This window comes from Dermacentor variabilis, chromosome 1, assembly GCF_050947875.1.
Source record: "Dermacentor variabilis isolate Ectoservices chromosome 1, ASM5094787v1, whole genome shotgun sequence".
NCBI classification, from domain to species: domain Eukaryota; kingdom Metazoa; phylum Arthropoda; class Arachnida; order Ixodida; family Ixodidae; genus Dermacentor; species Dermacentor variabilis.
The window spans coordinates 188,418,594-188,562,772 of NC_134568.1; the positions used below are offsets into that span (position 1 = coordinate 188,418,594).

Consider the following 144,179-nt stretch of genomic DNA (forward strand, 5'->3'; position numbering starts at 1 on the left):
GTACATGCAATAACAAGCTCTCATAATTAGAGAAAACATGTTTTTGTGTTATAATAAAGCTAAAATCGTTTTTCTCGTGCTGTTTTAGTAGAAAATGAATACTTTATGACAGACGGAAGCGCCGCTTGCCAGGCGCGTCTTCAAGGTGTCCTGAGGCGCTATTCTCGACGCGCATGGGCCGAATCTTATAACGGTTCGGAATACGAACCGTTCGCTTCGCCACTTACGTCGCTAAATGTGCCACCTCCAAGCCGGTGGTGGAAGAAGGGGAGGGCGCGACCAATAGATGAGAGGGTGCCACCTCTGAAGTGTGCGTCATCATATGACGCGCTAATCGAGGAATTGCAAAATGTTTCTCTGCTTGCTAAATAAATGTAAAATATAAAATAAATATTATACGCCAAGTTCGGAAGTATAAACGTGTGGTGCCGGGAGTTTACGCAATGCAGAAGTAATTTATTAATGTCATTCTTTTTCATTCTCAGCCGACAGGCGGTATCGCAAGCGTAAATGAGTTGGCAGAGCGCAGCCCTATATGTCATCTGCTACTGCAGGAGCTCGCACAATGCACGCAACAGGAACGCGCGACAAAACCGTGAACTGGTTCTTAGGGACACCTTTACTGGCCGACTATATCAATTTTCCTTCTTTTTTCGCCCTTCGTCATCGGCTCGGACATGACTGGCTCGCCGCCGCGCTGCCGCTATGCCTGCGATCTGCCCCACGGCGTGCCGCGTAATAGAAGCAATGGAACTTCAAATCGAACATCACGATATACGGGCCCTGCATTGCCTGCGCGAAGTAAAATCGAAGAGCGTGGTGCTGACGGTGCGCGCTGTGCTGTGAAATTGTGGAACAAAGTGCGGCACTCCCGAACTAGAGAAAAAAGGGCAGCCAAATAAGAGATCTCCACAATATCTTCCCATCCTGACTGTATAGTTTTATCAGCCGAACGGAGGAAGTGCTGAACCAGCTTAGGTTGAACCCTTCTGATTGCTGAACGGCGATCTGCGAGTTATTAACGCTGGCGATAGCACTGAGAATTCGATCTCACCATGCAAATATCTCCTTGGCATTGGCTTGAAGCGGAGGTAACGGGAAAACTGACCCAGCCCTTCTACCGGCCAACACAGTAATTGCGCGAGCAACTTTGTGGAGAGTGTCCCCAAGCAATCCTAGCCGACTGCCTGGAGAGTGTCCCCAAGCAATCCTAGCCGACTGCCAATGATTGGCCGATTGTTGGGAAATAGTCGGCAGCCGACTTCACTGGCCACCCGACTTCCGAAAACAGTCGGCCCGACGTCTCCTTCCAGCTACATCGACACGCGGCCGGCCGCGCGGGCTGGGCCTCCGTCAGAGCACGACTGAACGCCGAGCGCGCCAAACGCTCGTCGGTGCGACAAGCCGGCAACGCATCGGGTCGGCTTTAGTTGCCGACTGAACTTTGGCTCCACGTATTTTTTTTGTTAGACAGCATAAAATGTATTGCACTAAGTACATAACTACAATAATAACAAGCATTTTGCATGCTGCCACAGCTGATGCACACTGCCGAAGCACAGACTGCAACTCTAGACCTTTTTTTAAATTCTTTTTTAATGAGTTTGCTCGTGTTGCTGCTTGATTTCAACTCACGTTTCGCTAAAAGGCGGCATTTTTTGTTTCTCCGCATTGGTAAAACGCTTTGCATTGTTTTTAAACTGGTTCGTTCGCAGCTGGTTCGGTTCGACTGGGTAGGAGGTGTCTTTTTCGCATGAACCGTGGCAAGCGGAGATACTAATTAAACACTCTGTGAAAAATGCAAGAAGAAAGATTGCGACCTCATTGCGAAATTTCAGCGCGAACGAACAAGCAATGTAAACGCGCATGCCTACTTCCAACGACAAGCTGATATAGCCTGTGGTGACTCGGACTAAGGGGAAAAAAAGTAAAGGAAAATAGTCCAGAGGCGGGGAAGAATGCGGGCAAGAATGGCAAGAAGGGAGGACCGAGCCCAAGGCCGAGTAGCGTGGCCGGGTAACCGCAGTATGGAGCTAGGAGGGGAAAGAAAAAAAAGGAAAGAAAAATACAAAACGTGTGCAACCAGGGAAGGCAGGCGGAGAAGCGCGGGAAACTTCTTTTCGGTCGCTGTAGGCTGCGCTTGCAGCCGAGAATCCAGCGGTGTCTGTCGTCAGTAAATTTTGAATAAACGGTGCGATCTATCTGAGCCCAAGATGGGAAATTCAGAAACGCACCCTAGGCAGCACCTCAAAAGCACTTGCATGCGCAAGAATTAACATGGATGCATACGCTATAGTGCGTCGCAACAAATGTACAGTTTAATTGTAATATTTTTTTTAATCAGTATAGTTTTATCTATACAGCTTTGTCTAATATAGTTATAAGTTTCTGGCTGAAAACATGTAACGGCTTACATTAGGCACTATTATATAGGTTTCTTTTTTCTTGTCGATCAATTGCTGCTGTCAACTTTATACGTTTTTTCGTAGGCGCCGCCATATTGTGAACGCAGTGGCGCCGCCTATGAGCAGCGCCATACTGGCTTGGGTGAAAGCGGTCTTTTGCATGGCAGGTATACGCTCGGCGGCAGGTTCTGGCGTTTGTTTTCGCGGTCGTGCGGTCTGCTTTGTATGACGTGCGTCTTCTACGTGGTAAACGGTTCTGTGAGACGTGCTGAAGTGGTTTAAGGAGTCATGGCTGGAATTTCTGCTGGCGTTGAGGTGGACGGAACACGCAGCACGATGCGTGCGCGCATATTCGAGTCTACAATCAGCCTCGGAGATGAATTTTGTATTTCTGAATGTTCCAGTCACTAACATGACCTTATTGCAGTATTATCCTCTATTTCTAAGCTGCGGTTTAGGAGCCGTGAAACATACGCGACGATCGTAACAGCGTGAGTGGGTACCGTTCTACTACGATAGGAGCTGTGATGTTATACTTTGACAAGCGTTCAAACTGTTCGCTGCAGGTTACATTGCGTGACTACTTGGTTCGATGGATGAGGTTTCCGCCCCTGAATAAAATAGTTTTGGCAAGTGATAGCAGCATACCTTACAGTCTGAATTACGCTTGTCCAGCAAAGGGACTGTTTACGAACTGCGCGAGCGTTCTAAGCAGTGGTAGGTGCTGGATTACATATATCTTTGTTCTATATACCGCATGGTCCAAGCATACCGCATCAGCGGTTACATATATATAAACGTTGTGCGGCATGACTATGCGAGGCCCTATTGCGGCGTTAGCCCGTTTTCTCTTGCTTTTTCGAGAAAGAGGATGATAACCGAATTTCTTTTTCGGTTTTGTTCGTTCCATTCTCTACGCCACACTCACACGCATTACGGAAATTTTGTCCTCAAAAATAGGCATCGCATCCTTTTTATGCGATCCCTCATATATTATGGCTGTATGCAGGCCAAAAAGGCAATGCCGAAGCGCACAGCTTACATATGCACCGTGCTGGTTCACCAACCGCAGTGATCGCTTTGTTGAGCATCGCCATCGGCCTGATGCAGGAAGGCTAGCGTAGACATATGGTAATTTGAAGCCTACTAAACTTGAAATGCGCGAGAACGATGCCGGTGTATCACAAATATTTGGTTGCGCCTGCCGCTTAGATGTTTCGTGGTTGCCCTAGGTTGGCCGTGCACGAGCATGCGCTCTTATGCTTTATGCTTTACTCCCTACGTCAAGCGATCAGATATTGAGCAGATTTACCATTTCATGCTGCTAATACAGACACATCGCTTTTCTTTGTTGAATTAAAACCGATATAAGCAAAATGGTTCACAACACACACACCGCGACTGATAATGTACGTACACCGCGGCTATAAAACGCGTCACATTTTTGCGCCCCCAAAAGATATTTCCGCCTACTGTAGTTACCGATGCACCGAAAGGCTTCCCTGACGACCTTATATGAACGGACACGGCGTAAATTTCACAAAGTACCATCTAAAACATCTCGAAATCGTTCCGCAGCACACGACAGCAATACTTTCAAGCAGCGCCGCGAGCCCAAGCCAGAGAGGAGGAAAGGCTCTCCGCGCGCCCTATCCTCCTCGCCCGATGAAACGGTCTATAGCGCTTTCATATATCGCTCTTGCGCAAAAGGAAGGGCCTTCTCGACAATGGCATCACTTCCCAAATGGCAGACTGCGCGCTGCATGCAGGCTGCCACGTAACCTATAGCTCTCATCTAAAATAAAGCTTCGTCATTACAATATATGACTCATGCATGTACTGCCTCAGTATACGAAATCGCATGCGTCGGAAGTCTCATTGTGGATATTTTATATATGAACATCCGGTAGATATCCCGCACTTCTAGCTGGCACATATATATATATATAAAAGAAACAGTCGTTTGATGTGATCGAACTTTCGGTTTCCGCGTTCGAACATACATGTTTTCTGGTTTTTATATGGGGCTATGATGCAGTCACGTGACAAATCGAGACCACCGAACGTCCGAAATGGCGTCTAATTGATAAAGACATATAGCATAATGCATAAACGAGGTTTACGTCTAAATGAGTATTCGTAATTAATGACATAATGTAGCGAACGGCGTTAGATACGGGACCTTTTCCTGAGCCTCCTTCGAGTTCACCAGACCACATCGAATCGCGCCACAGCTAATTAAGGAGCGCAGAAGCACGTATACCACATTCCCGAGGCGCGGCACGTGCAGACGAGTTGGCGTCCCCCACCTCGTGTGCCGCAGGTGGAGCTATTCACTGCTTGACTCTTCCCGAAAGTGAAGCGAGAGCCTGGCACTGTTCCAGGTAAAGTGGGTCCCGAAGCAAGACGGCTGTAATGCACCATGAAACCCTGGCAGCAACGCTCCCATCCGCCTATTGTGACTGCGCATTGCAAGCCGGGAAGGCAATACCGCAGAGAGAAGTAAGTCCTCGGACAATTGGGGCCCAAGGAGCGACCCTCTCCGCCGGGTGTGACACAATCGCACGGGCGCACACCATTGGCCGAAAATGACGACACCTGAACGGGCTCGCCGATTGGCCGAACGTGACGTCACTTCGAGACACCGAAGGGCTTAAAAGCCAGAGACCGGGAGCAGCAAGGGAGCATTCCTGGAGCATTCCTTCATTCATCTCTTTCGAGCTTCTTGCCACGGGCCGCAGCGTCCGAGTTGCTGCCGGCCCGTAATGACTTTTATGACTGTTAATTTCTTGGTCGTCTCACTGTAAATAATGTAAATAAACCTCCAGTTTTCATCCCAAAGTCCTCCTCAACTCTTACAACTGGTTGCCAGCGGTGGGATCACCTCCAAATGCAACAATGGGTACAACCACACACAGAGACACACGTAGCTGGAGTGCCTGAATGCTGGTGTAAGTTGACCATTGAAATAATGAAATAACATTACTGTAAAAGGAGGTGTTCTTTACTTGCTGCTACCAGCGTGAGCCAGAGAAGAGGCGACACACGAGAGATACGCACTTAATATTTGCATGAATATAGCGCGAGTTTTTTTCCCCGAAATTTCGAGCCTTGGAACGCGCCTCGCATTATATTCGGGTTCGTGACATGAACATAACGTGTGCTATTTTTCTTTTACTTTATCTAACGCTGACATTTCACCGTGCGCAAGAGCGCGTGAGCAGGGAGTTCTCACTGTTCATTTCGCGCCGCCTTTATCATCCCGGTTTAAAACGCTCTTAGTGCCGCATCAATATGGCTACGGCGTAATAATCGAAACCTTGTGCAAGACGATCGGCGGTGATGCGCAGGCGCGCCAAGCGAGCTGCCTTCGAAGTCGCCCGGAGAATCGTCGCACAGTGCCTTCGCCGTATTCGATTCTATTACGGGTATTTCTGAAGTGCTACCTGCCGAATAACTTTAGTTGCATGGGGGGCAGAAACCGTCATCGCCGACGGTGACAAAAAAGTCAGCAGTAACAACGAGTAATTGTGCAGGCACTCGTCCTTTCACGGCATTTTGCGACGGCAGCTCGCAGTAACGAGGAATAAATTGCGCCTTGCGAGCACCCGCTTTTATACGTCGTTTCCTGTTTCCTTGCGGCATCATTTCGTGTAATATATATGTATAGTTTTGTTGTGAGACCGAAAGTCCCCTCTCACGCTATATTAGTGGTCGCGTCATTTTGTGCATGTACGCTAAGTGTTTAATTGGTTTTTTAGTGACGTGCCACAAGGGACCATGCACACTGTCCGACAGCCGCTGTGCCAATTCGTATATTTAAGAAGCTGTGTTGATGCAGCTTTGTCTTGCAGAGACCGCCAAATTTAATGTCTTGTCATCGGTCACAAGAAAAGCGAGCATAATAAAGTAACGTGGCGCGAAAGGTCTTCATGAGTGGTTCAGGCAGCAATTGAACAACACTAAAATTGAGCCTTCAGGCCATGCGTTCACACGCGCCAGTGCGTTCCGACAGGCTGCGCAGTGCTTTGAAGAAGAATTGAGAGACAGCAATTATTTAAATTTTTGCGTAGCAAATGTTGACGGACGAATATATGATGACGGAATATAGACCAGCTATACAAAAGCGATGAAGGCGGTTCGTCACACGGGGGAAAACAGCAACCATCACATACAGACGTTATAATAACAGTTCATCTGGCAGTTAGATCAGCTTCCGGCTAAAGGCTGGTTCTCTGTTTTATTCTGGACTGATCGAACTCTAGTAATCAGAGTGAATAATGAAATCAGAATCAAATTTATTTTCGCCATATATGCGGGTGCGCATGCAACGACCACTATTATGAGAGCAAGAGTACGTGGAGACCAGTGTGCAAGTCGCAAGAAGAAGACATATCGCGTAAGTATTACGTTTGCTTTACCAAAAAGCACAAGATTTCAATACTTCAAAAACCGATATGTTTGCAACACTATTGTATCGCTCATTATTGCTTTCTTTTCTAGTTAAAATATCGAGAAAATAACTATTTAACGGGGAATAAAATTTAATCAAGTGGATATTGCATTACACAGTTCTCGTAATAGTCATCTGAACTGCGGAAAGAGCCAAGCAAAATTGTTCGCGAACGGCGTGTTAATTGTAAACTACCCTGTCGCAGCACAGCAAAAATCGTCAAACGATCTAAGCGCAGGCAACTCGTGGACTGCACAGTTCTAGGAAACATTTCAGTTGGATGTTTTCACTGGGGAGGGTGAAAGAAGCGATCATACGAAGCCGAATTGTGAAGAAATGTCAATATCTGCAATTTTTGTAGCTATTGTCGATTCGTCTAAGAATAGTTAAGGCTGTATGCCAATCAACGTAAATCATAAAATGGAGCACTTCTGCTGTCGACGTGGATTTGATTGGGAAAAACTAGAGTTAGGTCAAATTCTTACAATTTTTGCTCAATGAACTAATGACATTCAACAATAAAGCAGTTAAGAATTAATAAATTCATGGTATATCACGAGAGTTTTTTCAAGTGCCGTCTCCTGTGAAGCATATCTACCATTTTTGTGCAAAGCTCCCTGGAAAGCGTATTGACTGTGTATGCATGCACGCGCATATCGAACTTCGCGCACATATAGATGTGATGCTTTGACGATAAATATTTATTGAAATTCAAATTATTTATTTCAGCCTTGTAAAGGCACAGATAGCGGAGGCGCAGAAAAAGCTGTCAGATACAGATTGACAAAGCCGCAGCCCCCTTTCGCTTGGCAGAGCCTTCACAGCGAGACTTTTAAAACAAAGATAATTGCACACGGTAATAACAGTTATACAATAATGAGCAAGTACAAAAGGAAACAAAACAAGATTATATAATATTTAGACAATACTCCCAAAAAAGAAAACAGAAGCTACATGCTAACGTACATAGCACCCAAAGTACTGTTCGACGCATTGAAGAGGTCAAAATTATTCTATACATAAGCTATATACATATTCGTATAGAGCTACCAATCCCTGCAAAATATAGAACGCAGATTTTCATTACACAGACGCACGCACGCACGTACGTGCCCAACACACACCAAAAGGAAACTGCGACGCGCTCATAGGAGGCGCCTGAAAAAAAAGAAAAAGACTGGGGGAACCGCGGTCGTCTTGCGCGGTCGCATGTCCTTCTCCCAGAAGGAATGAAGTTCTTGGAAAGCAGCATCACAGCTCCCACCAGCGAGGACGGGGCGAGAAAGCGAAGCGGGGCTTTCTTTGCTATCCATTTTTTCTTCGTCAAGCGGAACGTCGCCTGCTCGCAGGGGCGCAGGCGAGTTCCCGCCAAATGGCGCGGAGTCTCAAGCAGGGGCGCGAGTTGCCGCCAAATGCTAGCTCCGGATGCCAGCTCGTTCCGCGTCTCTTGGTAGACTACTTCGATCATTTCTGTTATCATGGACTGCGCATATAAACGCAAACTTCACAAAAGTGACATGGACAAGAACAGCGCAAGCCCTTACCATGCAGTGGAGCCGCCGTATCTCGCCGTTCAAGATATGCGTACTCGTAAGTGGCATTTTAATTTCACGTTGTGTAATGCTTAACCGTCTTTTTCAAGTGAACAAAATTCGCTTTGTATTGCGTAAATGGTTTTGCAACATATGATAAACTTCTTGCATTTGTGTTTATTTTTTCCCGACAGGAAGAAAAAAGAAAAGAAGGGGCTTTATATGAGAACGGATCAAGCGTTCGAGTTCGGACAGGGCAATGTGAGACGTACTTTCATGTACTTCTAATATTATTTTTTCGTCTTGTATTTTCCTTTATTTTTCTCAAGGAAACACTGGAACGACACTGCTTAAATTGAAGCACAGTGTGCGAATGACCTGCTACGCTCGGAACTGTTATCACCATTCGGGAAGAAATCAGGTAAGACGCTTGTCTGGTTGTCATTGCGGAAAAGTCATAATTTATTAGAAGTTGCTTTCGTTCCTTCCCACAGATGAAAAAACAAAACTGTAAATACCTGCACGATATACGTCTGGTGCATTGCAGGTAAAAATGGATTGTGTGTGGCGCTTCACCGCATGTGAACTAGAGTAGATCTAGGAACATCAGACAAGAAGACACGTATGTGAAACCCTGCGGATAGCCCACATGTAAGTTGTTCCTCAATTTTTCTGTTGTTGCATTTTCGTAGTTTACGTGTAATACTTTGTAACCGCGGTCTCGACGTTATGTATACTTATATATTTGTCTCGTGGCAGTCTGCGTGCTATTTTGTTTGTGCAACTATGTGTTGTATTCATTTATCGCGCTGCCTGAATTTTTTTTTTTTTTGCAATGATATTCTGAGCCAAGTCAGTAAATCTATCCTTCCTGTCCTCATGTTTCCTTTGGCGGCTCAAAAGCGTTAATCACGTGGCAGAAATTGAACGCACTAATTTTCCCTAAGAGTGCACAGTATATGTTCATTACATGCATGTGCTACGACAAACTAATTATTTTGTGTGTGGCTGTGTCAGGATCGGGATTTCTTGCACACGACTGTGAAAAAAGTCCACTATAAATCATCTGCATGGTTCAGAATTATTCATTACTATATTATTTGTGCGAGTTTTTATGAGCACTGTAACTATCCAAGCTTCACTCTCGACGGTGACAGAGAAATGCCGAATGCTATACCGTTCAGAGCCAAGAACATGGGAACGGCTGAAAGAAAGCCTCTCGTGCAGTATGGGAAACTCTCACAGCAGACCAGCTCTGTCCTTTAGCTATATCATACTATTTCAGGGAACAAAGACTACTTGCAAATTGTTAACACTGCTGCACGAAAAAATTAACGTATTTTATGATTGCAAAATAAACACCTAAAAAGAGAAAACATTGCGTTCACGTGGTTCTTTTGTTGCGTGTTTACACTAACGAGTACAGAGAATTAGAGGCGTTTAATTATGTTTCACTTGTGAATTACGCGCATATCGCGCATATTAATTGGCAACGCGAGTTAAACGCCTCTAATAAACTGTATATCGTTGACCTGAAAACGCAACACACAGCAAAAACAAAAACAAAAAAAAACGTGATGGGTTCTTTAATATAAAAAATAATAAAAAGAAACCGTCCGCACCCGACCGATGGCCAACGGCAAACCGTTGCTTACGAAATATTAGGCCGTAGTCGGCCCGTACGCAGTGTGCACTCGGCCACGTCGGCTACAGTGGTCGGGCCTAAGTCACTTGCCGATGGTCGGCGGACGCGAGGCCTATGTCAATCTCCGATACCGGCCCTCCATCGGGCGCCGAGGTCGGGCCAACCGTTTTGCAGTCGGCCAGAGACGTCGGACCGATATTGTAACGGGGACGTTCTGTTGCTTGGGTCGGCAGCAGAGATCTAGGCCATTCCGACGAATGCGTCGCGTCCGACCGACCTGTGGGAGCTGCAGGCCGGTGGCGATGAACCGCAGCGCCCGATATTTCTTCTTCTGCGTGGAATGACCACTGGTACGCTTGCACCCGAGTCTCTTCCATTTGATAGCGTAGCCTGCAAAAGGTCTACTTAGAAAGCCGGCAAGGGCGGTGCAACTCATTATCCGTCATTTCTTCGAACGCATATCGCACTTCCAGCCGTGGTCGACACCGGAAGAGCAGCGCCAAGCTGACGACGAAGGCAAGTATTAGCTTTCGAAGCAGCCAACGCACGCGCGCTCAACGCCCGCGTCTCCAGGGTCGCGCGACCGACGCGCGCGGCCAGGGTCGCAAGCCAACAGCCAAGCCACAGCAACGGAACCCAAAGCGGACTACCCCTTCGCCGGTTCCTACGACCGGTTCACTTTGAAGATGATTGACAGATGCGTGACGTATTCATAAATTGCGATACCACCCCGCTGCCTCTGACGACCTGTGAAATAACCAAAATTTTGGCCAATCAGGCGAGGCCAAACGAACAGTTCCCGAACCAAACCGTTATAAGATTCGGCCCATGGCGGCTGCACGGCCGCCATTATCCGCCATGTTTACACTCCGATTGGCTGTCGAGAGGTCACGTGCTTTGAAATTTGTGCCGGGAAGCGGAAGTTTTGCAAAATGCAATTTTGCGTTTTCATCAAGATGACGAAACGTGACGTCGAGCTGCAAATGTTATGGACTAAAACATTTTTTTTTGTCTTTGGCAGCTATATTGCGACGATAGCGCTTTGAAAAGAATGTGAGCGGTAGCGTACAGAAGTCAATGCAATGCATCTGCAATTTCGCGAATATGTGGTGGAGATCCAAGATATGTGCCATGCCAGCTTGCTGAGCGGCTGAAAGAATATGCTGTGGGGAGCGTCACAGGAATGGCCGTTTCGTAAACGTCAATTTGACGTTGCGCTGGGCCGCCATTGCAGAGATTTTTCGCCATAATTTGTAGTGCGACGAGCCGCGTGAATTATGCTGATGAGCAGCCATATGCAATGGCGGCCGAGAGAAATGCGTATCGCCATATTTTCCCCGTCGTTTGGCGCCATGAAAATATTCTGCACATAACGCGTGCTCATAGTATTTGCATCGCTCTCGGGTGATGTTGGCAAAAAGAAAAAAAAATGGCACCGATTTGAGAGCCTGACCTGCTCTCCTGGTGCAGTGTATTCGCTCTCGGCAGACTTTTCGTATGCTACTGTCCGCGACTTTTCAGCATTTTTGAGTGGTCCCCTTTGAGTGAAATAAATACACAGCGCCTTAGCATCCGCGATTGAACGCCACTGCCCGATGTCACTCCGCGAGGATTATTGGCTTTGCGTCTCGCCCACGTTGGCTTAGGTTTAGGCTCCTTAGGTTAAGTTAGCGTAAAAGGAGTTAGGGTGCCGTGGCGTATTCTCAGTGGTTACGCCGTTCGGACTTTGCGTCTTGGCCGCATTAGGTTAGCAAAAAGGCGTTAGGGTAGCACGCCGTATTCTTACAGCGGTTACGCCGTCGGGATTACTGTCTTTTCGTCTCGGCCACGTTTCGTTAGGTTGACGTTAGGTTAGGTTAGCTTAGCGTAAGATGCGTTAGTGTAGCACGACGTATTCTCATAGCGGTTGCAGGCGCGTCGAGCGTCACCGGCGGCTTTCGGCCACTTGCGTTCAACCGCAGTTGCCGAGGCCGAAATTTTTGCCTTCTAGATTTTCAATATATATGCGGCCCGGCCTCTACTATGGTCCCTACTGCTCCCACGGAAACATATGTTTTATTCAAGGTTACATATATTGCCGTAAGGCGCGAGAAAGCTGTCATCCGGCACGACTGACTTAGCGCGAATGCCACAGGTGCCAGACAGTCTGTCCGACACAGCGGCCACCAAATGGGGCGTCAGTGCCCACCTATTTCACCGCAACGGCAGCCAGCGTCCGAGCATAAACAACCTCGACCCCACTCCGCAATGCCGGCACAGCTAGGGACAAACGCTTACAACACGTGCTAAGAAACTTCTCCATAGTGCCTAGGCAAAGTCATACATTCAAGGAGTAAAAGCCCCCCCCCCCCCCATTTTCTCTCTCTCGCCCACTCTTACTCGCGCATGCGTACAAACGTCCGGGGCCTCCGGAAGTGCCACGCCCCGCTGTACTTACTTACATTACTCACCATGACGCGTGACTTCGGCTATTCATCCTATGTGGAAAGTGCATGCCGCCACTGGAAATTCGGCGTGCAGCAAAAAAGGAAGAGGGAGACAAAAGGGAGGCAGTGCTCGTCACGTGGACATGATGTGTCCCTCGGCTCCGGTATGGGAGAAGGCAGGGAAGAAATGTCGCTTGCTGAGGCTAGTCGAGGCAAAGGGAGGGGAAGTGTGTTTGTCCGCCTGGTCGTATATGGTAAAAGGGCATTCAATTTCCTCTATCTCCTCAAATAATAAATTGATCTGAAAAATTATTTCGGTAAAACAGTGCCCATATGGCATTTTACAATTTCTACTGTATATCGAAAACTTCCACTGGGGTCTGGTGAGGGGCACCTAACATGCCAATGCAACTCGCAGACTAGCATTAGAGATGACGTAGTGGTGGATTAATTCTGACAATCTGCGATGTTCCATTGTGCACCGAAAGCATGATACAAAAGGGGTTTTGCATTCCACTCTTATCAGAATGCAGCCACGGAAGCTGGGAATGAAACCCATGACCCCATGCGCAGCAGCACAATGCCATAGCCACTGAACCACCACAATGGGAACAAAAGGGGGTAGAATAAATAAATGGAATTTATTCTCAAAGCTATATTAGTAAATGGGTAAAAATTCTGTAGGAGTTTTCGTAAGCTACGACACTAAAACTGGTGTAAAGATCTATAACAGTTGCTTTAGCAGCTTCTCGATCAAAACGAGATTTGTCAAGTGTGTGCTGCATGCTTCCAACTAAGAACACCTTATGAAGGCCTTCGTGGACAGCGTCGTCGATCATGTCCTGAAAAAGAAAAAGAAAGAAAGCTATGAACACAGTTTGAATAATCAGAGAAAATAAGGGCCCTACTATAAGTACAGAAACACACCTTTTTCATTGTAAATGCACATCTTTAACATATATAGAAATGTGAGCTAAGTCTAATCTCGGTAATTCGAACTCGAAGGAGCCCAAAATGTTTTTCAAGTTAAACAGAGTTTGAAATATAGAAAGCTCATTGAATGGGGGCTTACGTATGGAGCTGCATGACACAGTGCACGTGCACTGAAATTAACACAGGCGTGAAGAGTTGCGAAACATGGCCGACTGCTTTCTTTGTTGTTGTTACAATCGGGACCAAAAAAAAAGATGTCCAAATAATGGGCAGTCCAAAAAAAAAAAGAAACGAATGCCAACGGCACATCAATTTTTGTTGCTTTTTTTTACAAATGGAGCACCACTAAAAATTGTTTACAGAATTTTGCTCTACGTTGTGCTTCATTTAAATAATACCTACTTCAAATTTGGTGATGGTAGAGGCCGCGGGTGCGTGCTCCCGTTGCAGATCCGTTGGCAGCTCTAGCCACACTGTGGCAACGCAGGACTAGCTACTTCGACGTTCGTTACCAAGAGTCTTGTTGTTCGGTGCTGTGTTTTTCACTGAAACGATTTGCCGCTGTTGGCAATGGCGGCGACTCTGCCTTTGTAATCCTCGCCAATGGCTTCGGAGCGCGGAAAGTATGGAGTGTTGCATAATGGCGGTTCTCGAAAGTCAGCTTCGCCCCAATATAGTAGTGCTCCGTGGTGAAGCATACCAAAAGTTAAAAGAGGGACATGATATGTTTGCTTTAATTATTGGCGGCGAGTACTTACGGAGTCGCCATCTGTCGGAAGCGCCTTCCTTGCGTAGTATGAGGGATCACGCGGCGCGCTCCTCCTAGGTTTGGCTTACGGCGCTTAATGAAAACACCACGCGGCAGCCCTCCTGTACATTTCTTTAAGTACTCTCAAAACGAGGGAAATAATAATCTTGGGCACACTGAAAGCACAGAATCGTTTACAGACGCTATCTCTTTACCGAATACGTACATTGAAAGCCACTGCGCGCGGTCGCCGCAATGGAGTCTCCCGAACCGGCTTCTTGCCTGAAAGGTCGGCAATCGCTGAGCGCGAACTATGTGAAATATGTTCTTATAGTGGGCGGTCTGTATAACCAAATGGCGCATAACAGAACGAAGCCTCAATGCATGCAGCGATCGCACGGGTTTGCGGCGACCGACTGCGCATCTGTATACATGTCCGCGCGCAATGTTTAGCTTTCACTGAGAGCGCTTTCGCACCGTGCTGTGAGCTTTAGGCCGCAGCATATGAGCGTTTAACAATCCACAAGCAACCATTGTTGCATGGACGTTATCAGAGCTGTTCAAACACAATTTCGTTTTAACAAGGGACGCCTACGGCGACTGTGATGTGCCGTCGCGACGATTCAATTTTTTTTTCTTCTAAATTCTTGGACGTTTCAATATTATTTCTAAAGCTGGGTTGCACTGTATGCTGTCAGCAGGCGATTTCGCACTGCTTCTTTTCGTTATCCAGTGCGTTAATTCATAACACAAACATGACCATATGGCATGCCTTTTTTTAATGTGCTTCTTACCACTCCCTTTCCATTCCAGTGAACTTGCCAGTGTCTAGCATCAAAAAGTTCACAGACCAAACCGTCGTGACATTAGCGTGGCAGGGAGCGCGGGCGAACGTCTCAGTGCGGGTTTTCTGCTACTCACCGAACATCGCAGTCCCGGCGCCGTAGCAGAAATATTCCTCGCGTCTGTGCTTGCTGCATACCCGAGTTGTAGCCGATGGCTGTTTGCCGGTTCTAAGTTTCGCGAGCCATGCTTCACGGAGGTTCTTGTCCTGCGGCTACGCGTGAATAAGGCTGACACCGGGCTCCGTTGCGTACCTCCGGCACTGCAGCACCGAGCAGTAGCCTACCATGCTGCACGCCTCCAAAGGCAGCAACTACCTATTATGGTGATTTCAAATGTTGTCAAGCAGACACCCAAGGCGGGAAAGCCTCACCACTTAATCAGAACCGCAGCGCAGGTAGGACTTTAAACTTTCGTTTTCAGCTCGCTTCGGCGCTTCCGAAGCAGACGACGCGGCCGCTGTGTCCACGTGATCCCTCATGCCACGTCACCCCGACGGTGGCGCCAGCTTTTCCAGTGGTGGAGCTCACCCCCAAGGCACGCGTGCACCCGCCGTCTTCTATCACAGTACAAGCACCGATACGCCTACTAAGTGTACAGGCAAGCCTTTAATGCTATTTCGGACGTGTTTGTGGCGATTTGAGCCCTTGGAGGTAGTAAAAGGCATTCATTCATTTTTTCGGGCCGCCCGATTTTTCAGACTCCACAGGGGCCACGAAAAATGTCCGAAAATCGGGATATTTCGGACATTTTTCGCAGCCCCTATGGAGTCTGAAAAATCGGACATTGACTGTAATTGGCAAATGCGTGTGAATAAATCTTCTGGAGCATCCCACGCATGTGTTAACTCAGTGCACATGTGCCACTGCAGGTAAGTCCTCCATTAATTAGCTTCCTTTAATTCTAACAAATTTTCAGGCTCCTTCGAGTTCGAATTATGAGATTCAACTGTACTTCACAGCGGAGGTATGGCACTCCGAAAGCAGCGAAACTAACTCAACAAAAAAAGTGAGGGCATGGGTGATAGCATGAATGGTGCAAACTTTGTCTGCGGCCACTATGCATGTTTTTGACATCATGCAAGCGGATAAGCCCGAAAAAAATCAAGCAAGGCATTACGGGCGCGGAGTCCGAAACTTTGGTTGCTGTTATACGTTGGTTTTTATCAAGTATAGGTGGTGGTGCCATGCGGGGATGTTCAGGCCCGTAAAATCTGTCAGTGACTTCGTTCCGCAATTATGATTGAAAATGACCGTTGATACAGGTTCTACACGTTTCTTCATCTGCCACTCAACAAAAATCGCTTGAAGCTTGCACACTAGTTTCACACAGCATCGTATGTATGGCAATCAGCACGAGGCCTACACACAGCACCACAATGCATATACAACTGCACCTTGCCACTTCGATGACCAAGCTAATAGACTAACCAAGTGCTCACAGTCGCCACGTAATCAGTTGCATCGCTCTTGCAGCAGCAGCAAATGTCACACTGCTGGGTCCAACCACCACTTGTGTTGGTGCGCTGCTGGCAGAAGGGTGGTTCAGGACGTGGTACATTCAAATTAACTGGTGCAAATGCCCAGGAGTTTGTTTTATAGGGTGTTTTTGCCCATTGAAATACATGTGATTATGACAGGACCATACGTCAGTTCGAATTAAGCAAGTTAGAATTACCTGAGATTCTAGTTAATCATGTATGAAGATTACCAGCTAATTGTTCCTTAATTAGTTCAAATGCAGAAGCTTTTTGTTAAGCGTCAAGATGGATTATAAGTGTGGCATATGAGCTTGTGTCTACCTTCACAAATGCATGTTATGTTGCAATTAAATACATTTCATAATATTGACACGTGTACTTATCTTTATCGGGCGACCACGTTTCGCCACCTAACAAATGTTATCGCACAGCGCAGGACGCGCCTGCATGTATCCGAAGTTTCTGGAAAGTTTTCAATGCTTCTATCCGCTGTCTGTTGTCGCCGGACCTTGTGTTATCTGATTCATTCGCCTGACGCGAATGGTGTAGAACTTCGTGGAAGGCACGCGGGTCCCAACGATTAGTCTGGAACATTCGACGACTGCTGTATAAAAGCCGATGCGCTTGACCCGCAGATCAGATTTTCGACGATCGCCGACCGTGTTCACCACTACCATGGTTCTTTGAGTGTAGCCTGTTTCTGAGGGCACAGGTTCGCCCAATAAAAGTTCGTCTTGTCTTTCACAGTATTGCTACTGTGTTCTTGAACGTCACCACCACGTGACAATATAATCATACGAAAAATCGTGCACATAGTTTGAATAATTGGAGAAAATGAGCACCCTTCTCTACATGCAGAAACACACCTTCTTCATTGCAAATGCCACATCTACGACCACCGCCACCTGTGGCACCTCCCCGTCGATTCTGTGGTTGAGCAGCAGAGTTGTTGCTGTCCCTGTTGGAGCCTGCTCGTGCACTGTTTTGTCTGGGTCCTGCAAGCAGACAGGAGTAGCATGAAACACATTTACTAGTACCTACAAGGAAACTATGACCGTATGAGTTGCTTATAGCAGCATGCTTTATAATAAAGTGAGAAAATACACAAGCCAAAACACCAGTAAACTGGTAATTTTCGTGCCCATCTAAAGAGGAGTTATTGTGCCTCAGTGAAGGGGAGGAAAAAAAAAAAGGAAGTTGCAGATGTGCAGCTTTTCCTCCTTCAGGTTAGGTCGGCAGCAGAATTGAACCTTCTTATGTGGTACACAATGGGCCTAGCATAGTTGACTATGCCATCCAGCAAGCTGCCCTCCTGGCGACCATTGCAACTTGTTGCGACATTTTCATATGCATTAAAAGATGCATTTCAGTAGAGAACACAAAGAACTCTAAAGGGTAGTTATTCTTTGCCTCCATGGAAAAGAGTGTCCTCTTCCAGTGCAGGGCAGATGTACACAAAGCATAAGCCCAATTTTTACGCTGCATGCATCATGCTATGCCCCAAAATTTTGCTATTCAAAATGACTTCGCGAAATGCGAAGGTTGTGGGTTTGGTTCCCACCTGCGGCAATTTGTTTTTCCATCCACTTTAATTTCCATTAATTTATCGTTTCTTCATTTCATTTATTAAGCACAAGTAATTTCCCCTATGTTGTCCTTGGTGTCAGTGTTTGTTGGCTTCTCATGATATGACTAATAAAAATCGGGCCCCTCGGTTAACCCCCTTTCTTCTCGTTTACTAACGAGGGTCTCAAATCCTGCAACATTGATGCCTTTAGGTAGCATATGTGGGTTTATTGACCAGTTGCCTTCACCCAAAAAGATCACATTCTCATGACGCCTGCGACAAAAAGGACGTTCCACGTCCACCGCCAAGGTCTGTGAGTGGTGGCACTGGCTAACACTCCCAGGGTTCTACTAGCATACATAAATACCCAAGAAAGTGAACGGGGAAACGACGCCGGGGTAGCTCAATTGGGAGAGCATCGCACGCGAAATGCGAAGGTTGTGGGTTCGGTTCCCACCTGCGGCAAGTTGTTTTTGCATCCACTTTAATTTCCATTAATTTATTGTTTCTTTGTTTCATTTATTAAGCACAAGTAATTTCCCCTATGTTGTCCTTGGTGTCAGTGTTTGTTGGATTCTCATGATAAGGCCTGAACATGGCATTTGCATTCGTGTCACGCGAGCACTGGCACCAAACCTGTTACTGCACAAAATGCCAGTTCTTTCTAAAGTCTGAGTGCAAACAAGGTAACGCCTCACACAAGAGAAATATTTACACCTGTCTCGGTTATTGATGTAAAACATTATGGCTACACGCTACAGTTATGAGTCAAAAACATTTCTAGCACAATGAGATGCACTGCACTGGTGAAAGAAAATTCCACATATTCCTTTAAACGCGCTGTTTCTTTGGCTCATGGTGTAGATCACAGACATTCAGGCAACATGCTTAGGGCAAATAATACAGGTGTTCAACCTTACGAGGTTATATACAGAGTTACTGCAAATAATCTTCTCAATTTCCTTGTTGCATTGTGTACACAAAGTAACAATTTCAATGCTTTCCTCAAAGTTCTCGAAATTTCACAAAAGTTTCGTGGCATCAATGCCAGGCAGGTGGTTTCCAAAAATGAACAATTCGTTTAAACGAGATATGTTGAATAGGAGAAGGCTTATGCTGCCTTGGAATTTCACGCTGCACAGTTGTGGTACAACCTTGTCATTGTGTAAGAAAATTTTGTACAAATCTTCAACACAATACTGTCAGTGGCAAAACAATCACTGTCTCCTACTACTGATACAGAGGACCTTTGTAAATAAGTCCACTGGCCACTCACTCAATAGCAGGGAATAGGACAAACAGCATACGTGTAGCAAAATTGTCTTATGTGAAAAAAAAAAAAAGAGGTCTCGCATTAACCAATGAAAGTTTATTTGCAAGCGAGTTACTGTTCTTATTTATGGACATGTTGATATCAATCTACCCACACAAAAATTAAAATTTAATTACGCCACGTAACGTTCAAGAACAACTCACAGGCTGTGAAAGACATTGTAGTAGGTGGCTCTGAACTAATATGGACCACCTGGGCTTCTTTAAGTATGCATCTAAAGCACAGTAACACAAGCATTTTTGCATTACACCTCTATTAGAATGTGGCCGTTGTGAACAGGACTTAAAGACCACAACCTTGTGTTCAGTAACAAAACACCATGGCCACTTCGCCATCGTGGCAGTGACCATTCCATGTGTAAAATACGAGGCTTAAACCATGGAAGCCATTTTCACTAGCCCTGTGTATAATAAAATAAATAAGCCACCAACCTGGAGAAGAACTCCGCTGTCCAGTGCCCAGGTACCTTTTGAGAGCTTCCCCCAATTTTTTTATCTGTAGGTAACAATAAAAATAATTTAATCAATTTAACCAATAATAACAACTATGGCAAAAGGGTTTGATATCAAAGCCACCTTGTCATTAACAATGTTTCTAGCCATCCTGATCCATGATTACTTTCAAACATTAAGGACTTGTCAATGACTGCTAGGGCTGATGACTACTAAGCCACAGGTGGTGCTTGACATACACAATCAGCAGCACTACTAGGGAGTGTGCATGCATGGTTCAACATGCGCAGACTTAGGGCAGAAGAACAGTGAGGTGGAGGCTAGTACAGGTGATTGCCAAGTGTACAAACAGAAAGGCGGTAGAGTGGCATTATCAAGGCACAGCTTCTGGCAGTGAAAATACATTTGGGGCTATCCAGTCTGAGATGGAAGTCAGCTTAAAGAATGGCTCTAGCCAGCCCATTCTATCGCATGGGAGAACTAAGAAGATTCTAATTATTCCTTTAGCTTATAAAGTCAATGGCAGTAAATAACTGAAGAACTCTTAATTTCTGCATACTATAAATATCTTTAAAACTAAATTTTTAAGCCTAAATTAATATGATCAAAGTATTTTGCTCCAGAAATAACTTTAAAAGCAAAGTATCCAATATATATATATATATTATCGCAAGGTTAAAATTTTAATTGTTCATTTACAGCACAGAAGTAAAAGCTGCTTCTAGTATGGGACAAAAACTTTCTCTTGCATGCTAAGCAGTTGTATACATGCAAACAGCTTGCTAGCCAGTTGCCTGCTTTTCACTTTGGCCAGGTTCAACATGGCGCCAGCAGTCTCAGAGGATGTTCTACATATGCTGCCATGGTCAAGAGTGTTCCTGGCAAGACCAAATGAAGATTAGGTTAGCCGGAGGAATGCTGCCCCTCTAATGTTCTTCAGCTGAATTGAATTGAATTATGGGGTTTTACTTGCCAAAACCACTTTCTGACTGTGAGGCACGCCGTAGTGGAGGACTCCGGAAATTTGGCCACCTGGGGTTCTTTAACGTGCACTTAAATCTAAGTACACGGGTGTTTTCGCATTTCGCCCCCATCGAAATGCGGCCGCCGCGGCCGGGATTCGATCCCGCGACCTCGTGCTCAGCAGCCCAACACCATAGCCACTGAGCAACCACGGCGGGTCTTCAGCTGAAAGGTGACCGCATATGCCAACCAGCATTCTAATCTGACATGTTACTGCCATTGTTGCAGAGGGGTCATAGCTCACGCAGACAGTCACAATTCTTCCAAGTTTTGCTGAGGGAGCAAGGAATAAAGGCTGCACACAACCTAGCCACCTCCGATTGCTGGACAATTACTCTAACATCTCCAACCTCTCCTTCAAAGGTCTTTCAGTCCCGGAGCTCACCCCTGCCAGTGGACTCTTGACTTGAGATGAGCAGAGTGCACAGCTATATCTTGTACTTCAACCATGAGAGACTGAAATGCATAAATTCTTGACATGTTTTTAAGGACTTGAAAGTAGACCCCAGAAAACCTTTATCAATACGGTACTGGCCAACATGGTCACTACTGCAAGTATCATACATAAATGACAGACTCTTGAAGACGAAGGAAGGGGCATTACATTACTGTCCCCAGTAAATGCACATTCTGGGAATCCTTATGCGTCACAAATATGGAGCACCTCATATTGCAGTGCTCGACATCTGAAAATCAACAAAACATCTTCAGCCACACTGATGTTGAAACATTACAACAGGACATTCTGGCTAACCCAGAGCACCTTGTCAAGCTAGCTTACTTTGGTGCAGCCAGTGTCCTGGTGCGTGCCACCTAGTGGGTGCCTGTTTACCCCACCCTGCATGTACCCTCCCTAATAAGTGACCTCTTGTCCTCCCTCTGTCAATAAAGACCTTTATTAAAGTCTACTTTAGTAAATTCAACCCTGACGGGACCGACGAAATTGATCGAACCATCAGGCAGGTCAAATTAAACAAGATGCAGAAATAACAGCAAAACACACCGGTGATTCATATGGCATTGTTTGCTCGATTCTAACACGCCCCCGAATCAAACGCGCGCACACTTTTTATGTGTCCAAAGCAGAAAACAAACGTAGAAATTACATAAGCTCCTAAACAAAATGGAAATCTAACGCGCACCTGATTTTTCACAAAGAAAACTATTTGCTACACAATGGTAGCCGGTTTCCTAAAGTCAGCTTCGCCGCACGGTTTTTGAAGTCAGCTTCGCCGCAGTACATTGTGTTATGCGGAAAAGTAAATTGTGGTTTCGTATCCGATTGTAACGAGCAGGCAATTTTCGGCCCAATTTCCTTGAAGCAAGACAAAGGAGAGAGAGAGAGAGAGAGAGAGAGAGAGAGAGAGAGAGAGAGAGAGAGAGAGAGACCCTGTGTTAGAATCGGGTAAACAGTATAATCGGACATCAGAGCTAGGGTTATTGCTTGAAAATCTCTCTAGGGCTGGCCGAAAATAGCCGTTTTCGACGGGTGATGATGTGCGTTCAATGCATTCCCTGTCCCCAAAGTTCTGCTGAGACAGACACTACCACTAAAGGGGTCGCTATTTGGGTCGCCATATGGGTCAGGTGTGCGTGATGACTGGCCAAGTTCGAATTATCCAGCGAAGACGAATTTTAGGTTTGAAATAACAAAAGTTTTGGCTCATAGAAATGCATCGGTGCTGGTCGGAACCTTCAGTCTTGACCAAATTAACCGAAAAATCGAGTTAACCAAGGCTGAATTAACGAAAGTCTACTATACTATTATTTGAGGACATCCTGGCTTTCCCACCGTGATCCTTCAACCAGCACCAGTGCATGCAGTCTGTGGCTTCTCCAAACTCTGGTTAGCTATTGATTTAGTGCCAATAAATGCTCCTTGTTGGCTACAAGGTGTGTTCATGAAAGGGAAAAACAGTCATCCACCTGACTGTAGCACAAAGCTACAAAGGAAACCCACACAGGTTTCTCAGAAAGAAAACTTCACAGTTGAAGAAAAATTTGTCCTGGTCTGGCTGACCATTTCTCTTTCATTAATTTTCCTCCACCTTGCAGGCTTCCAAAGAACTGATTTGCCAATGTGTCGTGTTGTGCATTCCCTTGCCAGAGTGCCAACCAGTGCAATGCCACAGGAGCTTGCATTTGCATAGAGTTGGTGCATTTAGTCTGAGCCAGGCACAAGTGGGGCATATACACAAAGGGAGCATCTAAATAGTATACAAACAACAGTTATAGCAGAGCTACAACTTGTAGCACATAACATAGACCCCATGTTTAAGAAAGTATGAGTGATACCCTTTCATTTAAATGCAAGAATATTTATCGGGAATGCAAAATCAGGTGTTCGATGTAATACTGGTTCATTGTGTACAGCTTTCCAATGTTTTAATAATCTCATGTGAGTGTCGACCAGCACGTCAGTAAGCGCTGTGTCATGGAATGCACCTACGGAAGTAGTGAGGGCAGGCGCTTGCCCACAGAGCATTGTCTTCGAGGCTATTCCATTCAACCTGGCATAGCCCTGCTGTTTATCAGCTCACCTATTGTTTGTACCAGCTTATTGTAATCATTGTGTGTGCAGGAACGTGTGTGCATTTCTGCTTCTGTTAGAAGCAGATAAGCAGCAGAGCCTATAGGAAACTGAACAGAACAACCTAGCACACTATGCCTGGACAAGAGTATGCTCAGTGTGCATGTGCTTGCCGTAGCTATTTTCGTAGCTGCACTCTGCAACATGGCACTGATGGTCATGTTGGTTGATGCTCCCATGAGATTATTACCATTTTGGGGAGCTGTATTTTCTTTACCACACAGTGAACTAGACAGTTCAGGCAAAGAGCAGGCACTAAATGGCATGCAGTGCAAGCTACTTCAGTGTGGTTCCATTTTGTGCCCCTGCTGCAGCGCAACACTTGTGACATGTAGCGCTATTGCTTATGAGAGCTCTGGTGTGGAACACAAAACATAAGGAAAGAAGGAAAAGAAGAACAAAGAAAACGCCATCTGTATAGCAGAGTACACAGCTTCATCAGGCTGCCTGCTTGCGTAATTAATACATCGAAAGCTGCAGCATGCAAAAATTTAAAGGGGGTTCAGCTAGGTAAAAAATTTATGAAACACCTGTCTGCAGTAGTCAAGAGGCTGTAAGAAAACATACATTACCTGTCGTTCTGAGTCGTAAAAGACATCCCTGTAGAGATTCACCTGATGCCTTAGTACATCTGAAATAAGAGATATATATTTTAAAGGGAGCTCTATGGAATCTGCAACACTTGAACATATCTAAGTGCACTGCACAATTTAAAGGGACACAGAGTATAACAATATAATTACAAACTGTATCGGAACTGAACAGGCAAAAACTGCCACATTTTATGCACATGCAATTGCCGAGCACTAGAGGTGCCCATATTGTTGTTCATATCCCCTACAACCGAAAATGAAACAATTTCTATATTTAAAAACCTTAGAAGCAGCAGGGCTTTAGATATAGACAGCTTTGAAATAAAGCCTTTAAAGTATATAGTTGACTTATTAGCTCTAGTCTTGACACATTATTCAACCCGTGCTTCTGTAGCAGTGTCTTACGGAACCAGATGGAAATTGCAATGGTTATTGTGATACACAAATGAGCTGACCCCTATGAACCGTCAAACTATATGCCAACCTCTACTCTGCCAGTACTTTCTAAAGATCTAGAAGGAATTATTTGCCTGTGAATAACTAATTTCTTAAACAAGCACTTTGTTTTATCGTATTATCAGTTGGATTTCAGACCAAACCACCCACTGAGTTACCACTGCTCAAGCAAAAGGAAATAATCATAAATGTACTTGAAGACAAGGTTTACGTCTCAGAATTTATACAGACTTTTCTAAACCTTTTGACCTAACCAGTCATGACTAGTTCCCAGATAAGCTAAATCACTACGGTGTAAGAGGAATTAGTATGTCTCAAATATGTAGTACCTTCAACATCACAAGCAAATTGTTGCCCACGATGATACAATTTCTGATGCCCAATACCCGAAGTCGGGTGCAGAAGCCACAAAAATGACAACATGCGTCCTAGGCCTCTTGGGCCCTTTCAGCTCAGCGCACGCTCGCGTCTCATGCCACAACGATTTGCCCAACGCTGCTTCACATTACCTAGATGTCAACTACTGTTGAGTTTGCCAAATATTTTAGTGACTTCGAATCGTACATTTTCATAGTTAGTGCATTTCTTCTTGCATTTTTTTAAACGTATGAACGAGGTTCTACTGTATTGACAATATTCAACCTTAAAAATCACGAAACCATACAGTATTCACCATAGAATTACTTGGTCAATGCAATCTTGTTGGACGCTACTGATTTCAACCATGCACTTATAGACTACCACGTTAACTTTCAAATTTTTCTGACATTTCACAAGAAGAAACATCTAGAAATAAGTTTAATTAGTGTTTAACCCTACCTGTACTAAAATTTTGATACATTCATAAAATTGTATATGAAATGCAGTAGTCATAGACACTGGTTGCTTTCATGTATCTTTACGAATTCAATTTTTTCTACTGCTGTGTGAACCCCTGCATTGTCTTATTATTCCTTGTTGTAATTATGAAATGTTCATGTGGTGCATTCATTAACAATGTGTATGTTTTGTACTTCTGTCCATTTACAAATTAAGCATGTTTCAAATGTTTCCAATCATGTATACACTTGCAATGACCAAGCCTTTCCTTATCAACTGTTGTCATGTGGGGTGTAACAAGACTTTCATGATGCTATGTATGGCTTTTCCCCTTGCATCCGCTCTACCTCGTAACCGTATATAAAAAGAGGAATAAAGCTTTTCATTTCAATTAATTTCATTAGCACAACAGTAACACTACCATTCTTTCCACTATCACGCTAGCACACAGTGCAAGTTAAGGCGATCCATGTTTGCACAGATAAAGCTATCTGTGCAAACCTATACGCAATGTTGGAGACACCACGCGCAAGTAATTAAGTCATCATGATTTAGAACGATATCATGCATCAAGTTGTGTATCATACTAAGGCATCTTTCCCCAGTGATCCCAGCACTTCTCATTATGATTTGCTTTGTGAAATTTTACGATTTCATTTCATTTCATGCCAAAGCTCTTTAAAAAAAAACACTTTTCTAAATCCAAATTAGATTGTTGCATACTATAAGCAATGATAATGCCAGTGACATGTGCAGTTTATTTCCACAAACTCTATGCAAAGTTACACTGTTACACTGGTACATGCCCACTAGAAGTTTACGCTACACGCAAGTTGAAGGCCTTGTGCCTCTCTTTATAACAGGAAGGATAAGTAAAATTTCCTCACCTTTAGCATTTTTTCTGCCTTCACATATTCTGCAAAGAAAAGAAAAAAAAAGACATAAAAAAACAGAAGCCCTTTCAAGTCCCAAGATTGAGCATCAATTTAATTAACTGTAGAGTTTAGCATCCCAAAGCTGCATAGTGCTCTATGAGGGAGGCCGCAGTTGAGCGCTACAAATTAATTTAGGCCAGCTGTCGTTCCTTCGTGTGTAGCCAAAGTGTGGAACAGGAGCACTGTCGCATTCCATCCCCATTGAAATGCAGTTGCCACAGCCAGGAATTGCATCCACAACCTCATGCGCAGCAACAGAACACCATAGCCACTGAGCAGAAGGAAATGCAATGCCGTAAACTCTTGTATTAAATTGCCCTAGATGTGCAGTTTAGGCACTACACCATGCTTGCACATTCTGCACCATGCTTTGAATACTATAACGAAAGGGGTTGTCCCATCCAACTTCAGACTTTATAATAGAATAAGCATGACCACCAGGTGAGCAATTTTGCAGAAAAGTCAACTTCTTAATACCTTTATAACACTAACAGGCATGCATGGAAGGAGGCGGTAGTCTGTGAGGAAGTGAAAGCACAATATAGGAAAAAGGGAGCAGTGGAGCGATGCAGTCAACAGCCCAACTCGCTTCTGCAGGGCAAACCCAAGATGACCCATGTACATGGGCATCTCTGTTGTGAATCTCAGCTCATGCTATTTTAAATATCCTCATGAAGAAGTCAGTGCATTCTGCCAGTGCTAACCTATGGGGCCGAAACTTGGAAGATAAAGAAATTTGAGGAGAATACAAGGATTACGCAACAAGAAATGGAACAGAAAATGGAAGGTGTAATGTTAATAGACGTGAAGAAAGCGATACGGATTAGATAGCGAACATTTGTAACTGATATTCTTGTTCAGATAAGAAGAAAAGAAAGAAGTGCAGCTGGGGAGGTTAAGTAATGCATAAATGCAAGAAAAGGTGAGGCGTGCAGACAGGACACAAGAGAAGAGAAGTGGACAACACGAACGCCAGAAACCTTTCCTTGCATAATGAATCCTTACCACCTAGCTCAGCTTTCTGTCATCCTAATGCATAAAGCACACAACTGGTAATCTACAACGGTAACAGAATGGGTGCCAAAGGAAGGAAAACACAGATGAGGATGACAGAGAATGAAGTGTTGTGATGGCATTAGAAAATTTTCGGGGATAGAATAGAGTCAGTCGAGGTTGCTGGGAAAGACCTTCAGCCTGCAGTGGACATGTGATAGGCTGCTGCTGTTGGTGCGGTTGCTTACGACGATGATAAAAATAATGTATTTTTATACCACAGCCATGGCTGCATTAGACCCTTTGCAATGGTTCAGTGAGAACAACGTTGCAAGTGGGTTCAATTCCTATCTGTAGTGGTTGCACTTTGATGGCACTAGAATGCAAAATATTTTCATGTACATAGATTCGGGTACTCATAAAACAACCTCATGCTGTCGAAATTAATCTGGAGCTCACTACTATGGAATCCCTAATGATCTAGGTAGGTGTTGCTCTGTAGCATTAAACACCATCGAACAATGGTTGGATTATACATAATTAGTTCACATTATAATCATTGTTTTTAAAGTAATTCAATCAGCAACAGTCACAAGTATCAAATATAGAATACAGTTAAACCATGATATAACAAAGTCTGGAAAATTGGAAATTTGCTTCATTATATAGAAATTTCATTACACTAAAATTCAATCAATTATGCAAATAAATACAGTCAGTGATAGAACTTTATTACATGGAAGGAGCCACAAAATTTTCCTAATTGTTGGACAATCGGAAAAGGCAAACTTGAATGAGAAATGAGAGCATTTTCCTGCACTTGAGAGTCGGTGATGAATGATAAGGTTTCATGTTGTGTTGAAAATATCTTCACATCGGTGCGAAACCAGCAATGATTTCATGTCCACTCCGCCCCCGTGCCTTATAGTGTCGCCTGCAGTGGCACAACGCTATCATGAAAAGCACCGGCAGTAGGGAGTGAATCCTCCTTCTGCCTCTAACTTCAACAAGTCTCAGAAACTCGACCCATTACGCCTCCAGTACTAAACACACATAAAGACAGCACACATGATGCCACACCATCTCAGCAAGCCCACTCTTTGCACAAATGGAAGATTACCTCTAAACAGGGAGCACGGGCCACACATGCCCTCAGCCATGCTGACAGCCACCCAAAGCCATGACCACGCTAGAAAAGGAGACACGCAGCAACACCCCCCCCTTTCCTTCCCTTGCTTGATTGCACTACCGTGAGCTCACTCCCCTTTCCCCTTGCTTGTGCAGGAAGATGGCACTCATCAAGCTACCATCCTTCTTGGCTCACCCTCACACGCTTACACTCACACCCAAAGCATACAGCGTGCACGGGGCAAGAGGACCTTATTGCACTTGGACTTTATATGGAAGATGACACTGCTCCATCACGACGGTCGCTCTTGGTCGCTCTTCAGAGGTGCGTTTGTAAGCAGCCGCTTGTAATTCAAGCATTTGACCATCTGAGTTTGCAGAAGTTTCAATTTATTGTCTCGGTATTCTTTTGGAGCAGTGAAATATTATTATATTGAAATTGTGTATAAGCATGCTTCATTATATTGAGGCTTTAAAGGGGCCCTGAACCACTTTTTATGGAAGTGGAGAAAGGCATCTGAAGTGAAAATAGGCTATTTCAGAAATACTTTGCTGCAAAATGTACTTGAATGCATTCAGTAGAAGTGGAGTTATTGGCAATTAAACACGGCCACTGCTGTGCTCCTGTTCCTTCTTCAATGCCTTGCACTGCGAAGGCTACGGCAGAGTGGGGCGAGCCCACAACGCCCCGCCTTCTAAATGTCACCATGGCGCGCAGTTCAAATTTCATTTTGGATGTTAACGTAGACGGCATGACTTCTGCCTTTGGTGCCCAAATGCGATTGTCCTCAGCTAGTTGCAGTGCAACTTAGCCAGTGGACTCGTGGCAGCACCCCGCAGCGGCCGTGGTATTTACGTTGTGTAGCCAATCTTAGCTTGATGCCAGCTATCGGCCAATAGCAGCCGTCTAAGGGAACGACGAAATAGTGTGTCAAATGACGAAATAGTGCGTCTATAAGAGAGTGAGGACAGGGTCTTGAAAAGAGAGTGTTTTAGAGAAAGGCAACTTCGCAATCCGCTTGCGAGCTCCACGCACCGCGTACGACCGTAAAACTTGGCTGAGATGTTCACAGCTGCGTATGCTACTTGCGCACTATGTTATTTCACCTTTAAATACATGGTGTTCTATGGACAAGAAGTTATAAAGAGTTAAATAGTTTGTTATATTAAGAATTTCGTTATATTGAAGTTCATTATATAGAGGTTTAACTGCATCACATCAAAAGGGCGTGTGCATTTCAGAGCATATATCTCAAACTAAATCTCTTAAGTGAAAAAACTAGTTCTCTTTCAGTCTGCTAGAGCTACCACAGAAACAGAGGAGCATGTAAATTTGGGACTGCTCTTCAGAGAGAAAGTATAAACTTTAATATACATTTTTTTTCTTTTTATTCCACATGCACATAGCTAAAACCAGCTCACTTCTTAAGGTCAGCTTCCAATTCTGCTCTCAGGTGAGGCTTTGACATCTCAAGACCCATAGAATCATAACCTACAAAGGATAGAAAGTGTTAATAGTGATGAACGAGAGAAAAGGGAACATTGGACAAATACTAATCAAAGGTTCCACAATTTTTAATATTAATCACAATAAGTTATCTAACATATTTGAGAACAACTAAAATGAGAGGAAGGCTAAACTTAAATTAACTTATGTCTGCTGAAAAGTCAATTTCCAGAAAAAGCCCCAGAAACAGGTATCAGGGGCCCCTGCATCACTTTTAAACACATTTGATAAACTATACCAGATGCAAGACAATGCTGCCGAAACACCTGTGGCAAATATTACTTACTCGCATGGGACAAGGTTCTATTCTTGTCCCCATTTATTAAATGCATCATAGGTCACACTACTTAGTGGTGATGAGTCAGCTGAAAACTGCACATTTTATGCACTACAAAGGTTCCAAGGAAATGTTAACAAGAATGAAGCAGAGTGAATTAAAAAATGTTTTACAACTTCTTACACACATGGGCCGTGCTTTTCACCTCCGAAACATGCACAGACTGTCCTTATCACGGATAGTAATATAGCCAGATAAAGTGTGGTTTCTAAAACTATAACACAAAAGAGAAATATGTACTGTCAATTAACAGCCTGTAAAAATTAGGAGCAACATTTCATGCAGTGTAGTGGGAAGGCACATTACCTTCAACCAATCCCATGCCAAGTTCACCAGGAACTAGGTACCCGTCACCTGTCAAAGCCACATAGAGCCGGTTCTTTACTGTCTCAATGTGTTCTGCATGGGTTGCATCAGTGCCTGCGGCAAACAGGATATGTGAAGTATAAAGGAGATAATTAGGCAAATGCACAGAAAGTAAAGAGTCAAATTATTGTGAAGGCGGAATTTTGGTCCAGTTATCTTCAGGGTAAGCTTTCTACTGTCCGTAACGATTTACCATGCTTTTTACTGTAACATCGCAAGCATTTTACTGCTTCACATAAAAAAGAAAATCTAATATACATCAAGCTTTGGCCAAAGATTTCAAAGCTGCTGTATGCATCGTTGGAACTGTAATCAGCTCATGCAATGGTGCTTTTAAACATCTGATGCTTCAAAGCTCTATAGAGATTGAAATGGGTGCTTTTCATCACTCTTGAATTTTGGAATACCATAAGTACTTTGGGCACCCCACAACACTCAATGGCATTTCTCGTCTTTCGTGTAGTGACCTCATAACTTACAGAAAAGGCTGTAAATTTATGTGCAGCATGCATTTCATCATGCTGTGCACACAATTTAGACACATCCTGCTTCAAGAAAAGCAGAGGATACTGCTCATGTTGGTAAAGCATGCCAGTACCTATGTGTCTGGACCTGCTATCAGAGTCCGTCATCCGCAGCAATACTAAACCTTGCTAGTAACAAAGGTCAACGAGCACAGAAACAGCACACTCTAAAGGGAATTCCCTGACAACGGGAGCTTCTCTACTTTTTGCAGTGGACTGTGTACACAGCCTACACTGATGAAACAACGTAAAAATTGAGGCCCACAAACAATGGCCAGAGCAACAGCTCACCTCTTTTCCTGCATGCTTATTTTGCAACATCAAATCAGTTTAAAAAGGGCAGCTGACCACATAGCCAAAAGTAGCTAAAGAATGTCATTGCCTTTCAGAATATCTTTCTTTTTTAACCTTAAAATTGTCATTTCATGTTTGTCTTATAAAGAATGGTTACAAAGGCCCTTCAAGCATGCTTAAAGAGCCCCCCACCAGGCCACACAGCAAACTTTGGTTATATGCTGGAAATCGTTACGTGCCCTATAGGGAGCATTCTACAGCAAGAATTTTTTAAGTTGGTTCATTATTAGCAGAGATAGAAATGTTTTAAGTGTTGTGAACCCATGATTTCAGGAGGCAAGCTTCACTGCCAACACAGACACACTCGCTATTTGCCCTGTCCAGCCTCCAAAAGAAAAATTCCTTCCCTGCGTTATCCCATAACGGGGCCGGAGGGTCACGCCGTGTATGGGTCATGGTCCCCACATTTTTTTTTATTTCTCTTGTTTTTGCTGTGCGGCGCATTCCTGGTGAAGGTCTCGCACACAAGCCCGTGAGCAGTTGTGTTTGTTTCGTTTTGCTCTGTGCACGATCTTGTGAGCTGTGCACGAGAACACCTGCATTGTTACCTGGCTGCTTCTGCGAAATGGATCCCTCGGTGCGTGAACGTTTGGAGATGCTGGCCTGATTCATGCATCCTTACCACAATACACCGTGTCATACCACTGGCAGCAGACTAGCAGTATGATAAGTCCGTGCCACATGAACACTGAGGCAGATGCAAGCGAATCAAAAAGCATCACTGTTTGCTGGAACACAGTAGAAAATGACATAGTTTCGTTCTACGCACGCGTCTGCACAATGTGGGAACAAGAACGAAATGGAAGTACATCTCTCTTGTTACGGTACAAGGTAAAACAAAGACATGCAGATATTCAATTTGTGGGTTTTATTATTTCACTAAACTACAATTCGTCTATTGAAGCAACAGATCAAACAAATAACTGCTGTTGCCTTGAATAATTCTCAAAGTCACGTGTCAGTGTGAGTGATGTCACAGCACTGCGAATTATGTAGGCGCACTTGCAAGAATGATGTCGATTCTCTAGCTGGGAGTGCGGTGCCTGCGAGGACAAGGACGCATGGTGCTTGGTTTGAAATTTCAGCTGTTTTTGTGGCATGTAGCTATTATGCAGACATAACCATTAGCGTGCATTTTATGCACCGCACTTGTCAGCTCAAGATGACCAGACCTGGTGAGGGGCCCTTTAAAGATGTTTTAAAAAGTTAAAAATTTCAATTTTTTGTCGACAACAAATGTTCAAAACATGCCTGTTATACCAAAGTCAATAAAACAAGATAAAAACATGATTGTTTCTGAATCACATTTTGAATGTTTAGTGGTACTTAAAATGCCAAAAATAAAAAATCTGACTTTCTCAAAGAAAAAAAAATTGCAGTTACATCTATAATGCGAAGCACTGGTGCCACAGCTGGTGCAATATTATAGGCAGTAAGTCTTGCACTGTTTTGCCTGGTATCGGTTTGGATAAACATTTTCAGATGCATGCAATCAATCTGGGGTGGTATTCTTGGGTGACCACTTTCGGAGATAGTTTCACTTTCATGAGATTACACATGACCAGCACCAGACATGCTGGCGTCAATGGGTGGCAGTATTCCTGGCACTGTGCAAAGACAGTGTGTTCAGCATTGTGTCAGGAATGCTTGCCAAAGCGTCTGGTGTTAGTCACACAAAATCCCACAAAAGTGAAAGTATCCCCAGAAGTGATCGCCCAAGAATACCATCCCTGATTTTGAGAAGAAAACTTTCTTGAATGTTGACACTAGTCTATGTCATTTTCATTTGTGGTGTTGGCGATCCCTGGAGGTGGAGCAGAGGAGACACACAACTTTTTCTTCCTTCTTCTTCCTATCCTACCTTTTGGTTGTTATTGCTGGCTTCACTTTAATTTAATAAGCTCGGTGTGTGTTTATAGATCAGTTGCAGAGTAGTGCCAGCTAATATTACCTCTCCACATGTATTACTCTTTTCTCTTGTAGCATCGGCAGAAATGCAATAGTATTATGGTCAGTACGTATTATAGTTTTGTGCGGTATCATTTAAGTGAACATTTGTAGATGTGCGCAGAGCAATCTCATGACGAGAAGAAGAAAACTTCATTAAATGTAAAGGTTGCGCTCCCCAATGGTGAAGTGGAGAGACACGGCCATTCTTTTTTTTTTTTACTTTTTCCTATTCTGCCTTTCACATTTTACCACTGGCTTCAATTAAGTTCTTTCGCCTTGGCACTGGTTTATAGGTAGGCTGCAGAGTGTAGCGTCAGCCAATCATAGTACATACAGCTGGTGGCATAACCACACTGTCCAGGCACAGAATTTTTCTCTGCTGTAGCATCTCTGCTATGCTGTAGGCTGAAAGGTAAAACATCCGACTGTCACTCTGTGGAACTGGAGTTCGAATCCACTCCTGGCAATGCACATTTTTTTCTTCTTAAACTTCTCACAATGCATTTTGAGATTTCTGTGACACATCGGTACCATCAGCAGACATCAAAATGACTAGGGAACTGAGCCCATAAAGCCGAGACCACACGTACGCTTGCGGACGCGCGCTAGCTCGCGTCCGCGCGCCTAGCGCCTGCCACACCTCGCGAGTAATGGTGGTTTGCATCCACAAAGACGCGCGACAGCGTGCGCTCACTGACAGACGCCTCGGCAGGCGCTGCTTCGTACTTTGTTACTGACAGCGTTTCAAGATGCTTCAATATTTATAAACGTAATTGTTATATTTTTATAGCTGTTAGATCAGTGCAAAAAGGAAGGAAGAACCACATTCTTGCACGATATAAATCTGCTTCACTGAGAGTTGAACGCTCCGCGGCGTAGCCAGGTGCGCCGACGCGAGGCAACCCAAGCGCGCGATAACAGAGAGGAGCTGTTTCCCGAGATCACGCCGCGTTTCGACGCGTACGAGCCATGCCGCACCGTCTGCGCATGCGTGGGCGCGTGAACGCGAGCTTGTGCGCGTCCGCAAGCGTACGTGTGGTCTGGGCTTAATAGATATTGCTGTAAAAAAAAACTGTTCCAAAAGTTGTGATACATCTTAAATGATGAATAGCTTTTGAAGAATTGGTTCAGCCCATATCAAACCAAGGTTATACACTATAAGAGCCGGATTGTCCGAAATGGTCTGAGTAGTCATAGACATTGTTATACAGCTGTTATTATGCAGCATTTATTTACAGTACTTGTCAAGTTTCAAGAGGTGCACCATATGGATCACCTAGATGTGGCCAACAATGGCACACACACATATATTCTATACATCCCAATACAATGTGCTGCTTTTCACGTATTCATTGCTAATCTTGCCACTGCTGTCCTCTTGACCTTTATAATCGGTAAACAAAGTGAACGGCTGGCGACATAAAGCACAAGTCCCGTCCACCAGGCATGAGAATAATATCTGAACAGGTTGCATGATGCTCTCTACTTAAGATTCTCAATGGCTTTGTGGGAGAGAATGACCTCATTCCACCAACACTGCCACTGGCATTGTTGGGTTACATCCCAACTGCTGTATAACTAACTCGCAGGGCATGGCTGATTACTGCACAGGTGCACACTTCACCAGGACAACATAACAAGCATCATGCTACTGTGCTTTCAATTTTTCTGCACTTTCAAATGGAACAAAAATACTTTACGAGATATTAAAATAAAAGCAGCAGGTTTTATGGCTCAGGCACATTTATTATACAACATTCCTAGAGCAATTTGCTGAAGTAATGGTTGGAAAAAAGAAAAGAAGCTTTGGCTACTAACAGGACGACATGGTAAAAACTAGCTATTTATGACAAATCAATATAAATGAAGCCTCTACAATGCAAAGTTTCAAAGTGGTTTTTGATGCAAACATTGGAGAAGAATGCTTGCAATAAGTGCTAAAAGCATTTCATGCTTGGAAGGCACCAAAGTTTGCTTCTTTAAAGATCCTATAATAAAGTGGCTCATATGTTCTGGCATGAGGTAAAGCTTTGAATAAGCAGCATCCTCTCAAACCGGTGCATAGATTTTTATCTTTTGAGTTTATTTTGTAAATAGATTAAACAAAAGGGAACTCATGAGGCCCTTACCTATGCCATGCTTTTCCATCAGAGCAATCAGATCAGCCTCCCGCAACAAAGGCGGAGGTGTTGTTTCCCCTTCAGCCATCTGAAAAAAAGTTGACATACTCAACTCTAATAACATGAATGCCACCAGGCTAACCTCCATGATAGACAATGCTCAATTCTTAGTTTGCAAAGATGCAGTGAAATTTTGTCAATACAGGGCACAAGTTGGAGATATGCCACTTTATTAGCATACAAAATCCTAAATATTGAATACAATACAGGCACATGCAAATTCGCTTAAAATGTTCAAAAAAAGATTTTGTGCTTAGCGCTGCACTGTCCTTGCTCAAATTTCACGGAAAGGTTGCATTTTGGAGTCTACGTCATTCAGTATACCACTTGGCACAGTTAATTGCCTGGTTCTTAAGAAAAAAATGCAGTTGCCTTTGTTTATGGAGGTGCAAGCTGGATGGATGGATGCTATGAACATCCCCTTTGGAACGGAGCAGTGGGTTGCACCACCAAGCTCTTGTTATTATATTGCTTAATGTCCTATGCACCTTTTTAAAAAAAATAACATGAAGAATTTTCATCACCAAACTTTCTGAACCCCTTTTGGTAACTTTGTTCTTGTGCGCCTCCGCTGTTTGTCATATCCCTACTTTTCTTCCACCAATTTTCCAATTACATCTTACTAATCTCTACTGCGGACATGTTTGATTTCCCCCTGCTCGCACTGAACCCAAGGGCCTCAAGGAGGCCAGAGGTGCCTAAATCGATTGCTGGGCAGATATCTTCACATTCTAGTAAAACATGCTCCACTGTTTCCCAAGCTTTACCGCAGCAAGCACATGCTTCTTCTTCCTTGTATCTCACTTATAGGTCCCTTCTAAAAACACTAATGTTTCTCTTTGCAGTACACTAACATGTTTGTTCGTCTCTGTAAATGCCAGAGAAGGAAAAGCCCCACTGGCTTTCCCCCATGATTCAGGTCTCCCAGCTTCAATGAACAGCCCTGGTGCTTCCAGAAACCAAGAACTATATTGAAGGTAGTGCACCTCTAAAGAATTAGGTATTTGTACAGTATGGGCTATACAGCAGCAATTGACTCCTTGCACAGAAAAGCATAAACTAGAATGTACACAAAAAAGTAATTAACCTTGACAGTGTCTGGAACAAAACACTCCCCTTCCTCATACCCTGGAATTTCCTGGAATAAAAAATTCACAAAAAATATTTTTAACATTCTAGTAAAGCTGCATGCTTCTCCAAAAGCAGGCACTGCCAATTGAGCAGGTTAAAAAATTAAAATATGGGGTTTTACGTGTCAAAACCACTTTCTGATTATGAGGCACGCCGTAGTGGAGGACTCCGGAAATTTCGACCACCTGGGGTTCTTTAACGTGCACCTAAATCTAAGTACACGGGTGTTTTCGCATTTCGCCCCCATCGAAATGCAGCCGCCGTGGCCGGGATTCGATCCCGCGACCTCGTGCTCAGCAGCCTAACACCATAGCCACTGAGCAACCGCGGCAGGTAATTGAGCAGGTTACAGAGAAATCCCATATAAATATTCTTTACGAAAACCTATCTTCTAGTTTGAGTATTTCAACTCAGCTTTTCATGTACTAGGCTACACCAAAAAGTTTTCACATTCAAGAGCCAGAAACAGAAGAAAAAGGCAAGAAGACTTGGGAGTATTACATTGGTAGTTAGGGACGAAATTATGGAAGGTCTTCTTCTACAGCTGGCTCCGTTGCCGCTTATCATTCCAGCGTAGAATATTCAATAACACTCATCGCAATTCAACTACTTTTTTTCAGTAAGCAATTACATGTAAGCAGTTACTTTATTGAGGAGACAGGCTGTAACAGGTGATGCAGCTTCCAGAACCTGAATTTGGTGGGAACTATAATACAACATAAGAGATTGTGCTACGCAGCAGTTTCGCAGATGTGCATGTTCAGACAGACAGAATCCGGGAGTTTAGTATTTGTTTCCTCATGTTAACAGCTGTACCAGATGTCGGCCAACAAAAAATTGCACCAGTGCTAGTATGCCTCCAGTGTTGAATGCCATGAAATTGCTTATGGACAATTTTTTTCAGCTATTCATTGGCCCAACAGGGAGCATCTTCTCCAAGTGCCAGAAACAGCGAAGTGCTGCGTTTTATAGAGGGCCTGTATGCTTTGTAACAACAAGAGTGTGTGCAGGATGTTCGTAAGAACACTGCCTTACCCCCCAGCACGCACATTCAGTGAGTTGTCAGTGCCACTGCTGATGACTTCACAATAAAAATAAGGAAAGATGACCGATGAAATTTTTGAAAAGCAATTGTCAGTAAAAATAAGGATTGTAAGGAGAGTTGCAGAGGACATACTGAATGTGCCAAGCTTGCTTGTACTGTTTACTGTATCTGTGCGAGGTTATGAAGAGTTCGGAGGAAAGTAACGTGGAGGTATTCAATTACTTTTTGAGTAACTCCTCAATTACTTTCGTAGGGCAGTAATATGTAACTGTAACTAATTACATTTTTGAATGAAATAATTGTAATTGTGATCATTTACTTTTTTTCCTGTAATGTGTACAAGTCAGATTTCTAGGGTTTGTTTTGAACTTTACAATGCAGAACCTTGGACGATGTCCTGCACCGAGTCCTCACGCTGTCTGGCACCCTCACATCTGCCACTGAACAGACTGCAGCCTATTGAGTGTAGCACTGACAGCAAAAATAAGAGCACATTTGAATTCCTTGCACAGGATTGATTGCACAGGATTCTTACTTAAAGCGATACTAAAGGCAAATATTATTTCAAGTTAAAGTGATAGATTAGTGTAACAATGAGTCAAAAGCACAATTTTTATGGAAAACAGGCTTTTGAGTAAGAAAAGAATGTAAGCAGGACACGACTAATGCTGCCGCTGTGAAATTATGGTACCAACTCCCATAACGGAACCCAACTGAACTTCAATAGCACAACAAAACCGTACTTGCAGCAAACAACCTAAATCACCAATGTGTCGAGGTTTCTACATCTCTACAGTAAAAATTACTTCAAGGTTCATAATGCAGTCCTAGTGGATAGCGTCCTGTCAGGAAGCATTTAAGAAAAATACACTGCAAGAAACTTATGCAATAATTACAGCATAAACAGCATTCCATAATGGTAATCTAACAATCTAGATATGTTCAAACTCTATAATGCCTGCCTTTACTAATAAACACATTTCTAAATGCTCCTTGCCAGTTTCTGCAGCAGATGCAACTGCTGCAACAATGCAAATAAATACAATCACATAAAGCAAAAGAAGGGGTTTCTCCAAGTAACACATTGTATAGTCTTGATACATGAACATTCATCTTGTGATCAATTATTGTAAATGAAAAACATCCATGATGATTTTGTATGGGGTTGTACGGTGCAAGGGCCAACAATGACCAAAGATTGCCACATGAAAAACATCCAGAACCATCCTCCTGAGCAGGGGCAGATCCAGGGTATGTCTCAGGAAATGTCTCAATTATGTCTCAAGGGAGGGCCTGGGCCCCCAGAGTTGGCCCCCAAAGTTGGCCCTCTCAGTGCCCCTGAGTGAACAAGATGAGATCACAGTGCACAGCCATGGATGAAATCTTCAAAGGCTAGTGTTACCAAAAGTATTGCTGTTCAGACGTCCAAGAACCCCAACCAACAAAATTTGCTTAGATACAATTTACATACACATTTTTTTCAGTAAAGAATTCAATATACTGAGTTAACACTTACGGGAAACCAGCATGAGCAAAACCATGCTGTTGACCTACAATGAACTTTTACCGCCTTTTGGCTTAGTACACAAGGGTCAGCAGCAGTAGTATTATTAAGTGCAATAACGTCCCTTCTGTTACTTCAACAAATAACAAGGACTAATATTTTTGCAAATGCAAATGACTGATTCTGAGATTAAACAGGTGCACCAAATTTAATGAATAATGGAAAAAACATAGTTCTACACTGGGAAAAAGTTAATATGAAATATGATTACCTTTCCATTCCATTTGTCATATATGTAGACTTCCAAATAGTTTCGGGCAAATATGACAAGGCCAGTGGCAATGAACTGGTGAAAAAAAGCAAATGAAAGGCACAAATTCAAGCACTGAAGCAGGCCTTAACTTTACATAAGTAGATGATATAGACCAGTAATGCTATTCAGTCATAGCTTGTACAGTTAACCTAGTGTTTTGTAACCTGCATGTACCACACGCTTCTTTTTAACTACAAACAGATTTTTGAAAAATAGCTGATGGCAGATAGTGCAATTTCAGCTATTCAGCTAAATTATTTGAAGAGGCGGACACTACTAGCACAACAAATTCTATGGGCTCAGTGGCATGACAGCCATAACAACAGTCACTTAGCTGCAACACCTTTTCATCCTACAGGTATATATTATCAGAATTCATTGTACGCACGACACGCTCGCTATATGGCCCTTGTTGTGCAACCGAGCCCACAGTGTTGTATTCATATTGCATTTGATTGTGCACGTACCCTTAATGAACTACTAATATTATCAGGGGATGTCGAGTTAAACCCAGGTCCAAGCACACATGCAAGCAAAACACAAATGTCCTTCGACATAATGGCAGTACTAACTGAAATCCAATCTGGCTAAACTCCACTGCTAAAAGAAATGAAATCCATGCAACAAAATCTGTCTCAGAGCGACAGTGCTATAAGAGAGATTAAAGACCATTTTACCAAAATTGAAGAAGACTGCACATCCCTGGTAGTAATAAAGAAAGAAGTTAACGATATTCGGATGCTTGCCGATCAAAGTGCAAAAGATATCACATTATTAAGACCAGGTTGGATGACTCAAAAGACTGCGCATGATGCTCAAACATAGTCTTCTTCGGATTAACAGATCACAAATGGGAAACATGGGCTGAATCATAATCGTTAATAGAACTTTGCCATAAAGAATTACATATAACTGTCCAACCGATGGATATTGAACATGCCCACTAATTGGGCAAATTCAACGTAAACAAAAACAGACCAATTACTGCTAAATTTTCACATTTTAAAAGTAAAAGAACAAATCCTTTCACATGGTAGGAAACTGAAGAGCACTGAATTTAGAATTTCAGAAGATTACTCTCCTAACACTCTAAAAGCTAGAAGGCATTTATTCGAATTTGCCAAGACACAACAGAAGCCGAGCAAGCTCCGATACAACAAACTAACTGTTGGTAACAAGACTTACACGTTTGATTGTAACACCCAAAAGTTGTCCCTCATCCTTTAAATGCCTAGGCCCTAGCAATGCTAACTTGAAGAATTTATTTTCGTTTATCTTCACTAAAAATAGAAGCATCATATTGAAACTTGATGCTCTCAGTAATCTTGCCGACACAACAGAGTCAGATCTAATCATAATTACGGAAATGTTGCTTAGCTCTACAATAGAAGACTCTGAAACTCTCCCATTTTTTCCTAACTTCAGTATCTTTAGGCATGATCGAACTAACAAATGTGGTCGCGTCGTATTCATTGGCGCACATAACTTCAGTACACTGAAATTAAGACATCCTCCTCCTTAGAAATCCTGTTTGTCCTGTGTTGTGCCTCTTACCCACCCGCAGTAATTGCATTCTGCTATTGCCCCCCTGGTAATGATCCAAACTTTGTAGCAGAATTTCATGGAACAGTGCATTCAGCAACTGAGTTACATCACCACTCTCCGATATTACTGTTCGGTGATTTTAACTTTCCCGCAATAAACTGAACTTGACATCAGCAACTTTGCAACACAGTACTGAAAGCGATTTTGTCAACTCATGCCTAACCTTTGGATTGACATAACTTGTCACTGAACCCACATGCGAAAGCTTTGATTCTTCTAAAATACTTATTCTCATTTTCTCATTTTCACCTCTGATCCTAACAAACAATATGCAATGACGCATTTAGATGGTCTTAGTGACCATTCCATAATCCATGCATCATACTCCTGTCAGCTTACACAAATTACAAAGATAACCAAAGTAATCAGACTGTATGACTAGGGTAATTACTCGGCAATTAACTGGGCAATCACAGATTTTGCTGCTTCATTTCATACCAATTTCTCAATGCATTCTGTCGACACTAACTAGCTCCTTTTCAAGAACAAAATGCTCGATGTGTTCGAAAAATACGTACCCGTTATCACCCTAACAGAAAAACATTCATCCCAGTGGTTTAACATCACATTAAAGCATCTTAACAATAAAAAGAAAGGGCTTTTTTGCTCGGCTAAACAGTCTAACAATGCATGCACATGCAATAAATATTCCATTGCAGAAAAGGAATTCGAAACTCTAGCCACCAAAGAAAAACAAACATTTTTTTTGCAAACACTGCCGACTATGTTAAAACATAACGCCCCAAATTCTGGAAGGTTATTAACCCTAATTACTCCCAGCCATTAGCTCTGTTTGATGAACAAAACCACCACAATCCCGATCGTGGAACTGCCAAACAACTTAACCGTGCTTTTTCTTCTGTCTTCACGATTGAACCTGATAACATATTACCTCCCTTCCCTTATTTTGATCATGCAGTCATGCCTGACATTACCTTTTGTCCTTACAGCATTGAGAAACTAATTGATTCATTAAAACTTATGTCATTGTCTGGCGCTGACGAAATAAACGCAAAAATGCTGAAAAACACCAAAACTGTGAGTGCAATCTTATGTGTTATTTTTCAGCAATCATTGTCATCAGGAGTGGTGCTGGAAGACTGGAGAGTAGGCAAGATTGTCCCAGTCCCCCAAAAAAGGTCCTCCATTGTTGTGCAGTAGCTAACATCCCATTTCAGTCACAAGTGTTTGTTGCAAACTAATGGAACATGTTATTGACTCTTAGGTCATAAACTTTCTAGAATCCAATAACTTATTTCATCCTGCTCAACATGGCTTTCATAAAAGTCTTTCATGTGACACTCGACTAGCTTTATTTTTTCATGATCTAAGAGCTAACCTTGATTTGAGCGTACCTGTAGATGCCCTTTTCTTAAGACTTTGAAAAGGCATTTGACAAGGTTCCACACCAACAGCTACTCGTAAAACTTTCCCATCTATACATTAATCTATTTGTACTAGACTGGATGCATAGCTTTCTCACTAACCAGCAGCAGTTTGTATTTGTTAACACACACTCATCAGAATGAATGGCTGATGACATTAAACACTAAAGAACCACACTAGTTTCTTTCTATCGCAGACAGCATCACCAGCCAGGGAAATACACTATATACGGTTCCAAAATATCCGTTGAATTACGTCAGCATTAGCTTTTCGACTACTATAACTTGGTCACATCATGTCTTTAACATAGCCAATGTCGCGAATTGAACTCTCGGTTTTCTATGCCAGTACCCAAGACTTGCTCCCCAGTCAGCAAAATTATTAGCCTACATCATAGATGTCCGCCCTAAGTTAGAATATGCACGCTCTGTCTGGGATCCTCATCAACATAACCTATCTAATGCACTTGAATCAGTTCAAAATCGTGCAGCCTGGTTTATTTACTCTGAATATTCTTATCATGCAAGCGTTTCCTAACCAAAAAACCCGTGCCGGTCTTGCTAATCTAGAATCTCAACGTCATATTTCCGGACTGTGTCTTTTTCACAAATTCTATCATTTTCCACTTCAAATTTCAGCTATATTACCAGCTCATCGCCAGTCCAGCTGCATTAACCACAGAAAAGCCATGTATCCTCCCCCTGCGCAGACTACCTAACATCTACGCTCATTTTGTTGCGAAAACCGCAAGGGACTAGAACGGTCTGCCTGCCAACGCCACACACCACTCCGACGCAGATCAATTCAAAGCTTTTCTCGTAACACTGTTTTGGTAAACTCAGCCCATAATACCTCATCTCTGGGGTCTTTGAGGTATAATAAATAAATAAAATAAAATAAATAGATAAAGAAATTGCAACATTTACTTTGTTAATTAAGTCTCACTAATTACAATCTTACTTGTTAACATTAAAGCACATGTTACAATTGCTGAAACGAAGCGAGATAATAACAGAGTTATATATAGCTTGCAGAGATCCTGAAACTAGCACTAGTTTTGAAATGTCTAACCCCAAAATTTGCAAAAAAAAAGTGCACTAGCACACTAGTTAGTTTCTTCCTGCTCTGTGCCAATCAGAATTTTATAAAACTATTAACTAGAATAACAATATCTTTCATGCCACATTTAGGTAATGGTTATCTCAAAACTGCTGGTAGTCAAGATTTTTGCTAAGTGGATATGCCATTGTCACTCGGCTTTGTTTTTGCAGTTGCAAACAGTATCTTCTAGCAAGCCACCTGATCACGTCAAATTGCACTATCTGCCTGAGCCAACCTTTTTACATAATATATCTGCTCAAATAAAAAAGAAACACAAGGTACACAATCATAATGGGCAGAAAGAGCATACATGCAGAAAATTTTTGTATGAGCCCTGGGCACTTTCAGTTCATTCTATCATTATACAGGGTGTAGTACCAGTTAAATTTAGCCAGAGTGTAAAAATATGTGAATGCCACACAGCTGGACAGAACCAAGGTAATGTTGTTCGCCATGGCTTGGAGATACTCAAATTATTTTTTTCATTCTGCCTAATTAGATAATTAATCTTAATTAGTTATTCAACTTCTCAAATATTATAATGAGAAGAAAAGGGCCAATGAGAAAATTGTTGAGCGCCATAAAAACACCCGATACAGTTTTCTGTTGCTCAATACATGCTACATAAAAGTGTTTTTCAGAGCGTGAAAGAAGCCCACAAAAGTAAGCAAAATTGCCGCGCGACAGGTCGTTCGGAGCAATTTGTGTGTATTTACGGGATTCTTTCACACTCTGAAAAACACTTTTATGTAGCATGTATTAAGCAACAGGAAGCCGTATCAGGGGTTTTTCATGTCAGTCTACAATTTTCTCATTGACACTTTTCATCTAATTATAATATTTGAGAAGTTGGTTAATTAAGACTAACTATCTAATTAGGCGGAATGAAGAAAATAATTTGAGTATTTCCAAGCAACTGCAAACAACATAACCTTGGCTGTGTCCAGCTAGGTGGCATTTGCATATTTTTAAACTCGGGCTAAATTTAGCTGGTACACCCTGTATAACAAAGCCTATTGTAAGACAAAAGCACTCAGGAGAGACTCACGTGTTCACCACCGAGATCTACTTCCACAGTGGTCTCCTTCCCTTCAGCATCCTTGGAAAGGCAAGCAAGGAAGTGGCGCACCACAAGCTCATACACTCTTTTAGCATTACCCTATGGGACAAAGATGAAAGCATGAATGGTACAAAGGTCTCCTCAGTAGCACATCTCAACACATGAATACCACTGAAGTGCACACAGCAATACCATGGCTGATATAATTAAAGGATTCCTTTCGCTCGATTCTATTCTTTTCTTATCATTCGCCGTCCACGTACAGCCAATTCCAGTGTTAACATGTGTGTGCTTGGATCACAGACAATGCCCAAAAAGGAATGGCATCAGAACAGAATGGTTGCATTTTCACAACCTACTACACTAGCGATTCGAATCATTCCCTAGAAGTTTTACTTCAATTTCTGTCCTAAGTATAAATCTATGCAAGCTAAATGAGTATATATATATATATATATATATATATATATATATATATATATATATATATATATATATATATATATATAAACGAGCAGAAAGGGGTTAACCGAGGGGGCCAATTTTTATTAATCATGCCAACAAACAGTGACACCAAGGACAACATAGGGGAAATTATTTGTACTTATTAATTGAATTAAAGAAATGATAAATTAATGGAAATGAAAGTGGATGCAAAAACTACTTGCCGCAATGTAGGATCATTCGCATAATGACAATGATCCCACATCTTCGCATTATGCGTGTGATGCTCTACCAATTGAGCTACCGTGGCGCTGTTCTCCCATACACTTTCTTGGGTATTTATGTTTCCTATTTTTATTTCCCCTATGTTGTCCTTGGTGTCACTGTTTGTTGTCTTCTTATATGACTAATAAAATTGGGCCCCTCAGTTAACCCCTTTCTTCTTGTTCATTACGTAACGAGGGTCTCGAATCCGGCAACGTTGATGCCTTCAGGTAGCATGTGTGGGTTTATTGACCAGTTGCCTTCACACAAAAAAGATCACGTGCTCGTGACTCCTGCAGCAGAAAGGATGTTCCGCATCCGCCACTAAGGTTTGTGAGTGGTGGCTATGGCTAACACTTCCAGGGTTACTTCTAGCAGTAAAACATAAATACAAATTAAAATAGATGGGAGAAAGGCACCGCGGTAGCTCAATTGGTACAGCATCGCACAAATAATGCGAAGACGTGGGATCATTCCCCACCTGTGACAAGTTGTTTTTTCATCCACTTTCATTTCGATTAATTTATCATTTCTTTAATTCAATTAGTAAGTACAAGTAATTTTCTCTATGTTGTCCTAGGTGTCACTGTTTGTTGGTTTCTGATGATATGATTAATAAATATTGGGCCCCTCGGTTAATCCCTTCTTCTCATTCATTAAATAATGAGGGTCTTGAATCCGGCAACATTGATGCCTTCAGGTTGCATGTGTGGGTTTATTGACCAGTTGACTTCACACAAAAAAGATCATGCGCTCGTGATGCCTGCGGCAGATAGAATGTTCCACAACCGCCGCCAAGGTTTGCGAGTGGTGGCACTGACTAACATTCCCAATGTTAGTTCTAGTAGTAAAACATAAATACCCAAGAAAGTAGATGGGAGAAAGGCGCCGCGGTAGCTCAATTGATAGAGCATTGCACGCGGAATGCAAAGACGTGGGATCGTTCCCCCTGCAGCAAGTTGTTTTTTCATCCACTTTCATTTCCATTAATTTATAATTTCTTTAATTCAATTAGTAAGTACAAGTAATTTCCCCTTTGTTGTCCTTGGTGTCACTGTTTGTTGGCTTCCTATGATATATATATAGGGTGTTTCAGCTAACTTTAGCCAGAGTTTAAAAATATGCCGATGCACTCAAGACAATGCGACCAAATGCATGTTGCTCACTTTTGTATGTAGTGTGTCATGCTATCTTTTGTATTTTGCTTAATTAGATAATCAGTCAAGAGATTAAACAACTACTGAAACAACGAAGTTTGGCAAAAAATTCCAATTAGAAAGTTGTAGAGTGCTTTGTAAAACGTCCTATTAGACAGATTATAACTTTCTATCTATTATGTATTAGTGTTTTTCAGGTTACTGCGGATGCCCGCAAAATACAAAAGAATACCACTTGACATACCCACTTGCATGCCGTGATTGCAGCGCTCCCAAACTGTCCGCGTACAAATGAACATAGCATCTAGCAGGGTGTGCTGCCGCTTAAAAGGCGACAGGGCTACGACGCAGGCGTTGGCTGTGCAATTTACACCACCATGTGCTTCCCTCATGGCGGTTCATGATAGCAATAAGCAGACACAGCGGCAGCACACCCGGCTAAATACTATGTTCATTAGTGCATGGAATGCTTGGGAGCAGGGCAATCATGATGTGCAAGCGGGCATGTCACATGGTGTTTTTTTTTGTATTTTGCGGGCATCCGCAGTAAGCTGAAAAACACTAATACTTAATAGATAGAAAGACAGAAACTGTTTATTCGAACATTTTACAAACCACTCTGCAACCTTCTAATGGGAATTTTTTTCCTAGCTTCGTTGCTTCAGAAGTTGGTTAATTAATCTTGACTAATGATCTAATTAAGCAAAATACAAAATATAGTGTGACACATTGCAAACAAAAGTGAGCAACATGCATTTGGTCACATTGTCTTAGAGTGCATCGCCATATTTTTAAACTCTTGCTAAAATTAGCTGAAACACCCTTACATCCAGGAAAACAAAACCCCTCAACTACTGATGATGATTTAACTTGTCATGACAAAGGTTGCACAACCATGTAATTTTGACACACAAGTAAACAACAGACAATGTCCTTTCCTATTAATATTTTGATATAATATTTTTTTAGAAAAGAATGATAAAATTTATCTAAATTTATCATGGCAGTGAAGGGGTAAAGTATTGATATGATATTTTTTACTATTCATTTTTTTTTTTGTTAAATGAAGGCCTTAGGCTTCTAAACCCTAGAAAGAATACTGGCAAGCCTCATATCACCATAAACAATTTAACATAATAGCTTTTCTATAGCCAGTTTCGCTTTCTTTTGTTAGGAGGTTTCTGTGTCGTGATGTCATGGCACAGAATGAGGTCTCTATGATGCAGGACATTTCAACATTTTGACACTTGCTCCAGCTTTAATGCGGTCATCTCCTGCACTGCTATTTTTAATGCATTCAGCTCCGGTGCTGCTACTTGTTATGAGGGCCGATGTAGCAGCATAGCAGACAACCGAGAGAGAAAGAGTGAGTGCCAGTCTCCTGTTGTCCTGCTCCCATGTGACCACCTTCTGTATTGGGACGTCCAGACACAGTAAAAACGAAACAGAAACTGGCTGTGGAAAAGCTATTATATTAAATTATTTAGGGCGCTCTGAGGCTTGCCAGCACTTTTTCTGAGCTTTCGAGGTCCTGGACCTTCATTTCACGCAATAAATAGAGTAAAAAAATATAATGTCAGTACTCCTTTAGAATACAAAATAGAGAGAAAAAAATGTAAGTAAACTTCTAAAATACTGCTTATTTCTACCTAGCTGAAGTAAAAACCTAAAATAAATAAGAATCACAGCTCTGTTCTTAATGAACAACTCATACTTGCAAACATACAAATCACACTTTGCTAAGTAAAATGACGTGTACAGCTTTGGTTAGGCTATGGCAAATTTGCTAAAGCAGGGAAGTGCATACAAATTGTCACTCCAAGCTCGTGTGGATTCCTATGACATGCAAACAGGTGCTATTTTAGAAGCAGCAAGCAGATTAAAATCTTGCATAGTTATGTAACATTACAGCTTTCTACGCAAATTAAATGTTCTGGTTTGGAATTTGGATACATCTTCATTCCAAGCATTTAGTACTATCATCACATCTTACAGTTTTAGAGAAAACAAGGAAGATGTACATAGATAAAATCAAACAAACAGTGGCTAGTTGACATGCTTAATTTGCTTGATATTTTTGTCATTGCTGTAGTGTAGAATACTGTACAGTGATCCACACTTATTTTTCCTCAGAGTATATTCCAACTATATGGAAGTTATGAAACCTACCTATTATGTTCTACATTAAAGTTTTAAAAAATCCCAACATCTTTTGTCAATCAATTAACAGCATAATGCATGCTCTTGCTTTTGCCACAATGCTACTTTCAAATGAACTGCTGCCACCATCAGTGCATAGGTTATGATGAAAGCCCCATGACTATAAGTAAGGTGTCAATGTGGTCAGAGTAAACAGCACATACTAGCTATGACAATGATGCCCTGCTGTACCCACTAACTTTCTCTTCGGTGCTTTGGCGCCTTAGGGCCCCTGCATCTGCAGTTTAACTAGCTATTTTAAGCAGCACTGAGCACCACTTGGTAAGAGTGCCAACAATGCTAGGTGTAGCAATAGCCACCTATTTAGGACTGTGGCCCCTATAGGGTGGCTCCTATAGCATGTTGTGGACAATGTGAAAGTGAAAAATTCGAGCATGGGCAGAACATGTTGCACATTCCATAGCTCCAAGGCCAGCTACATCACAAACATGCCTTTTCCACAGCCTGTCTCATTTGTGCCTTTGGTGGGTGAAGCCTTGACTAATTAACTGAAAAAATAAATAAAGCAAGCCATAACGACAATGGTTCTGCTTTCTGTGTTCCTCTCCACAACAAAAAAGCTTTAGGCATCCTCTCTAAACTTGGGATGGAGCTGCGTTTACTTTAGTATACTATAACCACGTACCCGGGCTGTGCAAGTCAGACCTGCATGACAGTGTCTGACTTTGTACGGCAACTCTACTTTAACCGTTTAGTGAACAATGTTGCATATTTCCACAAAGCAAGAAATGGCACCAAAGATAGGTGCTCGCAACATTTGGGGCTTTCTCAGAACATTGCTGCATTTACGCAACATAGCTTCGAATACTGCACATCATGGGCTGCTACTTACACAACATTGGTGAAAGCTAAGCCTAGACAAGCATGGCAGACACCTCACGAAGGTGTCATCAGTGATTCAGGTAAGTCTTCACAGTTTTCACAGTTTCAAGTTCATTTCTGGGCACAATGGATCTAAACAAGATATCTCTGGTCGTTGTCTACATCTTGAGTGAGTACACATTAAGCAGCTTTCTTAAATCAGAATAATTTGTCTGCGGGGGGAAAAAGCTCCTATAATTGCAAAAATGAAACAGTGTGCACCAGGAATTATTTTTTATAACAGAACGGATGAAATAGATTTTAGGTACTTTTATGGTCACGAAATACCATCTGATAAAACGACAGCAACTTGCACGGGAGCGACAATGACACAGAACTAAATGTTCCATTATTTTTTTATAATGAGGACTTGCAGATACATGAAGTGTAGATACATGAAGTTGATTTTTTTTAAGAGGTGTTCTGAGTTTACACGTGCACTATAAAAGAGAAACACAGCAATAAACTATAGTGAACTTGCACAGAAGCTCTTCCTGCTGGCAGAGTTCAAGACCAGCCTTGCTACATCAGTTTATGAGCAGTCAGAAAAATAAAGGCAGAGAGGAAGACTTAGCAATGAACCGGTGGAGGAAGTTATCTAAATGAAGAAAAGGGCCACTTCAGTACCGTGTCCATCTCAAGATGTCAGAAGAAATCATGAATTATTTCCTGATTTTTAAGCTTTGTTTCAGTACACAAATAATTTTGTCTCCTGACTGAAGATTAGGCCCTGGGTGACAGCGGTACGAGATTTATGGATGCAAGGAGCCTGAACGAGTTAGGCTATGCTTACACTTGGAGGCAAAAAGGGAGGAAGTGGCAAAAGCCGCAAGAAATCCACTCACTGCACAGATTAAATGAGAGGAAAACCAGGCCGTGAGGGCAATCAGTGTTGGACTGAAGTTTTCCCCACAGAGACAGTGGAAAGTCCCTTCTGTTCACAAGAAGCTGCACTTGCATGCACACACGATTTCTTTAAATTGCCCCACACTTCATGCATGCCCGGTTATATACCTTGGATCTAACCTTAAGCCTTCGACTTCCACCAAGGCTTCCCCCAAAGATATACAACCTTTTTGTCTAGGCTATGGTTGGGCATGCATTTATCGATGCCTATGCATTCTGCATAGGGATGGCCGACACTACAGCCTGTGGCCACTGCGACGATGAAGAAACAATCTGTTTTGTTCTCTGCCAGTGTTCGCAGTGCAGTATGCAGGGACAATTGCTTTCCCTTGTGCTCAACCGGTTGTACGACTGGCCTCTGCTGGAAGAAAGAATTGTACAACATCGACAGGGCTTTACATTGCATCAGAAGGCTGTGCAAGTGCTACTGCATTCCTTGAGACCCATCGGCCTGTATGAACACCTCCAATTGGAACCCATTTCCTGTTTCTTGTTTCTTTAACTCTTTCTCTCTCTTTCTGTCTTCTTTCAAACCCCTATTCCCCCCCCCCTCCCCAGTGCAGGGTAAAAAACCAGAAACTTGTATTTGGTTAACCACCCGGCCTTTCTTCTTTCTCTTTTGTAAATTGAAGATGGCACCGAAACTGTCAGCCACCATGCTCATCGATGAAATCAAAAACAACCCCGTGCAGAAAACAACTGGCTAAAATAATTGAATCTCTTCTTCGTCTTGAACAACCACTGTTAAAATTCAATCCTGAAGAAGAGTGCAGACAAGAGGCAAAGTGGCATGCAATCACTGCCTTTGATGACAAATGAATCAATGAATTAATGTCCTGATTGAAATAGTGTGGTGATGATTGTCAAGATGCGGAAAAATGTGCGCAGAGTAGGTAGAGGCGGTGAGTGGCGGCAGTGGTCGCAAAACAAATGTGAACATCTCGGATATGCACAGCACAGAATTTCCAAGAAAATACGGTGCTGCACATGCTCGGGAGTCTGTGAGCATTGTATAACAAGAACGTAGCACGCTACCAGTAACTTATGTTTGTACTAGTAACTTATACCAGTACCAGTAACTTATGTTGTACCAGTAACTTATGTTGTACTAGTACACATCTACTAGTACACATAAATACCCAAGAAAGTGGATGGGGAAACGGCGCCGCGGTAGCTCAATTGGTAGAGTATCGCACGCGAAATGTGAAGGTTGTGGGTTCGGTTCCCACCTGCGGCAAGTTGTTTTTTCATCCACTTTAATTTCCATTAACTTATCGTTTCTTCATTCAATTTGTTAAGCACAAGTAATTTCCCCTATGTTGTCCTTGGTGTCAGTGTTTGTTGGCTTCTCATGATATGACTAATAAAAATCGGGCCCCTTGGTTAACCCCCTTTCTTCTCGTTTAGGAATCAAGATGTACAGTATGGTCCACTCTTAATAAAGAGAATACCAAATTTGTATGCCAGCACTGATTACAGCTCAGTTCCAGTATATGACGGTCAGGTATGGTATGGTATGGTATGAGGAACTTTATTCATGTCCTGAAGATCAACCCTTAGGTTGACACAGGCGGCTCCCATGTTGGGACAGTAATGCTTAACCTTATCACCGTATCGTATGCCTTCTGGACGGCCTGTGCTTAATCTAAATGAACTGCACCTGTGAAGGACTCGTCGCCACCAGTCTCTTTCCTTGTCACAGTCTGTGAAAGACACAGGACACTGCCAAAGCATATGATCCAGAGTAATGATGCCATTACACTTCTCGCAGTTGATTGGTACCTCTCTTTCTGGATATAGCTTGTTAATAAAATTTGGATTTGGATAAGTTCTTGTCTGTAACAATCTCAGAGTCACCACTTGAGTTGTATTGAGCTTAGCGTGTGGCATTGGGAATTTTCTTCTGTTCATGTAGTAATGCTTTGTGATCTCACTATATGTAAGTAATTGGTCCCTGTTCTCCTCCTGTATATTGCCACGACCTTGACACAACTGACAGCCACTCAGTGCAATTCGGTGCCACATGCTAGGCATGTTGGGTGGCTCCCAGTAGAAGGCAACGACGAAGGTGCCAGGACAGCTAGATAAAAGATCTATTGCGTCGACCGAAGTCTTTGGTGGCTTTGTCTGTGACAATATCATTATGGTCCTGGTCGCATAGTTCATGGATAGTAAGTCCTCGTGCAGCTGTGTTAGCCACATCGGTTAAATTCTTCCGAGATGGATCGACAGAACCCATGTGTGCAGGAAACCAGCGGGCAGCCCTTTTGGTTACAAAGCCTTTGCTAAAGTGTCAAATAGCCATCTTAGAGTCGCTGTAAAGTCGCGTCCACTTATTATTCCTTAAAGCCAATGCTATTACTACTTGTTCCGCGACTGTCGTGTCTTTAGTCATGATTGTAATAGCATCCCGAGTGAGACCATCTGCATCTACTACTACTGCCGTAAAGGCTTTCTTTCCTCTGACTCATGCAGCATCTACAAAAGACGCATGTTCTCTGTCGTGTTCTATCTCTTGCAGGAGAGCTTTGGCCCTTGCCTTTCGTCTTTCCAGGTTGTGCGCTGGGTGCATATGAAGGTCCGGAAAACATTTTTTTTTATTAATAGAATTTCTGTTGAACAGAATTAAGTGCTTTTCTTCCCTCTGAAACTAATGAAATAGTCATGTTCTTTTGTAAAGAATATCAACGAGGTTATCAGTTTAACAGCGGACCTGTGTTTTGCGGCTATCTTTTATTTAATGCACAGAAATTTTTGCTTTCCAGTTTCTCTCCGCAGTACAGAAGGGCTATACTAACTTTATGGCAGGTGAGCTATCGTAAGGCCTATCTGCGTGACAGATGAAAGAACCATGCATCACGTGACTCAATCGCCGCTCCGCACGTAGCCGGCGCCGATAGTAAACAGCAGGTGCCATCCGCACTGTTTCATCTTCATGTCTGGTGTCACTTGCCACCAGTCAAACATTCTGAAATTTGGAGGGTATCGGCAAATTCATGCGACAACCCCCCAGCCCCCTCTTATTCATCTACCATCTGCACAAATGCATGAAACCGGCCGTGACACTCTCACGCCCGCCTTATAAATCCAAAGCTAGTCTTGTGACGGGTTGCTCGAAGCAACAAAAGGAGACCAATGTGCATCTAGGAACGACGTCAGGAACGAGAGGCTGCCGTACGGTGTGTCATATATATGGCGGCTGTGAACAACTTTGTTACCATCCCGTGCACTCGCTTTTGTTTCACTTTCGTTGTTAAAATCTATGCGAAGCTTTCAAAACTTTGCGTAGTTTTTAACAAGTGCATTGGATCAGCATTAGTTTTTTTTCCTTTTTTGCATACCACATACTGACATAGCACGACCACATTTACATGCCTACACGTCATTTGCAGCGAAGCATGCATATACCCGGCTAATTATTATCTTTCCTCCAAAGCAAAACTCACCCAACACATGACCACTGGGACCCCGTCCAAGGTTTTTCTTCCTCTGAGCGGTTCCTGGTAAATTTTAGTTTATGCATGCATAGTCAGCATTTCATGCCATGACCAAATTGTCGTGCTATGCCCAGACTTGCTCATGCTGCTTTGTTTGGTGTTGCGGCAGATGTTTGTTCTACCACTTTCAGATACATAATTCATTCAGAGTGCACAGACATTGGCAACCCAGCTAGAGGTATGAACGGCAAAATTGTAGTAGCAGTACTTTGCTAAAAAGCTAAGGGCATCCCCACCCTGTCTTTTACTTGTTTAGATACGTTCACAGTGTTCCAGCACGATCAAAAGTCATGCTTTCTATACTAATGTGGAGGTAATCTGCCATGACTGAAATCAAGACACGCCGTCATGTCAGTAGTTCCATCCCCACATTTCCCTAGCTTTGGACAAATTTCCCTTTTTTAATGACAAGGTCTAACATCCTTAGATCAGGGCAAATTTCCCTAGAGTTGGCAGCACTGTCCAGGATACACATCACTTACAATGAAGTTGTGGTTCTGGTAACTTTGGATCTAGAGTGGGGCTTCCAGCAAACCATTGTGAGCATCACTTCAACACATTAACATTGTCAGCTGCTCACCCAACTCCCCGCCACCAACCATGACAAAAAAGGATATATAAAGGCTGCCCCAAACCAATGATGTATCATGCCTCATCAATAAAGTATGAAAAATAAAAGAAAGATTTGGGGTATGGTGCCAGCTAGATCCTTACACAAGGTCTAATGCGAGTTTCAAATGTACCTCAGCTGACTAGAGCATTTTACGAAGAATGAGTTGGAAAGATCAGAATAATGTTGAGAAGTACTGTACCTCGTTCTGAAGCACCTCATGACACGATCGAGCACAGAGGCATTTCCGGCTGACAAAGTTTTAAACACTGCGGCAATAGCCCTAGAATATATATTTAAACTCGAATCACCACCTTTGCAGAAAGTATTGAACTATAAATATTTAAGCGTAACAACAACCAGTAACTTATCTTGGAACATATCCATAAATACCATCTACTTCTCTACTTTGCAGAAGTTATGCTTTCTATGGCGGAAGTTTAAAAATGCTTCCTTATTGTTCTCCCATTACGCCTAATCTGGAACATGCTTTCATATTGTGGGACCTTACCCACCTTATCGGCTATGGCGTGGCGCTGCTAGCACGAGGTCGCAGGATCAAATCCCAGCTGCGGCGGCCTCATTTCAATGGGGGCAAAATGCAAAAATGCCTGTGTCCCTAGCATTGAAGGCACATTAAAGATCATCCTCTGGTGGTCAAAATTAATCTGGAGTCCCTCACTACGGCGTGCCTCATAATCAAATCGTTGTTTTGGCACATAAAACCCCAGAATTCAATTCAATTCAATATTGTGGGACCCTAATACAAAATGCAATATCAAAAACCTGTAAAGAATCTAAAGAAAAGCAATATGGTTCACTTACAGCAAATTTTCAGCCACTGACTCCCCCACTGTATTATTAGACTAATGGGATTGACCTACTAGAACTTAGAAGAAAAAAAAGCAGATTGTAATACCTTTCACTACTCTTTAATGACACGCTATCAATAAATACCTCACCATATTTATCACCCTTGCTAACCAGGCATACATAACAGTGCCTTCATTCTATTACACCAATTTTTGTGAGAATGGATACTTTTAGGTTTTCTTTCCCAAGGATGATAACAGACTGGAATCGACTGAAGCATTGCCCCATAACCTGCAAAAATGTTGTATCCATTCTTTATTTGTGCAGTGCTTGTACATTTCTTACTATTAATCTGCATTTTGCAATGTCCTCCCTGCTTGGACGTTTTGTCTGTGGTTTATAATAACGAAATAAATAAGTAAATAAATATATATATATATATATTTTTTTATGTGCTCCACACTAAGAGGTGTGAATTTGCATGATATTTCCTAGTTATAACTTGCGTGTTGCAGCCATCATGGTTCAGGGAAAACACGGGTAAGGCGGGAGATAGAAATTCAAGACAATGAGCAAAACGAGAACTAGCTAAAAGCGGGAGCCAACAGTTCGACAAGTGAAAAATACAACTCAACTTGTCGAAATGTTGGCTCCCGCTTTTACCTTGTTCTCATTTTGCTCATAGCCATCGTGGTTGTAGCACTTGAGAAGAACATTACAGGCAGCCTAACTGGTGCAGCTGATATGCAATCAGCAAAGTACAATGTTGGGATCATATGTGCACAGCTGTCAAGGTGTGTGGTGCAAAAGGAAAAAAGAACAAACGGACGGAACAAGCACCCTTTCTGTCCAAGACACTCTTTCTGTCAAATTGTTGTTTATGATTTTTGCCTTTCACACTACACACCTTGACAGCCATGTACTGTGTGTTTGTGTTAAGTTATGCATTGTCAAACTATGCGAAAATTGCAGCTTGCGTAAGTGCAACACCATGCCTTCTAGGTCTAATATATATATAAAAGAAATAAGCATACTTTTCCTACTAAAAATAATCATGGATTCATTTATTCTAGACATCAGGCAATGACATAACTAATCGAGCAAATAAATAATGTCGGCCAGCCACCTGTTGCTTGAGCTTCTCCGAAATGTCCCCAAGATTTACATCAAAGCCACCATAAATGTTCCACAATGTCCTTCACATTTTCACAGCTTGATGATACTCTATGATTAATGCAACAGTATTGCGGGGCAGACCATTTTGTAATAGAAGGCATCTTTTCTTGTAAAATTAAGTATTCCCATTATTACAGTAGCTCTTAATTGACCGTGCTGTTACATGGCTGTGCAATCTTTAATGAAAAAAACAAAAAAGAATATGGCATGTTTTTCAAAAATGGCCATTAACAGTCATAATGAGGAGAAAGGCAGGCTGGCCCACCTCCAGGCCAAGGGCACTTTTGACTGGATGAATAGGTGGGTGAGCCTGGTCTGTTTTGTTGCCCTGCCGCGGAGTCAAACCATCTTGCAAAAGGCGACGTGCAAAATCTGTAAACATAATTCCAGTTGGTTTGTGCAAATACAGTCAAAATTCAATGATATCAATGAAAAAAGTTCCAGAATAGGAGCTCAGCATGCCAGTTTTTGTTCCTTGCATTGCAATTACAGCACAGCTAATTTGGATTTGGATTACTTCTGTAAACCTCAATTTGGCACATCTATCTCTGCATCTGATTTTGTGCATCTACATCGACATTTAGCGAGAAAGTGTGCTTACAGAGTAAAATTACTACTTTTCCAGACTACTTTTACTACACATGATGCTACAGTAGACTTCCATTAATTCGACTCAGGTTCATATGATTCTTTGGTTAATTCAATCCTGAACGAAGGTCTCAGCTGGTGCCCATGCATTTCTATGAGCCCAAACTTGCATTATTTCTATCCTAATATTAGAATAGTGCAAATACTGCTAAATGAATCTGTGGTGTGTTCAGACATTTTTTCTGGATCTTGCTTAATTCGATCTGCCGGATAATTTGATCAATTTAGTCGGTCCTGTCAGGGTCCAATTAACGGAAGTTGACTCTAATAAGGCATCAGCCTGATCCAGAATTTAGGTTTCATATAGCTACCAATATTTAAAAGACAGCATATTTTTTATAACTGCCATGAATTAGACAGCAACGTGTTTCATAATATGATACTGATGATTTATGTTGTCTTCGCCTTTGCATTGACTCATCATTCCGGGAACTCGGATCTGACACTTATATAAAACAGAAAAGACACAAGAAAATAGGAATAAATAATTCATCTTACGGTCACATCATTTTTGTAAGAAAGCAACATTGTTTGCTACTGCAACACAACTTTTGTCACAGAACCTAGCACTTAGGCTGAGTCATGAATTTATGCTTGTTTATTCAGCCAACATTTAGACAGTGTTAGTCTTTTCACAAAGGTAAACACAGAGGCAACAAAAAGAAAGCAAATCTGTTCTAAAGTAAGCCTAAATGTTGATACCAGTGTATATGAACATGACAACTTCAAAATATTCAGTAGAGTGTTGAATTGGGCAGGTTGCTACATTACTAAACTTGAAGGAAACAGCACTAAAGACAGGATAATGAAGAGAGGAGACAAACAGGGTGCCGTGTCTGTCTCCTCTCATCACTGTCCTGTTTCTAGCACTGTTCCCTTCACACTCAAATGCTTCAAATCAGACACTACAAATGGGGTGCACATTATCATTTGGTTGAAAAGCATTACAAAGCAAATTTACCCTGGATTACTTTTTCGCATAGCCTCCCAATAAGACATTTTATTATTTGGCAACTAATATTTCAGAAGGGTGGTTTGCTGGGAGAGTTGGTAATATTTCACTTTTTTTTGTTCTCATTGATGCTTGGAATTAATTTATTAATGGAGTTTTCTCACAGTCATATGTTGCTTGACTTTCAACTCTAACCCTGCCGCCCCCCCCCCCCCAAAAAAAAACTCTTTAGGCATGTTAGCACGGTACTACTTGAAAGCATTATTTGCTCATATGTTTGCTGCATGTTACATTTTTCTTGTTACAGGAATCCCTTTTTAGTGTTTCCTGTGGCAATGCAAGGATACAAGTTTGTCAAGTCGCCTCAGCTCTATCTCTTTCCCACAAATCTTGCATTCCTTCATGGCATTAAATTCTTTTATAAACCTTTTTATGAACGCAACTGCATGCATAACATAAAGGGCCCTGATGTGGTGTGACAGCATCAGCAGTAGTGCACCTCCCCAACGTGGGTCTTGTGTTTGGGCTTCCACGAGAGAGCTCAGGTTGAGGTCAGCTGGAAACTTGGTGGTTTCAGTACGTGGGTAGCTAATGAAGCCATCAGTATAGAGCTTTTCCGCCACTTGCATAGTGTCCTTGGCTGTCATACGGAGTTTCCTGGATGCCAGTTTCTCCAGCTCCTGTGGCCATTGTCAAGGACACATACACAAATAATGTATGGTTTTTTGCTGCAGTCAATGGAAATGGTAAGAGACTTGGACATTCGACAGGCAAAAATTTTTCCCGTGCCTCTGTTAAGCAACACAGGCTTTTCAAGAGTACTATGCCTAACATAAAAACAAGGACTCGACGTTGTGAATGTTAAGCAGGCGAAAATGAAATTCAAGGAGAAAAATGCTTCAGCATTACCGCAAAGGCAGAATCTCTGGCAATGAAATACGAGAACAAAAATTGGCACTTGCCTTTTTACACAATGTAAAAAACAATGAGCAACAATTAAAACAGTGGATCAGATTTTACAAGTTTGACAAAACGCATCAGAAAAGATATAAACAGGCATTGTGAAATTGGTTCAACACTTACCACAGTGTCCATAGGTTGTGGTCGCCATTTTGACTTTGGTTTACTTTTGACTTCAATCACTTTTGCTTGAGGAGGCTGCAAAATAAAACAGAAAAAGAGCAATTTCTGTTTCTCGCACTGCATTTGCTTCAAATGGTTGTATGCAAATGACAGCAGAAAAAGCTTACATTCCCATGTAGGCACCGCTCATACAGTAGGAAACAGACGTGGTAGTCAAACAACCGATGCCGTTTCCACAAAAACTCGGCTTTTATACCATCCTTCGTGTGACACACTAAATGACAAAAAGCAGTATGACCAAAAATTTTCTAGCATCAAATGTTGTGACACAAGCCAGCAATTTTTGAAAAACACCTTACAACAAAACAAATGTTTTTTACTATGTAATCAGGACACTTATATTACGTGACTAAACTGCCATAGTTATGAACCATGGACCTTTGACACTACCACATTACCAGTGTGTTTGTTTGCCTGTATAGAGATAACCTGCATTTCTGCCTTGCAAAGAGGACTGAATCTTATACAGTGGTAGCAAACAAAAAATTGCAAATCATCAAGTGTATGAACTTGTATTTCATTAATGAGCATCACAAACCCATTCGAAAGCTTTACTATGCTAAACACGTAACAAATGTAATATTCATGACAAAAGCAACTAAACCAAAAGCCTCCCCAGCTTGCCATTTCAGTTCACTGAAGTCATTACAGTCTGGCCGCAACATAACTTTAAAGTGAAGCAGGTATGAGGTTCAAACCACAATGAAAGGAATTGCTAGGAAGGCTGTCCTCAGTGTCAATAACAAAAGTAGTTTGACGAACTGTTTACATCAAATTAAATATCTAACTGTTATTGGGGGCACAAACACAAATACATCAGACATGCTCATATCATATTTCAATGTATTTACTCATTTAATAACAGCCCTACATTCACACCGAGGGCACTGCTGTAGGGAGGGGTGTACACAGAAAGGTACAAGAAATCTGACATTAAAATTGGGCATTGCACAGAAGGCTAAAATATCAAGAAAAACAAACAAACAAATTCAATAGCAGGTGTTTTGAATGAGTCACTAAATTCCAGTGGTAGCAATATGTCATATAGTACAAGTAAAACGATACAAAGAAACAATGACAAAGTGTGTCAAAGAAATAATAATAATAATAATAATAATAATAATAATAATAATAATAATAATAATAATAATAATAATAATAAATGTGACCCATTAAACTGTAGCCCATATTTCAAAGTCTGAGCAATTATTATCATATTTTCAGGTTTTGCAGTAGGAAAACTGCTATGCACACAAGGCAAATAACTTACTTTCAATTTTCCAGAAAGGCTCTGGAACAAAGTTGAGGATGGCTCGATATCTCTCAACTACAAATCCAAGTGTAGGAAACTGACAGCTACCATAGCTGACAAGCCGGTCGCCTAACTCTTGTGGAAACTCTCGCTTCAGCCGAAGAGTTTGCAGCCGAGTGAATGCAGCACCTGGTGTGTCCAGTGAATTGTGAAAAACAGTTGTCATCAATGGCATGCAATGGCACCCACTTCAATTAGAAGAGACACAATGACAATGGTGGGCTATTAGACTAGAGTTGCAATAGCTAAAAAATGCTGCAAGTATGCCATACCTATCCTGAGATCAAGCTCTCTGCGCACGCAAACAGCTGCATTGAGCCTTGCATCAGGGTCAGTTAAGTTGGCAACCGCACGTGTCACTGCAGCAGGTGTGATTTCAGAGAACCGAGCTCTGTATACTCTCAGATTTGGCTTCACTGCAATGCAGACAGAAATGAAGATGAGCTTGTTTGAATGTGCAGCAAAAGGGTGCAATTGCACAAGTGCTATCAGTGTCTGCAAGCACGAGGAGAAAGTGCTAACCTTTCCGGCAGACGCCAATGATCTCAAAACCAATGTTCTCGCCTTCTCGGTCACAGTCCGTCCAAATGATAAGTGTGTCACAGTACCTTACTTCCCTTTCCAGTGTTTGCTTAATAAGCTCATACTTTTGGTCGGGGCACATCTCTGCAACTGGAGCATCAAAGAGCTCTGACGGAGCACATGAATGCCTGAAATGATCAAGGAACCAATGAAATGCAGGAATTTTTGTGGTCACTTGAAAGCGAAATGGACGAGATTCTCACATTGCACAGTACAGCAACACTACAAGCAACCTCACAGATTTCTGCAGCACATCATGCCATGCTTCTTACTGGTTGACGGTTGTCCTCCTTCATTTAATGAAGAACTAAACCTATGCAAAATGCACAGTATTGAGTCAGTCAATGAATTATAGCAACAAAAACGATTTGTCACAAAGTTGTTGGGGTGTGCGAATAGTGATTTTTGAGACCAAATTCAGTAGTGCCAGAAGTAAATCGAATTGAATATTGAATAGTTTTTTAATAATGAACAGTCATTATCACAACTGATATATAATGTAATGCCCACTTATGTAATGCCCCCAATAAAGGGGCCCTTAAGGAATAAAACTGAACTGATATAAAATGATGCTCACATCCTAGTATTCTTAAAGTTAGCAAGTTTCTGTCATTACATAGCACATTATGAAGCATTGTTTACTAAAAATGCAAATAGGGCATTAGGAGCCAACAAGTAGTTTCTTCACATGCACAGGACTCTTAACAGGATGCTAATGATCGCTGCATATACAGCCTGTAAAGTATGGCAACATAAGCGATGTAGCCGAGGGGGTGGGGAGGTATCCTGTAAGTCGCTTAGTGGACATATCCATTTCTTCTGCTCTGATTGGTTGAGCTGTATTACACATCAGAAGGTGACAGACAGCCCCAGCCAATCGGCACTTCAGCAGCAGACGAAATGGACATGTCCACTAGGTGGCCAATTACAGCATGCCCCCCTGCTCCACTATGCAAGTCCTCATGTTTTGTATCTGAACAATGTCTGCAGGAGTGAAAGTTTACTGTACGCTTGCTCCAATTTTATGTTTAATTGGGCGCAGTTGACATTTTGAAATATTCAAAAAGTACTTGAAAAATATTTGCATTTACTAATAGTGACTATTCGATAAAGACTGAATCAAATAGTATACTATTCGATTCGTTATTTGAAAGTTTCGAAAATCTGCACACCGTACAACGTTCCTGCATGGAATCGTATCACAGGCCTTACTGCATGACAGTTTTTACAAATGCTGATCAGCTTTAATTTGATTTTCTATCACTCATATTTTAATGTTAATTGCTGCTGTCGTTCAATTTCCTTCCATGTTCCATTTAAATTTGAATTCATATGCTACAAAAGTATGTCGTTTCACTTATGCTTCAGATAATGCTGTTTCCCCTTTCAGTGAAACAAAATGAAAGTCTCATGCACTTGTCAACACTCACTTGCATTCATACTCACTTCCATTCACACTTACTCTTCGACTCACTGTCACTCGCTGAGATATATACTCACACTCACCGGCAGTCACTCACGTTCATACTCATTACTTCCACTCATACTCACATTAAAAGGGATTCACTCCCGTTCGCGGGCACGTACTGTGGTACCGGGGCTTAGCGGAGAGACGAGAACTAGAAGTCGGATTCCTGATTAATAAGGATATAGCTGGTAACATACAGGAATTCTATAGCATTAACGAGAGGGTGGCAGGTCTTGTTGTGAAACTTAATAAGAGGTACAAATTGAAGGTAGTACAGGTCTACGCCCCTACATCCAGTCATGACCAGGAAGTCGAAAGCTTTTATGAAGACGTGGAATCGGCGATGGGTAAAGTCACAACAAAATACACTATACTGATGGGCGACTTCAATGCTAAGGTAGGCAAGAAGCAGGCTGGAGACAAGTCAGTGGGGGAATATGGCATACGCTCTAGGAATAGCAGGAATTAGTAGCATTTGCAGAACAGAATAATATGCGGATAATGAATACCTTCTTCCGCAAGCGGGTTAGCCAAAAGTGGACGTGGAGGAGCCCAAATGGCGAGACTAGAAATGAAATAGACTTCATATTCTGAGCTAACCCTGGCATCATACAAGATGTGGACGTGCTCGGCAAGGTGCGCTGCAGTGACCATAGGATGGTAAGAACTCGAATTAGCCTAGACTTGAGGAAACGGAAGAAATTGGTACATAAGAAGCCAATCAATGAGTTAGCGATAAGAGGGAAACTAGAGGAATTCCGGATCAAGTTACAGAACAGGTATTCGGCTTTAACTCAGGAAAAGGACCTTTGTGTTGAAGCAATGAATGACAATCTTATGGGCATCATTAAGGAGTGTGCAATAGAAGTCGGTAGTAACTCCGTTAGACAGAATACCAGTAAGCTATCGCAGGAGACGAAAGATATGATCAAAAAACGCCAATGTATGAAAGCCTCTAACCCTACAGCTAGAATAGAACTGGCAGAACTTTCGAAGTTAATCAACAAGCATAAGACAGCTGACATAAGGAAGTATAATATGGATAGAATTGAACATGCTCTCAGGAATGGAGGAAGCCTAAAAGCAGTGAAGAAGAAACTAGGAATAGGCAAGAATCAGATGTATGCGTTAAGAGACAAAGCTGGCAATATCGTTACTAATATGGATGAGATTGTTGAAGTGGCCGAGGAGTTCTATAGAGATTTATACAGTACGAGTAGTACCGACGACGATAATGTGAGAAAGAATAGTCTAGAGGAATTTGAAATCCCACAAGTAACGCCGGAAGAAGTAAAGATAGCTATGCAAAGGGGGAAGGCAGCTGGGGAGGATCAGGTAACAGCAGATTTGTTGAAGGATGGTGGGAACATTGTTCTAGAAAGACTGGCCACCCTATATACACAATGCCTCATGACCTCGAGCGTACCGGAATCCTGGAAGAACGCTAACATAATCCTAATCCATAAGAAAGGGGACGCCAAAGACTTGAAAAATTATAGACCGATCAGCTTACTGTCCATCACCTACAAAGTGTTTACTAAGGTAATCGCAAATAGAATCAGGAACACCTTAGACTTCTGTCAACCAAAGGACCAGGCAGGATTCCGTAAAGGCTACTCAACAATAGATCATATTCACACTATCAATCAGGTGATAGAGAAGTGTGCGGAATATAACCAACCCTTATATATAGCTTTCATTGATTACGAGAAAGCGTTTGATTCAGTCGAAACCTCAGCAGTCATGGAGGCATTACGGAATCAGGGTGTAGACGAGCCGTATGTAAAAATACTGAAAGATATCTATAGAGGCTCCACAGCCATCGTAGTCCTCCATAAAAGAAGCAACAAAATCCCAATAAAGAAAGGCGTCAGACCGGGAGATACGATCTCTCCAATGCTATTCACAGCATGTTTACAGGAGGTATTCAGAGACCTGGAGTGGGAATAATTGGGGATAAAAGTTGATGGAGAATACCTTAGCAACTTGCGATTCGCTGATGATATTGCCTTGCTTAGTAACTCAGGAGACCAATTGCAATGCATGCTCACTGACCTGGAGAGGCAAAGCAGAAGAGTGGGTCTAAAAATTAATCTGCAGAAAACTAAAGTAATGCTTAACAGTCTCGGAAGAGAACAGCAGTTTCCGATAGGTAGCGAGGCTCTGGAAGTGGTAAGGGAATACATCTATTTATGGCAGGTAGTGACCGCAGATCCGGATCATGAGACTAAAATAAGAATAAGAATGGGCTGGGGCGAGTTTGGCAGGGATTCTCAGATCATGAACAGCAGGTTGCCATTATCCCGCAAGAGAAAAGTGTACAACAGCTGTGTCTTACCAGTACTCACGTACGGGACAGAAACCTGGAGGCTTACGAAAAGGGTCTACTTAAATTGAGGACGACGCAACAAGCTATGGAAGGAGGAATGACGGGTGTAACGTTAAGGAATAAGAAATGAGCAGATTGGGTGAGGGAACAAACGCGGGTAAAGGACGTCTTAGTTGCAATCAAGCAAAAGAAATGGGCATGGGCAGGACATGTAATGAGGAGGGAAGATAACCGATGGTCATTAAGGGTTACGGACTGGATTCCAAGGGAAGGGAATCGTAGCAGGGGGCGGCAGAAAGTTAGGTGGGCGGATGACATTAAGAAGTTTGCAGGGACAACATGGCCACAATTAGTACATGACCGGGGTAGTTGGAGAAGTATGGGAGAGGCCTTTGCCCCGCAGTGGGCGTAACCAGGCTGATGATGATGATGACTCCCGTTCATACCCACATCCATTCACACCATTTGTCATTCACTAATGCTCTATCTCACGCCTGTAAAATCAGTGTGGAGCAAGTATGAATCAATGTATTCAAGAGTGAGTTTGCTGACCTATGCTTTCATGGTTATCAGTTACAGGGATGTGATCTTGTAGCGATTCCTTTTCTGATACTATTAATTTTCGGGCTTCATCAGTGGCCAAAGCGACGCTCAGCCTGTGTTATCAATGGGATCAGCTGGCCATTAACAGTGCATGATAAGAGTGCAATAGAAACCAGCAGAAGGCATCACTCTAAAATCGCGGCCCCCGTGCTTCAACTGCACGAGAGAAAAACTGCAAAGACTTATTCCAGATTAAAACGAGATTATTCCACTTTTTAGTTCAAGATTAGTGACTCAAAAGCCAAGGTTAGTGTTAAATAGGCACACACAACAAAAACAAGAAAGGCACAGACACTGTCACAGTGCTGTAGTTATCCTGCCTGTGAATGACCCACTATGAACCAGCATACAAACTCCCGAAGGTCATCATGCATATAAAACACTAAGAGGAAACATCAAATCTAAGCCTGGATTGTGATGATGTTTAGTAAGCTGACAGTTGTGTGGGTCACGATAGACGTGCAACCAAATATAATGGAAGCAGCAACAAAAAGGGGGAAAAATAGCAAATTAAAGAAATAAGAATAAGGCATTGAGCAATGTCAACCACGTACAACAAAATACATTACGCCATTCCTGTAGCATTAACACAACAAAAAGCTGAATAGGGACAGAAAGGCTCAATATCAGAAACATGCCTATATAGCACACAGGTGGAACAAACAAAACATTGTTTGGTCCCTTTATCTGCAGTCTTTGTATGCTTACTGACTTCAATTCTCTTACTCTTAACATGTGATTTTGAAAACGATAATAAACATGACTGCTGTGTACTTCCAGAATATGGCCAAGTACAGCCTTCCTATACATAGGTATGGCCAGAGCACTGTTGTGCAGCACAAAAAATACACGGGCAGGTCGTTTGTGGGAGCCTGAAATGCCAGTTTTTGAGATGCAATCGTGAAGACTCCAGTACAGACGGCGTACAAAACGCATCGCCCCACGCTGCATGGTTGATACTTATTGAACCGATTTGCAGGACGAGTTCATCACTATAAAATTGAGATTCTCTCAATTTTCTGGGTAACACAGGAAAGCTCGCAATCATGAAAATGTCACATCACGTCAAACTGAAACATCGTTACAAGCAAGGAAGGACGGAAGGGGACAAGGGGAGCGCCAAGGAAATGTAATCCAGAAGTACATGTTGCTGGGCTAGTCGGTTCATATTGCTTAGTAGGCCATAAGTATGATCGCTTAGCGCAAACAAGGAAAGACGGAAGAGAACAAGGGGAGCGACAAGAAAGAAGCAGTTGCCGCTATTAAACTCGACCTGCCATCGGCAAATGAGAATGGAAATGGCATATTCAGCGGAACTTTGCTGCGATGTAACATGCAACGTTACAGGCGATCGACTGACAGCAACCCACCATTTCCTGTAGCTACTCACAAAATCCAGGTTCAACAAATGTCCCGACACAGACGTCATGACCATTCTACATGTGCTGTTGAAAATTCTGTAATCAAACTCGTAGATCTTGTTGTATTTCGACAGTCCTTCGCGTCGCTGATGCCGCCCTTGCGACAAGAGATCTGCAATATTCTTCGCAGCATCATTCTTTTCGGCCACATTCAAGACTCGCATCCTTGGGTCAGGAACTTTAGAAGTAATGGTTACGTGAGATAAACTAAAGCCATGACAGCAGGGGAGCGCGGGATTTGCGCGAATTGAACTTCGGCGCCGTAAGAAAACACGCAGGCAAGTCAACATCAACGCAAAACACACCACCACGAGACCTACTAAAATACACCGACACACTACGCACTAAACCGCCGTGCGCGTGCACTTTGTTTTGGTATGGCAATACAAGGATTTTCATGGTTTCATGAGTTGCTTATAGGTATTATCTGGTTGGACTGGCTTCACAATCATGCCAAGCTGCTACGCGGTTTATGCTAGCATGGGATTGAACCTGAAGTGCTGAACCAACGGAACGCTGGCAGTAGAGGTTGTGGTCAGAAATGTCACGAGCACGGCCACGCGCATAGGTGGTGTCTGTCGTCGTACGCCGCTTAGTTTTATTAACGCGCGTGCAAGTGAAATGCACTGAACTTAATGAATTCGCTACCATGAATGCGTTAAAGGCTAAAGGTATTGCTTTTTTTTTTTTCATCAAAAGCCGCATGAACAGCCACTAAAGTATACCACTCATCAAATCCGCACAGCTCCATGCGCCACGAGAGAGCCACGAGACGTGCATATGAGGGATCGCCAGCAGTTTGTGCGCAGGCGCGGGTAAGAGCGGGCGCGAGAGAGGAAATCCTGGAGATCCTAGAGGCTTTTGCATGGCTTTTGCGACGGTTCGCCGTGCTCCCTCACGGGTTGCAGAATCAAGCGTCCTTCCTTTCTTTAGATCACTATCGTATATAGCTTTTGCTCCTTGAATATGACTCCAGTTGGTTCTTTATTCTATGACGATTCTGGCGACTCTGCCTAGGCACTACTAGGCCACGCTAGCACTACGGAGCAGGTTTCTTAGCGCGTGTTGTAGGCGTTTGTCCGGAGCGGGGTCGAGTTTACGCTCCGACGCTGGCTGCCGGCGCGCTAAAATGGTGGAGTAGCAGGCACTGACGCCCGATTTGGCGACCGCTGTCTCCGACAGACTGTCTCGCACCGGATCATAGCTTTCTCGCGCCTTACGGCGATGTACCCTGTAAATAACGTCACAGCTGTTTCTGTGGGAGCAGTAGCGACCGTAGTAGAGACTGGGCCGCGCATATTGAAAATCTAGAAGGCACATCTTTAGCAACCGCGGCTGAACGCAAGTGGGTTAAAGGCCGCCGGTGACGATGACCGACTCATCACCAGCGCCGCAGGCGCTAGAAAGTCTGTCCGACGTATTCAGAGACAAAGTTCTGACAGGTGTTGCAGAAGTCGCGGGGCGCGGTAGTGCTGAACTTATCGTCACAAGTTGGCGGCTGGAAGTAATATCTATTAAATTGTGTTTTTTACTAATTATAACAAACTGTCATCGCATTATTGGCGGCGCCTCCAGGACACCAAATTTAAGTGGCAACGGGGACACCAAAGCTAGAACCCGGACTGGTGCGTGGGTAGGGGCTCGCCGAGGCTTGCGCGTGCCAGAGGTGTATAAGATCGGCTGTCCGCTATCGCGCACAGCCAATCTTTTATGCGAACACCCCCTGGCACGCTTCGGGCTCCGCGACCCCAACCCACGGGCCGCTCTGCTTCCAGCTTTGATCCCCCCCACTACCCCTTGGGTGCCCTGGAGATCCTGCGCTGCCTGCTTTATTATAACCTCAGGTGCTCTTATGAAGTCTCCGTTTGTCGGTTACATGTGCCCTCCAGGAGCAGTACTTGTAAAAAATCTAATCTATCGTCGCGACGAAAAAAAGCGACCCGCGATTTATACAACACCAGTCAGAACCTTGCCCCTTCAGACACAGCGATCACCAAATGGGGCGTCCGTGCCCACTGCCTTACCACGCGGGCAGCGAGCGGCGGAGCGTAAACAGTCTGGACCGCACTCCGCAATGCCGGCATGTCTAGGGGATAAAAGCATACAAGACGCGCTAAGAAACCTCCTCCGTAGTGCCTAGGCACAGTCATAAGGCGAAAGCCTTCAATGGCTCATGCTCGCGGCGTCCGTCCGTCCGTGCCCTGGAACGATACCAGGTGTGGCCTCTCTCCCTCACACTCTCTCAGCAATCACGTGATGGCACAGCGGCAAGCGCAGCAACGCTCCTTCGTCGGACGTCTCGTTGCAGCAGTCGAGTTAGTCGGATGGCTCCCAAGCGGCCCAGTGATGATACCAAGGGAAGCGGTTAGGAGAAGCGCCCCAAGAATGTGGATTCCCCCGATACCAAATGCCAGAAGAATGAGCGAATGCGCATGCGGCGGGCTAACATGTCACCGGGCGCCAAGGCCAGGGACATGGCATAGTCAGTCGAATGGGCATAGGCTTTTGCTGAACACACTTTGGAATTTACAAAGTGTCCTTCAATTTTTTCAATGAGCAAAAGCCCCCAGATTTCCTCTCTCACGCCCACTCTTACTCGCGCCTGCACACAAACGACTGGCGATCCCTCGAATGAACGTCTTGTCGAGACACAAGACGTTGAAATGAACGCTTCGTGTCTCGATGAGACGAACGAGGTGGTCATTTGAGGGATCGCCAGCAGTTTGTGCGCAGGCGCGAGTAATACCCGTCACACGGGAAGATTTAATGGTATTCGCATCCCACTAATCGGGATTTACACGGGAAAATTTAATGTCATTCGAATGGAACGACATTTGCCATCAAATGAGTTCGGGGAACTCATTCGCATTCAATTTCGAACCGAATGTATACTCTTGACCCCAGATAGACAACAGCGACATGCAACGTGAAAATATAATGCGTGCATCAGCTGAGTCAGAAGAGGTTTTTTTAGACTTATAAAAAGGAATAATTATTTTTGCCGCAATATTTTCACCATGGGCTGCGCTCAAGCGCTATTACTCTTTGCATCAGGAGTCTGTTGTTGCGGTCAGCTATATTGGATGTGTTGATCGAAGTACTTTTAGTTCAAAATGTTTTCGTCTGTTTTAAAAGTACTCGTACAAGTTCTTAAACGTGCTTAATAAGCACATTTCTTTGAATTTCACAAATGTTTTTACAGATCGTCATTGCTATAATTTGTGAATGCCATTATATTTTACTGCGTAGCACCGCAAGAGACTGAATGGCATTCAATGCAACGAATGCCATTCAATTCGAATGACATTAAATCTTCCCGTGTTACAGGGGTATAAGAGCGGGCGCGAGAGAGAAAATCTGGGGGCTTTTGCTCCTTTCAGTGCATGTTGCAAGGTCATGTTGTATGCGTTTGTCCTTAGGCGTGCCAGCATTGCGAAGTGGGGTCGTTTTTTTACGCTCAGATGCTGGCTGCCGGCGTGGCAAAGCAGCGGGCACTGAAGCCCCATTTGGCGACCGCTGTGTCGAGCAGACTGTCTCGCACCTGTGGCGCTCATGCTAAGTCTGTCGTGCTGGATCACAGCTTTCTCGCGATGTACCTTGAAAATAACAGCACACAGATGTTTCTGTGGGAGCAGTAGCGACCGTAGTGGAGGCGGGCTGCATATATTGAAAATCTAGAAGTCAGAGCGCCTTAGCAACCGTGGTTGAACGCAAGCAGCCGATAGGCTGCCGGTGACGCTCGACGCGCCTGCAACCGCTACGAGAATGCATTGTCAAGCTAATCTAACCTAACATTATTCTAACCGAACGTAGCCAAGACGAAAAGACAATAAGCCTGACGGCGTAAGCGGTGAGAATACGGCGCGCTACCCTAACGCCTACAAAGTAAATGCCCGGCCACAGTGCTGGGACAGACAATAGCGCGATTTTTCCTTTCCCAGGATCTCATTGTTAGGCATTAGAGACCTGCTCCCGTGTATGAGCGTGACCTGTGTACATGATGTATCTGTTCTTGATGCGTGGATGCATGCACATGTTTTGCCCATTGCAACTTTCACACAGTGTACATGTGCTGTGAATGTAATAGAGATTCACAAACACAATGCAAAAAGCTCCGACATAGTATATGCCCGTCAAATGTCCCTCATGGATATGCAATATTGATGCGGCCAAGCGATCGCGTGAAGGACATCTACAAGACAGGTTTTGACACATTCCTTGGATGTGATGTAATAGTTAAGCAGAAACCCGCAAGGTGGAGAGAAGTAATTAATAAAGGGAAAATAAGACATTCACCCAATTGTAGCAATTGCTACAAAGCAACCTTTGCTTTGAGTTGTTGATGGTTCAACTTCGCGCTGCCGTCTGCTAGCCACTTGGTTAGCTCAGATGGTAGTGCGGCTGCCCTAGAAAGGCGGTTGTCCCAGGTTCTAGTCCCAGACCGAAATGAATTTTTCTTCAACTGCGATGCTTTCAAGAAATCCGTATAGGTTTCCTTTATAGCAATTGCCACAATTGGGTGGATGTCTCATTTTCCCTTTATTAATCCCTAGGATAACCATGTCCTTTCACTGGATGCCCAGATGATATCCATAGAACGTCATTGTTGTGACTGGGAAGTGTCGTCTGCTTGTTACACCTGGCTCTGCACTGATGCAAACTGCGCAGTGTTAACCTCGAGGTTTCTTTTTTCGCGATAATCAAACAGTCCTTGTTGCGTTGTGGGCTGCAAACATAGCGATCGGCAGTATGTGAAGCTGCGGCATCATGTCCCTCTGCAAGGCAGCAGACTAGCGCAGTGGCTGCAGCGCGTCGGACTGTCAGTATCCAATCGACGCCAGGATCTACGCATTTGCTGTCATCACATCACGACGGAGGATTAATACCACAATAGAGAGCTTTAGCGTGGCCCGTACTCCGGTAAACGATGACAGACTGGGTGTTTTGCCGGATGGGCAGAGACACAAACGTAGCAGCTTGAAGGGTGCAGTCACTTGGTGGCGCAGAGCTCAACCAGACAAACACAGAGCTAACATTGCAGTAACCAAGTTTATTCTACTTTGCTGCTGGTGTAAATTTTTAGCAGCAGTGTAATCGTGAATACATCTTTTTAAATGTTTAAAATGTTTTACACTTGGTTACAGCAATATTATCTGTGTTTGGCTGGTTGAGCTCTGCACCACCAGGTAGTTGCACATTGCAGGCCGCACTAAACGCTCTCGTTTATGCCATAGGCCCATCCTTTAAAATGCCCAGCTCGCCTGCGTTTACCGGAATACCGGACATGCTCGTCGCTGCAACAGAATGCTCGCAATGCACACTGCTTGGATGGCCCTTACTGGGGATTGACCACCAGGCGACTAGCGGAGAGTGTGGAGAGGCTTTGCGTGCTGGCTCCAAGACCCTGGAAGTAGACGACATGACATCGCATTACGACGCAGAGCCAGTGTAGGCAGCTTACACCGATCACTTGGCGAACGAGTTGGAACAAAGTATGGCTAGGAAGGAGGGTAACTTGCAATCGTCTGTAGCTCTCTTAATATGAGATGTTTCATGTAAATTCTGGTGTGAATGTTTTAGTGTAGCTGTACCCTGTGTGCCTACAAAATTTGTCCAACTGTTTCAGGGATCCTGTAACGACACCTTGTACCAGCAAATTTTCCGTCTTATTCTCTTGGTTTGTGTTGTCTGTCTACTGATTCCCTGCGATGCAACCATACGAACTTACCTTTCCTTTACAGCCATGGTTATGCTGCCACAATTCGTAGGTGTAGAAGCAGCTTTCCAAGAGGAGCTCCAAATTGCTGCAGTCTCAACAATGGTACCATCAATATGACTAGTGCAAAACCAGGGCCATTATTTTAGAAAAGAACAATGTATTGAATCAGCCAGTGGTTGATGAGCTGTCTAAAGTATTTAAATGTTCCCTGACAGATGAATTCCTACTCCATTCTTTAATATGAATATAAAGCCAACAGACAATGAAGCCAAGAAAAGCACCGAGGAAATTAGCTGTAGATGAAATTGAAATGTAGAAAATAATGAAGGGGAAAAGGGAAATTAAAGCGGACAGAAAGATCACTTGTCGCCAGTGGGAGCCGAACCCACAACCACCACATTACACATGCGTTTATACTGCCAATTCTGCTACGGCAACTGCTGTCAATCCATCCACTAACTTGGGTATTTATGTTTACTAGGAGTGTTAGCCAGTGCGACTCAGAGCCATGGCAGGCCCTTCATGACTCTGGTACGATGAAACAATGAATTAACCCAAGCTAGCTGTACCAGAGAACACATACAGTTAAATATTGATATAATGACTTCTAACATCAGCACTATAAGTAATCACCGACACATTTTTCTCACATGGAAGGGGCCATAAAATTTTCCAAATTATTGGGCAATCTGAAAAAACGAACTTCAACGAGAAAAAACAGTAAGGAAAGAAAAAACTGTAAAGTTGTGCTTCATTGTTAACAGGCGCTCTCTATGGCCCAAGACAAGCAAAGGCGTCTGGTCTACAAGGTGCCTTTTGGACGCCATGCATCATCGGCGTTGGTAGATGCAGAAAGCGAAGTTTATATAGATGTCCTGTAACTGTGCCAGGCTCAAGTGACTTGGGAGTTGGAAGCACGCGACTACTGCGTAGTTTGAATGATCGCTTCGCTGGGCATTACGTACCGGCCGTCTTCCAGTTCTGGACCATTAAAAGTGGCAATAGATGAGTTCAGTTCTAGTTTGTATCACTATCGAACATGGTGTCAGAAGTTTGAGAAGCGTAACCTCAGATTGCCAAGCGACTCCTCATCAGAACTCCAACCATGGCTGAGCCGAGAACTCTGAGTGATCAGCACATCCAGCTCCAGCCCCCTCAAGCCTTCAGCTTCATTGCCAAGCAATGGAGCGCCTGGAAGTGAAGGTGCAAGCGTTTTTGAATCGCCAGTTGTCTTCACCACCAAGCAGACACTCAAATCAACTCACTTATCTACATTATGGGTGAAAAAGCTGAAGACGTCTTCACAGCACTTTGCCTGACATCAGTCAATGTGAAGAAGTGCGCTAAAGTCATCGAAGCCTTCGACAGTCACTTCGTTGTCAAGAAAACATCATCAAGAGAGAACTCTTCAATCGCTGCATACAAGACAAAGGTGAACAAATGACACTTCACTAAAGCTCTGCACTCTTTAGCTGAGCGGAGGACTAAGGCAACTTAAAGGACCAATTAATCTGGGACAGGATTGTTGTCAGCATGCGAGATCAAAAGTTGTCGACAAAACTGCAGCTTGAACAAGACCTCACATTGGAGAAAGCAGTGCTTTGCGCCAAGCAGTTTAAGGAAGTCCTTAAGCAGCAACCACATATTCATGCTGCCGGCTCATCGTAAACAACAGCAGTCATTGATCGTCTGCATACAACTCGCCAAACGTGATGCGCCGGCAACAAATGCAAACCGGCTGAGCAACCTCTGACTCAGCATTCCTGTGACTGGTGTGGTAGACAAGGAACACTCAAGAAAAGAGTGTCCAGCATCAAAATCGTACTGCAAGAAGTGCTGCCAAAAGGGAAATTTCGCCACTGTATGCCGATCATCACAAATGCTTCATCATCTGCAATCAAGCATGCCTCCGGAAAGCATGAGCTTCCTGGAAGCAATCAGAGGCAGTGCAACAACTTCATGGAGAACGCATTTATGCGTCAATAGACATCAGGTGCAGTTCTGACTGGACACTGGTGCGAACGTATCAGCCCTACCGGAAGATATCTATATGCAACTTGGCTCATCAACACTTCTGCGCGGGTCTGACAAATTCCTCATTGGGCCCTCTTACTAACTTAAATGTGCTGGGAATGATGGACACAGCTGTGATTTACAAGGGAGCGACTGCATTAGAAAGGTTATATGTTGCACGAAATCTCAGCAAACCACTTCTGGGCTTAGGCGTCACAAAGAAGCTTGACATACTAAGAAGAGTGAGTGATCTCTCAGTCAAACATAACCCTGACACACTGCTTTTCTCTGGCCTTGGTGAAATCGAACATTCCTTCACCTTAAACTAAAGCCAGACACTGTACCCTTCGCAATAACCTCTCAAGGCACATTCCCATTTCGCTATACAATGCTGTTAAGTCTGAGCTGAAGAAGCTGGAGAGTCAGGGAGTGGCAACGAAAGTCCAAGCTCCATCTCCATGGTACACACTAATAGTCATTATTCCAAAGAAGAATGACGGGGTCAGGTATTGCATGGACTAAATCATGCTTAACAAAGGAGTGCTCGGGGAGCATCACCCAATTCCTAGTGTGGACCATACATTGGGACTCCTCGGAGGAGTGAAGTATTTCTCCAAACTCTATGCGTACTCCGGATCTTACCCAATTAAATTGGAACCAAGGTCATCCGAACTGATGACCTTCATCCCTCCTTTTGGAAGATGTAAGTTTAACAGAATGCCCTTTGGAATCTCATCAGCTCCTGAGCATTACCAGAGGATGATGAGTCACATACTCGAGGGCTTGCAAGGAGTCGTGTCCCACATAGACGACATACTAATGTGGGGAGAGACCAAGCAGTCCCATGACGAGCGTCTTGCCGAAGTCCTCGAGTGGTTACTGAAGGCAGGTGTGTCACTGAACAAAGAGAAGTGCTCGTTCTACCAAAACAGTGCGAGCTTTCTTGGTCACATCACTGATCAAAACGGCATGCGACCAGACAAGGGCATGACAGAAGCCATTGTTAAAATGAAGGCGCCAAGCACCATGACAGAGCTCAAGCGCTTCCTGGGGACGATCAACTTTTAATCTTGGTTCATTCCGAACTTCTGCGACATTGCATACCCACTAATAGAGCTCTTGCGTAAGTCCAACCATTTTGTTTGGGACGCCCCTCAACAGCAGGTTTTTCAACAAATTAAGAAAGCCTTAACTTCACAACCTGTCCGAGCTCTCTATTACCCAAGGTGTCAACTCGTAGTCTCATCAGATGCCTCGAGCTACAGTCTAAGAGCAGTTCTATTCTGAGAAGACTCGCATGGTGATTGTTGGACAGTGGCGTATGCTTCAAAAACGCTGACCACAGCCAAAGCAGACTACTCTGAGAAGGAAGCTCTCGGAACAACCTGGGCAGGTGAGAAATTCTGGGACTACCTTATTGGGCTTCATTTCAAGATAGAAACTGACAACAAGCCTCTGGTGCCCATTATTTCTACTAAATCCATCGATAGTCTCATGCCCTGACTTCAGCGTTTTTGGCTACGCATGATGCAATATGACTACAAGACCACGTATACACCAAGCAAGCAGCTTATAGCAGCCGATGCTCTCTCTTGTCAGCCACTTGCAAAACAGGACTCCGGAGACATCTCAAGTGAAAGTCTCAAGCTACGCAAGCGTTGTAGTGGGCCTTTTGTCATCTGAGGTAGCAAGCATCGAGAAAGTTGCCATGATGCAGAAGAGCAATTCAATATGTAAAGCTATAGAAGCCTTTACAACAAATGGGTGGCCAGCATACAAAATCAAGACTCCGATAGGCTGCTGCAAGTACTGCAATTCAAGTATGAACTCGCAGTACACGATGGCGTCCTATTAAAAGGGCAACCGGCTTGTTACTTGTTAGGCAACATTAAACACCTTGCATTAGGGAAAGGTCAAGTGCTTGAGACTTGCCCAACAAACGTGCTGGTTGATGCTGATGCCAGCTTGCTCGCTCGCTCCAGTTCCCATGCATGAAGCAACCAGCGACAACGCAGTCAGCACTGAACGTTCCATCACCCTATGTTACTGCTCATAGGAGAAATGTGCGCCCTCCTGCACAGTTCTGTTACTGAAGAGATGTAGGAGATGTAGTGTTGTGCTTCAGTGTTAACAGGCGCCCTCTCTGGCCCAAGACAAGCAACGGCCTCCAAGATGACTTTTGGACGCCATTGGCGTCGGTAGATGCAGAGAGCAAAGTTTATATAGCTGTTCTGTGACTGCGCGCTGGGCTCAAGTGACTCGGGAGTTGGAAGCGCAGGACTACTGCATTGTTTGGACGCTCGCTTCACTGGGCGTCTTCCAGTTCTGTACCGTAAAAACTGGTAACAAATGAGTTCAGTTCTAGTTCACATCACTATCGAACAAAAACCATTCCGCTGAATTTGAGACTTGGGAACTAAAGATACGGTTTCATGCAGTGTCGACAATATCTTCACATCTGCGCTACAATGCAAAGCTTTCGCATCCACACCACTGCATCCGTGGCCGATACTGTCGCCTGCAGAGGGACGACGCTATCAGTGGACTTATCAAGTATCAGTGGTCCACTGACAGCACAAACACACTGCATGAAGAGGCCCATAATTTCATTAATTCCTTCAATACAATGAGCTTATTCTGCCATGCAGTTGGCTATATTCAGGCACTTGCTACATGTGCAACAAGGATGACAACTAAACAAAGTATTTTTGGCAACTACTGTACATGCAATGACTAAATTTGTCACACCATTTGTTACCAAGGGAACATTTATTTTCAATGAACGTTCAATGTACATATATGGTTAATTTGGGGCAAATGAGAATATGGTGTCAGGGGCAGTGTACAAAGCAGAGGTGCAAACTTTGGAGACAAGAACATTAAGTAGAAAAAAAAAGTTAAATCTTCAGATGTCACTGCTACACACAGAAGGTACATGGAAGTTCACCTAAATAGTTGGACAGCCTCTTCCTTAAACTTCATGATCTTGTAATGTTCAGGGAACTTAAACAGCCAAAACATCATCAAAAGTCCACAAAAAATAATCTTCAGCCCCAATGGTTTGGCCTACATGCCAAGAAATCATCAAGGGTAGGTGCTTGCATAGATCTGCTTGAAGTGCTGTTAAAAGACGAAAATTGTTTGACAATCATATCTTTGTATGCAAATGGCTCTGGAAGCTTCTCCTGAGTTTTGAGGTGTTTATCAGTCCACTCTATCACAGTTACATCTGCAGGAAGGGGCATAGAAAGACGTAGTTTAGCATTATGCTTTTCAGCTTCTGCACGCGCTGCCAACTCTGCTAATTCACCAGGACTCAGGTGTGAAAACTTGCATGTGGTGCCATAATCGCATTCTCCCACTTGCTGAAACCTCCGGCATGGCTTCTTGACTGACTCGACCTGTGCCAAGAAAAATGCATTTCAAGACAAGAACTCCAAAAGGCACACCAGAACCCAAGGGCCTACCGAATGATAGTACAGAAAGAAAAATGTGCATGCTTTCTTGCAGTGCCTTTTAACATGAGCATCTTATGTTGCGCAACAGTTAAGCTGTGCTGCCATATGGGCAACATAATTAGGGTCCTCGATTTTTCAGGTAAAACCTCACTATAACCGATTATTGTGGTACAATTGGGTACTGTACAAACCCAGCATCACCGGATTAGTTTGATGGTATATTTGTACAGCTGCTGTTGAGCACTTCTGAAGGTTGATCTTTTAGAGTTTCAAGGAACAAACTTACAAAATAAGTTACCTTCATGCATGTAGTTCAAACAATAAGTCCTTATCCAGGCTTGGGTTGTTGTGTGGCAGATGTCATTGTGCATTCTCAGCACTGTTATTGTGTCTGCCCCTAACCCCTGTGCCCATACTGATGCTTCAGGATACCACCTACCCTGTTGTTGCACAGCTTAAAGAGACCATGAAATGATCCTGACAGTTTTGCGTGGTCACATTAATATAGTAGAGGAGGTCCTTTTGAATATCAGGCCAACTTTAAGTGCTCTTTGTAACTTGCATGATTAATAAATGTATTTTGAAGATCTAGCATCTCTATTGATCAAAGTGATGCCTCTCCATGTGTTTCTTCTCAACCTTGTCTATTCTATGTGGAATGGACAAGTGACGTAACTTGGGCAAGTGATCTCATTAGTCTCCCATGCAACATCATCAGCAATATTTAAAGAAGCATGCTGTTGCACTAATCTCTTTAATAGTATGTGGGTAGATAGTGTGCCTACCAGTAATAAATGCAATAAAACTATACAATCCTTCAAAGCAGTGGCACACGTTGACCTGAGAAGGAAGACTGTTTGCGGGCAGCTACCGTCTACATGTGTGCATTTGTATGCATATTTGAGGAGAGGACTGGAATAAAGGAATTTTCAAAAAGCTGGGATCTGTAGACCTGTGGGTTACATTGAGGAAGAGTAATATGGAGAAGAATAAGAAGAGGTAACAACAGCACAGTGGCAAAGTCTTCCAGAGGGATGTGAAAGGAATGTCTTCACATGAACTTGTGATGTGTTCCTTTAGAAAAAATGTTGTGCAGAAATGGGTTCTCTTGGTGGGGAGAAGAAACATTCCTGAGGCTCGCATGCATATGCCACCCTGTATCTTGCCAGAGCTGTACTCTTATTTCTGCCTCAAAGATACAAGTGAACCATCAAGTGTATTTTTGTGCTAAAGCTGTGTTCAGGAAATGTACTGCAATGGATGAATGCTGCAGACAACACGAGCCCATAAACTTCCTTTGAGGTCACTAGAATGTCTGCAACAAACAATAAAATTACTGAAGAAATTCGGCCTTCTGGCACCTATTTCAAAAAAAAATTCCATGACATTTCTTCAAATGCTGCTCCCTCAAGCGAGTTCACTTCAAGCTCTCTGGAAAGTGTTAATGTAGCGTCTAGAACACTTGACTCATACAACCACGTTACCCTGCATAAAAGCAACACAGAGCAAGTTCTACCAGGTGCAGACCTGGTAGAACTTGCTCGGCAGCTGCAGTCTCAAACAAATTCTGTAAAGCTAAACAGTCAAGCACACAAGTAGCACTAAATGACTAAAAAGTGCACAGTAGGAAACTTTCCAAGGAGGAACCTTTAGCGATTCATTTGTGAAAATATGGCACACTATGCTTGGAAGAGTATTAGCGCTTCCTATTGTGAGTAAAAGATAAAATAACTTAGGCGGCCCAGCATTCTTGAAAGCATGAATGAAAAAGAAAGGGGGGGGGGGGGAGCATGCAATTTTAGCAGCTTCCCGGCCTTTTCGAATATAGTATTGCGCGAATGACGAACTACTACGCCCCAACAATATGTCGCGCCAGATCCATCTCGGGTAATGGGGTGCGTGGTGTACTACATAGATGCCAATAAAATTCTGCAGCAAGAGGGATCACAAGTTTCAGCACGCTACACTGTCGTAGCGACACTTTTGACCCATAACACTTGAGGGGATAACCATAAACCTTGAAGACAACTTTTGACCCATAACACTTGAGAGGATAACCACAAACCTTGAAGACAGTTTCAGCATCACGAAATGCGTCGTAGTGAAGTCTCTTCATCCGCGTGTGAAAAGTGCCTTGCAGATGTTTCTTGCGGTTGTTCGCACTGTCAGGAAATGTCTTATTGCAGTAGTCACAATGGTAACGTTTGCCCATATTTGTTACCGTATTTACGGGACTTTAGGATAAACGTAACAGTTATGAACACGATTCCTGGAGACGCAGCATAGCCACAGTCCACAGGACGAATCAAACGACTACTGCGACTACGCCGGCTCTACGAAAAAACCGCTGAAGTTACGGAAGCACACACAGCCTCTGACAAAAACGACAAAAAGCGTTGGAGTAACCAGAGGCCATAGAGAAAGCAGAGGCGCAGGTGTAACATTACAAAATAAGCTTTTATTTTCTTGCTGAAACAATTCGCTGTCAGTGCTAAATAAGCAACGTTAAACGTTTTGTTACATTTGTTATATTTTGTAATTACTTTTTAGCGTTTTTATCCAGTTCAAAATTTGTGTTGCATGTAGAGAATTTCTTTTTGATATAGAGTAGTTGTGGTGTTTTAGGCTTTGAGACGGTATAAGTTGCTGGTATTTATGGTCACTACTGTGTCACCTGTCGCACCGCCATCATCATCATCATGTCCTTATGGCGGCGCGTGGGCGCGTGTCCATGGAAATATAAAACCTTAACCACTGCACATGGCATGGAGGAAGAAAACTGACATGACATGGCGTTCTGCCTGAAACGCAAAGAAACTTCGTTATCATCTAGTGTACAGCAACGTTTATACGTTGGTGCAAACGCCATGCCTCACATAGATGACTTCGCAGAAACGGTGACTTCAGTTTGTTACCGAGCATATGATGACCTTCCAAAAACCGGAAAGCCTTCCAGAGGTTGCGAGTGGACATTGCTGTCTGCGGTATTATTGCAGGATGTCAACCAAGGCACGTAACGGTCTCTTCAAAGTGGCAGTATGTGGAAATGCTGCGGGTTTTCTTTTCTCTCGCTCTTTTAAATTAGTGTAGAAGAAACATGCTGGATTTAATAATGTAACTGCACATTTTGAAATGTCAGTGGTGACAGTTGTGGTTATTTCGCTAACGTTTTAGAATCGGCGTCCGTAAGCAGGTTAACATACCCAAACACCTAATTCGTGCATTTTCATTTCATTTGATTTATTAATACTGTCAGCATCATTCACGAGCTGTAACAGGAGTGGAAAAAACAAAACGAAACTGAACAGCAAAATAAGTAGTAGAGAACATATTGAAAACCATAGTTATACATTAGTTAAAGGGAAAAAAAATAATCTCGTGAAATGCACACATAAACGAAACAAAAATGCATCACTCAGAAATCAGAACAGCCATTTATGCAGCAGTAATCTGACCTCATCGCCCTGTGCTAGTGCCATATATGAAACTATCTAAGTGGCGTAGAAATTCAGCTAATGATGTCGACCGAACAGCAGACTCTGGAAGAGAGTACCACTCTCTACAAGTTTGGGGAATATAACTAAACTTGGAACCATTATTTTTTATAGTCGGTAATGGGATAAACTTACTATGACGATGCCTTGATGTTCATTAGTTTTGATCTTAAAGTAATCTGATTTACTTATTTTAAGATAATTATTGATAATGAGGTAAATAGCTTTTAGTCTTTCGTACCTGGTTCTGGTTTCTAGCATAGGTAGTTGGACTTGTTGGCAGAGATCTCTTGAAGAATGGTTCCGGCGGGATTTATTAAAGATAAACCTTACAGCGAGTTGCTGAATCCTATCAAGCTTGTGAAAGTTAGTTGCTGTGTGAGGATCCCATATTACTTTAGCATATTCGATTATCGGTCTGACTAGGGTTTTGTAAGCAAGGCACTTTACATCCGGAGTAGCACTGTGCATAGTGCGTCGCAGATACCATAGTGTTTTAAAAGCTTTGGAAATGACAATTTCAATGTGGGTATTCCATCGTAGATCTGATGTAAATGTTATGCCTAGGTATTTGTACTGATCGACTCTTTCAAGCATATAACCGTTGATTTGATAATTGTAATGAAGAACATTTTTCTTTCTAGTTACTGACATGAACACAGACTTTTTAAAGTTTAACTCCATCTGCCAGTCGTTACACCATTTCACTGTTCTTTGCAGGTTTAAATTTAATTTAATCTGATCATCAACTGTATTTACGGTACTGTACATCACACAGTCGTCAGGAAAAAGTCTTAATGGAACATCAATGTTACTTTGTAAATCATTAATAAAAATCAAAAATAGGAGTGGGCCTAAGACGCTACCGTGCTGTACACCAGAAGCAACGGGAATAATGTTGGACTGACAACCTCTAACAGTTACATATTGTTCACGAGAGGATATATGCGGAGAAAACCATTGTGTGAGTGTTTGATTTTTATAGACCTCATTAATCTTATATAACAATTTTTGGTGCGAAACTTTATCAAATGCTTTCGCGAAGTCAAGGTATGTAATGTCTGTGTACTCCTGTGTTTGTACTCCTTTTGCATTATTTTGTACTTTTTGTGTTCTTTCGTACTCCCGGCCGATAGCACTTCCTGACTTTGGGTCCCCTAGCACTCTAATATACTGAAAAAACTGTAGTTCCGACGCAAGAGGTCGCAGTTTTGCCTCTCTGCTGTGCTGGGCAGCATGCAAAAATACTCATGTACTGAGCTTCAGGTGGATGTTAAATGACGTCAAGTGTCCATCAAGGTTGAGGACTTGGGACGTAAAATTGCATCATCATCATCAGCCTATTCTATGTCCACTGCTGGTCGAAGGCCTTTCCCTGCGATCTCCAATTACCCCTGTCCTGCGCCAACCGATTCCAACTAGCACCCTCAAATTTCCTAATTTCGTCACACCACCTAGTCTTCTGCCGTCCTCTACTGCGCTTCCCTTCTCTTGGTACCCATTGTGTCACCCTAATGGTCCAACGGTTATCTGTGCATTACATGACCTGCCCAGCGCCATTTTTTTCTCTTAATGTCAATTGGAATATCGTCTATACCCGTTTGTTCTCTAATCGAAACCAATCTCTTTCTGTCTCTTAAAGTTATGCCTAGCATTCTTCGTTCCATCGCCCTTTGCACGGTCCTTAACTTGTTCTCAAGCTTCTTTGTCAGTCTCCAAGTCTCCTGCCCACATGTCAGCACCGGTAAAATGCACTGATTGTGTACCTTCCTTTTCAATGATAATGGCAAGCTTCCAGTCAGGAGCTCACGATGTCTGCCGTATGCGATCCAACCCATTTTTATTTTTTGAATTTCCTTCTTATGGTCAGGGTTTCCTGTGATTAGTTGACCTAGGTAAACATGCTCCTTTACAGACTCTAGAGGCTGACTTGCGATCCTGAACTCTTTTTCCCTTGCTTGGTTATTCATCATTATTTTTGTCTTCTGCATAGCAAATTTCAACCCCACTCTTACACTCTCCCTGTTAAGGTCCTCATAAAATTTAAATTTAATTAAGGTCCTCGTAAGCTAATCCAGGTAAAATTGCATAGTAACTTAGTTTTAATCAGGATGAAGGCCCGTTATGTTGAACAGTGTGCACGGCCCCTGTTTGTATCTTTAATTTGTGCCCCCATTTCTTTTAACACCTACCTCATTATACTGTTTACAGCAACAACAAAAATAAGCAAACAAGAACCTCATGCATCCTTGTCCATTATTCAAATTCATCTGTACTCGATCCTCATTATTTTGTACCAGCTTTCCTACTGCAGGTTGCACCAAAAAAAAAAAAAAAGAGAAGAATGTGGCATACATTCTTCCAGTTTGTTGTTTGCCTCCCTTTTTGCTTGAACCCTTGCGTGTGTAAACACAGACCACTCTTAGTTAAAACACAAAACTTTTTCTTTACACAAGCACTTGCCCAACAACTTGTGTGAAATGTCTGTGGGCTTCTTGTATTGGTTCCTGTTTGCACTGTACCATGTCAGTAACTCTTAAATATTCACGGTGGAAATTAAAGTTTTTTTATAATGTAGTGATTGTCTTAGTTTATAGACGGTCCCTTTTGCATTTTGTCTGTACAATGTTCATGCCCATGTAGGTCTGAATTTGGCCATCTGCAGGTTTTTTGTTTTTAACAGCATTATGCACATGCTTAAGGTTACAGTATCCATATACATGTCAGAAGGGGAAAAATGAAAGAGCTATAAACGAGTTTTTATGCCAAGTTAGATATCTTGCATTTTATTACTGTTGAAAGAGCAGTTTATGATGGTCTTTAAAATGTAAAAAACTGTAACGTGGGATATTAGATGTAGAGGAGTCAGGAAATGAAGCACATCAACTTAGGGCTGACTAAAACATGTACTTTTGTTTCCACTGTCACCAATTCTGTGATGTTAGTGTAATTTTGGCTCTCATGCCTAGGACATAGTCCATACCACCTTTAACAACCAGATGCGTAATGATGTGACATTGCACACTCTAGTATTATGCATAAGATGCATTCTAATTGAAAGTTTTGTTGTGTTTCGTTCTGTGAGTATTGTTCATACAAATACAGTAACACTCACAGGGCTGATGCCATTGTATATATAGATGTAAATGTAGAGCCTAGATATTAGGCTCTATTCCTACCTTAACCCATCTTCTTCCACTACCACAGCCAACTTCTTTGTCTTTCTTCACTTGCTTACAAGTATAGTACTCAGTTATCCAATGTTGCAATGAACATAGATGCATTTTAGTGGCTTTGCATTGATGAAATCCATATGAATGCTTGAATTGGTGATTAATAATTCTTTTCTGTTTCCTTCTCAGTCCATTGTATATGTTTTTTGATACCGAATAATAATTAGCTTTGCTGCAGGGGTATGCTGCATGAGTTTTAATCATCCATTAGACTCAATGCTGTATGCATGGCCTACAACATTGCTCTTCTCTTGCTTAAGGAATCAAAGCTTAATTTTAATCTTCTCACTCACTTCTCACTTTCCCTCCTATGCCACCTCCTATGCTATTTAGTAAGCTCACATAAAATAGTAAAATAACTAACAAATGGCTAAATACTGGTAATTTTAGGCATTTAACTTAGACATTTCTTTCTAATTGTTCACCGATCACCTGTCTTCTTGCTGAATTTGCAGCCCCTGTGCATCCTTGTATACATTATGGCTTGTTGGTTTGGGGAACTACGACCCATACTATCCTAGCAAGGTTGCTAACTATGCAAAAGAAAGCTGTCTGAGGGATCACAAATTTACCCTCACGGGGCAGTGCTTTTGCTCTTTCCCCAGTTTGGTTTACTTAAAGTGCAGCAGCTGTGTGTAAAGAAGTTGGCTATGCGCATCCACGACCCTTTAGATGTGACGAACTACACTTTCAGACACATTAAATTGTCACACACACAAGCACACCTTATCTCTATCACTAATAAGTTTACAGAAACCCTACTATGACTTTCAGGGGTTAGGTTACTAAATACCTGAATTTTTAAACTTGCACTCCAACCATACTTGACCTAGCCCTAAAAAATCAGTTGGAAGTGCAGTTTAAGCATGCCATTTGCACACAGCTAACCACATAATTACACAACATATTCATGTCAACCAGGGGTGTAGCTGGGGAGGGGGAAAAAGCATTGCACATGTCCCCCCTCCCCCCTTAATTACCCCGCTTAATTTCTGTGTACTAGGAAACCTGGCATAAAATGATGTTCGACAGCACCCGCCTGACCCCCACTCCCCTTCCTCAGTCAAGTGTGGGCCCCCTCTGAAAAAAATTTCTAGCTGCACCACTGATGTCAGCCACATAGTTGCTTTCTCTTTCTTGGATTTTTCTTTGAAATTTTGTGCACCTATCTATTTTGGTTTATGTACTGACACTGTATTTACTGTGGTTTGCATTTTACGCTAATGTATAACTGTAAACATCTGATCAGATGCCAATGTTTGTTTTCTACTTCTTACCGGTGTGTGGGCCTTAGGTGCAAGTAACACCTTTTGCGTGCCGTTCCACGGTTGCTTTTCTAAAATAAACTAGAACAATGAAGAATCATTTTTGGTATCCTCTGGTGATGTGGAGCCAAGTACTTGCGACTTGAATGAGCCATGAAGAAATGAATAAAATGAACTGCAACAAGATGAAGAATGCGCTCCTTCGCTTTGGGGCATTAATGTGATGATTTACAACCATCAAGAATCTATGTATAATATTCCACTTCAAGTATGTTGGCTTTTTGAACAGGGCAGTTCCTTTACATAAAGGAATTGATTACAAAAATGTTTCCAGTGGCTTTGCATAGCATTCTCTTATTCTGATCAGAGTCATGAAATATATATATGCCTGCTTGTGTTGTTTTGCAGCTACATTACAGATTGTATCATTTGCAACTGGTACAAAAAGCATACCTACAGGCCTTGCTTGCAGACTAGGTATGGACCCATGTCATATCGCTCTTTCATAACTTGACTTCAGTTGATAAAAGTGCATCATGGTCATTGACTACATTGCTTGTCAGGTTTGTCTAGAATGCCTAGACGGAATGCGCTGGCTACATTAACTGCTGCTTATTGGCTTGTCTGGAAATAGCCCTTGCACTTTGAGCATTAAGTCATTCTTCATGCAGCAGCAGATGCTGCTAAGTCTTGAGCTACCTGTATATACCACCATCATGTTTTGAAGCATGTGGTGCAGGTGCTCTAGACAAATCAACAATGACTATATGTTATCTTGAGTTGCTAGAAAGTGGGTATACTAATTGTGAATATTTCTTTTGTTTGGCATGTTATTTTAATGGTATGTTGCAGTATTTAAGATAGTATCAAGCTTGAATATTTATATAGCATCTCACCAGATGCATGTAGTACAGAAAAAGCCATGAAACGCGTAAGCCATTCAGGAGTGAAAACTGGCAAAGCCTGTTTCTTGTCCACTACTAATCCTCCTGTTTGCAGTACCAGTTGATTGGAAGGATCATGGAAGGATTAGCGGTGCACAATAACCAATATTTTCCTGTGACAGGAAGCCATTTCTCAATTGCTTGATGTGAACCACAGCTTTCACTGTAGTGTATGGAGATAGTGGTATGGAGAATGTGTAAGAAATGCTTCACTGGCAACTTTAGTGATGTGCTGCAGTATTTCAAATGTACTAATTATGAGTGTTTATGGAAAAGCATCACCATTGATAATGAACTCAGTAATTTGCATTTGATATACAGCTACAACTACTTGTTGAAGTTCTTAAGATGGTGTATGAATTATCTATACTAAACTTAGCTATGCTTCTACATGTATCCTTTATCAACAACTGACATGCAGCTTTTTAGGGCACCAGGCATCTTTGTCAAGAAAGCAACTTTGTGGTATGTTGCTAAAGCCTTGTTATTTAGAATGAGAAGTCACAGTTGTTTACCCTGTGTCTAACATTTCAGTATACATTCAGCATAGTAGAAATTTATTTTGTACATGTGCAAAATAGCTGAGGAGATGTTAAAGGTAAACACTGAAGCAGGTAGTAGTGGTCGGTTATTTCTTCATTACTTTCGACATTTGGTATTTGCTTGGCAAAGAACATTGCATATCAGTGGATAATATAGAAGGTGAGGTTTGCATTGTGAATTGTGGGGGCCATACATTGGCAGTATCATCATGGTACGATGACATAGCCTTGTTTACTTGAATTCAGGGTCCAGTAAGGTGTTGTAGTGGGTCAGTTGGTTTGAGGGTATCTTAAAACACTGTGCTTTGACATAAGACTATAGGGACAGGACTTGGACAAAAACGCAGGCTGTAGCAAGCACAACAGAACAAGAAACATGACAAGCGGAGAAATTGAAGAGATTTAATGTGTGGTATTTGGGTAAATGCAAGAGGACTGGACATTTTACTGGATGAGCAGAGGCACAAACATAGATGGCCTGCACAGTGCAGCCATCTGGTGAGACAGAGTTAATATTGCAGTTACCAAGTGTATTCTACTTTGCTGCTGGTGTAAATTTTGACTGTAGTGTAATTGTGTTATTGCTGAAAATGTACACGAGAACAAAGTAAAGTGCACTTGCTTACTGAAATATTAGCTGTGTTAGTCTGGTTCAGCTCTAGGTAACCAGGTGGTTTACGTGTTTCGTGTTTACACCTCCGCTCGTCCAGTAAGATGCCCAGTCTACTTGCATTTACCAGAATAGTGAACACGCTAAAACTCTGTCATTGTTTTTCACATGGCATTCCAATCTTATGACATTCCAATCACATGACATGTAGGTCATTGCCAGCAGCAATGTGATAAGGAAATTGAACATATGAAGAAAATCGAGCAAGAGATTATTTAATAAAAGTCAAGCATACCCACTTAACCTCAAGAAGAAAAACCATGTGATATTGATTTGCTTGTTCATTCATATTTGCCTTCTACTTTGCCATGGAACGTAGTTGGCAGAATTTGATTCTAGTGTGTCCTGTGTCTTTATTTTGATGCGAACGCATCAACTGGCCTATTGATTGAGAAACCCGGCATCTGTAGCAGCGAAACAGCTCCTAAATTCCCATTGGCTGTGACGCCACATCATGTGCGCACCTCGACGGAGCAGAGCAGGCGGAACAGAACACCTGGTGCTTCGATAGCACGCCAGGTGTGGCATGAGGGGAATGGGTATCGCTGTGATGCCACGTCACTAATGCACCTCGACGGAGCAGATACAGCGCCGCAACGCCACGGGGTGAGATGGGTTGTCATCGGCGAGGCAGTCGTGTGATGTGTGCGTGCGGGTTCCGCCGTCTTGCTCTTGGAAACTGGCGCGCAGTCTGTATCTCCCTCTCTCACCCCGACTGGGCTTAGCTGCTATGAGTGCCTGCTGGCCTTGGTGGTCGCAGATGCTTGGTAAATTAAACTTTATAATTGTCAACAACGCCTTATGTTTCATTGATTGCCTGTCTATTCCTGCAGTGTGTCGCCCTCCCGAAGAGTCGATTACCACGCTGCCAATTCAGCATTGAAGTACCCGATATGCAACTTAATGACTGCGTATCATGACGATGCACGTCAAAGCAAAGCTTTCTTTGCCTACTTTCCTGGGTGTGGTGTAGGGGCTGTCTGCTTCTGGGTCTGTCAGTATCTCGGCGGATGCTTCCTCGGTCTCTCATCACACAGGACATCGGCAAAATGCGACGCCCTTGATTTCTCAGTACTATCGTCAAAATGATTACAGTTTACAGCCAACGTGCTAATGTAGAAACTGTGAAAAAAAAAAAAGATGCACCAATTTCATTGCAAAACTCGATAACATACCCCGCAATAAAACTTGAAAGCATTACTCACAGTGCAAAACTTGGAAGTACCGGTCAGTGGCGTTCAGTTGGATATTAATGTTTTCACATTCGCAGCTCATAAGAATTGCTTGGGTGTCCTTGGATTTAGTTTTTTTTTTTTACTTGTGTCCTTGTTTTCATGTTGAAGCTCAATTTATTATGATGTGCTGGGTTTTCTCTTTGGAAGAAGAAAGTCTACAAAAGTTTAAGGACTGAGTTCTCGTCAATTTATAGTGCAGTGTGATTATTTTTAACATGACAGTCAACTAGTCTCAATGAGATGCTTCCAGGATCTGATGTGATATAAAACTGGTGCAGCAATTTTAATGTGGTGTTGCCATGTATTCTTTCCTTCTGTCCTTTGTTTTTATGTCATTTTCTAGTAAGCCAGGGCTCCTTTCTTACCAAGAGTCACCTATTTGGTATGGAGAAGTGTAATCTGCCAGTAGTGCTCAACTTTGTGTATTTCTTTGTAGAAGAGAAGGGCAGGAGGATCAAGACTGTTTAAATCTATCAAAAGGAAAGCCTACTATTTCCTTAGAGGATAAGTTCTTCAAAGTTGTACTCTTCAACTTTTAACACGAAATCCCAAGCTGTACGTGTCGTGAGAGATTGTACCAATATCTCCAATGCCGAGTTGCACTCGTTCAGCCCGATGTTGTGCTGCTGCCACTGCGAAAGACGAGTTACAGTCGGTAATTGGATTAAGGTTCAATTTTCAACATTAGAAGGTGGTAGAAGTCTGGAAAAAACATGTAATCAAGTATCAAGAACCAAGCGATATATTTTCAAAATCAGAATGACGTAGCAAAATTCATGGCTTCATAAAAAATAAAAATTGGGAAATTTGGCATGTTCTTCCAGAATGATTTTGGGGGTTAAGGGAAGGGGGGGTTTAAAAAATGTTATGGCAAAATTCAGCTTAGTCGATAGCTGGGTTTAGTTTCACAAAACATATAGTCTTTCTTATTTCATTCTAGGCAACCAGGTGATTGACAACCATGCAGAAGTGTTAGCCCGAAGGTGCTTTCTCAGGTATGTTAAGCCAGTGAATACAGATTGCGGTAACATTGACTGTAGATGCACCTCTTCAGTGTACTTGCTCAATTTCTTTACTTATACAACATGCAACAATAGTTAACACCATGCTTACATACAAATATTTAAGGGCCTTGCATATCTTTGTGCTGACACCTCCGTACCCTCACCCCTTCCCCCCTTTTTTCTTAAACGTTAAGTGTAGCCTGGCTGTAACATTTGTGGGATGTGTGTTAAGTTTCTCATATGGCTTAACAGTAAAAGCTACAGTTAAGAGGGCCATTTTTCTGTCATTGGTGGATTCAGTAGTAGAGTGACTGCACCCATTGCAGTTTCTTTCTCTACTTTTCATGTTGGAACACTTCAGTAGCCTCAAGTGTGGTGTTTCTTAAATGTCCTTTTTTTATGCTTTCATTATGGTCAATTCATTTCACGCTGCAGTGCCACAAGTATCTTTTGTTGACATTTATGGCAGTGAAGCTATCAATCTCTGCGCAAAGGGTCAAGATCCTACAAATGAAACTTGTCAGAGAAATATGTGAATTGCTAACGTTGAAGGCGTAAATTTTTAGTTATGCAGGTATTTTGTATGATGTGGTCCCTGTTTTGTCCCTTGCTTTTCATGGCCATACACTTTTACAGGGGTACTGGAAGTGTTTAGTATACTAGGGGCCAAGTGGCGGGGCAATGGCTTAGTGATAAAACTTGCAAATGAAATCATTCTGCAAATGGGGTTGGGTGACTCCTTTCCCAACTTTACGGTGCCCCCATCCTCACCAACTTTGAATGCAACTGATTGTTTTGTACTTGCCAGTGCAAGTAGTTGCACTTAAACTGATGGTTGCTAGTGGCTACATGTTGCTTTATGAATATTAACCTTTTCTTTATGTGATACATGAAGAGTTATAAGCATGGTGCCCTAATGCATATTCAGAATTTCCAACCAACCTTTACTTCGAAGGCAGCACAATTATACTGTCTGGGAATTTCAACATCTAATACAATGATGCCAGTCACTTTAGCTGGCTGGAAAGTGTTATTAATTTCATTCAGCTCCAATTAGAAAAAGTATTTGCAAAGTTGAGAGTTGCTTCCTGGGGGGGGGGGGGGGTAGCTATAATATATGCTGCCTCTTGGTTTTGTAACTGATGAAAAAAAAAATGGAATGCTTGGAAACACGATCGAGCCAGATAAGAAGAGAGGGATGCTGGACTGCACTGTCACTGTCATCTTGCATCCCTTGTTTTTACATTTCGTCCACCTAGCCCGACCTCTTGAAGGTGAACACATACATACCATGACTGCCCAACTTCCTGCTTTACACAAGAGGTGTAAATATTTAAGGCTGCAAAGGCAGAATATGTAAAGAAAAAGAAAGTGGTACATACTTATATTGAAAACTAAAGTGTTAACCGGCTGTTACAAAAATAGGGTGCTAAAGCAGTTCTCTCCGAATTCCCTGGCTCTGGGGAGCCCTAATGACCTTCATTAAGTGTGGAGGAAACGTGTGTGCTAGAGAAGAATAACTAGAGCAGTGTTGCTGTGGCACAGTACTTCCAATGTTTATGATGTACCATGTTATCTTTAATCCCCAGAACTATTCTGAATAACCTGCTATACCTATGCCCTTGGAGCCTTATCAATGTTCACATGTGATCTGGCCATTCATGGAATCCATTTAGGGAAACTGTGGGCCAGAGGAATATAAGAAACGCATGGTTGTTTGTCTTTTTTCTTTTTTGTTCAGGTAGCTTCTTACCCGTAATAAGCGATGCGTCCTTGTCATTTAACAGGTTTGCTTACTCTGAACTTCTGAAGTTGGCATGTGGTGAAGATTCATCTGTTTTTGAAACCACAGGCTCCTCTGTATTTGAATGTCGGTTGAAACCAGGCCTGAGGATTCACTTCTTCGCAAGTCATACTCCATGTGAGCAGCGCTTTAGGTTTGTGCAATGCATGCGTGGCAAATAGTGAAGTAATTCAGGCTGCAGAGTAGTTGCATTGTACCTTTCTTAATTTTTTTCCATTGGAATGATAACTAATTTTCGTTTGTTCTTACCTATTGGACCTCCTTGTTTTATTGTGATAGCATTTATATGGACATTCCAGGTAAATTTTCTCCATCATTATCGGCGTTGCCATGAAGTTCTGTACAAAGTCCAAGTGCGATAAGATCCTATCGTGCCGTGCACATTGTACACTGTGGGTGCGAGGGAAGGGTGCAATGCCGACCCGAGAAGGATGTAGGCTTGATGCATGCCATCTTCTTGTGTGTGCAAGGGAGGGGGAGGGGGAGCTGAGGTGAGCGCGCGTCTTCTCATCTAGCCCAGCTGTGCGCGGCCAATCTTGGAAGTAATCTCCAGCAGGAGCAAAGGTGAGCTGAGATGGCTGGTGGCTGCATGTGCACTGGCTTTGCATGTGCCTAGTGCTAGAGGTCACGTAATCTCAAGCTTCGGAGACGTGTTGAAGGGAGAGGCAGCAGAAGTGTTCGCTCTCCTCAGTTTGTGTTCTCCACCACGCCAGTGTTGCGACAGCATGTGTTTGCGGTCATTGAGTGAGATAGGTTCATATTTGCCTTTGCGTGCATGACACCATACTTGCTAATTTAATAAATGAACGTTTAATGCAGATATAGGGCAGATAACACTATGAACCTTACTTCATGCAGTTGTGCAGTACTTTGCTATCGCTATCAGTGCTTTGCCTTTCAATGAAACTGTGACTTCTTTTAGGTGGTGATGCCTCCATCTTCTCCAAAAATGGAGATGTGTTATCTGTAGCTGCAGCTGAAGATATGGAAAACGATGCAACCGCTTCAAAACGACCCAGATTGGACCCTGAGGACATATATAGGTAAGCAGTAGAACCACCGCTCAATGTTGATCTGGCAACAACTAAGCTCCCTGAATAAGCTAAACATAGCACCATTTTGTTACTTTGTTGCCTGATACGGCGAGCAAGGGCAGGAGAGAAAGTCTACACCTTTGAGCGAAGGTTGAGCGAAGTCACACAGCTGCACTCTCACTAATTTCCTGCATTTTACTGGGAAAAAATGCATGTTTTTTGTTGCCTTGGTGCTGTGACAGTTATTTGTAGCCACTGTGCTGTGCGGTACATCACAATAATGGCAGCATGTTTCACGTAATTTACCCAGCAGCTTATGTCGTAGGTACAGCTTTTTTTTTGCTCATGGTGCTATGTTATAAAGGCTGAAGAATGTTACAGCACCCAAACAATGTTGTGTGTCCGAAGCCTCTGCATGGCATGGTTTGAAGGCCTTGCAAGGTGCATGAAGCTAAACTGTTGTGAACGATAGCTTGGACATGCTGCTGTTGAAGTATTGGCCTTGACCACATGTTTGTTTGCGTGTGTTATGGCTTGAAAGCAATGAACTTCATGGGGGGTACTGTCACCGTGTGGCATTACTCGATTCGGCGAAGCACCGATCAACGGGCAGCAAAAAGTCGTAGGAATAGGAACCGGTGAGCAAGACGGTTATTGCCGGCCACTCGGGCAAGCAGCCGAAAGAAGTCGAAGGCAGGTTTGGAGATTATTGTCTTCTTGTCATTGGCGCGACCGTGATGCCCCGATGGCTTTTTGTAGGAACCCCTGTGTATTCTCTGCCCCGCGTGTGCATTGAGAAGCTTGCTAAGAAGGCAGGGGTGCGAATACTCCGAAATATTTGGTGTCTCTGTGCAATCCTGTGTTCACGAATTGCTGACAGTGTATGTGCGCCGACAGCGCCATATGGCCGGCTGCCGTCATTTCTCCTGTGTTTTTGAACGGACAATAGAGCCTCGAGCACCACGGGGTCAAGGGTGTGCGTGTGTGGTGCAAATACAAGTGCGCGACCTCTAACAGCAGGGGGGAATCACTCGTTCCCTCTCCCCTAATTAAAAGGGGCGCGGCGAAGACCTTGGGAGGAGCCAGGATACAATTGGGTGAACTAGATTGGATCATCGCCAATATCTGCCGTTCCACAACACAGGGAACTAGGGAAAGGAGAAGTTATTTAAATGCAGGTTTTAGACCAAGCTAGGCAGTCTAGAAGCTGAGCCTACAATCTGCTGGGAAGCGTCAAGGAGCAAGTGCCATCCAGTATCGCCTGGGCCGCCTAGCCGTGTCTGAACTGTGAGTTACTAGTTGACGTAAGAGACGACAAACCAACATCTGGAACGAAGCTCACGGTAGTTCCCCTCAAGTTAGCTCAACCTGCTTGAGGGAAGATGTCGGACCTAGACTCCCAGGAAACCCAGCCCAGCAGTCGCATACACCGTAACGAGATCGGCCTGCCAGCGTTCTTCGGGAAAGCTCTGCTGTCGACTCCACGCTCTATGGATTTGCTGCTGCTGCCCGGCCATGCGTATGCCATCATTTGTTTTCTTTTGAACTCTTTTAGTTGACCACCATTAAGTGTGTTTTGTGTTGTGTTAATTTCTATATCCACTGTTAACTGTTCATTGTATTTCTTTCGTCTTCATCATTGATGTAGATTAAGTTCATGTGTATTAGTGTTCTTGTGTTTTTTGTATTTCATTTAAATTGTGTGTCGTTGTCAGTCTATAAATACCTTTTTTTTTCTCTCTTTCTCCTGACTCTGACTCCTTCACTGTGTTCGCTTGAGTACAGAACGACCATCCGGCTCGTATACCCCGTTGACATCTTCGCGCTGAAGGTGAATGGGTGACAAGCCGTGACAAGTACACATAATTTTATTTGAATTCAGAGATATAAAAGCTGCACTGTATGGACAGACTAATACTAGTTGTTTCCATGTTGCAGAATTGTAACCTGTATATTTATTCTACTTGGACAGCTTAGGGCACCAGCTTTGTGAACAAACTCTATAAAGTCAAGACATCTGATAACTTTATGCGCGTAGTGTGCGCCGATGGACGCGCCACTAGTGGCGGCCTTGCGCAGAACACACGGGAGAGGAGCCAACCGCGCGCCATAGTTTGTTGTGTCGTTGATAGTGCTTCTCTCTCTTATTCACGTTTTCAGAGCAAAATAGGCAACAGCTTTCGCATGTGTGGGGTGGCCAAAGCTTCAAGGAATCTCGAAAAATTGTTGCAGGGTGGAGGGGCTCAAATACCGACGAAAACATGCTGGCGATACGGTTCTAATCATTCCCCACAGTCTCATCAGCGGGAGCAATGGTAGCAATGGATTGTTGCTTCGGCGGGAAATTTATTGTTCTCATCCTTTCCTTTGTCGTGTCGGTGTTTTTTTTCCACTCGATCATAATTAGACGCGTAAGCGACAAAGTTCGTCTGCAGTGCAGCATGCGGTTTAAAGGCATTTCGCTGAAGTTCGAAATACCGTTTGCCGCTTATATTGTTTTCCGCTTCTTTACCGCGTTGCGCTAGCTAGGCAGCCCGACTGCACGAGTGCATTCTGTGGTATGTTAAAGCTACTGAAGTTTGCAAGAACTGAAGTTGTTGGTTTTATGTGGCCTGGTAAATCCTCGCACCAGCTGTTGCGCACTTCATGTTTCTACATCTATTTTATGCATGGCTTCGCACATGTTTAACTGTTGCTAGTTGCTTCATGCGTAACTCTTGTTGATTCTTTTGAGCCGTGAGGTTTTCACCCTGCCTCGTTTGTAAAGGGTATAAATCACCCTGTGCCTTATCGGAACGATACCAAGCAAGTGCTTCTTTAACAGCTTTATTCTTTTCGCCCGAGGGCATATAAGACATTGTTGTTTTTTTGGGAAAATAGGTAGTTCAGGGTGAGAATTGCTAATAGTTGCTGCATATGGTATTTTTGTTCCATTTTTCGCTGAAGAGTTCGCGTCACGTTTGGGAAGTCATCACACCTCCATGCTGTCTGAACAGACTTAACACGCCGAGTGATTTGTTTGTTTCACAACGTGGTCCCTTCTTGCATCTGAATTTTGTACTCAACTGAATTCTTTCTTACTATGCTTACGCTGCAGAGGACTAAACCCGGCCTTGCCGCCAGCGCTCATCTACTTTGACTGGCGCTGCTCTGCTTTTAAATATATCATGTGGAACCTCTCTCTGGTAACATTAAAAAAGAAAGTACTGAAAAGTTAGTCAGACTTTAGCTTTGTACGTTTCCAAGGGGAATTTAGGATTGCAAAAACTGCAGCGGAAACCGCAGTTCATCGGCGTATGCAGCAGAATTGCATCGGCGGTACAGCGCTAACACGCACTTTTATTAACCCGTGCGTTTGGTAACTTCGTTTTAAAGTAGAGATTTTAAAGAGGAGATGCTAGTGTGATACAAGTACTAGTCCAATAGAATGAGTATAGCAGCCCTTTTCTGAATGTATTTGAGGGCTTTAGTGAGATTAGAATTACATGGGCAAAATATAGAGCATGCATATTCAAATTTTTGCTGTTTAGGAGCTTTATAGGTAAGTAATTTTACTGATGACAGTGCTGTGAAGAAGTTAGTACAAATATCCAAAGATTTTGTTCACAGAATCGATGACATCGGTTACGTGAGTTTGCCAGGACAATTTTTCAAAAGAAATATGTAGTCTTACCAGAATTCGGGGAAATGAGCTGTGTGACACACAAATGCTATATATATATTAAAAATGGGAGGGGCCTGAGGACACTGCTCTGGAGCACACCAGACAGAATGAAGGAAAGTACAGATGAGTGGTTGGTGTATACAAACTACTTACTGTAAGTTAGGAAACTTTAAATTCAATTGAAAACATGAGGGTAAGCATTTAGGTATGACAACTCAAAAGCACGGGACAAGGGTGTAGTACTGCATCAGACGCCATGTCTTTGTCTAAACAAAGGGCATCAGTTGGAATATTGCAGATGAGGTTTAAATGAATACTTCAGGAAGAACTACTACGGGGGCTTGGCATAATTTCCAGAAACCATGCTGATTTGGGGGAGAAAAGTTCACAGATAATAGGAAGGTTGCATCATGAGAGTGGTAAGCTGATGCAAGGGTGGCATGTGCAACTGTGCCCGTGCAAAAATTCTACCCACATATGCATGTCTTAAGTAGAAGAGTTGCTTGTGTGTGCAGGACTGGTGCCAAGTGTGTGCCAGGTACAGCCCAGGACAAGAAGCTGCCTGGTGCAGACTACCACCAACTAGGTGTGGCCCGGACCAAGCCTGGCAGAGGCGCTACATCGCTCTCCATGTCATGTAGTGATAAAATGGCCAAATGGCACAGCTGTGGCCTGGAGGGGGCACTGCTGTCTCATTTTCTTGCAGGCGAAGAACCACTGCGTTTGTCCTCGGTGATTGTTGCAGGGTGCGGAAGCTCTTAATAGGTCCTTTTCACTTTGCTCTGCTATATTTCTCTGAAAAAGAATTCTAGTTTCGTTTAGTGGCACTTTTAGGCAGTGCAGTCTTTTCATTTGTGAAAAGCACACCTTTCGTACCCATCACTTCATTTCTTAATTGACATTTTTATGTGTGCACAATTCAGCATAACATGGTCTTTTGGACCTCAGCACTGAAACTTCAATCATCTTATTGATTTTATACCGTGGGAGTCATTGCTTTAAAGACACAAGACAAAAAGTATAAATAGGACAAACACTGTCTGTCAGCTAAATTTAATCACTGCCATGTACCACTGCAAATAGTGAAGTACACATTGCCATGCACTTGTGCTGTACCTTTTGTTCAGTGATTGCCACTGTCTAGTATGTGCCAGTTAGGTCGGGAAGGGGTTCTCGTTAAATATAGTAGTTGTTTTTGCCAAATTCAGAAGCATGCTTTTCAGCATTTTTGTGTCAGCTTTCTTTATTTGTGATAGGCTGCACTCGGATATTGTTTTTCTTTAGGTGTCCATACAGTGAAGATGCCATGAAGCGAGCACTTCATGAGAGGCTCTCAGTTTCAGACGATGTCCCACCCATTGAGTTTCACTACAGCACGAAAATGTTTTGCCATTCTCGCCTTAAAGCTGTTGAAAACAACGCTGATTCTGCTGTGCCATGTGCTTCAAGTGAGTTTGTGTTCATTGGAAGATCTCATTATTTTCCCTTTTACATGAAAATGTTTGTTTGATTCACGCCATCAGCTTATTTTGCACCTTTTAGCAGTTTTTCAACATCTGTTATTGCAACGCTCTTTTTGTCCAAGATATAATTTAACGTAATAGTTCTGCAGAAACCCGCAATGTGAAGAGCAGTAATTAATTAAGGGAAAATTAGTCCTAGACCAGAACGAATTTTTCTTCAACTGCGAGGCTTTTCTTTCGAGGAACCCGTATAGGTTTCCTTTGTAGCAATTGGTATGATTGGGTGGCTGTCCCGTTTTCCATTAATCAAGATTTAATTTCAAGGTCACCTTGCTTGACCTATACAATTGGTAATGCTTACTCACTGCAAAAAACACATTGTGCCTGTGACCCCGTTTTGTGAACAAGCATGAAAAAAATTATAGTTGCGTACAGTAATTTCAGATGATGCTGCACAAGCTCTGTAAATGTTAGAGAATATGTCTTGTGACTTCAAATTTGCTTTTATTGCCAGAATATGTAGTATTTCTGTAATTGCGTGTCACATGGTTGTGTTTTTCAGGTATCTTGTGGTGGCTGGGATCAGACAAGGCAGTTTATGTTGGAGTCAATGGCTACAAGCAAGGAATTACTCGCAAGAACCTCTGCAAACCAGTGGCTAGGTGCATGACCAGATACTTATCATTCTGCATTCCGAGCAATGAAAGGAGACTAACCAATAAGTGTTTGATACCGTTAGATGCTGCTTTTGTTTTTGTATATATATTGAGTGTGCCTTAATTCTCTAGATGCAGTGTCAAATTACAGTATTTTCTCCACTTTTTCTGCATGCTGTTTGCATGCATGGGGAAGAACTATGGTGTGAGGGAATGAAAGAAGCTGCAAACTGAAACTCTGAAAGTTCAGCCACATCCACGTTTACTTCTAAACATTCATCTTGTGTGTTCATTATACAGGCTGCCAGTTTGTAGAAGAGAACTGTTTGGGCTGTTCCACAAGCTGATGCATGAAATCTCACCAGACAGGCTGCCCAAGATTCTCAGGCAAGTTCCGATTGCTGTGCTTTGGGGCACTGATAAGCTGCAACAGGAAAACTTTTGCAGTTTAAGCAACTGCACCTTAAAGAACCATGCAGAAGGAAATGGCAGCAGTATTGTGTAAAACTATTTAGTTATGAGAGCACAAGGTGTACAGCCCCAGATGTGTTTTCTTTGTTACCACTTGAAGTTTTCCTCAGGTACAGTGTTGCCTAATGTTGCATATATGCGACAGTAAGTTTCTTGCTTCAGAGATCAATGAAGTATAAGTACATTTGTTTAGACACGATTGCTATTTGTGGAGATGGGTTTGTACAAGGTTCACCCTACCAGCGGCCGTCAGGAAAGGGCATGACGCTCCTCCTCTCCGCAACGCACAAAGGTGCTACGGCAGGGTTCATTGACTCTCCGACGCAGTGCAGAGTAGGCTCCAGAGTCAGATCGCCAACGAACATGGGTTTATTCACCCAAGATACAGCACAGTGCGACAGTCATGGCGCTTGTGGGCAAAGGCTTACTGCAAGACCGATTGAGTATGTCTGCCTGGCTGCGCTAGGGCTAACTGGTAAGTGGTCCACCAAGCGCGAGAATGAGATGACGCGGGAGCAAAGGTCCCATGTAGTGAGCTTGTTGTGGGCCTGTTAGCATCTGCCACGGTGATAAAGTGCTCAGGGGAAGAGAGCTCGGGTGGAGAGGGCGCCCGGTGGCCGTAACTTGAAAGGCCAATCAGGGCGTGTCCTGATGACACTTGCTTGCGTGGTGTATTTAGCCGGGGAGAGAGAAGCACGGTTTGCATGGTAAATTAGCTCCGGCACGCTAGCCGTGTCCGTCACGTTGCCGTTACGGCGGTGGTTCCCGGAGATTGAGCTAAGCACAACGCGCAAGCTGGGGAACGAGGCGCAGGAAGGCACCTCGATTCCCACACATTTCGCTGATATATCTGAGTTTTAAAAGCTTGTGTGATGCATATTTTGCTGGTTCAGTCACAAGATCCTATCAGGTAGAAAATATGCGGTCCTATGCCTGTACCCCATTCCTGTGCAACTGACATATGAAACTCTGTGACAGCAGAGAACCACAGATGGTCGTCACACACATTACAGCTTTAGCTGAAAAAGTCCTCCAGGAACACTAAAATGTGCCTGTCTATGCTATGTCACTGGTCCCTCAGTTTAGAGAGCTCCCCTGAGACTTCCATGTGGCATACTTTTCTTGTACAGGCTCGTTTTTCTGGCTGCCACACTCATTCAGCAGTGTTGTGATGGGCTCACCATTTCATCGTGGTGCTAGCTGCATATCGCTCTTCCGTAGTGGTGGTGTGACAGGTTCTGTCTTCTGCTGTTGTGATGGCAGCATACCGTGCCTAACAAACTGTAGCTAGATGTTCACATTCTTCAAAGGACATGTTAGTTTAGCAGCAGCCCTGTGCTGTTGATGGCCCTGAATCTCTTTTGTAGGCAAGATCTTACAAGCACTTGCCATTTGACTAGTACACAGGGAGAGGTTCATTTTGCTTACAGTGCAGAAATGGATGTAAACTTAAGCAGTGAAGCCTGCAAGAAAATGTCTAACAACTTAAAATTTTATTGAGAACAACACAGAATAAGTACAAAAAAGCCAACACACACACACACACACACACACACGCACGCACGCACGCACGCGCGCACACACACACACACACACACACAAAATTCGAGGATGCTGACATGGTTATAAATGTTTATCTGATATAGAACGCTTGCACAATCTCACAAGTCTCCTGATCCCTGTGTGAATTAATGCTCGCGCCACTTGGGTAACTCTAATTGCTGTAGCTCTTGGACGACTCTGCTAACTTTTGCTGTGCGTTAACTGAGCTGGACAGCGTCGGCCGTGCACGCAGGAGCCTCAAAGGGAAGAAATTCACTCGTTGGGATCCGTTTTGAGACTGGTTTATTTACAAAAGACAGATCGAAGAAAGGAGAAAGGAAAGAGAGAAGAAACACAAAGTCCACGTTCTCTGTTGGCCCCACTGACGCATTTGTCCCTGTTGGGGGCGCCGGCGCCTCGTACTCAGTTGGCGGTTCGTCGAATAGCCGTGCGGGTAGAGGCGCCGGCCGGGACGTGGTGCAGCGGGGCGCCCCTTGTCCGTTTGCCGGCTCCCTCTCTCTCTTGCGCCGTTTGCAACTTTCAACAACCTCCCCCGCAGTGAGCGCCGGCTCATTCCCGGCCACCATTGTTCACACAGGCTGACACCTCGCTGAGCTCGAGTGGGTAGAAGGCTTGTATAGGTCGTCACAGTTCCCTTTGGTTTGGGAGAAGGATCTTGCAAGCACGTATTCGGCCGTCTCTTCCAGGAAAGGTCTCCAAAACACGACACATTTTCCACATCTGCCGTGGAGCCCGATCATCCCCAAGGAGAACTATGTCTCCCTCACCGATGCCTCTCCCTCTGCCTGGCTTTCCGACATGCGCTGAGCGAAGCTGCAGTAGGTATTCGTGCTTCCACCGTTGCCAGAATGAATCAACAAGCCCAGCGCGTCGCCTCCATTGGCTTGTTAGTGTCTCTGCTGTCAGTTTGACTTTGGTGGTTTCCCGGAAGGGAGGCAAGCTCATTAGTCTGTGACCCACGAGGAAATGGGCTGGAGTCAAGGGCATAAGCCCCCCCACGACCCAAGAGACAAAAGTCTACGGGCGAGAATTTACGGCAGCCTCGACTTGGGTTAGCGTTTGAATTTCCTGCACCCGATTGCAAACGAAGGGTTTCCACCTTTGCGCAGAACTCCTGATCCAACTGAGTGCGACAGTTGAGTCTGTTCAAGAGTGCACGGAAATGCCGTCCATGTTAAGTTGCTCTGTCAGGTAGCTTGCAAGCCATGCAACAATCAGCGCTCCTATCAGCTCTAGGTGCGGCAGTGACAGTCGCTTCAGTGGAGCGACTCTGGCCCTTGCCATTAATAGTGCTATGGTGATTTCACCCTCTTCATTTTGCGCTTTTATGTAGGCCACTGCACCGTATGCTTTCGGGCTCGCATAGCAAAATAAGTGCAGCTTAGTTTTTGTTTTGGGCGTGTCTTAGGTTACGAGCCAATATTCTTGGGACTGATATCCACCGAAGTTGAGGAGGCTGTTGGCACCATTTATCCCATGTCTCCTGTAAATCTGAAAGAAGCCTTTCATCCCACATTGTACCCTGCTGCCAGAGGCTCTGGAACATGATCTTCGCTGTGGTGGTAATGGTTGAAAGAAAGCCAAATGGGTCAAAAATGCGCACTGAGGACTGGAATAGGAATCGCTTCGCGTCCTGCCGACTTGCCAAAAATGCAATCAGGGCGGGCATCTCAAAAGTGAATTCGTCTGTGTCAGGCCTCCACTCTACACCGAAAATATTTGTTGGGCCCAGCTCCGGTAGAGCTTTTTGGGCGCTTTCAGTCTCGGCAAACGATGCAGTCAGTTCTGGGTGGTTTGATCACCGTTTCCTGAGGTTCATACCTCCAATCTTGAGTATGGACTGCGATTCTCTGATTATGCGCTCTGCCTCTTCTACACTGTCAGCACCAGTAACAAAGTCGCCTACATGCAGGTTTTCACTCCGGATCTTAGCGGTGCGAGGAAATTTCTCCCGTACCGTTTTGAGATGACGACGTAACGTAGCTGCGTGGAGGAATGGGCTACACGTAGAGCCAAATGGCACCTTTGTCATCCGGTACTCTTTGACTGGAGGGAACGTGTTGCCCTGCCTTGGTGTACTTTGATACCACAGAAAGTTGACAGCATCACGCTCACTCTCTGCAAGCTCGATTTGAAGGAAAGCCTTTTCTATATCGGACATTATGGCCACATTATGCGCTCAGAATCGAATCAGTACGTCCGCTAGGTTTGGATTTAGATTAGGTCCTGCGAAGAGGACGTCGTTCAGTGACAGCTTTCCCACCGCTTTGGAGGAGGCATCGAATACGACCCTCAACTTGGTTGTTTTGCTACAGAGCCGGGCAACACCTCAATGTGGCATGTAGTAAATGGGCCCCAGCGGGGACTCACCCAGTTCGTTCGCTTCCTCGGCTTGACCGGCTTGCGGGTAGTTCCTGATTGCCTGATTGTAGTCCAGAATAGTTTCATGTTGCAGCAGCTTCGCCGTTAATGAGTGAAGTCTGTGCGATGCTGTGCTCTTGTTGTCCGTCAAGTCTGACGCCTTGTCTTCCCATGGGAGAGCTACTTGGTATCTACCATTCTTGTGGGTGATGGTTTCTACAAAGGCCCGAGGAACGCTGTCGTCTTTGGCGGTCAACTGTGCATTGTCGACGGTCACAAGGTACTCCAGCTCCCTGAATGACCTCAGTTGACGAGAAATTTCGTCGGGTGCTGCGGTTACACCTACCCGCATCACTCCGGTGCCCGTTCGGAAGGTTGTGACAGATGATGTAGGCTCCGTGCCCTGCAATGTCCACCCAAACGCAGTCTCCATGGCCACGAGCTTCTCACTGAGGCGCTTGACATTTCCTGTTGCTATGTCCCAGTAGTGATCGGCCCCAATAAGTAGCTTAATTCCAACACCAGGATGGTAGCCGTCAGGTAAGGTGTCAGCAAGCTGGAGGTCCAGCTCATGAGCGATGCTGGCCGTGCAGTCGTCAGGTGGTGGGAGGAGGTCTCTGCAGATCTTGGGCACCTCTAGTGCTTCGATGCGGACGCTTGTATTGTTGCACCAGTTTCGCAGCCAGCATTCTATCCGATGACACCTTCTTTCCTCAGACGGCCTCTCGCTTCCAAAGGCGTAAATAGCTAGCTTCTCCCCTCCTTTGACGCGAAGATTAAGGTGCCGGGAGACCTCCTGTCGTATAAATGTTCTCTGGCTGCCACCGTCAAGCAGCATTCTCACCAGAGCACTCTTGTGCTGGCCTTCCGCATACGCTCGTGCAATCTGTAGAAGCACACGGGTCTTTCCCAGTGCCGGTCCCACTTGAAGCAATGATTGCACTGTGGTCTCTGCTGGTGCAGCATCTTCAATTGAAGGAGGGTGTGTCAGTCTTTGATTGAGCCCGCAGATGCCAGTTGCGTGTTGTCCAGAGCATTTGGCACACTTCAGCCACTTTGAAGTTCTGCACTCAGTGGCATGGTGCTTCTTTTTCGCACACTTGTAACAGTGCCTCTCTCTTGACATCACTTCCTTCTTCGTGTCTATGGGTACAGGGGTGACACAGTTTGCTGCTTGGTGTCCTTCTGCACCACAAAATGTGCATTGTGCCTCCCTATCGGTTACGGTGAGGACAGATGTCAATGGGTTTTGAGGATGAATGTCCCCTTTTATCGGTGCTTTCTGTCTGATAGCAGCGTCCTGGTACCCATGGCGTAATGCACTCAGGGCTCTCTCTCTGCTCTTAACCTCCTCTCTCATGAAATAGAGGAAATTGAGAAGCTCCTCTTGGGGGGTTTCAGGTGAGGCGGCCTTCCATCAGAAGTATGCCAAGCAAAGCTCGCTTGGGATGCTTTTATGGAGGACAATGAGAAGCAGCACGCCGTAGGTGCTCGACGACACTCCCAGCGCCTCTAGACTTCGGACTCCGGAGCGGATTTCGTCGTAGAGGGTCCTCAGCCTTTTGATATCCCGTAGATTGTGCACTGGGCGGACGTCAAGCAAGCGCGACATGTGGTCCTCTATTATGACATCCTCCTTCCCAAATCTCTCAATGAGGGTCTTCACCGTGATATCACAATTTCGATCGCTGATCGGCAACCCCTCTATGGCAGTGGCGGCTTTTCCAGTTAGGTAACTGGTTAAGTAGTGGAACTTGGCTATTGCAGGCAGGGTGTTTTTCTTGTGAATAGTCAATTCAAATTGATTCCAAAATTTCTGCCAAGAGCGCAGGTCCCCACTGAATTTTGTGATTTCTAACTTGGGTAATTTGGTTGTTGCTGATAGTGGCTGAAATGCCGTGGGTGGGACGGAGCCAATGTGGTGTGCTTCCTGCTCTGACGAGTTGCCTGTCACTGATGGAGTTGTCGATCGGCTCTCGTTGGCTGTCTGACTCCTGCGAGCTCTCTTGATCTTTGTTTTGAGGGAGCAGATCTTCTCGGTGTATGCAGCGCAAGCTTCTAATTCTGCATCTAATTCTTGAAGATATATCTTCTTTTCGATGCTCTTGTTAACAGATTTCAACTCATCTGGTTGTTCAAGGAGAAGGTCGAGGGGTTCCTCAAGCTCACCGACTTGGATGGTTGGCGATTGCAGTAGGTCGCTGGCCGCTGCGATGATTTCCTCGATTGCTTGTCGCAGGGCGGCTTGCTTCTTCTGTAGTCGTTCCATGGCGCTTTCGATGTCAGTAGGTGAAGTACTCCTGGGTTTTGGCACCAAAAAATGTGAATGAATGCTTGCGCCGCTGGGCTGACGAATTGCTGTCACTCTTGGACGACTCCGCTAACTTTTGCTGCGTATTAACTAAGCTGGATGCCGTCGGCCGTGCATGCAGGAGCCTCAAAGGGAAGATCTTCACTCGTTGGGATCCGTTTTGAGACTGGTTTATTTACAAAAGACAGATCGAAGAAAGGAGAAAGGAAAGAGAGAAGAAATACAAAGTCCACATTCTCTGTTGGCCGCACTGATGCCTTCGTCCCTGTTGGGGGCGCCGGCGCCTTGCACTCAGTAGGTGGTTCGCCGAATAGCTGGTGGAACGGATCAGGTTGCGGGTAGAGGTGCCGGCCAGGACGTGGTGCAGTGGGGCGTCCCTTGTCCGTTCGCTGGCTCCCTCTCTCTCTTGCGTTGTTTGCGACTTTCACCACCTTGTGTCTCATATTCACACATGTGCACTCAAGGAAAGGTTTGCAGCCATTTGACATACAATTGGCAGATGTCCCCTTTGCACTGCAAGTAAAATGAATCTTTGCCTATTTGCCCAGCTGTCCGCCTTGCTAAAGTGAGAGTAATGCTATTGCAAGACCCTGTTTATATAGATCGCATGACCAAGTGCTTAGAATGCCCACCTCTCCAAGGCACACACAGTGAGGGAAGAGGAGTGACTCCATGTTCCGAAGTGCGTGTGATGGGGAGGAGATAGGTGATAGCACTTGTGCTGCAGCAAGAAGTCAATAAGCATTGAGTGAGCTGAATTGTACTGCTGTTGCACTAAAATGACTAAACATGATGACATTGACAGCTTCTAGGAGCTGTGTGCTGTTCAGATAACATATATAGTCTTCAGAGTTGCACATTTTGATGCCTAATGCATAAAACTTGGTTGTATATATAGTTTTCAGATCCATTAGGAAAACACGGTACGTCTATAATCAGAGTTTCAAATTGGAACTTTTTTCATTCTGGTTTTCGTTTCAGTTCAGCGAAAATGGTTCAGTTCCAGTTGAACTCCGGAGCAAAAACATAACGGTTCATACCAGTTTGAAACAGATCATGTTCGTTTGCACAGCCTAAGAAAAATTACAGGAAAACAGCATAAATTTATTTTGCACATAAACTCCATGCTCCTGAGTTGCACGAAAAAAGATAATTTAAAAAATACAGAAAGCTGCGATTGCTTTTGTTCAGGTTGCAAATACAGTAGTTAAAGAAACATAACATCGGGGAGTGTTTTATTTTATATTAATATTTTATACATGAATCACATTATGGGAGGTGTTTTATTTATTATTAAATGAATAAAATACCTCAGAAGCTATATGTCAGGTGCAATGCGTGATTTCTTTTGCATCTACTTCAGTTCATATACCTGAGTAGTCAAAAGTGACTGCCCAGTTATAAGGAGCTTCTTCACTTTGGCAATTATAGATACAGGGCTGTGATATTGTAGTGATGCCTTTTCCCATTCGTGAGTGGTCTCTTGATCACTCACGAATGTAGCATCAAGAAAAGGCATCATCATCATCACCATCATCATCATCATCATCCTGGTTACGCCCACTGCAGGGCAAAGGCCTCTCCCATACTTCTCCAACTACCCTGGTCATGTACTAATTGTGGCCATGTTGTCCTCCCTGCAAACTTCTTAATCTCTTCTGCCCACCTAACTTTCTGCCACCCCCTGCTACGCTTCCCTTCCCTAGGAATCCAGTCTGTAACCATCGGTTATCTTCCCTCCTCAGCCTGCCAAACGCACCCCAGCCCATTCTTATTCTTCTGATTATTTCAGTCTCATGATCCGGATCCGCGGTCACCACCTGTCCGAAGTAGATGTATTCCCTTACCACTTCCAGTGCCTCGCTACCTATCGTAAACTGCTGTTCTCTTCAGAGACTGTTAAACATAACTTTAGTTTTCTGCAGATTAATTTTTAGACCCACCCTTCTGCTTTGCCTCTCCAGATCAGTGAGCATGCATTGCAATTGGTCCCCTGAGTTACTAAGCAAGGCAATATCATCAGCGAATCGCAAGTTGCTAAGGTATTCTCCATTAACTCTTATCCCCAATTCTTCCCAATCCAGATCTATGAATACCTCCTGTAAACACGCTGTGAATAGCATTGGAGAAATTGTATCTCCCTGCCTGACGCCTTTCTTTATTGGGATTTTGTTGCTTTCTTCATGGAGGACTACGGTGGCTGTGGAGCGGCTATAGATATCTTTCAGTATTTTTGCATACGGCTCGTCTACACCCTGATTCCGTAATGCCTCCATGACTGCCGAGGTTTCGGCTGAATCAGATGCTTTCTCGTAATCAATGAAAGCTATATATAAGGGTTGGTTATATTCCGCACATTTCTCTATCACCTGATTGATAGCTTGATTATGGTCTATTGTTGAATAGCCTTTACGAAATCCTGCCTGGTCCTTTGTTTGACCGACGTCTAAGGTGTTCTTGAATCTATTTGCGATTACCTTAGTAAATAGTTTGTAGGCAACTGACAGTAAGCTGATCGGTCTATAATTTTTCAAGTCTTTGGTGTCCTCTTTCTTATGGATTAGGATTATGTTAGCGTTCTTCCAAGGTTCCGGTACGCTCGCGGTCATGAGGCATTGCGTATACAGTGTGGCCAGTTTCTCTAGAACAATCTGCCCACCATCCTTCAACAAATCTGCTGTTACCTGATCCTCCCCAGCTGCCTTCCCCCTTTGCATATCTCCCAAGGCTTTCTTTACTTCTTCCGGCGTTACCTGTGGGATTTCGAATTCCTCTAGGCTATTTTCTCTTCCATTATCGTCGTGGGTACCACTGGTACTGTATAAATCTCTATAGAACTCCTCAGCCACTTGAACTATCTCATCCATATTAGTAATGATATTGCCGGCTTTGTCTCTTAATGCATACATCTGATTCTTGCCAATTCCTAGTTTCTTCTTCACTGCTTGTAGGCTTCCTCCGTTCCTGAGAGCATGTTCAATTCTATCCATGTTGTACATACTTCCTTATGTCAGCTGTCTTGCGCTTGTTGAAACTTGGAAAGTTCTGCTAGTTCTATTCTAGCTGTAGGGTTAGAGGCTTTCATACATTGGCGTTTCTTGATCAGATATTTCATCTCCTGCGATAGCTTACTGGCATCCTGTCTAATGGAGTTAGCACCGGCTTCTATTGCACACTCCTTAATGATGTCCATAAGATAAGTTCATGTCTTCAACACTAAGGTCATCTTCCTGAGTTAAAGCCGAATACCTGTTCTGTAGCTTGATCCGGAATTCCTCTATTTTCCCTCTTACCGCTAACTCATTGATTGGCTTCTTATGTACCAGTTTCTTCCATTCCTTCCTCAAGTCGAGGCTAATGCGAGTTCTTACGATCCTATGGTCACTGCAGCGCGCCTTGCCGAGCACATCCACATCTTGTATGATGCCAGGTGATGCCGCTTGCGGAAGAAGGTATTCATTATCCGAATATTATTCTGTTCCGCAAACTCTACTAATAACTCTCCCCTGCTATTCCTAGTGCCTATGCCATATTCCCCCACTGGCTTGCTTGCTTGCTTTTGCTTGCAGCCTGCTTCTTGCATACCCTGGCGTTGAAGTCTCCCATCAGTACAGTGTATTTCCTTTTGACTTTACCCATCGCCGATTCCACGTCTTCATAGAAGCTTTCGAATTCCTGGTTATCATGAATACATGTAGGGGCGTAGACCTGTACAACTTCAATTTGTACCTCTTATTAAGTTTCACAATAAGACCTGCCACCCTCTCTTTAATGCTATAGAATTCCTCTATGTTACCAGCTATATCCTTATTAATCAGGAATCCGAATCCTAGTTCTCGTCTCTCCGCTAAGCCCCGGTAGCACAGGACGTGCCCGCTTTTTAGCACTGTATATGCTTCTTTTGTCCTCCTAACTTCACTGAGCCCTATTATATCCCATTTACTGCCCTCTAATTCCTCCAATAGCACTGCTAGACTTGCCTCACTAGATAACGTTCTAGTGTTAAAGGTTGCCAGGTTCAGATTCCAATGGCAGCCTGTCCAGAACCAGGGATTCTTAGCACCCTCTGCTACTTTGCAGGTCTGACCGCCACCGTGGTCAGTTGCTTAGCAGCTGCTGGGGACTGAGGGCCGGGGTTTGATTGTTGTATTCATATAGGAGGTTGTGGCCAAGTACTGCACCAGGGTTGCCAATCCTTCTCTGGTGAGGGAGTGCATTACCGGTTCTGGTCACCGGGATCAGGCCGCACTCTAGGCCTGTTTATGCAATTTTATCTACACGTGGACTTTTTTCTTCTTTTTTTTTAAATCCGGTGGAAAATTTTGCAGCACCGGGATTCGAACGACGGTCCTCTTGCACGCGAGGCGGATGCTCTACCTCTACGCCACCGCCGCTGCTTTGGCAACGGCGGCGGTGTAGTGTTTTTGCGTTACTGTCAAAATTTAGAACATAGAAGCGCAGATGTAAGGCTGTGCCCATGACGACGTGACACGGCAGCATGCGGATGCACTGCATCCTTTGGAAAAAAGAAAGAAAATTTAACCAGAAAAGCTCTTGCATACATATAGAATCGAAACGAACTTACACTCGGGGTTGTGGTCACTCCTGGAAAGGTTGCTGCCTTCACTCTCGGGAGGAATTGCTCGGCCATAAAAGCGTTTGGGAGCCATTTCACTTTTCCGAAGAAAATAAGCCATATTCACGTTGTTGCATTTGCACAACATAGAAACGTTCCATCACCAGGAACAAACTATTCCGAGATAACAATGTTTTTCTGAATTTACAGAGTCAGGAGTACATAGAGCTTTGCATAAGAACTTTTTTGCGCTTTGTCCTATGGAGAAATACATCTACAATTGGCAAAACTTACCTGTATCACTGCTCGCGGGCGTGCGCAGCCTCTGCCACGTTTGCTTCGGTAGAAGATGCGAAGGATGAGCACTAATGCAAGCACAAGGTGGCGCGTTTTTGGGACGAATGTTGTAGAACTGCAACAACGTGTACAGGCAGCTCCAAACGGACTTTGCTTCTGTTTAGCAGCGTTCATCTGAAAGTTACGTAAATGCAACAAGGTGCAGTAAAGGGATAAAGTTCTCATAAACTTTTGATGCGAAAAGTTGTGGCGATTTGGGGAATTCGACGCACCATTGTGCGGGTGCATTTCACCTGTTTCTGCAATCCCTGTGCCTCACTCCCTCCTTGCTCCGAACCATTTGTCAGCAGTGGCGTTCCACTCGCGATGGTTCGTGGTCAGGGCGGAGCTACGACGTCATGAAGTGGCCCCTGGTGGCTACTCTCGTGGCATTAGCGGGTCTCTTCTACCTTGGGACTGCGCTGGGTACGTACATGCCTCCTCTCTCCCACCCACACCTTTGTGACTAGGATTGCGCTCACGCATGGTGCCTTTGCCTGTGCGGGGAGCGCGTACCTCGTGTTGATCCTGTCCGGACGCTAAACCTAAACACGGGTGCCTAGTACCTGCGTGAGGTCGTACCAGGCCGAGCCGCACTCATTGGATGCCCAAGCCGAAGGATATTGCCCGAGCTCTCGCGCAGTTGGCCCATTGGTTATCGTGAGAGCAAGTAGCATAGCTGCCGGGACTTTACCTAGTGGCATGTCCCGGCTTGAGCCTGTGCTCTCGCAGTGACGTGCTATAGGCACCCCTGACTGTATTTTTCGCCCTTGGTGCAGGACCCCTTTGGTTCCCGCTGCCCCGCTTGTGCAGTGTTGGGTGCCGCCGCATGAAATAAACTGTATCAGTTAACTCAGGGCAATACTGTGTTCTTGTGTGTGTTGCTCGGTAGCCCCTTGCAGCCTGAACTCACGCGCAGCAGCGCTAGAGGCTGACGGCTGAAGCGGCACTGTGGCTTGCTAAGCTCGAAACCGCGGTGATTAGTACTCCTGTGAGACCTTAAGGCCCCACAATGCATTGACATTTCCAAAATCGTGCTTTAGATTTTCAATTCCCGAACTTTGTGGGTTTAATGTTGTTATAAACATTTGATGCCAAAGATGCATTGACTTTTCTAAAGAAGTATATTGGACCATACAATGAGACTAGCAAAATAAACACACTACCAGACAAGTTGACAAAGCACACAGTGAGGTCCGATGAGATGAAGCATTTTGGTGGTTCATTTTTGCCGTCATGTCAGAGTAAATAATATTTTGCGCCAAAGCATCCATGTCAAGACACTAAAGCCAGCAAAAGTAACTACGTTCTCATTTATTTTTCTACTTTCACTTTTATTCGCGAGGACACATTGAGCCTCTTCATTTTTTTTGTGTTCTTGTTATTTGCGGGCTGCCGGAGCCTGCCAGAGCACATAATTTTTTCTCGTGTTGCCCCAACCACCGCACGTGCACGCACTTCGATGCATGTTCGTCTTTTTCTGGCTGAGTGGATTTTCGCCTGGCAAAGTTTTGGACGCTTTCTCGGTAGCAGACGAGAAAAAGAAACAATGCATGGTCGCTCATCGTCATCACTGCCGGAACACGAAGGATTGCAACGTGTTCGCTTCAGTGCAACCTCTCCGGAAAATTTTGTCTCGCCGAGCAGTATGCGTGCGGTTCTCTGTGCGCAAAGCATCTCACGTTTTCTTCGATATTCCTTTGGTAGCCACATTAGGTGTCCAAAGTAGGCATTTGATAGTGGTCAACATGCTTTCCTTTGCATTTTTTTCATTTCCGTGCCCCCGCCCCACAAAAGAAAAAAAAACATTGTTGCGGTGCAGCAAATTGTTGCATAGTGAAAGTTCGATTTTGTTCTTCTTTTGCGGAAAGTAATGGGCCATGGTACGCTTCAGTTGCCGGATACTCTTATTATAATATTGCGATAGCAATTATCTGGACACTCCAGGCGCATTCCTGCCGTCGCCCTCATGTTCCATATAAAGTCGAAGGGAGATAACATCGTGACCGTGCGCTGCATGCTGTATGTGCGAGTGAAAGCGTAAGGGGGTAGGGGGTGGCACGGGTGAGCCGACAATGGTGGCTCAGTCGTGTGTGCGCTAGGGAGAAAAGCGGGAAGGAAGCACGCCGCCTCCGTCGCTCACAATGCATCAAGGGGAGTGGATAGACTGTAATCTGTGAATCTGTGGTTGCAGAACATGTTTATTTGCCTAGTTTGACGCATTATATACAGTGACTTCTTCATAGATACATAGATTTATTGGAGACTTATACGTTTATTTAAATATCTTGTTGCAAGGTTTTGTGTATACGTGCAGCAAACTTTGTTTCCAGTGACACTTTTTTGCCCTTCATCAAGCTGTATCTTCGCATTTGTATATTGCATTGTATCTTTGCATTTCTGATATATGAGGGCGAGTCAATTGAAAATGAGCCTACCCACCCCGCGCAATAATGGTTCAGTTCATTATCTATGAGGCATGCGCGTAGCACATAGGCATCTCTCATTTACAAAAGGGACATGCAGGTGTGATGATAAAGGTGTAATCCAACATGTAATTAATTTTTTTCTTTAATTTTTTTCTCTTTCTTACTCTTTTACTTTAGTTTTATCTAGTTTCGAAATATTGCTTACTGCCATTATATTGTCTATTAATTACTTCATCTACTTAGATTTGTATCTCATTATTTATTGTTACTGCAATTGTACCAATTGAGCTGTTGTTGCTCGCTAAATGAACTTTTGTGTTAACCATGAACAGGAGATCCCAATTCAGTTTTAACTATGGGACCGCCTTCTGTATACTTCTATCTGTATATTATTTTTATGTAATAATAAAACTGATTGATTGAACGAAGGTTCTTTGATGCTCTCGTACACTGGGTTAAACATGGTTGTGTGACATAATGGACACTTCCAATGTTGAACAGCATGGTGTCGTGAGGTTTCTGATAGCTGAAGGTGTTTCCCAAAAGGTGTTTCCGAAAGGTGTTTCCTGTATGGCTGCCGTGTACATTGAACATTGCATTTCATTGGCCACTGTGAAGCGTTCGAGCAAACGGTTCAAAGAAGGACATGAAAGTTTCAAAGATGATCCAAGACCGGGCCAAAGCCACCGTGCTACCACCACGGTCATTTGGCAGACGCTCCAGCTAACTGCTGGGTCATCCCAGGAACCAAGACGTGTCAGCTTGAGTCAAGCGTGACAATCTCCTTCTGCGAAGCTCCCCTCCTTTCTGTGTGTCCAGTGAACAAAGGTGCGGGAGTGATTGTGTGAACCCTCACGCTCAATGCGGTTCCTTTGATGACTTTGGACGCTCCGATTAAACGAAGGTGGGGTGGCAGTTTTCCCTGGCCTAGGGATCTAGGGAGGACAGAGTGAGTTTAAGCAAACTTTTTCGGCTCCTCAGTGCGCTTCAATTCTGTCATGCTAGACTGATGAGACGTAACATTCTCCACTCATCACGTAGATATTGTAAATAAAACCCAGTACTCCTCGTTCTTGATGAGAACATGTTTCTCCCTTCAACATCGTCCTTAGCGTGGATGAGTTGGATGACGGCATGGGCCAGCTACCCCTTTTGACATGCCCGACCCCAACTCTTACACCGAATGCCTGCAGCTGAATTCATCGAGCACAATGACATGGGTGGCTTGCTTTACCCCTCACTCTAACTGTTCAGGTTCATCACATGCTTGGAACATGTTTACGAACTGCTTCAGTGGATGCAAACTTCACACTGAAAGTATCATGGATGTTTTGCCCATGATACATCATGCTTCCCCCTTGTAGATCACTTGCGAAGACCATGAAAAGATCCTAACCGCACATATTGCTAAGTTTTACGTTATCATGTGACTGCACTTTTTTTTGTCGAAGGTGAAAGCAAATGCAATCTGCTGAGGAAGTGTAATTCAGCCAAACACCTTATGCTAAGCAGGCTAAACTAGGTGTAGTGTAACTTATATCTCATATATATATATATATGCTGTATTTCTGTCTCCTTAACTTGCGCTGATATATTTTTTAGGGGTGTGGACTTCACCTTGCTGACTGTGCGAATTTGCTGAAGCAAAGCAAGTGGCTGCACTTTTGTAGTTCATTTGTTTTTCTGCCTATTTCCACGGCAATGCTGTCATTGCATTAGTTTGGAAATCTATTCCAGACAGTGGCGTAGCAACGGGGGGGGGGGGGGGGGAGGTGCCGTGGGCCCCGGTTGCACGGGGCCATAAGGGGTGGTGGGGGTGTCATATACGTCTGAAGACACCCGAAAATTGGCGATATCCTCGCCTTCCTCGACTGCACCCGGGGGGGGGGGGGGGGTGACAGAAGACCTAAGGGCCCCGGGTGCCAGACGACCTAGCTACGCCACTGATTCCAGATATCAATGATCTGTGCCCTACCGCCTAATGTGTGTTTTCATACTCTGTGATGCCTGTATTGTTAGCATTTACTTACAGAATGCACAGAGACGACGAGACGACGACAAAAATGCGCCTGGAGTGTCCATATAATTGCTATCGCAATGATATGTCTGCACATAAGCCATGTAAATAATATCAATAAGCCACTTCTGTTACCAAATATTCGATATTCAATTCTATGTTCGGATGTCGTTTTTCTCGATTATACGTATCTGATTTGACTAGAAAATTTCGCCATTCGAACACTGCTAGAGAGAACCAATTTCCTGGCGTCTTTTGATGTATGCGAAGCGCAACACAAAGATACTAGCAAAAGGCTCACAGCGGTCGTGTTTGTCTTTCTTTCACTATCGCTTCGTTGTTTTCTTTCCGCACTTCGGTGTTTCGCGCTGAAAATCACGCCTTCAGCGTAGTCCAACTCATCCGAATAGCTAGCCGTAAGCAAAAGGCTCAGCTGCGGCGTCTTGTACGCTTTTGAAGTTGTGTGCGGAAGTCGTGGTAGTGAAGCAACTTACCGGTGGCCTTTTCTCTTGCAGGGAAGACGACCTGCGAACTTACACGCAGTTCAAGCAGGCTGCAAAAGTCTATCAGAACAGGAAAGTAGACTTTCACGCCCGCCTGCCTGGATGGACCGACAAATCTCCAGACTTACAAAACTTCACAATCGCTGAAAGTGTGTGATTCTCAGCGGCGTCCAACGACACTGATCACGTGCAGTGCTGGAAACATGCTATTAAAAGAACTTTCTGCTACTTGCGTTGGACCTTGTGCGCGCACACGAGCGCAACTGCATCTAACGACGTCCCCTATATGTAGAATCAGAGAATCAGGGGACGTATTTTTGTAACGATCCGCTTCATTTTCCAGTCTTGTCATCCGTCGTGCCGAGTGGCAAGGCGTTGTTCGAGCAAGCAGGGCGTTCCAGAAATAGGGGGCCCAAAGTTAGGAATCGTTTTCGAAAGATGAAGCGCCAACAGAGACAGCACACTAAGATGCTATCAGCCAGCCGATAGCGTAAAAAAAAAGCGAGGTGTGCAAATTGATAAAAATCGAGTTTTGCGTGCCAGAATTTGATTGAGGGGATTCTCGAATAATTTTGACCACCTGGAGTTCTTTAATGTGCCCCCAGTGCACGGGACCACGGCGTTTTTGCATTTCGCCTCCATCGAAATGCGGCCACCGCGGCCGGGATTCGATCCCGCGACCTCGTGCTTAGCAGCGCAACGCCATAGCCGCTGAGCGACCGCGGCGGGTGGATTAAAGGTAGTGTCGCCATATGTGTACTCCGCTTGAAAATAATGTGGACATGTAGCCCCATCCCGCGAATGGAGCTCTTCCTATGCGGCGTGTTTCTCTTCATTACGAGGCTGGCTGCTCATTCTCCCGAGCGCCAGAGTACGCTCCATAGCCTCCTTTCGAGTATCACGTTATTTCGAAATAGAGTACATTTACGCACTCACCTGCCTTGAACGCACCTTGACATTTGAAAATTATATTTTTAAAATTATTACTCAATGCAGCTGTTTCACTCTCTACTTGTAGGTGATGACGTCTGCCGCAGTGATTATATACAAGAAATCCTGACATCGTGAAAAAATAAATACTGATAGCAGTCGTGTTTTTGAATCTTCTGCGCGTTTTATTCCTTTTGTCAGATGGGAATGCGAGGGCCAAAGCAAGAGTCCATTTGGCGTTATCCGTGTCATTTTTCCCCCTTTCTGCATAACCAAAAAGATACCGTGTTCGTCTTTAATATAAGAAAACAACAAAAAACCGACACTGCGAGAGCTTAAGATGGCAACTTTTAGTGTTAATTCCTTAAAGGGACACTAAAGGCAAATATTAAGTCAAGCTAAAGTGATAGGTTAGTGCTCGAGAATCTCTAAGGCGTCAATATTATCTTGAACAGAGCTTTAACAATCGAGATATTGAGATAAATGCAGGACCTGATTAGGGACTCCCCCGGGACATTCAAGTACTGTTGCGGCGCCTGTTTCTCGAACCTCGACCGGCGTTACTATTGGGTAGCGTGGTGTTGTCAGTGGGCAGCAGGCGTCCGGTAGACCATGGCGACCAGGCAGGGACGAGACAATTTCTAGTGCGAAACTTGCACTGTTTATTCAGTAGTTGGTGAAGGATAAGAAGAGAATGAATGAATTGCAAAAATACATTGCAAGGCCCCTTAAATAGGTCCGTTAAAATTGTAGGCGGGATATTGCTCACGTCAACGTCACGTGACATGCACGGAGTCTGGTCGGGGACAGGCGGCGGACCCCTTCTCCCAGGTGAGTTGGCACGCGTGCTTGCCTCCCCTGGAGGCAACCCCCGGGTCCTGTTTGGTTCGCGGAAAGCGTTCTCCCCTAGAGTTGGACAGTTCGTGGAAAGGGTTTTCCCCTTGGTCGCACACACAAAGGGGCCTGTCATCACTGCGAGGCGCCTGCCAGACCGGCAACCACACGAGAAAACCATGGCAAATTAGGAATCCATCGTTTCGGTTGAGCAGGATCTTTCGGGCATCCTTTTGCCCGGGGTGTTACACGCCAGCCGTAACAGTATTTGCCCGATGACAAAAGCACTCCTCAGTTCAATTCTGCCACTAGTACTCAACCATTAGTTGCAAAAACCATCCTTGTATTGTATTATAAGACAAAATAAAATGCTACTTCTCCAGTTCTATTTCATTTTTGGAAAAAGGACCTGGTTGAAATTACCCTTGACAACCACACGGGCCCTCGAAAGGTTTCATTTTCGCCCGACTCCGCTCCGCCCACGCTTGCGCGTTTCACTAGTTTCGTTACGCTGGTTGAAACTCGCGCGAACTGCAAGTAGCAGAGAACTCCATGTGATGTCGCGGGATGTCCGAATGGTCCACGCCAATAGACTAAAAAACAGCTAAAACGGCGAATCCACCGCTCTGTCTTTTGCTCTGTACCGCCGTCTGTCGGGCGCCGTTTTACTCACCGATGACAGCAAAGGGTGGTATGGCGTGCGCAACGTCACCACTCCCCTGGTTGGGTGGCGCGAGATTTGAATATTGAAAAAAGGCATTCGGACCCTTCAGATGCAATTTTCTCGTAAACTAAGTGTTTTCTTGGCGCGAAACAAGCGTTGCGAGGTTTCTTGAATGGAATTTAAACAGTCCACGTCGACTTAGTATTTGCCTTTAGTGTTGCTTTAACTTTTAGTTAAGAAGATAGCTCCTTATTTTTTAGTAAACTCCTTAACAGTTTAGAAGTTGCCAAGGATGCTTCGTTTTAGCAAGAGTTAGCTAGGGGGATGCGGACGGAAAACATGCCTTTCGCAGACAGTTACATCCTGTGCTGGTCGGCGGTTACTTGAAAAACGCGCCATATTTTTCCGCACGGTGTCTAGTATCCAAAAGGCGCGATATAGCAGTTGGTCAGACAGGCTCGCTGGAAAAAGATGGTGCACGTTATTTGACAACCCGCCGTGGTTGCTTAGTGGCTATGGTGTTGCGCTGCTAAGCACGAGGTCGCGGGTTCAAGTCCCGGCCACGGCGGCCGCATTTCGATGGGGCCGAATTGCAAAAACACCCGTGTACTTAGATTTAGGTGCGCGTTAAGGAACCCCAGGTGATCCAAATTAATCCGGAGTCCTTCACTACAGCGTGCCTCATAACCAGATCGTGGTTTTGGCACGTAAAACCTCGTGATTTTTTATTTTTTTTTAATTTGTCAGGAAATGTGAAAGAAAAGAATCCAGCAGACTTAAGCAATTCCTTTGGCAGGGGCGTAGCCGGGGGGGGGCGCTTATAAAGCTTCAGCGACCCCCTCCCCCGAAATTTTTTCGTGCTGTCGTGCGCCGCCGACCAAAACAACCCTCGACGCCGGAAATCGTTCTAGATTTTGTCTAGAATGGGTCCTTTTTATGCTCGAGAAGACATTTCAGTGCGAACATAACGAAAGCGGGCTGGATTTCGTGGTAACGTCCGTGCACCGGGAGTCACATAATGCAAGGATCCCCATCCGAGCACAAAGTTTCAAGGGCATTTTGATGGCGAACGGGCTCGTCGCGGCATCTCGTGGAGGCCGCAGAATCTACGGAGCGCATGGATTTCAATTCTGAAACTTTATGGGTGTAAAGTTCTCATAAACTTTTGATGCGAATGTGCCTCGACATTTCCAAAGTCGTGCTTTAGATTTTCAATTCCGAACCTTGTGGGTTTAATGTTGTTATAAACATTTGACGCCAAAGGTGCATTGACTTTTCTAAAGTCGTACAACGGACCATACAATGAGACAAGCGAAATCAACACACTACCAGACAAATTGACAAAGCACGCAGCGAGGTCCGATGAGACGAAGCGTTGTGGTGGTTCATTTTTGCCGTCATGTCACAGTAAATAATATCAGCATTTTTTTTCACCTGCGCCAAAGCATCCATGTCTAGACGCTAAAGCTAGCAATGGTAACTACGTTCACATTTATTTTTCTACTATGACTTTTATTCGCGAGGGTACATTGAGCCTCTTCATGTTTTTCTCGTTACCCGCGGGCTGCCGGAGCCAGCCAGAGCGCATGCGGTTTTCTCGTGTTGCCCTGACCACCGCGCGGGCGCACGCACTTCGATGCGCGTTTAATGCGCGTTCGTTTTTCTCTGGCCGAGTGGATTTTCGCCTGGCAGAGTTTTGGACGCTTTATGGCTAGCAGACGGGAAAAAGAAACAATGCATGGTCGCTCGCCGTCATCACTGCGGGGACACGAAGGATTACAACGCGTTCGCTTCAGCACAACCTCTCCGGAAAATTTTGTGTCGCCGGTGTAGGACACCGAACAATATGCCTATGGTTCTCTGTGGACCAAGCGTCTCACGTTTTCTCCGATATTCCTTCGGTAGCCACATTAGGTGCCAAAAGTAGGCATCCGATTGTGGTCAACATGCTTTCCTTGGATGGATGGATGGATGGATGGATGGATGCAAAACTTTAATGAAGGTCCTGAGGTACGCGACTCAGCGCGCTGCGGGCCGCTCCCACGTTGGGACAGTCAGGCATTGATTTCTGTGCCTCGTAACGAGGGGCAGCGCCAGAGCATATGGTCTAGGCTAGCGATGTCATTGCAGTGCCTGCAAGAACTAGTGGCATACGTGTCGGGATAAAGCTTGTGGAATAAAGCCGGGCTGGGATACAAGCCTGTTTGCAATAATCTGAGGGTCAATGCCTGCGCTCTTTTTAACTTCTTGTGTGGAAGGGGAAAGTCTCTCCTGCCGAGATAAAAGCGCTGCGCAATTTCATTGTATATGGTCGGTTGATCTCTGTTCTCCACCAATGGGGGCCAGCGTTGGAGTTCTCCATGGTCGCGGAAAGAGAGACCTCGCGCCTTGGAGTGGGCCAGCTCGTTGAGGTTTGTGGGGCCTCCCATGATGGATCCCATGTGAGCGGGGAACCACGTGAGAGTGTGGGTGGCGATGCTTTTGCCGTCGAGGATGCGACAGGCTTCCTTACTCACAGCGCCAACGCTGAAGGCGCGGATGGCTGCCCTGGAGTCACTGAAGATGTTGGCATGTTTGTCGTCCAGGAGGGCCAAGGCAATGGCCACTTGCTCGGCCGCACGCGACGACGTGCTTCGTACCGAAGTGGCGTTAATGGTCGAACCCCTGTGTTTGATCGACAGTACCGTGAAATTGTTGCTGTTGCCATACTGGGCCGCGTCAACGAAGCAGCTGCCGCCAGGGAGTTCTGTCGCGCGGCGTAGGAGCGCCACCGCCCTGGCCTTCCTTCTTTCTACGTTGCGCTGGGGATGCATATTGCGCGGGGCGGGCGATATGATGATGTTATCTTTTTGCTCTTTCGGAAGGCCCTGGTAGACGTCTTCGACAGTGGCCGGGGGGACGCCCATCTCTGTTAGGAGTCGTCTGCCTGCCCTGGTGCCGGAGAGCCTGAGAATCTGTGCCCTTTCTTGTGCTTCTGCAATTTCTTCCAGGGTATTATGAGTACCCAACTGCAGGAGTCGGTCGGTGCGTGTGTAGTTTGGTAGTCCGAGTGCGCTCTTGATCCCCCTCCTTATCATGGCATTTAGCTTGTTTCGCTCGGCCCTCTTCCAGACGTGCATTGCCGCTATACGTACGTGAAATGGCATAACAAGAAAGCGTGGACTAGCCTTATCAGATTCTCTTCGCTCAGGCCTCTCCTTCTGTTAGCTACCCGCCTGATTAGACCGATGACGCTATCCGTCTTCTTTGCTAGTTTGTGAATGGTGATGCTATTCGTGCCCGCCCCGTCGAGTGTCATTCCCAAAATTCGAATGGACGCGACTTTGGGAATGGGATCTCCGCACTTGGTGTAGAGATTAATGTCAATTTCAGTGGGGGGTTTCCAGTTCTGTGGCTTGCGGCCCTTTCTAGTTGGACTGTAGAGAAGGAGCTCTGATTTCTTTGGGCAGCACCGGAGTCCCGTGTCGGTTAGAAAGCGCTCTGTAGTGTCGACAGCTTCCTGGAGAGCGGCTTCGACTTGTCCGTCACTGCCACCCGCGCACCAGACAGTGATGTCGTCTGCGTAGATCGTGTGACCGATGTCCTGGACCTTGCCTAGGTATCTTGAGAGGTCGACCATTGCGATGTTAAAGAGGAGTGGTGAGATGACTGACCCCTGGGGGGTGCCTCTTCTGCTCAGCTCCATTTTCTCCGATTCCAAATCTCCAGCCTTGAGGATGGCGCATCGTTTGCTCAAGAAAGACCTGACGAAGGCATGGAAGGACGAGCCTAGGTCGAGTTTGGAGATGGCGTCGAGAACGAACTCGTGACGGATGTTATCAAAGGCCTTCTCCAGGTCCAAACCAAGGATGGCTCTTGTGTTCCGAGTGCAGCGTTCCAGGATTTGGATCTTGATAAGTTTCATGGCGTCCTGGGTGGAGAGGCCTGGCCTGAAACCTATCATGTTGTGAGGGAAAAGGTCGTTGGTCTCGATATACTCGGCAATTCTGTTATGGATGGCGTGCTCGGCCACCTTCCCTACACATGACGTCAGTGAGATGGGGCGGAGGTTGTCCAAGCTCGGCGGTTTACCGGGCTTTGGGATTATTATGACCTTCGCCAACTTCCATTCTTCCGGTACAATTCCCTCCTCCCAAACCCGATTTATCTCATCTGTGAGAAACTCGATCTATGCGTCCTCTAGGTTTCTGAGAGCCTTGTTGTTAATGTGATCCGGGCCGGGCGCTGACCTACCATTGAGGTCGTGTAGGGCGCGGCGGATTTCACTGACTTTGAAAGGCTCGTCCAGCGCGGAGTTCGGCTTCCCTTTGTATACTGGGTATGCCGCCTCATCGGCCACAGTTTTGAGCGGCAGGTACTTCTTAGCTAGCATCTCCAGCACGTCCTTTTCCGAAGACGAATTCTTGGCTTCGTGGAGACGACTTCTTGGCTTTAGCGAGGACACTTCTCTGGTTTGACTTGGTGCCGGAGTCATCGAGCAAGTGTTTGAGAAGATTCCACTTGCCTCCCGTGCGCATCTGCCCGTCGATTGAATTGCAAATTTCGTCCCATTGCTGCCTAGACAGGGCTTGGCAGTGCTCGTCAATCTGCTTGCTGATCTCGGCTATCTTTTTTTATGAGCTTGCGATTTAAGCGTTGGCTTTTCCACCTGTCGAGAAGTGATTGCTTGGCCTCGAGAAGGTGTGCTAGCCTGCTATCCATTTTGTCTGTCTGTAGATCCGTCTCTATGGTTTTGGTGGTGGAGCAGACATCTTGCAGAATTAGTGCGCAGCACTGGACGAGACTTTCCGCTTTCCTTCGCGTTTTTTTTCTTTTCCGTGCCCCCGCCCCACAAAAGGAAAAAAAAAAGACATTGTTGCGGCGCAGGAAATTGACGCATAGTGAAAGTTCGATTTTGTTACTTCTTTTGCGGAAAGTAATGGGCCACGGGACGCTTCACTTGCCGGATACTCTTATTATATTATTACGATAGCAATTATATAGACACTCCAGGCGCATTCCTGCCGTCGCTGTCGCCCTCATGCTCAGTATAAAGTCTAAGGGTGATAACATCGTGACCGCGCGCCGCATGCTGTATGTGCGAGTGAAAGCGTAAGGAGTCTGGAGGGGGGGTGGCATGTGTGAGCCGACTATGGTGGCTCAGTCTTGTGTGCGCAAGGGAGAAAAGCGGGGAGGAAGCGCGCCGCCTTACGTCACGCGCGATACATCAAGGGGAGTGGATAGACGGGAGGCTTTGGTCTGTGAATCTGTGGTTGCGAAACATGTTTATTTGCCTAGTTTGACGCATTATATATAGTGACTTTTTCAGATACGTAGATTTATTGGAGACTTATACGTATATTTAAATATCTTGTTGCGAGGTTTTGTGTATACGTGCAGTGAACTTTGTTTCCAGTCACACTTTTTTTGCCCTTTATCAAGCTGTATATTCGCATTTGTATATTCAATTGTATCTTCGCATTTCTGATATACGAGGGCGAGTCAAATGAAAGTGAGCCTACCCACCCTGAGCAATAATGGTTCGGTTCATTATCTGTGAGGCATGCGCGTAGCACACAGGGTCCTCTCATTTACAAAAAACTCAGTGCCATTTTACACTGTTAAGAAGGATGACCAGCGAGGCTGTATATGTGGGCCCCTTAATGGCGAACTGCACCTCCGCCGCAGGTACGTCGGCCCGGCATTGCACTATCTTCGGGATCGGGCCACGTATCGGGAGTGCTTAACGCCTGCTTCAACTCCGCCGCGGGTCGGCCTGCCATTGCACTATCTTCGGGATCGGCCCACTTATGGGGAATGCTTACCGCCTGCTTAAACACCGCCGCGGGTCGTCCCGGCATTGCACTATCTTCGTGACCGGCCCACGTATGGGGAGTGTTTAACGCCTGCTTCAACTCCGCCGCGGGTCGGCCTGCCATTGCACTATCTTCGGGATCGGCCCACATATGGGGAATGCTTAACGCCTGCTTAAACACCGCCGCGGGTCGGCCCGGCATCGCGTTATCTTCGGGATCGGCCCACGTATGGGGAATGCTTAACGCCTGCTTCAACACCGCTGCGGGTCGGCCCGGCATTGCGCTATCTTCGGGATCGGCCCACGTATGGGGAGAGTTTAACGCCTGCTTAGCCTCCGCCATGGGTCAACCCGCAATGCACTATCTCCGGGATTGGCCCACATATGGGGAGTTTTTTGCTTACAACGACACGAAAATTTCCGTGTACGGTAGAGGTATACATACAGCTTCGCTGTAAAAGGGACGCGGAGGTGGGATGATAAAGGTTCTTTTGATGTTCTCGTGCACTGGGTTGAACATGGTTGCGTGACATAATGGACACTTCCAATGTTGAACAGCGTGGTGTCGGGAGGTTTCTGATAGCTGAAGGTGTTTCCCAAAAGGTGTTTCCGAAAGGTGTTTCCCGTATGGCTGCCGTGTACGTTGAACATTGCATTTCATTGGCCACTGTGAAGCGTTCGAGCAAATGGTTCAAAGGACGTGAAAGTTGCAAAGACGAAGCAAGACTGGGCCAAAGCAACCGTGGAATCACCCTCAACACAACTGCAAAGGCCGATGAGCTGATTTGACAAGAACGGAGGATAAGCATCGATGAATTGCCAGCACGTGTGAACATCAGTCGCTGTTCAGGTCACACCATAATTCATGAACATCTCGGTTATCGGCTCCTGTGTGCGCAATGGATACCCAAGATTTCGAACCACTGCCAGAAGACGGAGAGGTTCGGCGCTGCTCTGACTCATTTGATCCGGTATCGCAATAAGGGCGACGACTTCTTGTCTGCAGTTGTCACCGGGGATGAATCATGGTGCCACTATTATGAGACTGAAACACGACGGCAATGCTCACAGGGGAAACATTCGAATTCACCACCCCCAAAGAAAGCAAAGGCAGTCATTTCTGCCGGAAAGGTGTTGTTGTTGTTGACTTTTTTTTTAGATCGTCAGAGGCCATTACTGATTGACTTTGCTAAACCTGGAGAGACTATCAATTGTTTCCGACATTGTGAAATGCCGGATCGGCTGCGTATCGCAATCAAGAACAAAAAACGTGGAAAATTAAGGAGTGGGGTCATCTTGCTCTACAATCATCATCATCATCACCAGCCTGCCTACGCCCATTGCAGGGCAAAGGCCACTCCCATATTTCTCCAACTACCCCGGTCATGTGCTAATTGTGGCCATGTTGTCCCTTCAAACTTTTTAATCTCGTCCGCCCACCTAACTTTCTACCGCCCCCTGCTACGCTTCCCATCTCTTGGAATCTAGTCAGTAACCCTTAATGACCAGGGGTTATCTTCCCTCCTCATTACATGACCTGCCCATGCCCATTTATTTTTCTTGATTTCAACTAAGATGTCATTAACTTGCGTTTGTTCCCTCACCCAATCTGCTCTTTTCTTATCCCTTAAGGTGACACCTTAAGGTTACGACAATGCCCGTCCCCAAGTCACTGATGTGGCTAATACAAAACTGGCAAAGTTCAAGTGGGAAAAGCTGCAACATCCGCCATACAGCCCATACCTGTCGCCTTGCGACTTCAGCATTTTGGAGCATCTTGAAAAACAGCTCAAGGCAACCATATATGTGTCGGACGATGAAGTAAAGCAGTCAGTCTTTTTTGCAGCAGCAACCTAAGGAGTTTTACGAGGCGGGAGTCACGCGACTCGTTAGTCAGCGAGACAAATGTCTAAATGCTCATGGAGACTACTTTTAAATAAAATACCCAGTTTGTCATATATTCGCATTGGACTTTCAGTTGACTCGCCCTCCTATATTTTGCATAATCCTGCTTTTTATATGTGCTCTCTATTGCGAGTATAATATATAACATCGGTGCAATTACAATACACGACTGCTGACAGGTGCTCCTGCGCAATACATTGGAACAAAGGACAGCGTCATTGAGATTTTCCCCTGGTCGCTGTATATGTACGAAAATGTAAACAAGGTTCTTGAATGACAAAGTTTCATTAAAATATTTGTCCCCCACTTGTTCATTTCGCGACCTTTACATTTTTCATATCAGCGGCATGCGCAGCCTTGCTGGTTTCAAACTGATATAGTTAAGTTCGTGTAATATTTTCATTAGCTATTAAATAGACAAAAAACATGGAATTGATATCATTTATTTCGGGCACAATTTTTGGGACATACGAGTGCGTTCTTTTATGAAAAAAATACATATTTTACTTGTCTTGAAGGTGCGTAGCGTTCAAGAATTCGTTTGCAGCATCTTTGGCAATGCAGTTATTATTTATGTATTTGATCCGTTGACAAATTCTATGAGGAGGAGGACGAGCTGCAATGTGAGCGAACCCCCCCGCCACCCTCCGCCCCGAACGAAATTTCTGGCTACGCCACTGTCCTTTGGCGCTGCACTCATTTACTGTGACAGCTGAATTCTCCCAGTGAAAACCATAATTTTTTATGATCATTTGCCTTTAGAACATTGCTCGTAGCCACTATGGGGGATGGGCCAAGGATCGGGCGGTTATATGCACGGGTCGCGAATTTAAAAAAAAGGCTTCAAAAGCTGAAATTGCGAGTAAAATAGTTTGTGCAATTGAGAAGCGAGACCAGATGAATGACCGATTTGCTTGCCTGCTTTTTCCTCAAATAATTTCGCTCGTCAACTACGGGGGACACTACACTCGAACAATTGAAATTACAGGCAACAACGCGCTGAAGATATAAGAGGCCGCAAAGCGTATGTGTTCTTAATTTAGCAAAAAAAAAAAAAAGAAGATGTACGGAACATTATCTATTACTTGTTAAGACATCAAATTACGTTGTTGCCTTCTTTTGTCGCTACTAGGCACCTAAACAGACTGAGCATACAATGAGCGTAGAAAACGTCGCTTTTGTGCAGGAGAGTTTTTAGGCGAGGTGGACATTACTTCACCGCTGGTGACGCGAGTTTCGGAATACTAAATAAAGAAAATTCGTTAACCTTCTTATCAGATCCTTTTGGGCAGTTTAATGGTAAAGCTGGAGGCAATCAGATTTTAATGGACCCCATTTTTTAGTATTTAATATCGCACATAATTCGAGATTCAGCATATTTGAACGCTCAGTCCAGGCAACGTTGACAGCCGAATGCGCCAGTAGCGCAGAAAAGGCAGCCCCGCTAGAGTGTACTAGATTCTAGTACACTCTAGCCCCGCTGCTACGTACGGAAACGCCACGTGACGAAGGGCGTGACGAAGTTCAAACGAGGTTTTGTCCTCTCTGTTCTAACGATTTCTGCAGCGATCATGTTTGGCAGGAAATATCCCACATCAAGAAAAACTGAGGCCGAAATTATCACAAATTTGTCAGCAATGCGGATTTGTCGGCCTTCTGCCGTATGCAGATAATTATGGCTCTCCCTGAAATTTCACAAATGTTTATGCGTCCCATCACGCCGAAGTTCGGCCTGTGTACTGAATCTTTCGGATTTGCTGGCGAACGCATATCACCTGCTTTCGGTGCACAAAAATGGTCTGCAAATAATCGACGTTGGTTCTTAGCATCATTGTGATTGAGGTATAGATGCTGCTTAGAACACTTCGAACAGCACGAGAGAAAGGAAAAAAAAAACCTTGTCAAGAGCTTCTGCGAAAATTTATATTTCGGGCTGTCCAGTCTTTCAGCCGCGCATAAAATTCGAACCGGAAAAGATTGAAGCCTCCGTTGCGCGGAATCGAACCCATAATCTCCTGCTCACAGGTGAGGCGCCATAGCAACTAAGGTATCGCGGCGGGTAACCAGGAGATATCCTTAGATTTACAAGCATTCCTCCAGCAGTACAGTCGCATTGTGGCGGGCGAGGCTCTCGCGATTTCCGTGGGCCGATCTCGGGGATGGCAGTGAAATGTGCCACAGCGTAAGTGCCACTGGGTTTTTGCTGGCTTTCAATATAACATGCTTTCTTGTTATAGATGTAAACACTAGAACACAGTCTCTTCACAACCGTCCCCTAGAGAAGTTAGTTACATCAAACAACCGTTCTCTGCAAATCATGAATGCTTCGCGTTACCTAGACGCCAACTACAGTCGAGTCGGCGAAATTTTATCTGCCGCTCCCAGGGGTGACTTCTTGGCGTCGTTTTTCTCCGAAGCATTGCTCTCGAGCTGCGTATCGCTCTTCCTGATGCCAGGAGACTAATCGGCACGCTTTTTATATTTCCTACAAACTGAAGGTTTCGTGAACTAAATGTTTAGGAAGTCGAGTCCAAGGTCTTGCACAGCGCGACTCCGCGCCTTTTTTTTTGCAAGTAATTAAGAATTCAGCTTTCATGCTGAAGACAAGTGATCAATGTTTCCACGGTACGTTACTGAATCTACGCTGCACGCGATGATGTGTTTCATGGCGCAAGGGCCAGTCATGGCCAATGAGTGCCAAGCAATGGCAGCCCCGAAAGGTGAAAAAGAATCGGCAATAAGTAAGACAACAAAATCGCAGTGAATGACTTGTTGCTCGTGTAGACTTTTTGGGCTGGTCGCATTCTTTATTTCTCAAGCACCATTCACATCCGAAACAAATAAAGGTGAACAAAAGTTGAAGCCCTTTCGAGTATTCACATTAAAACCATTGCATGAATGACAACGCGCTCGAAAGAAGAGAAATGAGCAGACGGAATCGAACCCTGCACTTCTGTTCATATAGTTGAAAAAACCTACAAATCTAGCCCAGATCTTTTCTGTCATTTGTAAGAACTTTTGTTTAGCCAAGATTCATTCAGCACTGATCGCCAGTGTTTTAATACTGATTTTCACGGTGGTGCAGAAAGTGGCAGACGGGACACATGGTATAGCACATTTGAATCTATAGCGCACGTGTTCGCAAAGGCAGAACGGAAACTATGCACTAAAAAAAAATCAGACGCTGCGTACGCGACATAAGCTTAAAATGAGCACATAACACTGAATATGGCGCGCGCGCTCTTCCGTGCGGGCGAGAAAAAAAAAAAAGCATTTGCGGAGCCACGGATGATTTGAAAGGAATGGTGACCGAAAGTCTGTAACATAGTTTCGCCTGGTGCAATCTGGAGCCAGCTGATAGCCTAAACGTTCAAGCTTACCAACCGACTGGACTGGTCAAAGTTTAAATACAGCACTGAGAGCACCGAGGCAGGAGCTGTTAGGCGCGGTTCTAAATACTTCGTGGTCATTTCCTCGTGCTTGCGCGACACGCAGCGATGGAAACCCGCAAGCACATACATTAAGAGCTAATTTTATATGCGGGAAGCTGCCATTTTTTGATGTCGTTTTGTAGGGGATGCGCAAGGGGCCCCGACGACACTAGAGTTAAAAAAGGGAGAGAAAGAAAAAAAGAGCCGCCACAGAAGGGTAAGCGGGAGTATTGTTTTAAAATGTAGGCGGCCGCTGATTGTGCACCGCGAACCATAGAGACGAGCAGCGCGCTACGAGGCACGCAGGCACGACAGTTCAAGTCTGTAGGGGCACACTTGCTCCGGAGCGTAGGCCGCCGAACGTGTTCTCGCCGCTGTAGGCGAGGTAGAGGAAGCCGTCGTCGTCGTGGTACGTGGCGTATAGGTCTCCCATGCTGAGGCTGCGGGCAACGAGAATTGCAGTAAACGACGAGCACACTTTGCCGGAAACACTTACAGACTCTGCAGAGTCAGAATATGCCACCAGACTATATGCACCGCGTTAACCTTTACTGCAGGAGCGATGCGCTAAGTAGGGGCTGGAGGCAGTGCGGCGCGAGTCAGAATTGTTGCTCTGTCCGGCTATAGTGAATGTATACATACGCTACAACCACTTTGCTGGCGTCACAGCCTTTTTGGTGGAAGTAATCGGGCGTTAACGTAGGAGACGGGGGTATTAAAGGACCTATATTTCGTGCAATGTTCCTTCTAGAAGTAGCTCGTGAAATGTCATTTATAGACTAAGAATGTGTTCCTATTCCTGTGGCCATGCGCGCCAGTATAGCACGCGCGTATGTGTGCACGCTTTGAACTTTACGGGTTCAAACGACACTCCCCTGCAGGAAAACTTGCGAGTAGCGAGCTTGCGTGGAAAAGGGGAACGTTATTCTCCAGACAACACTAGCAGGCTACCAGTGTGCTTCGAACAAGCAGTCGCGAACCGCATGCATAAGAGTTGCTCGTGTAAGCTTCAGGACGACCACCGATAAGCGCACTTTCAGAGTGTCTACCAACTGGGAAAATCGGGAAAACATAATGCTCAGGGATTTTGAATAGTATGGAAATACTCAGGGAAAACTCGGGGAATTTGTGCTTCTATCAGGGAAAATGAGCTGTAATTTTACTGAAAGGGAACGAAAGTCGCGTTAATGCTTGCTCGAGTAACAGGAATCGTAACGAATCGTCTTTGACGTCGTGTCGTCAGCTAATAATAATAATAATATTTGGGGTTTTACGTGCCAAAACCACTTTCTGATTTTGAGGCACGCCGTAGTGGAGGACTCCGGAAATTTTGACCACCTGGGGTTCTTTAACGTGCACCTAAATCTAAGCACACGGGTGTTTTCGCATTTCGCCCCCATCGAAATGCGGCCGCCGTGGCCGGGATTCGATCCCGCGACCTCGTGCTCAGCAGCCCAATTGTGTCGTCAGTTGGAGGAGTTGCCAGTGTATAGCCAACGACCGATTTTCCGGACGCCCGATAATTCAGATGGCTTCGCGGCACCACCACAAACCCATAGAGTCACTGTATAAGAACTGAAATGTCGGACGCAAAAACCCTTCGCCGTACAATTTTCCGGACTTTTTGCCTTGATCGCAGGTCTAAAACGGCATTAATCAAAGCCACCACCGCCGCCATTGATTATCTCGCCGCCTCGAACCGGCGCTCTCGCACGCAAATCCACTTAGCCACCACGGCGGCAACGCGAGGCCTAGCTGCTTTGACGTTCGCTACCAAGCTTCCTGCGGTTCAGTGCCATGTTTTTCATTGAAAGATTTCGCCGCTGTCAGCAATGGCACCGACTCCGCCTTTGTAATCCTCACGGTTGGTTTCGAAGCTCGGAAAACATGGCGCGTTGCATAATACTGGTTCCAGAATTTTAGCTTCACCTCAGTACAGCAGTGTTATGCGGTGAAGCTTAACAAGCGTAGGAAGGGGTAATTGTCACGGAACACAGTATTTATTCCTTAATTGCACACGCGCGCACCCACCGTCTCCCGTCACAGTGCGAGCACCGATATGCCTAATACGAGTACTGCCAGGCCTTCAGAGATTGTTCGGACGTGCCTGTGGCGATTTGAGCCTCTAAGGGCACTAAGAGACATGCATTATTTTTTTCGGACGCTTTCGCGGCCCCTAGGGAGTCCAAAAAACAGGACGCTCACTGTACAACTGACCAAGAGGATGTGTCAAATGATCCGCAGGGCGAACACGCGGCGGAAGGAGGACGAGTACAGAAAGGACCGAGGAAGGACGCATTGAGGAATGAACGGGAAAGTAAGCGTGCCGCCGCTTCTTTAAAGGAGCTTGAACTAAAAAAAAAAGGAGAAAGTCACCGCCCAGGCACTCCTTACAGGTGGTTAACCAGCGAAGCTGAAACGTACGGCCGCGGTGTTTATCACTGGGTTAATTCTGACAGTTCATTAAACGACGGCTTGGTAGGCTGCCGGACCCTCGGTACGCAGCTGCTGCTTGCGTTCGGCTGCACGAGCCTGTTCTTGTGTCCGGGCTGCAGCATCGGCACGGCGTAGACGAGCTCGTTCCCGGTGTTGCTGATCGAAAGCTTCCTGCTCCTAAGGAGTACGTATGACGCCTGGCCTACCCATTTCGGAGCCAGAGAGGCTGCTGCGTGCGCTTTAGGCTGAGACGGAGAGTAACGACGTGAATACTGGCGCAGCTACTCCACCACTACCTAGACAGCACAAGGCCTTTTCACTCCGATCCGTGACGTCATGTTACCTGGCCCGACTGCCATCAACACCGCCTAGATAGCACAAGGCCTGTTCACTCCGATCCGTCATGTCATGATAGTGGACCGACTGCCAAAATACAATGGGGATGCTCCCGAGTAGGCAACAGTGATTTTGACGTCGCCGCTTTCGTCACGCCAGCCTTGGCAATGAAACCTCTGGGCCAGTAGCATGACGTAGTGAATAGGCCTTGTGCTATCTAGGTGGTGTTGCTGCCACAGAATCTAATGGGGATGCTCCGGAGTAGGCAACAGTGATTTTCACCGCTTTCATCACGCCAGCCTTGTCAATTGGAATTTCGGGCCAGATATATGGCGACGTCATAAATCGGAGTAAACAGGTCTTGTGCCATCTGGGTGGGTTGGCTGATCGCGCGAATCTTTTTTTCGTGCATGCGCTTGGGGTTGGGCCGGTGGAGTTTTCGGCGTACAGGCGACCGACAGACGGACGGACGAATCGACTAGCTATATACAGCTTCGCTGTTATAACAAAGTGTTGGCTGACGCTGAGATGCAAGTGTCCCGCAGCCAAATCAAAATAAGCTCTTTAAAGTAGTGAAAAGCAACACTGAGGTGTGCGCAGGCTGAGATGAGATTGTGCGCTGCTGAGAGAGAATCTCACTTGTGACAAAGTTCGGGCCTCATACCAATTAGCTTGCCATCAGTTGATAAAGAGCTCATATTCGGTAACATTTGCTTTTGTATGCATATTTTTATTCGTATTCGAAATTGTTCGACTCGATTTTGAATGGGTTTTACCATTTTTTTCGAAGATATTTTATTCGCTGTGCATTTTCCTAACCCCTTTCTTTATGAATAAAATAGACACTACTCATTATTCAAACTGGGCTAAGTCATTTTTTTAACATGCTTACTAGAGTGACAGCATCGGGCGACATGGTGTCAGCCCGTTTTGACATAAAACAAAGTTCTGTGTTACTCAGGAAATTTTGCAAAGGCACTCGGGGAAAACCTGGAAAACTCAGGGACCTTGAAAATGCCAGCTTGGTAGACACCCTGAGCTTCTAGATTAAATGTGCAAGTTTCTTTAATTTCCTTTCTTAACCTTCAGAAAGGCATTACCAGAAAATTAGATTTTGATATGATCTTGCTCAGTACTCATTTGTGTTTTCGGGAAGCCATTTTCAAAGTAGTGGTGAGATTTATGCTGCCCGGTAGACGAAGGCACATCACTGCGGTCATCTAAAGAGATTAACGAGAACGAAATAACGTGTGTGCATAATTAGCGCATAAAATTACAACCGTTGAATTGTTTGAGAATATCGCGCCTGTTACTGCTTCGGCCAGGTGCGGTAGCTATGCACCTGCAGCGCAATGCAGCCAGCGCGTGTGCAGCTGGGCCCTTGAAGATGCTGTAGGTGATAGCGCTAAAGATTTCTAGCCACACTGCAAACTTATAACCATGCATGTAGAGGATGATCTTGTTACAAAAGCTTTACTCGAAGCCGAACATTACATCTGATGGAGGCCCTGCATCTGCCCGGAGTCGAGATTATGCAACTTATAGCTGTTTACAGTGAAACACAGACGAACGACTCGCATTCAACACGTGTGTAGCAACTCGTTCGCGGCGACCATGTAAACAACATATGTATAGCCTATCGACAGCTTCCTCGCCTGCACTCGCGCCGCTGTGAAACCGCGCTGCCAAGAAACGTCGCCGGACCACCCGCAATCAAGCTCGACACGAAAGGAAGCTCACCTAGATTGGGGCATAAGCCGGCCAACGAAGACGAAGAGTGCCTTCTCCGGCGAGAGATGGATGCGCTTGCGCACGATCCACATAAACTGCGCCACCGTGATGTCATTGGGCACCAGGAACTTCTGCTTGTCTATGGAAGGAACGTGCGAGTTGGGTGCCCGCTCGACGATCACCTGGGGGAGAGAGGAAGAGGCTGGGCCCGCTTTCGCGCAAGGCTCGGAGCCGTGGACTGCGCCGATTCGCAATCCATATGCGAGTTGTTTACGGCCACAAAATCTACCTAACTGTACAGTATTAACAGAAATCACGAAACAATATATCTGCCCTCCCGCAAAGACTTACGAAATACCGCGAGTTCGCGATATCGTACACGTATATGATACTGCCAAACCCACAAGGCTTTGTTGGGCGGACAAGCATGTTTGGAAAGCGCGGCGCAGATGGTCCCGCTTCTCTATGAGACAAGGACAAGTTGGACTTGGCTTTTGGCGCACTACAGAACAAAAAGCTCCGCATCAGCAACTTGATACCCGGTATGAAAGACTACAGCAAAAAAGGAAAAGTGTTCGGAATCCTCGTCGCTTCGAGAATTTCTGCAAAAGGCATCGAATACTATACGATTATTTAAGTAAGCAAATAGCCCGGCCTGCAATCGATGGGCGTTCATCACTCATGTGCTGTAGACGATGTCTTTTTCGACACCCCTTATTTTTATTTATTTAGGAATCCTGTAAGCCTTTACAGGCTCATACAGGAGTGGGTCACAAGCAAAACAAAACCTTGTGGGCCAAAACAGGAGAAAGCAATGAAATGCAGTAATTATTACTATGCAAACAAATAAGATGCAAACATATCGAACAGATCAAAGAAAACAGTGAAAGGCAGATAATACAGGCAAGGGGGAAGAGCTGCGAAAAGTGCAGGCGAACAATCAAAACAGCTGCGCAGCACAACGCCGTAGCAGAGCACTAAACTGCAGGCAGACCTACTCATAAAAAAGTGCACGTATTTTGATTTCAAATTGTTCGATAGAGTCAACATGCGCGACTACTTCTGGCAAATGGTTCCAGGCTTCAATTGCAAAAGGAAAAAAAAAAGAACATTTAAAAGTGCTGCAGCGCGCAGAAAAATGTCTTATGCACTTATGATGTGTTCTTTCAGAATGTTGGAAGGGTGGCCTGACGTACTTATTGTCTATGTTTATGCCCCCGTGATAAAGAAGGAAAAGAAACTTGATGGCAGCTATACGCCGTCCTGATATTAGAGTCGGGATGTCTGCTTGTTCACGTAAAGCAGTGACGCTGGCATACTCAGGTATCGGCTGAACGAGGGTTTTTATACGCAGTTAATTTGACATGGGATGGTGCTGTAACCAATTTTCGATGCAAGAAATTTAGTGGCCTGAATGTCTTTGCACATGTATTATCAATGTGAGTGTCCCATTTGAGTGAGCTCGAGAATGTCACACCCAAATATTTATAATATCTGATATTATTGCTGTGCCCCTTATATTGTAAGTGAATATGTCAGGTACCTTTTTATGTGTAAAAGTGGTGCATGTTTTACTGATGTTGAACTTCATTCTCCACCCTCCACACCAATTTGAAATGCTGGTTATTCTGTTTATTAAGATGTTTAGTTTAATTTGATCGTCCAGGGACCGAACAGTTGTGTAGCCAACACAATCATCTGCGAAAAGACTTACTGTTACGTTAGGCTCAACACATGATGAGATGTCGATGTACACAAGAGCAATGGCCCCAGCACGGACCCTTGTGGCACACCAGAAAAAAACCTCAAGGCTCTCAGACTCAGCATTGTTTACCGATACATATTGTTATCTGAGAGAGAAGACGCTATCCATGCAACAGTGTTAGATTCAATGCCAATTAGTTTACGTTTTTCAATCAGTTCAGTGAGCTACGCGATCAAAGGCTTTGGAGAAATCTACGAATATGGCGTCGCCTTGAAGCCCGGAATTGATTATCTCTGCGAAGTGATGAGAAATTTCCAATAGCTGTGTTATCGTGGAAATACCCTTCCTGAAACCATGCTGTTTTGGGTATATCAAGTTATTGCTTTCTAGCTAATACTGGATTTGTTAATATGCTCCATTAATTTGCAGCAGAAGCAGCTTGTTAGAGAAATCGATCGGTATGTGTCTACATGCAACCTATTGCCACCTTTATGAATCGGGATTGCTTTTGCAACGAGCCAGTCTGAAGATAATGCAGCTGCTTGAAGCGACACCGTAAAAATCATGTGTAAGAACGGGGCTAGTTGGGCAGCATATCGTTTTATAAACTCATTGGAAATGTTATCAGGCCCGGACGTTTTTTTGTGTGCGTCAATGTTCAAGAGCAGGTTCGGTATACCTGGCTCATTTATAACGAGAGCGGGTATCACTGGATCAGATGCAAACGAAACGTCGCTTGGACGGGAAGAGCGTGTGAACACAGATTGGAAATGGGCATTGAAAGCGCTAGCATTAGCGTGTGCATCATGTGTGAGAGATCCCGCGATTTCAGTTTGAACTATGGGGTTTTCAGGTTTTGACAGATAGAGTCACTTTTTTGCGGCTGATTGTGCATTAAGTTCTTCAGAGTATTGGAGAAAAAGTTCCCGCCTTTTTTAATTCTAACTTTAACGCACGTGACAGACGCGCGATTGCCAATGAATTTTGTTTTTTCCTGCGCATCCTTTGCAATTTTCTCGAAAATAAAATTGCAAAGCGTATTTGCAGCGTATCGTAGGCGAAGCGGCACATCTAAACAAAAGACCTGCAGCAGACCACGGAGACAAACGCGCCTCACAGCCCAGATGGCGGAGAAACGCGTTACAGCCGACACCACCGACCGCATCATCTAAACCTGGGAAAACGGCCGGCAGGATATACCGCTTAATCGCGCACGGTTCCTGCGGAAACGAAGACACTTCTGCAAATGACATTCAGCTGGCCGTTTCGCAGTATGCAAGTGTCCATGGGCGCAGCAATTTGTGTGACTACGTATATATTAGCGCAAACTATATGTAGGTATCACTATTATATACTTTTCATGATAAATTTGGTGCCCTCAGGTGAATCAACAGGCACTTACCAAAGGACCAGGAGCTTTCACAACTTCCTTATGCTAGAAACATGCCGAGAGCTGCAGTTTAATTGAAGAAATGATCAGCCGCCCTGTTACGTCTTCACAGAAAGCTTACCGAATAATGGGGATGTTCCGAGACAAGTTTAAAAAAGAACGGGCGCGGAAAGCTTTTTTTCTTTCTAGCTTCACTCATATGCAGACGACACGATCAGCCTTCCTAAGCGCTTTCGAAACGAAGTTCTGGGCAAGCCAGTGCATGATTGAGATTTCAAGCTCGTGACTAGCCGAGGAAGAGTTAGGATGATAGCGTCACCAAGTCGACGAAGATACCTCACGGTCAAAGGCATGTTCGTATTTTCCCTCTGGCTAATAGCGCTCGGGCCTAAAAACGCGGGGCGCCACTAAAGGCCGGCTTACTTTTTTTTTGTCGTCTGCTTTGATGTACCCTTTCATGCCTATGCATAGAGAAGTCGCAATACGTCGTACTTTAGGTCACGCCAACCACACGTACGAATTCCGAACAGCTGGAAAGAGAACATTCGCTTAAATGAAGTTCGCTGCCCTAGACGTTGCACAAGCATATACCATATTTCGAACGTTCTTGGGCCTGGCCACAGCTGACTCCGAGCATGTCAGTATGCCAAGAAGAAATTGAGGCTATACTCTTCTGTACCCTCTATGTCACGCCAGCAGTGCCACACTACACAACGCTTGCGTGCAACAGCTAAGTATAGCAGCAGTGGTCACGCGCTTCCTCAAAGGCGCTGTGTTCAGAGGTGCAAGGAGCAGTGTGTATTTCATTGCAGCGGTACTTACAGGAATGCGTTGCGGGTACTTCTGGAGGATAGCGTCCGCCTCTTGCTTCCTCTGCTCTAAAAAAAAGTAAGAGCAGCGATTTTGTCAGTATCAGTGCGAGGAAAGAAAACCATTGCAAGAAGCCCTGAAATTTGGTCGATAGTCGACACGGAACAGTTACGCCAGCGCACTTTTAACGAAAAATAAAATTGTTGAAGCAGTCCGATCTCATCCCTTATAGCGTATGCGGGAAGTTCATTTTTCGCATCTGGTTAACCTCCCTTTGCTTTCATTCTCTCTTTTTTTTTTAGGAGGCTTATATTTTGGACATCCCTTTTAACCGAAATGGCTGCTCTGGCCTGGGTACCCGTTCTGCTAATTTTGTTGGAGTTTTAAAAGTAAGACACACCATAGCCTTAACATTAAGGGAAGAAACGAAACAGCGAGAAAAAAATGCAGGGCTGCACGTATAGCAAGCACGTAAGCTTGCTGTACGGCTTGTGGGCTTGCCTGAAGGGCTCTTGACCTCCAGCCACATGCGAATGGGCCGCGCCCGCTATCGCAGCAGCGACGACAGCAGGAGTCGACACAAGGGCGAGGCCACGAAATGTCGCCGGGATGCGTAACTGTTGCCATTCAACGTCCGCTCACATTGTGCTGCCATAACCAACGAGCGCTCCGTGGTAGGAAACGGCAAACAACAATCATTGGACAAATAATTACCTACGAAGAAGTCGTCCGTTTCCAGCTGCTCCGAGCGCATACGCTCGACGTCGTGTTTCAATATGCTACTAGAGCGCTGCATTGTACGCTTTATCGGCCTTATCGGCGTTCTCAATATCGAAAGGACGGCACGCGTAACCACGCTCTGAGCAGCTGCATACGCTGCTCAGCTGCATCGGCGCGAATTTGTGCGGACCTAATATACTGCCGACGGTGCCGTAGCAGATACCCGAGTTTAGCTTAACAGGCCTCGACATCATGACGCTTTGCAAAGCTGATTATTGAAGCATACTCGCTGGGTACATCTAATATACAGATACCCGTTTCGGCATGCGCGCTACATATTACGTGGCCTACTGTAGGTTTATTTTTCTGTGTGCGCGTATGTGCGTACACACGGTATCTCATTGAAATGGCTGCGTTGTACGCTCGTGTGAGGAAATGCGCAATTCCGATTGCTGCGCTGTCAAAAAGCAACAACAAATTTTCAGACGGATGACCTCGGGGCTTTTTTCGTAGCAGCGGCCAACGCATACAGCTGTTCCGAATGACTAGAGATCGAAGGGCGAAAGAAGGCCTCAAATGTGTAGAAGCTTTCAACCGAATCACCTTTCCCCCGCTTTTTTTTTCTCCTATTTACCTATTTTTACGCTTTTATTTCAGCGCAGGATAGCCAATGGGTATTTACAGACTAGCCTTTCTGGCTTTTTCTTCCAATGAAATACGTCACCTTGATGCTCAGCTAAGCGAATTACGTAGATCATACTGAAAACATCTGATGTTTCACACTTGTCTACGGTATGGTTTGTGCGATGAGAAATTACCCGTCCTCGCAACGCACATATACGTGAGCTACATGAACTGGCGCCCACGTAACGCCTTTACGAGTGGCAAAAGCTCTACAAACGAGACAAGGAAAGCAAAGCGAGCGTCGCCATCATTTTTTAGAAAACGCTGCGAAGACACGTATACGGGGCTACATCGCCGACATGTAGCCATACCACGCAGCAGTTTGTCAATTTGGATGATTGGTGCTACACAGTGGCGTTAGTGATGTCGCAGAGAAAGAGCACGAACTAAACACGGGAGAAGGAAAATCCGTTCCGTGCGCAGCCAGAATGCATGAGAAAATGAAGCTCTTGTGCACGACAATCTTCGTCCTCTACATTCTCTTGCTCTCTACGTTTCTTTGCACTTTTTATCACGCTTCTTTCACTTCGAGAATAGCTCCGTTCACGAACTGCTAAAGTGGCGCAGCGATAGTAGCACCCTTGGCAGTTATCTTTCCTTAAATCACTTTCGGTGTCAATATAAACTACACCTTGTGCTCGAAGTAATGCTTTTGTAGGCTAAGAGAATGTATCAGTAACCGTATGACCCAGAGGCTCCTTATGCGTCACAGCCGTGAAGACAGCACATAGGAAAAAATTCATAATAGCGCAAGAAGTTTGGCAGTAGTACCACCTGTTTTAAGCGCCACATTTGCCTGGCAAGCTGCTCGTGTATGTGTGGTGCTCCGACAATATGCAAACCCTCCAAGACACTCGCGAAATGCGCAAGAGGTTGAGCGGTGCTTTCTTCCAGCCACCCTCGGTGCAACAAACTGAGCTGCCGATGACATGCATTGCAAACGTGTGATGACACTATATCAGCCCCAGTTATCGTCGGTCGAGACGCGCTATGAGATATGCAAGGTTTAAAAAAAAAATGGTGGTATTTTGTTTTGTTCTCCGGTGAAGTTCTCATATCTTGGTTTGTAGGTCACGGTGCAATAATGGAATCAGTCATTAACCTTGACAGAGCCCTCCGGAAAGACAGCGCAATAACCAAACAGCAGCTGAATGAGCAGTTTCACGCACAAAAGCAACGGCTGGGCTGCGAGGGGCAAAGCGGAGCGAAGCGCTTCGTGGGTGCACCGGACATCGCGTGCCGCTCAAGCGTATAAACAATTTCCACATTCACCTCCCGCGCGCGAGCGCTGCAGGACACTCACGACGGGCTGCGATTGCCAGGCTGCCGCATCGAAGAGTCCGCGAAAAGAAAATCGAGTGGAATGTAGCCCTTACCGCTGAATCACTTGCATTGCAAAAATTTACTGTCAATGTCGTCATCGTCTCTAACCAAGAGTTCTCTTCTCCCTTGCCCTGTGCAAAGTTAGCACGAGCTCAGGCCGACCTCCCCGCCTTTCAGCAAACGCTGGATGTTTCCGCGGACTGCCGAAAAGTGTGGAGCAGAGAATCTCTTCTGTAACACGTACGCCATTCACGCCTGCGGACATCAGAAATTCGCTGTTACTCAAGGGACGAACTGCATTAGTTCACCAATGAAAATGTTTAGAGGGCACGCCCGCAGAATTGGAGACATTCATTAGAGAAAACGTATCGATAAACTACAGGCACATGTCACGATATATCCGTTCTCGTAACGCACGGCAAGTGCATTGGTAACCTAGTTTCTCGAAAACACTGTCCTGTATGGTCCGTCACAAGGCAGAAGTGAAACACCAATGCATTTTGCCGCAGATTTCGAGCCCAGATGTGTAGACAAATGAAAGTGGTGAGTTTATAGCGCACCGAAGCTGCACAGTGGATTATGAGGGACGCTGCAGTGATGGGATGGAATATGTTGACCATCTAGGGGATCTTTGACGTGCACCAAAGCGCACAAACATTTGTGGATTCCGCCAGCACCGAACTGCGGCCACCGCGGCCGGGAATTGAACCTGCAATATCGTGCTGCTGTAGCGGAGCGCCATAACCACTGAGGCAGAGTGAAACGCGAATCCGAAAGTTAAAAAAAACAAAAACAAAACGATGAATGGCAGTGAATATCACGTAATAACTACGCCATCAGTAACAAGGTACTTCCTAATGCCTGCCGGCGTGAATAACATGCCTCAGAAGAAATATTCTCTACAGCAGTGACTTGACATTTTTAGCAGTCTCTGCAGAAACAATAGGCATATTGTAGGTTTCTTTTACGAACTGCAATTTTATATACATCTGGTTCCTTGACAGAGTATATTGCAACACCGGGAGAAAGCAAAGCGTTAATCGCATCGCTACGGGACGACGAGCTGGTTTGAAACGGGCCGCGCCTAGTACTGTGAGAATGACTAAGGGGATTATGTGAAGGAGCGAGGACGACACGGACAAACGCAAACAAAGATATCTTCGTCCCTTGTCTCTCACGTAGTCCCGCGAGATTATTTTTCATCTTTGGAGCGAAGCTGTTCCCTAGCGGTGGTCTCGAATGTAACCGCGTCTGCGACGCTCCAGCGAGAAATTGGTTGGTGCTCAAGTCCGTACAGATGCTTTTCGTCGGAGCACCCGAGCGCGGCGCTGCACAGAAAGGATAATAGCACAGCATCTTCGCAGAACAAGGCACCGGAAAATGAATACAGTGCGATTGCCATGTAGACGTCCACTTCTCACAAGCACTCTCCCTCGTGCCAAGAAGCACCGCAAAAATATCCCGTTCATTGCTTGGCAGTGGACCGCTCAAAGCTTTCTAGACAGGAACGTTTATTCACGACTAGGGGGCGTGGGCAGTTACTTGGCTTGGCAGTGCCTGCGCGCCGCACTACTTATCCAGGAAGCGTCTGGATGACGCGACTGAAGGCTACTTTCTTTTAAAAAGCCGCCGGTGGCATTAGACATAACTTGCACATAGCTTGCACGTGCTTGCAACCGACCACTTTACGGCGAGCCGCACGAACACAAAATTCGGTTAGCCCATTCTGGTTACGTTGTAGGAGGCGTGATCACATATGCGTTCTTAAGGACTACACCACGATACAAGAGGGTAGCTTGCGCGTGCTATTCAGGAAGGAAAGACAGAACCTGTTGCACTTTAAGAGCTGGATGAATACGACCAAAGTGTAACTCTCTCGCTCAACTTCCAACTTTATTCATTCTTCTAGTATACACTAGAAACGTCCTCCTGGGCTAAAAGCTGCCACAAGCAGCTTGACTGGACTAAGGCAGCCACGACTAAAGACCACGGCAACGCAGAATCCGAGCTGAGGCTATGTAGTACACAAAGCACGCCAGTATAGTCTCGTGTTGCAGAGCTAAAGATGACGTGAGTTTGAAAGACCAGCATACGTATCCGAAGAGCAGATCCGGCGGTGCTAAAATGTTGGCGCACGCCCAAAACAACATAGGAACACGAAGTCCCGAGCCTGAGACGTTGCGAAGCGGCGCTGGCGAGCACTGCTTCGCACGTTCACGGTCGGCGCCCGGGGCGCGCGCTCTCACCTGGCGTGTACTGCTGCTTGAAGCGGAACCGTATGCCGTCCTCAGCTGTGGCTCCCGCCCGTCGCATTGCTGTGCGCTCAGTGAGCGGCTCCCGTCCACCGCCGTCGTCGTCGTGGGCACGCAGGGTTATCTGACGGCGATCGCTTGTATTGTTCGTCTCGGCCGCGCCGACCGCTGATAGTGGCTTTGTTTCTCACCACCCCAGAACACAGACTGGAAACTTCTTACGCCGACCAGCGGCTGAATCACAAAACGAACAAAACAAGCCAGCGGTAAACGGAACGAGCCTCGCAGGAGCGCTCACTTCTGGCTGTGGTTCCGGCTTGTCTGCCAGAATTGCGGCGCCTATTCTCTCCGTTGGCGTTGTCATCGGCACGAGCAACTCTGTCATTATATTTGCGTATTGCGGAAATGCGTATCGTTCTTTTTTTATCTTTTAAATCACGCACGTCACACTGAGTGACTACTGGAAACTAAAGCGTGAGCGTGTGCAGGAGCTACTTCACTGCCCCCTTGTTTGACTGGCGGCGTGCGCAGGTCAGGAAACAGGAATGACGACATGCGCAAATGAAACACTTTCTAGTGCTAGAACGAGGAATATTACGAAAGTAAGTTTCGCCAATTTTTTTGAAAGAGAATATGGTACGCCAGGTGTAAAAAAAAACAATCACCATAAGAATCCACACGCCCATTGCTGGTTCAACGACGGAAGGAACGTGAGCGGAGGAGGAACGACGCATGCGCAGTGCGCCGAAGAGTGAGTGAGTGAGTGTCAACTTTATTAGCGCCGAAGAAGAGAGTAGCATCAGACCGGCGTGCCCGAGGTTATTCGAGTACAAATCACGATGGCAGACGGACGTGTGCTGACAAGGTGGTCGCCAATGGAAGTGTGTGCTGTTATCCGCTATGAATGGGCACGTGGGACTAGTGTGTCCGTCATCCATGAACGCCTAAATATCGTGTATGGTGAAGAGGTCATGTCTCAGGCCTTGCATCGCAAGGAACCGAATTTTACCACAGATGTTTCTTCAAACTGATTGCACGCTACGACAAATGTCTCAATGTCGATTGCGACTATGTGAAAAAAATAATAGTGCAAGGTGTATAGTTCGTGATGCCACGGCGTTGTTTTTTTTTGGGGGGGGGGGATAAAGTTTCCGTGTGATAATAAATGAAGAAACTTACTTTCAGAATGTCCCTCGTAATTCAGTGTAAGTGTGCACTGAATGTTCGCCTGCATGAAGTTCATGGGAATCATTTATCGTATACACGCACACACGAAATCTTTGTTGCCTGTTTGGCAAGAATGAAATGTTGCGTCATACTCCGTTATCGCACTTGGTTTTATAAAT

At 44.5% G+C, this 144,179-nt stretch overlaps 3 protein-coding genes across 20 annotated transcripts; 1 reads left to right on the forward strand and 2 right to left on the reverse strand.

The window, feature by feature from the left end:
- Window positions 1–13,083: 13,083 nt before the first annotated feature.
- Top3alpha (topoisomerase 3-alpha) lies at window positions 13,084–72,569 on the reverse strand. 8 transcript variants are annotated; one of them, XM_075701569.1, is made up of 19 exons: window positions 72,463–72,569; window positions 61,243–61,430; window positions 60,993–61,136; window positions 60,679–60,849; window positions 59,516–59,622; window positions 59,349–59,423; window positions 58,765–58,945; window positions 56,931–57,037; window positions 44,706–44,816; window positions 39,524–39,598; window positions 36,660–36,710; window positions 35,522–35,600; window positions 30,505–30,618; window positions 29,777–29,846; window positions 26,186–26,214; window positions 24,003–24,061; window positions 19,797–19,860; window positions 17,332–17,460; window positions 13,084–13,303 (listed from the first exon to the last, which is right to left on the reverse strand). In XM_075701569.1, the coding sequence occupies exons 1-19, from the start codon at window positions 72,552–72,554 to the stop codon at window positions 13,266–13,268; spliced, it is 1,884 nt and encodes a 627-aa protein (XP_075557684.1). In that variant the 5' UTR covers window positions 72,555–72,569; the 3' UTR covers window positions 13,084–13,265. The 8 variants fall into 8 exon arrangements, 7 of the variants coding, with proteins under 7 accessions (XP_075557684.1, XP_075557705.1, XP_075557693.1 ...); XM_075701590.1 differs by lacking the exon at window positions 72,463–72,569 and adding an exon at window positions 67,849–67,889; XM_075701578.1 differs by lacking the exon at window positions 72,463–72,569 and adding an exon at window positions 67,616–67,792.
- An 8,446-nt stretch (window positions 72,570–81,015) lies between these two features.
- On the forward strand, window positions 81,016–116,118 carry Adat1 (Adenosine deaminase, tRNA-specific 1). 9 transcript variants are annotated; one of them, XR_012830005.1, is made up of 11 exons: window positions 81,016–81,322; window positions 86,714–86,782; window positions 90,637–90,691; window positions 92,488–92,621; window positions 93,427–93,547; window positions 97,718–97,948; window positions 98,487–98,650; window positions 99,228–99,327; window positions 99,622–99,708; window positions 111,248–111,365; window positions 115,901–116,118. XR_012830005.1 is itself a non-coding variant. In XM_075701624.1 (10 exons), exons 1-10 carry the CDS (start codon window positions 81,103–81,105, stop codon window positions 116,043–116,045), a joined length of 1,326 nt encoding a protein of 441 aa, XP_075557739.1. In that variant the 5' UTR covers window positions 81,016–81,102; the 3' UTR covers window positions 116,046–116,118. The 9 variants fall into 9 exon arrangements, 7 of the variants coding, with proteins under 7 accessions (XP_075557739.1, XP_075557780.1, XP_075557772.1 ...); XR_012830006.1 differs by having other exon boundaries at window positions 111,251–111,365; XM_075701624.1 differs by lacking the exon at window positions 111,248–111,365.
- A 12,680-nt stretch (window positions 116,119–128,798) lies between these two features.
- Window positions 128,799–143,320, reverse strand: LOC142589955 (gamma-aminobutyric acid receptor-associated protein-like 2). Of its 3 annotated transcripts, none has more exons than XM_075701703.1 (4): window positions 142,828–143,320; window positions 137,867–137,922; window positions 133,959–134,131; window positions 128,799–129,886 (listed from the first exon to the last, which is right to left on the reverse strand). In XM_075701703.1, the coding sequence occupies exons 1-4, from the start codon at window positions 142,892–142,894 to the stop codon at window positions 129,763–129,765; spliced, it is 420 nt and encodes a 139-aa protein (XP_075557818.1). In that variant the 5' UTR covers window positions 142,895–143,320; the 3' UTR covers window positions 128,799–129,762. The 3 variants fall into 3 exon arrangements, with proteins under 3 accessions (XP_075557818.1, XP_075557808.1, XP_075557827.1); XM_075701693.1 differs by lacking the exon at window positions 142,828–143,320 and adding an exon at window positions 138,569–138,665; XM_075701712.1 differs by lacking the exon at window positions 142,828–143,320 and adding an exon at window positions 138,356–138,547.
- Window positions 143,321–144,179: the final 859 nt, after the last annotated feature.

Excerpts from the sequence above, each read along its gene's own strand:
- LOC142589955 (XM_075701693.1), bottom strand. The coding sequence starts at position 138,650 with ATGCAGCGCTCTAGTAGCATATTGAAACACGACGTCGAGCGTATGCGC. Across the intron at positions 134,132-137,866 it reads AGTACCCGCAACGCATTCCT|GTGATCGTCGAGCGGGCACC; the intron begins GTAAGTACCGCT and ends TCTCTCCCCCAG. Across the intron at positions 129,887-133,958 it reads CGGCTTATGCCCCAATCTAG|CCTCAGCATGGGAGACCTAT; the intron begins GTGAGCTTCCTT and ends CGTTGCCCGCAG.
- Top3alpha (XM_075701551.1), bottom strand. The coding sequence starts at position 67,413 with ATGTTGACTTGCCTGCGTGTTTTCTTACGGCGCCGAAGTTCAATTCGC. Across the intron at positions 60,850-60,992 it reads AGAGCTTGATCTCAGGATAG|GTGCTGCATTCACTCGGCTG; the intron begins GTATGGCATACT and ends TGGACACACCAG. Across the intron at positions 17,461-19,796 it reads ACAGCGGAGTTCTTCTCCAG|GACCCAGACAAAACAGTGCA; the intron begins GTTGGTGGCTTA and ends GTCTGCTTGCAG.
- Adat1 (XM_075701624.1), top strand. The coding sequence starts at position 81,103 with ATGGCGTTCTGCCTGAAACGCAAAGAAACTTCGTTATCATCTAGTGTA. Across the intron at positions 81,323-86,713 it reads ATTGCAGGATGTCAACCAAG|CTACATTACAGATTGTATCA; the intron begins GCACGTAACGGT and ends GTTGTTTTGCAG. Across the intron at positions 99,328-99,621 it reads CTCTGCAAACCAGTGGCTAG|GCTGCCAGTTTGTAGAAGAG; the intron begins GTGCATGACCAG and ends TTCATTATACAG.